Source organism: Punica granatum, chromosome 5 (assembly GCF_007655135.1).
Source record: "Punica granatum isolate Tunisia-2019 chromosome 5, ASM765513v2, whole genome shotgun sequence".
In the NCBI taxonomy this organism is placed as follows: domain Eukaryota; kingdom Viridiplantae; phylum Streptophyta; class Magnoliopsida; order Myrtales; family Lythraceae; genus Punica; species Punica granatum.
In genome coordinates this window covers 15,499,006-15,634,661 of record NC_045131.1, presented here as the reverse complement: position 1 = coordinate 15,634,661, position 135,656 = coordinate 15,499,006, and the positions used below count along the sequence as shown (strand labels likewise).

The 135,656-nt window shown below is 39.4% G+C and overlaps 3 protein-coding genes, 1 long non-coding RNA gene and 2 pseudogenes across 4 annotated transcripts; 3 read left to right on the top strand and 3 right to left on the bottom strand.

Moving 5' to 3' along the window:
- Positions 1–33,798: 33,798 nt before the first annotated feature.
- On the bottom strand, positions 33,799–55,645 carry LOC116209018 (annotated as a pseudogene).
- A 9,434-nt stretch (positions 55,646–65,079) lies between these two features.
- On the bottom strand, positions 65,080–68,503 carry LOC116209017 (annotated as a pseudogene).
- A 27,708-nt stretch (positions 68,504–96,211) lies between these two features.
- On the top strand, positions 96,212–101,108 carry LOC116207182 (probable metal-nicotianamine transporter YSL5). The gene is made up of 6 exons (XM_031540064.1): positions 96,212–96,863; positions 97,496–97,656; positions 98,974–99,071; positions 99,193–99,327; positions 99,640–99,829; positions 99,960–101,108. The coding sequence occupies exons 1-6, from the start codon at positions 96,542–96,544 to the stop codon at positions 101,046–101,048; spliced, it is 1,995 nt and encodes a 664-aa protein (XP_031395924.1). The 5' UTR covers positions 96,212–96,541; the 3' UTR covers positions 101,049–101,108.
- A 4,672-nt stretch (positions 101,109–105,780) lies between these two features.
- LOC116209016 (probable metal-nicotianamine transporter YSL5) lies at positions 105,781–106,110 on the top strand. Its single transcript, XM_031542589.1, has one exon. The coding sequence runs from the start codon at positions 105,781–105,783 to the stop codon at positions 106,108–106,110; it is 330 nt and encodes a 109-aa protein (XP_031398449.1).
- A 1,521-nt stretch (positions 106,111–107,631) lies between these two features.
- On the top strand, positions 107,632–109,237 carry LOC116208844 (probable metal-nicotianamine transporter YSL7). Its single transcript, XM_031542407.1, has 2 exons — positions 107,632–107,891; positions 108,022–109,237. The coding sequence occupies exons 1-2, from the start codon at positions 107,742–107,744 to the stop codon at positions 109,093–109,095; spliced, it is 1,224 nt and encodes a 407-aa protein (XP_031398267.1). The 5' UTR covers positions 107,632–107,741; the 3' UTR covers positions 109,096–109,237.
- Positions 109,238–110,737: 1,500 nt separating this feature from the next.
- LOC116207324 lies at positions 110,738–111,646 on the bottom strand. The gene is made up of 2 exons (XR_004156903.1): positions 111,107–111,646; positions 110,738–111,032 (listed from the first exon to the last, which is right to left on the bottom strand). It is a non-coding gene; the product is annotated as an uncharacterized LOC116207324 (long non-coding RNA).
- Positions 111,647–135,656: the final 24,010 nt, after the last annotated feature.

The window sequence follows — 135,656 nt, the reverse complement described above, 5'->3', positions numbered from 1 at the left end:
ATGGTGGCGACGATGATCGATGAGGACAATGTAAAGATTCTGAGACCCATCGATCAACTCGATGTGATTGATTTTGCAAGTAAATATGTGAGCAAGGTTATGGTTTGTCGTAGAGATGCAGACCCGAAAAGCCCGATATGGAATTGATGAATGGATGTCTGAACCTTTGGAATTGAAAAATATTTATAGGGTATGCTTCCGCGGTTTGGTCCTCTCTTTCATATGGTAGTAAGCATGCTTTGAAGCACACAGCACCAAACAATGACAACAAAGAAAAGTACTCGTTCTAACATTGACATATTCCAAATATCTATTGACTGAATAATCGAAAAAAATTTCATGGTCGGTCTATACATAATATACGGTAACGTCTTATATGCTTAATCAGACATCTCTATTTAAAAATTACATATTTTTAACGAATACCGTGTAGTGTGTTATGCAAAAAAAATATAAAAAGCGGTCGGAGCCACACGTTATCCAACATATATATGATTGACATGGTGCGGGATTTTAAACGGGCCAGGGTCACACATTATCCAACACATTCTGGATTTACATGGTACGAAATTTTGAATCTATGATAGTTCGCATCGCGTAATAGCCTAATTGGTCGTAGATACATGCGTTCATGATTTTTTTCGGGGGTGTTGACATTGGCCAAGGGTCGGAAAGTTGAACGGAGTTGTGGGTCTAAGCATAGAATCAAACCCACACGGTCCCCTTGAACACCCCATTCCCAACTTATATCCTTTTCTATGTAATGCATCCGTTAAACGTAATGCATGATCTGTTCCCTAACACTAATATCAGTAATTCCTGACGTGGAATAAAATGATCATAGCACCCGGAGAAATAACGTTTAGCATACCTTAAAATTATAAAATTATGAACATGTAAATTATTAATATACGACAACATCATAAAAAATAATAGTTCAAAAGTTTCCATAACAATAGGGCTAGCCAAAATAAAATTAGTGCCAACTAATAAATTGAAAATAACTGTAATTTCACTTGAAAATATTATTTCCATTATATAAAAGATCTTCCCTAACTACTAACAAAAATATCTTTCCAAAGTTTTTTTTTTTTAGGTTACAAGGGAAGCATGTAAGTTTAGTGCAATGAAATAAAAATCCTCATAGCTAATAAAAAGTACAAGTAATCCCACTAGATATCGAGCCTAGAACCTCTTAGTTACCATGAGAGAGTATCTACCACTGCGCTGCACCCTTTTTTGATAGCTTCCCTAACTTTTTCATAAAGAAACCATGGTCATCAATGGTGAATACTTATTTATTTTAATAATTTATTATCTATTCCAAAATAACAGAATTAATTCCACTGTGAAAAAATAATCAATCGATGCCCACCAAAAAAAGAAAATCAACCAATATGCGAAGGAAGTGTATGCTCTCCAATATTATATACAAACCATGGTCATCAATGGTGAGTAGTTATTTATTTTAATAATTTATTATCTATTCCAAAATAACAGAATTAATACCATTGTGAACACAAAAAAAAAAATCAATGGCTACCGAGAAAAAAAAATCAATCAATATCCGAAGTGTCAAGAGTATTAATTCCACATGGAAAAAATGAATAAATATCCATTGATTTATATGAGACTTGAGTACCAACACTTATCAGTTTGAGTTTTTAAGTGGATATAAGTTTAGGTTTATATAAACCTGATGGATTATCAAATCAGAGCTATGACACTATATTGGGCTTAGGCCCGTATAAGCCCGATGGAATTTCAATATGGTATCAGAGCCCAAGTTATGGGTATGCGTACTCACGCAAGTATGCGCAGCAATACTACGCCAAGCCCAGTATGTTCGAGAGCAGTAAAAAAAGCGCCTTGTATAAGTCTCCCTCGTCCGGGCACGAAAGATGAGTTTGGCTCGAAGTCAGTTGTTGAGAGCGGGTTTAAGGGCACGTGACAACTTGTCAGTAGAAAAAGACCACACGTTATACGAAAGATGAGTTCGGTTCGAAGTCAGTTGTTGAGAGCGAGTATTTAAGGGCACGTGACAACGTGTCGGTAGAAAAAGACTACATGTTACAAGTAAGGGCTGGTGTTAAGAGTATTAATCCCACATGAAAAAGATGAATAAATATTCATTGATTTATATGAGACTTGGATATAATACTTATTAGTTTGAACTTTTAAGTAGATATGAGTTCAGGTTTGTATAAGTCCAATGGATTATCAATACGAAGGAAGTGTATGTTCTCCAAAATTAGGGAAACATGGCTGGTGTAGTGTGTTCCATGTCTTTTATGATACACTACTAAGCAAAAAAAACTTCAAAACCCGATGTATTTCGTGGAGTAGGCCTCCTGTTAGCTGGCTCAAAATTAATACTAATGGGGCCTCGAAAGGGGAACCCGAGACTTGCAGGAGAGGGAGGTGTGCTTCAAGATGAGGATGGAAGACGGTTGGCTATTTATCCAAAAAAAAAAAAAAAAAAAGAAGACGGTTGGCTGGGTTTGCCCACAACGTAAGAGTTGCTTCGGTGGTGATGGTTGAATTATATATGGGGTGTTCTCACTGGGTTGAAACATGTATGGGAGCTTGGATACATGCGATTTATCTTGGAGGTGGATTTAGAAGTAGTTTGGAAGCTCTTGCAGTAGAAAGATAGGGGTGCTCTCACGTTGGGCAACTATTCAGCACTATTAGAGATGCCCTTCAATGGAATTGGCTTGTGGAGATTTGTCACACTTGTAGGAAAAGGAACGCTTACGCAGACTTGACGACTTGAACAGTGCTATAGTTGCCATTAGGCTCTCACTACTTCTCTTGCCATCCGGCTGATATCACTTTGCCACTTTCATCCCCGTTTCTACTTAATTTTGTTAAATATTCAACGGGCCTACAAGGGATTGAGCCTTGTATGCATCTTGAAAGGTCAAGCTGATAGGATGCAAGACTCAAACCTCTTATAAACTCTTTGGTTTTTCTTTATATTTTTCATGTGAGATATAGGATCCTTGACACCCCCTTACACACAACGTGGATACAAAGTTGGGATTAAACCAAACAAGACGCGAAGTCAACGCGCTACCAAGCTCTGGGGTGAAATTAGACGAGACGCATGGCGCTTAGAGAGATACATAGCCTGAGCACGTACATACAAATTGTCGCATAATTAGCATGCTAGCGTGGGGCTGGGTCTAACTTTGATATCATGTTAAATATCCAACATGCCTACAAGGAGTTGAGCCCTGTAAGCATCCTAAAAGGTTAAGCTGATATGATACGAGACCTAAGCCTCTTATAAATTATTTGGCTTTTCTTTATATTTTTCATGTGGCATCTAGGATCCTTAACAGATTTTATTTGCTATTTCTTTTGTTTTCTTAGTTCACGAGCTTCAGCTCCTATCCATTCACCAAAAAAACACTTGAAAACGTCTTGAAGGGAGAAGGGGAGGGGGCTCGTCGGTGGCCGGACCCTCCCCTTCCCAAGTTGCCGGGGGCATGTGCTTTTACCGGGGAACCTAGAGGGCCGCCAATGAGGCCCTTTCTATCTTAATCCAAAAAGATCTCAGTTTGAACCTGACTAGGAACTCGTGATTAGGGGAGAAGGCGGACTCACCAGTGGCCACCACTCCCTTTCCGTGGTCATTGTTGCCCGTTTTGTTTGCCAATGACTTTAGTGGGAAAGGGGTGGCCATGGCGATTGGTGAGGCTCCCCTCTGGCACTTTCTCCTTTATCTCTTTCGGTTCTAGATTTTTTCTTTGCGATTATACGATAGGCATGTGACTTAATACAAGCATTGTGAACAACGGAAGTTAAATAAAAGGGCACGGAAGTCCCATTGACCAAAATCGAACTCGGCTATGATTCCAAGTCGAAATTTTTTTTAAATAATTTGAAAGTAAATTTATATCTAAATTAATAAAATACCACGTCAATATTTACAACTAACAAAATAATAATGAGTTTAAAAGTGAAAGAAAAGACTTTTCGTGGATTTTGGTCATCGTTCAACAAAGAGCTCTCACATATTAGAAGAAAATATTTTTGACCTAGTTTTTTTTTTTTGGGTAGAATTTTTGACCTAGTTTTTAGTAAGATATTATTGAGACAAACACTATAATATTGTTAACTCCAGATTTGAACCTTTGGAGGGAGTACTTCTCGGTTAATGGCGATTTGGAGGTCGAAAACCGTATGTGTATGTATATTTGTATGTTTCTTTAATTCGTGTTTGTACGTATTACATAAGGACACGAATTACATAAATTTACTAGCACATCAAAAATAAAATTTATCATGTGAAATAAGAATTTTGTTTGTAATATTTCAAAAATGTGCAAAATAAAATTTATATATCTAAAAACATGATGCTTTCAATATATATTTTTATTATATTAGTAATATTCAACATGTGTTGAATATAATACTTAATTAGTTACCTATGCGCAAGATTTCTAAAAAAATTAAATACAAGATTCTAATCCTATGAATGAGGGTCACGTAAAAATAGAAGATTAAGAACGTGTGATTTTGTTGTTGGTGACAGAGATAGAGACCGCAAAAGCCCGAGGGAGAATTGATGAATGAATGTCTAAACCTTTGGAAGTGGAAAATATTTATAGGATTTGCTTCCGCGGTTTGGTCTTCTCTTCCATACGGTAATAAGGGAAGCACACAGCACCGAACAGTGATGGCAAGCAAAAGTACTTGTTCTTACACTGACAAATTCCAAAATAAATGAAAAATTTTCGTCATCGGTCTGGCTAGACATAATATACAGTAATGTCCTATAAGCTTAATCAGACTTCTCTAGTTTACGAGCATTAAAGCGTACAAACATATATCTAGCGAATTACGAGCATATATCAAGCGGATATCAATATAGAAATACATATTTTGAACTTATGCTGTGCTGCAAAAAGAAGAAAAATAGAAAAAGCGGCCAGACCCAAATTATCCAACACACTCTTGACGGACCTGATATGAAATTCTATCTATGATAGTTCGTATCGCGTGATAGCCTAGTAGGTCATAGATAATTGTGTTCTCAATTTATTTTCTTGGCGCATAATATGTTAATAATGTTGACTTGGAGGTAATGGAAGTCAGGGGTGTTGACTTGGCCAAGGGTCGGAAATTTGAACGGAGTTGTGGCTCTAAACATGGAATCAAATACACGCGGTCCCCTTGAAACAATCCCATTCGAAATATATCATTTTTTTTTCGGTGTGTAGTCTGACATTTAGAAGTCCAATGAGTTTTAACTAATCTAGTTTGATTGAATCAGCCGTCAATGGATAAAACTTTCATAATCAAGAATTTTTTTCATTTATAAGAGTCGAATTAGAAATTTAAATTAAGAGAAACAAATATCGAATTGTTTGAATTTTGGTGTGCAAAACATGTACTTTTCTAGGTAACATTTCAAGTTTATGGGGACACGTGGAAGAAGAAGGAGAAGAAGTCGGGGATGCACAAAAAGGCCAACGGTGAACGGTTGCTGCATCCATTAAACGTAATGCATGGTTTGTCCGCCGACGTTAGTTTTGTAATTCGTGACATGGAAAAGGATGATTATTGTATCCAGAGAAATAACATTTAATATAGCTTATAAGATTTCTTATTATATATTCAAATGTAATTATGTCAAGAAAAAAACCGTAATAACCGTTAATCTGATTTGGAAAAACCCTAATTTCACCGAAAAATAGTATTTCCAATATATGAAAAAACAAATATTTTCGGGTAAGTTCCAGTTTATGAAAGATGTTCATTACTTTTTGCACACTAAAATGGTCATCAATGGGGAGTAATTATTTATCTATGTCAAAATAAAAGAATTGATTCCAGTGTGATTAAATAATCCATCCACACCCAATAAAAGAAATCAATTAATCCGCAAATAAAGCGTGTGTAATCCAATGTTAGGAAAACATGGCAGGGGTAGTGTGTTTCACATCTTTTATGAGATGACATGGCCAAGTAAAAATAATTAAAATCCTTTTAAAGGGAGAAGGAAGAGCCCAAGTGGATCCTCTGGTGGCCACCCCTCCCTCTTCGAGATCACTAGCATCTTGCCGATCAGGAATCTCTCGATTAGGAGAGAAAGGGGCCTCTTCACGGCTGCCCCTTCCCCTCCTAGGTCGCCAAAGAACCTATAAGATATTGGCGCAACCTCAGAGAAAAAAAGGTAGTAAAACATGGCGTGTTTTGGTCACCTATGAGGCTCTCTCCTCAATTTGAACTTGACTGGAATATTCCAATTAGGGGAGGATGGGACCTCGCAAGCGGCCATTCCTCCATCTCCGAGATTGCCAATGTCCTCTAGGTCGCCAATGATCTCAGAGGGAAGGCTTGTCGCAGTCCTACCCTTATTAGTTTTGACTATGGAATTTTCCTTTTGTCTTTTCTTTTTAATTACTGTAGTATCTTTAATATATTGAATATAAATTATTAGCTTAATAAAATACCACATCGGAACATTTAATTGAAAAAGTAATGATAGGACCAAAAGTGAATCAATTAGAAGAGTTAGAGCATGTTATGTTAGAGCATCCACAATGCAAGGGTTGCCATTTCCATTTTTGGGAACTCACCCTGGTGCCACATAAGCAAAATTGGGGATCCAAAATAAATGGGGACTCACTCCATCCAAATGGGCCCCATAAGGTATTTATATATAAAAAAATATTGATTTCGAATTATTTTTTTATTTTCGGGTTCAACTAAAAATAGTAATTTTTTTTTATCTATTATGGGTCTAATTAAAATCGAATTAATTTTTTTTGGATTCAATAAAAAATAAAATTTTAATTTTGAATTATTTAAAAAATAAATAAAGACAATATTTTTATTATTTGGGGTCGAAGAAAAATAACATATTTATCGATCAACAACATTACATAATCTTGAACACTGCATCAGAAAATACATCAAGTTGGCAGCATCATTTCATTATTATAATATTAAATAACTATAACCGATAATTTATTGGGCATGATGGAAGAAGGAAAGACTATGCTTGTGAACTGGGGAAGGCGTAGAATTGGTGTGGGAAATATTTGAGGTGAGTGAGTATTTTTATACATGAAATATATTAGTTAAAAAATTATTTACTTATTTTTTTTTTACCGCTGGGGGCAGCCGTAGCTTTTCTACAGGTTAAAAAAGATCTGCTTCCTTTCAAGGCAACGACTCTTTCCAAAAAAAAAAAAAAAAAAAAAAGAAGTAAAGTTGCAGCTGGGGCAAACTGGGCTCCATCTGCAGCTCCAATTGGAGCCCACCGTAGCGAGACTCAATTTTCCCCCACAGTGGGGGTGAATTAATTGGGGACGTCCCCGCTGCCTCCATTGTGGGCGGCCTTATGAAGAAATATGACTAAATGATCTAACAAATCAATGATCATATAGATTTAACTTAAATTTCACAACCATCATTCCTCCACCACCCACCATTTTTGAACAAACTAGAACTTGCACAATCCTCATCTTCTTCCTCATTGATTGATATCCATTTCGCCACGTGTCGGTAATCCGAAACATATATCAGTGATGTGAGTTTCATCCTGAATGATATGAACATCGTGACCTTGTTTGCTTGGACTCTGCTTTTCTATTCGGTCTCGTCTCGGTCATATAACTCGTGTTGTTATATACTGGTTTATGTTCATAAGTTTTTGCTGTATTGGATTGTCCGGATTGGTCCGTTGGGCCGGAAACTAGTTTATTTTAAAAGCTCAAGTCTTTTTGGTTCAAAAAAAGATATCAAACATTAAACTGAAATTAACAATGTTTGTGATGAAAGGCTTCTTGTAGAATTTAGTAGTCGTTCAACAATCGTTGAACAAAGAACTCTCTCATATAAGAAATTAGTTTTGATCTTGTTTTAGTAAGATATTAATGAAACAAACACTATAATAGTGTCGACTCCAGAAACGAAGAAATTTCGTACATTCCTTCTGCAGCACTACCAAAATTTGATAGTGCGTTTGGTTTCAAAGTTAAAGTAATTTTGATTTTGATTATGGAAAAAGACAAATGATTGTGTAGTGTGTTGAGTTAAAGTTAAAGTTCAAATTTTTTACTTGAGAAATGTGTATTTTTGTTGTGTAGTGTGTTGAGTTAAAATTTTTGTGATATTAACTGCGAAACCAAACTGAATGCGTTTTAGAGGTAGAAAATCGAATCTGTGTGCACGTATATGTGTATATCTAATTCATGTCTGCACGTGTTTCCTTCTTTTTTCAACACTTATAACCAACTTACAAGGGAATCCTAGCATTAGTTTGATACATGCAAATTAATTTGGCATTAAGCAGGCATATTGCGAGGAACGAAAAAGTCATCATCCCTAAATTCATCTCAAATATGCAAACCAAATAATCAATAAGAGTCTGGTTTAAACGATTTGATACTCGTTTCCCTTAAATAGGATTTTGGATTTGAGTATTGTAAATAGAAGAACTCTTTGATTGAGAGAACTTAACCCTTCCGTAGACTGGCTCAATTCGAACTGAATTAGTTGGGGTTTCTTAAGTTTTCAAATATTAAGTAACACGCCAAAAAAAATGCAAACCAAAATGTTTGTTCCTTTCGTTGATTTCGATGAAGAAAGGCAAAGTTAAATTAATATCAATGTCGCATTTTAATACAGTGATTTATTTTCATATATATATATATATATATATAGTTATTTAAGGAAGCCCTAGTAAGGGAAAAGAGAAAATAAAATAAAATAAAATAAAGGAGTTACATAAAATATCACTCGTTAGAATCAAATTAAAAATTCTTTATTTCAGGATAACGCCTGCCACAACACTCTCGCTCTCTCGATTTTGCACTTTTTTTTAAGCCGATTGACGACAAGGATCACTGGAGAATTGCTTAAACAACAAAGTTTCCTAAAAATTAAACATATGCATTATATGGGCGGAGAACCAGACCTTTTGCATGGCTGCACCCACCAACAAAAGAGACAAAAAGAATTAATAAACGAATCAAACATCAACTACAGGTGGGAAGTACTCAAAAAAAAAAACCAATGAAAGAAATTACTCAGCAGGACGAGATTAGTCCAGCTAGATGACCGAGGATACCCTCGGTCTCAAAAAAAAAAAAGTGTATTTTTTCGATAAATGTTTACTGTAATTTGTTTTCTCATATTCTTGCAATTTCTCAAAACGTCCAAAAAATGCATCTCTCTTTCGAAGTTACGACCGTTGGTGGGCGGCTTTTTGGTCAGTTGTTCCAATGGTCACGGATGCAACGGTTGCTGCTTGAGCCATCGTATATGCTAGAGGCAATGGATGGCCTCCAAGCCGGCTGCCAGCGAAGTTCTTCTCGGTAAGCTTACAGACCCCACTGTCGCTTCTCGGAATGTTTGTACATGGGTTGCCGGATGGTGGAACCTTACCCTTATGGAGGGTCGACTGGAGTGTGGCCACTGCAAGATATGCCGTCTCTCCTCGCAGCTGCCTTGCGGCTACAGTAGTATACTGAAACGTACTCAGCAAGACAGTGGCCATGGCGATCGAAGAGAAAAATGTGAAGATTCTGAGAGCCATCAATCAACTCGATGTGATTGATTTTGTGAGTGTATATATGGACGTTAAGAATATGTGCGTCGTCGTTGGTGAGATAGATAGATATAGAGACCGCGAGAGACCGATATGGAATTGATGAATGGATGCCAAACCTTTGGAACTAGAAAATATTTATAGTGTATCCTTCCGCGGTCTGTCCTCTCTTTCGTACGGTAATAAAAAATGCTTTGAAGCACACAGCAACCAAAAGGGGACAACAAACAAAAGTGCTTGTTCTTACTTTGCCGATAATTTCCAAAGTATCTGTTGACCGCAATATCGTAAATTTGTCATGGTCGGTCTAAACATAGTATACAATAACGTTTTACGTGCTTACTCATACTTCTGTACCAATTAATACATAGTATATACAAACATATACCAAGCGACTTACAAACATATATCGAGCGGATGTCAATTTGAAAATACGGATTTTCAATTAATACCGTGTAGTGAAAAAAAAAAGGAAAAAGAAAAAGCGGCCAGGGCCACACATTATCCAGCACGTTCTTGACGCACCAGGTGCAACATTTTAAATCTACCTGTGATAGTTCATATCGCGTGATAGCCGACCAGGTCATAGGTAATCGCGTTGTCATTTTATTTTCTTGGGGTATAAAATGTTAATTAAATAATGTTTGACTTGGAGGAAATGGAAGTCATGAGGGGTGTTGACCCAACCAAGGGTCAGAAATTTGAACGGAGTTGTGGGTCTACTACACACACGGTTCCCTTGAATACCCCATCCCCAACATATACAACTTTTTTTTTTCTCTGGTTGTAAGGAAGGCCATGGGTCTAAATACAATGGAATTTAAATTTTAAATATCTAATAAATGGGTACAGATAGTCTCACACTTGAGTGTCGAATCTGGACTATATTGTCAACAGATGATGGTATGTGTCAACGTGCTACACCCTTTTTGATCATATACATCCTTCCTATGGAATGTGTTTCAAGTCTAACGGGGCACCATATGAGGTTGAACACCCTCACACTTTGAAATTTTCCAAAATCGCTTTTCTATCTTTACATAACTCATATGAAGGATATTTAACAATTCTTGACGGTGTCTATTATGTATATAACACACAGTAAATAATGCCTCACAACATTGAATTAATGATATCTACTAAGGTACGATATTTCCTCTCGATTGAATATAAGTTCACACTTATCCAGAAAATTATTCACTTATAAAATGTAGTTGTTCATTTGCATATATTAACAAACTTAGATTAAATTGTGCAAACTCTACACATCTCACAAAGAACACAAATTAATATTATAAGCGAACGAACAAAATTTAACGGTTTCGTTACTTACCTTGAATGCAATGTTAGCTCCTACAACCATCTCAAATAACTCTTTTTGATTGTTGGGGATTTATACCTAGGGCGGATGGTTCAGAGACGAAGACGGACCGAATTTGGATTCGGTCGAAGAAGAAGATGTCGATCTCGAACTCGAAGTCGAAAAGATGACAAACATGATGTTCGATGTTGAATAATTGCTTCGAGGCACGGGGTTGCTTTTTGAAAAAAGTTATTTGCCCCCACACAAAGTTGCTAAAGGGTTTCAACGAATCTATTTGAGGATACAATGCTTTTGTGTGTTCTACGATTAGCAAACTCGTAGAACACCCTAATTCTCTCACTCAATATTCTGGAATTGTTATTAATTAATTGATCAATTGACTTTGGGCACCAGAGCCTCTATTTATTTGTTTTCAATGGGCACTATCGGGGAGAAAAGACCTGTTTTTTGTTTGGGTCGTGCCTCACAAAGAAACTTTTTAATTAATTAATTAATTTAACGTTCGGTCAAGTATTAGCCATAACCAATGCAATGCATTCGTCAAATGACCATTGGCACAAATAACCACTCGTGCCCCTTCAATGCAACACCGCCTATAATCTTCCATCAACCAAAATTGCCTATTTAGATATATACATGCGCGCGCGCGTGCGCGCACACACACATATATATATATATATATTAAAACTTCAATTTAGTCTACTAAACAAGTGAATTGCACTATGTAATTACCGAACATGTAAACCCATTTAATTTGCAATATATATATATATATTAAAACTTCAATTTAGTCTACTAAACACGTGAATTGCACCATGTAATTACTGAACATGTAAACCCATTGAATTTGCAATCTACTTTCTCAACAATCCCCCACTAGATTGCTAATTCCAGAAAATAAAGAATTATGATTATCCATAAAGAGTGGTATCGTTAGATTTAAACCATCTCTTAGTGTAAACCCTAAAAGCACCAACGAAGTGATTGGTGGCTAGTCTCTTAGACTATCACTCTTAACGTCGATACCGGAAAAGTTACACACACAACCGTCAAATAATTTGAGTGAGAGTTTCTTTTCTTTAGCACCATTATGGCTGTCAGCACCCCATTTTTGCTCACCGATTCAAATTACATTATCAGCAATGATCCAAGTTATGACTTGAGCAGAGTACAGAAAAACGGTTCAACAGAGCGGAATCACTATTTATCCTCAAGTCGGCAAAATTGAGCAAATGACCCAAGGATGTGATAGAAGGACTCCAGGGATCACCAAAAGGCAACAGAGCGACAGAGAGCTCAACAACGTCCAAAACCGGCATTTCCAGTGTACCACATAAATAGTCCTATTTTCCGATAGTTCGCTTGATCATCGGAAGATAACCAATATTGGACTCCAAAAATCCACTCCAATGCCAAACAGATGAAAAGTGTCCCCAAAGGCTTTTTGCAAATCATCTGCTCGATACAGAACAACTTTCTGTATACAGACAACTTTTCAGTGGAAGTCCAAAAATGCCGGTTTCCTGGAGAAAAGTTAATTCCAAATATCAGATGCGGCCATGCCCCACAACCATATAGAGCACGAGCAGTGCTTCAAATTGTCTTTTGGAAGCCATACAGATACCCTGAATGACTTCCGAGCGACAAAACGGGCATACCCCTCTTCGGAAGAGCATAACCGGAGACTGGTCTGATGGAATTACGGCAAACGAAGTTCACACCACATTGCCCTGAAAACTCCAGCGGACATTCGCAATGGGGCAAAACAGACAGCAAAACCCTTCTCGGTTTCCCGAGTAACCTTCGAGGAGCACAAAAGACCATTTTCAGTGGAAATCCATATCCGGAAGTCCTCTTTGGGGAAACTTGACGCCGGATGGTTGGCAATTCCAGTGCCGCTTATCTCAACCCTCAATGTGGAATCGTCAGAATGAATCACACAACTCATCTAGACCCCTCGAACAGTGCTTTAAGGGTCTCAGATGCACTTTTCATATCCTTAGAGACCCAATCTCGGCAAACAGAGATCATAGTGATCTCCGGATCGCCCAAGAAACTCAGAAAGCATTATGAGAAATCCAGTTTCGGCCTCCTAGGACGTCTCCGGCCCCGCGTTAGCATTACCGGTTTAAGGGACAATTGTTCACGTTGTCTGACAATTTACGTCATAATGACCAACGTGAGATGCAGACACAAGATATGCTGTCAGAAGCGGACAACTTTGCTCTGGTCACCTATAATGAGCAAAACTGGCTTCCGAGCCTCGTACACTTCTGGGACATTTCTCCATGAAAAATGCCAATCTCGGGCTCATTAAACCCGTTTTCTCGCGCATGTTGATAATTCGACGTTCAATTCGAACCACGAACTTCGAATGCGCAACCAATCGAGACCCGAGCTTTCTCCCGGTTTCTCCTCTTCGGCCGTGGGACTGATGGATTGCCCAATGGCAACTCCTCCCTTGCCAAAGCCGTCCATCCCATGCTCTCTTGCACTCTTTGCCTTCAAAATATCTAGCTTTGTCCTTCTTGCACTCAACCATCACCATCCATGCATTCAATGCATTTGGCTCATCTTCATGAAGAATGCATGGAGGAGATTCATCCTTATCTTGCTTAGCATATTCGGATCCCCATAAGCATGCCCTTAATCAAGTTTTTTCACACTTAATTGCACTTAAGCATAGCCTATATATTGTCCAAATGTCATTAACTTAATCATACACCTTCAAGCACTCTCTCTCTAGCATTTCTCACTCAAACAAAAGCTCTCAAACTCTCAAGGAGTTTAGCAAAATCGCAGCTCAGCAAGAACAAGCAAAACCAAGCAAAATCGGGCAAAGTCTTAAGTCGGAATCCATCCCGGCTTAAATCCAAACTTTACCAAACTTCATATCCCACATGTTTTTGACCCCTCTATCCATTTCTGAGCTTAGATTTTAAGTTTGAAGCCTCTAAGCCATAGAACCAGCCTTGAACAAAATCTGGACAGATTTGGTCCTTCTCGGGTCAAAAATGTCAAACCGGGTTTCAAGCCTTTCCAAGTCGGTTTGAGCTACCAAAACCCATCAAAAACCTCCCCACACAAACCTAGGGTGTCAAGGAGTCAAGAAATCCAAGAAAAACCCGTCGGTTTAACCCCAGGAAGAAGAAACAGCCCGACTGCCCAGTCGGGTCGAAATTTCTGACTGTTTGTACGGTTTTCTTGCAGATCGGGTCGATCCAGGACTCTTTTCGGAAAACGACCACCACAGCCACCTCCGGAGGTGAGTTAGCAGTCGGGAGCCGTTGGCCTTGCTCAACAATTCCATCGGGAGCCTCCGTGGCGACGTCCGACCCGACTTGTGCCAGTCGGGTCGAAATTCCAGACGTGCTCTGTTTTGGGTGATTTTTGCAGGACTGTACGGGTCTACCCGACAACTCTGAGAACAAACGACCACCACGGTCACTTAGAGGGGTCCCTTTGCTATCCAAGGCCGCCGACCTTGCCTCAAAATTCCATCGGGAGCCTCCGTGGCGACGTCCGACCCGACTTGTGCCAGTCGGGTCTGTCCTGTATTCCAGCCGGGTCTGTTTGGTGCCATTCGTATCCGTTCAACGGAAAACAGCCCAAAACCCGACCCATCAACGGTCCAACCCGACTCTTGAAGGTTCCATCCTGCATATCGGGACTAGGTATGACCATTCCCGACTTAGAGGAGCTAGGACTTTTACATTCTCGTTGCATTTATGGAGTTATAAGGGGTTTTATGTATGTTTTATCTTCAAGTTTTAATCTTTATGCATTTTCCATGTTATATCATGCATATTTATCCTTGATTTATATGCTAGCATGTCGAGAAACACTTGGATCGTAGTCGAGAAGAACATCCCGATCCGGGAAAGGCAAAGAGCTCACGGGTTTCCCTCCAAGGGAGGTGACCGAATGCTCTCTTGCTCCTTTCGGGCAAGGAGCGATCTTCTTGACCCGATCCAAGTTCGATTCCCGAGTTTCATCGTATTTTCTCACGTGCATGAAGTCGGTATTGTTTTATCGATTCCTTAAATAACTTGTTTGTGCATGTTTCCATGTTCGAATGCGTTATTCAAATCATGGCAATACCGACTTTCGTTTAATCGTGTCATTTATAATGTTTGTCGTTTAAGCATGCGAGAAATGATTCGAAACGAGACGGGGAAACCTCGTGGAACCCCATTCGGGCCATGGGACCTCTCGGCTATCTCCAAGGAGAAGTAACCGAGAGACTCTTAGACTCGTACGGGTTGCATGAGGATTCCTCTTCCCATTTTGAGTTTGTTCTCGGCTTTCGTGTAATTTGCAATTTACATTATCGTCGCAATATCGCATGAAAATGTCTTTTCAAAACAATGCATGCATGGATTCGGGTATCGATGACTCATTCGGGTCCATTCAGTTACTAGGGTAGTTTCGGTCATTGGACCAAATTATCCTCGATCCTTATGGAATCGTCTTGGTTGTCGAGTCGCGAATCGTTTTCACAATTAATGCATTCGGCACAACCCTTAAGCATTAATTCCACAAATAGGTTAATCGGGACGCTCACATGATTAAACCCACTTCACACTGATAAAGTTTACACGAATGACCATTAACTGATAACTCGCGTCGATGAGTTGTCAAATGACGTTGGTGCCCTTTTCAAACTTATCAATTTCAAAACCCGAAACGCGCGGTCCGACGTAGCATGGACGTCTGAAAAGGGCTTATGTGTCTCAACTTGAGTTTTTACCTGATTCCAAGTAACTCAGGTTAGGATACAGAAGATCTTTCTAGATCACTTCCGGGCAGATCGACCGGTTCTTTGGCTTTTTCGGGGTTCTTGCACAATCCTGGACGATCTAGGGAATTGGTCGACACCGGTTACAGGCCGAGGTGGCCCGCACTGCGATGTTTCCCCTTTTCTGAAAACAATTTTCAAATAAAGGGCAAAATCGTCTTTTCACAATTCAGCGACACCTTTAGGGTTAGCATGACAGAAACACTACAGTACGGGATAAGAACAGGCTACCTGCTCAAGTGCAGGTTCATCTGCATAGCCTTTTCTTATCTAACTGATGAGTTTCTGTCATCCTAACATAGACTCATGTAACTAGAACAGTTATCTCTGTCAGAAAACATGCAAAATGCTGATTAACCTTTCACTCGACCTAACCAAACACTAGATAATGGTTAGGAGGAATTCTAGATTCCAAATCTAGAGTCAAAACGCGAGTTTGGCTAATTCAGTGGAAATTCAGTGTCACAATACAGAACAACTGTAAAAGCAATCCACACACGCGAGATTTGACTCTCTTAGTCAAGTTTTCAAAACAAAGCCGAATGCTAAAACATTGGCACGTGCTTGTTTGTCTAGGGTAGGATTTGCATGCCAAAATACCCCGGATTAACAACTTGTTAAAACACGTACACTCGATAATAACAAACACATTGTCTATTATTTACCTGCTGCGTGTTATCTTTCCGCACCTGTTTGCCATGCGGGTCGAGCCTGATCCCTAGGCTGAATAATATTAGGGTTCAACGCCCTAATCATCGAGCACAGGGTTCAACGCCCTAATCAACACTCACAGGGTCCAACGCCCTATTCATTGAGAGCGTCAATTGAATTTCAGTTCTTCGGTCTTTTCCCTAAACTCACGGTGAGTTAGAGTGGAATAATAACCGAATGCGAAACGACTGGAATTCGACCCTTTTGTAATTTGTATTTATTGTTTTCGAGAGCATTGTAAGGATTTTATTTTGTACATTTATTCTGTAAGAATTCCAGTCGGTGAGCGAACGGTCCGAGAGTCGAATTAATCGAATCGGTCTAATGCTTGCCCAGATACAAGTAAATCCAAGAACTCTCGGTTCTGGTTCATGCAGGGATTCAACCTCCATGGTTCGATGAACTGTAATGCAAGATTGTGAACCAACTCCCCGACATACGGGTTTACTTATCTCTCGGCTTCTCAACCGACATCGTTTAGTTCACCGAATCTCCGGTGTCAAAACGTGCGAGCCGAGTGCAACTTAATTCAAGTGGTAAATAATAAAACATGCAAGCCTAGCAAACCAGAGTACCGAAAGGGCGTGCGGGATATAGGCCCGCACGTAACATGAACCCCCGAACTCGGACTTTCCGGTTCCGCATAGATCAATGCCTTAACAACAACTAGGTGTTCCATACCCCTAGACCCCGGGTAACTTATCCACCCTCGACTTTCGAGTCGTAAAATGATAAGTGGCGACTCCTTCTTTCACGCGTGTCCGTCACGCGTCCCCACGGGAAGGTGGACACTCCCAAGCCGTGCGATCCAAAAGCGCGCAATGCGGGCCCCAACGAGAGTCCACATTCGGGTCCGTACAATGGCCATGTGCTCATCATGTTTTCATGAACATATACGAAAGAGAAAACCCTGAGAAGAACTCTCGTTCGAAGCGCCAACATTTCATGTCCATATAGGTGAACTACTCGATAACTAATATCAAGTACCAATCCATTAAGAGTTATAACTCATCCTCCTAAATTCGGGCACTAAATCCTTATTCTTAGTGTACATTTGTCATTCGATAACTTGTTATTACCCCTTAAACCTCGAAACGAGCTTTTGGCTAGAACGAGGTAGGGTTCCCATTATCAATGACGCGATTTACGATTTTGATTTTATTTTAGCAACTGTACCTATACCAAATTCCTCAACTAACCTTTCGTCGATGAGATCGCTAAATTTTTACTCATCTTTACATTTCAAACTCATGTCTCAAGTTAATATGTCTAGACCCTAGATATACATTTACTAATATACTGGGTAAATTGTACTGGTGGTCCAAAAAGTTTTACAAATGTTTTAATATGGTACAAAAAGTTTTTTTTGCTACTTGATAGTACAAAATATTTCAAAGTTGTTTCAGTATAGTACAAACCGTCATCTCGCCATTGACTCTGTCAAGCTATCCTTTACAAGACTGTAAATTTTGCATCATTATGTAACTTACGTAAAACATTTTGTACTATTAAGTTACAACTTCAAAACATTTTGCACTATCATATAATGTCCCACAAAAATCGATTTTGCACCATCAGCGTTGGCTTGACGGCGTCAATGGCGAGATGACGGTTTGTACTATACTGAAACAATTTGAAACATTTTGTACCATTAAGTAGCAAAAAAATTTTTTTGTACTATATTGAAACATTTGTAAAACTTTTTGGACTACCAATGTAATTTACCCTATACTTGAGACATGATCAACAACATAATCACAACATACAAAAATGGCAACTTAGATTGTGGCCAAAACTCTATTATAATATGAAATCTCGTCGCTATTCCGCTTTCTTAACCTCAACATCATGAAGATACTTATTAATTCAATCACTTTAGATCATTACTCTCATTCTCTAACCTTTAGGGTTTTCCTTGCATATGTAACCACTTATTCATAAAGACACATTTTAGTTTGATCAAGTGATTGGACTCACGTTCAAATCTGTTAACTCATTAATAGTTTGACTAATGTAGATCAAATTTTCAGACTCGCGCCCTGAATTGGTTGATCATCAAAAAACTTATTTTCAATGAGCACACTTCCCTTATTTCAATTATCGTATTTGACACTAAGATAAAATTCGATAAGCCTTAAAATCTCGGGCATATCTCTAAGTATACCCGTGATTGCTCTTAATCCCAACTTTGGTCTTCGTTGAATGGGAACACCATATGAGGCTGAACACCCTCACACTTTGAAATTTTCCAAAATCGTTTTTCTATCTTTACATAACTGATATGGAGGATATTTGACAATTCTTGACGGTATTCTATTATGTATGTAACACACTGTAAATAATGCCTCACAACATTGAATTAACGATATCCACTAAGGTACGATATTTCCTCTCGATTGAATATAAGTTCACACTTATCTAGAAAGTCATTCACTTATAAAATGTAGTTGTTCATTTGCATATATTAACAAACTTAGACTAAATTGTGCAAACTCTGCACATCTCACAGAGAACACAAATTAACATCATAAGCAAATGAAAATGATTTAACAGTTTCATTACTGACCTCGAATGCAACGTTAGCCTCCACTACCATCTCAAATAACTCTTTTCGATTGTTGAGGATTTATACCTAGGGAGAATGGTTTGGAGACTAAGATGAACCGAATTCGGATTAGGAGAAGGTGAACTTCGGAGACAGTCAAAGAAGATGTTGATCTTGAAGTTGAAGTCGAAAAGATGACAAACACGATCTTCAATTTGAATAATTGCTTTGAGGCATGGTTTAATGCTTTTCGAAAAGACTTATTCGCCCCCATACAATGTTACTAAAGGGTTTTAGCAAATCTCTTCGAAGATACCACGAAAATTTTGTGTGTTCTTCGATTAGCAAACTCGTAGAATACCCTAATTCTCTCACTCAATATTCTTGAATTGTTATTAATTAATTGATCAATTGAATTTGGGCATAAGAGCCTCTATTTATTTGTTTTCAATGGGCACTACTGGGGAAAAAAGACATGTCTTTTGTTTGGGTCGTGTCTGAAGAAGAAACTTTTTTTAATTAATTAATTAATTTAACTTTCAATCAAGTATTAACCATAACTGATGCAATACATAGGTCAAATGACCATTGGCACAAATAACCGCTCGTGCCTTTTCAATGCAACACCGCCTATAATCTTTCATCAAACACAATTGACTATTTAGATATATACGTACATATATATATATATATATTAAAACTTCAATTCCGTCTACTAAATACGTGAATTACACAAAGTAATTACTGAATATGTAAACCCATTTAATTTGCAATCTACTTTCTCAACAGAAGATACAAAAAGCCCAATGGTGCAATTCCAAACATGATAAAAACTAGGCATAACACCCGCACATTGCCACGCGTTAAATAACCTATTAAATTAATATTTAGAGATGAAAATTTTAATACGATATTTAGTGATCTAATCGAATCCAATAGCATATAGATTTGTTTGGGGATTAAAAGTAATTATTCACAAAAAAAATATTTGATATATATCAAAACATGTACACTTGATTTTAAATCTCCTAACTGCACTCAAGAAAAAACTTGCTAAGAAAAGAAATTCTCTTTTGTCAAATCATATTAAACTCTCCAAATTACTATCATCGTGTCTGGCGGATACTCAAGAAATATCACACCGATTTATTTTTTCTTAATGAGTAATTAAATTAGCACTCCGATATCTGAACATTATATCTAGGTCATTTTGATTACGCTCGTGATCAATATTAAAGTCTTCTATACAACTTTTCATATGTTAATCTATATATACATGAAAACAAAACAGAAGCCGAATATAAAACGAAACTCTCTCACTTAGCCACGTCATCACTTATGTATTAAGAATTTTTTTATCATTAATTATGCAATAGAATATATATTATTTGTAGAATTTTCATTCTTATATTGTAGCAATCAAATTATCATTCATATAGATTGTAGCAAAATATAGAGTAGGAACCAATAATAATGATGGCTTATAATATTTAGAGAGTTGCCATTTGCATTATGGGCAAATATATTTTTATAATATTAACTACAATCAAACTACCGTTTATATAATATTGTTTGCTTATAATACTGTTGTTCATATTGCGCCGTTTGTATATATATATATATACACTACACGAGTTGAACAAAGTGAGGCAGGCAAAGAGAGAAGCAAGTGCGCCAACCAAGTAAACTCTCAATTCATGTTTTGTATGAACTAAATGCACTTTAATTTGAGTTTGGTGCATGCTTTTATTTCTTTCCCAACGATACTTTGGTTGTGGGTCATATGTCCTCTCTGATCTCTTTCTTTTTCATCTCAGTATGCAACCTCCTCTACTTTTTTGAATATTTTATAAGTTTTATTCAGAAACTGATTTATCAAGATATGTTCACATATGATATACTTGAATTTTTTTTTACTGTTCATTTACTTATACTTTTTATGCATATATATATATATATATGAAAACAAAGTTTTGAGCCGAATTCTCACGCTGTCACATTATCAAAATATAAAACAGAGCTCGTAGTCGAATTCTTACACCGCCACATCATCATTTATATTAAGAAAATTGTTATGTTCTTATTAAAGAAATTTTAATAATTAACTATATAGTAAATATATAAATTTTATATATAAGGCACAACGTGATCTATATAAACTATATATTTAATTTTCACACCGTCACATCGTCAAAAAATAAAACGGAGTTCATAATCGAATTCTCACATTTCCACATCATCATTTATACTAAGGAAATTATTATATTCTTATTGAAGAAATTGTATTAATTAATTATATAGTAAATATATAAATTTTATATATAAAGCACAACGTAATATATATAAGATAATAAAATATGACAGAAGGCATAATGTAATATATACAAGGGAATAAAATATGTAATAAAATATATAATATAAAAGATATAGTTGTCGCTTCAATTAAATAGATAGATTAAATATATTATATATATAATTGTCGTTTTCTGACAATTTCATATCTTTATATATAATATAGCCCTCTGCCTAGCCGAGTATTGGTTAAAGGAAAATAATATTCTATATATAATTCTAAACCTCTTTTTTCCTTTCTTCTCCAAATTTTTCATTTTCTTGGTTGAGTTTTGATTCGTAGAATGAATTGCCTAATGCAAATTTCAAACTAATTGCGTAGATATTTTGATTGTTTTAATAATCTTCTTTAAATTTTTCTTTTTCTTGATTAATCTTTGATTTGTTGAATGAACTTTATTCGAGAGATCGATTGTTTCGATATTGATTGTTTTGATAGGATTTCTATTCCATTTTCATTATGATCGTCGCTTAAGTAACGGCAAGACTTTTCTTTTTTATTCTTATTCTTTGATTGAATTTTGATTTGTAGAATGAATTTTTTTGACTAATTTCTTTTTCAAACTAATTTTTTCGATATTGTTTGTTTTAATAAAATCTTTATTCTAGTTTTATTATGAGTGGTCCTTTAGTAATTGAAAATCCTACAATCATTAATATATATATATATATTAAGATCAAAATTTACATTAATTAACAAACACGAATAATTTTTTATATTTGAGGATTTCTATCGTTAAATTCCTTAGTAATCGTCTGCGCAACGCGCAGGTTTTTAGCTAGTTGAATATAAAGAAAAAAGCAACAACCAATGTGGGTTGACTAAGCGAGGAACCCACCTCGCTCAGTTGTAGGATAGTAAACTTGCGATAGGGTGTTTCCCTTATTCGATTGATCAGCGAGTGATAAGTGTCCTCGCTAAATTGGTAATCAAAGAAAACTGAGTGCATGGCAAGTGCTATTGATTGAAGCAAGTGCTAGATTTGTTTTTTCATTGATCGAGAGAGGAATACATGAGGAGCGAAAGTAAATAACTAGAAATTTAAAAATCCTACCCTAAGTGGAGGAGGAAGGGTCTGCAGTTGTGTTTCCTTGGTCACTCTCAATTGCCACCTCAATCCTCTCTTCTCCCTCAGCAGCCACATTGCTTGCTTCAACAGCTTGAAAGGGGATCACCCTCTTGGGATTCACTTGGAGGAGGAATAGCCTCAGCTAGACGAGGAAGGATGGACTCCTCAGAAGGACTTTTGTCCAAGTCAGGAACGACATCAAAGAGTTCAATGTCGTGCCATGGATACTCAGGATCCCTAGCGAGGAGTCCACTCTTCGTTGCTTGAAGACATTGATAACATGTCTTCATGCCCTCCCGATGAAGTCGCTTATTGAACTCACTTTTAAGCAAGTTCACCTCCTCATCCTTATCTTTCCTCGCTTCCTCGAGGGCCTTCAGTCGCTCCTCGTCTTTCTCCTTCAAGGCCTTATCCAGCTGGGCCATCTCTTTGCCAACATCCTCGAGAAGGGCTTTCTGTTCTTCGAGCTCCTTATTCAGCTTCGCCATGTCCTTGCTTAATTTCTCGGACTTGATCTGCTCACTTGAGAGGACATTGTCGACCGGCTATTTCTCACGTAGGACCGCGTTCAGACGATCCTTTGTCTTCGTGAACAGCTCATTATTGATCTTAAGCTGTTGCTTGAGGGTGCTTGTCTCGCCCTCATAATCCCTCACTTCCTTCTTGAGGTCCACTACCTCATCCTTGAGAGCCATAACCTCTCCTCGTAGTCCCTTCCTGGCCAGCCCATCATGATAGTATTGCTCGATCAGCTGGTACTCACCCGATTTATGCTGCAATATTAAAAGAATTTAGTGGATTGGATAAATTCAATGAAAATGGGGGAGGTGAGTTGGAAACATACTCGAAGAGCTTCCACCAGGAGATATATGCTTAGATCCTCGCGGTCCTCGCTGTCGATATTGCCAAGCACAGCATCAGGTAGGACAGAGAAGCGGAGCAGCTTAGTGGCGACCTCTGGATTAAGCGAGTATCAGTCCTTGTAGACATCATGGCCTGGGGCCAGCTCGAGGAAGGTGCAGGACTCGAGCCAGGGACAAAGATTTGGCCACTTGCCAGCAGAAGGGCTGTTGGAATTGGCCTAGTCGCAGGATCATGCGGTTGTTCGGCATTAGTGCCCACATTCTCTAGGTTGACAATGAGAGGGGGTCCTTGTTTCTTGCTTGGTCAATGGTAGTGGGCACCATTACGGACTCGCTCTTTTCTTCTTTATTGGTAGAGGGTGTGAATTCCAACTCCCCAGCTTCTTCCTCCTCTTCCTTGCGAAAAGCTACTCGCATGTATCCTTCCCTCGAGCTCGACTTGGTAGAGCGCTTCCTCTTCCAAGGCTGAGAGCTGGCAACAATCTAGTCGTCATCGCAGGATGTGACTTTCTCCTGTTCATCGGAGTCACTCAGTATGTGGCTGAGATCGAAAGAGTTAAGGCCAGCTGAAAAGTAAAGTCATGAGAGATTTAGTACATACCTATTCAAAACCAACTTAAGATATAGGAATGAGGTGGGCCTCGAGTAGGTTTTTAGGTGTAACCCATGTCTCTAAGCCCAATGGCTCGAACCCAGCAGGAAAGCAATCATCCCAATCTTGGATCTCAGTAGAGGAGTAGAAGGGCATGTCATCCACCCTCCTCTGTTGAGGGAACCCACCTCGCTTGATGAAAAAGAAACTTTTCTTATAATCGGAGTTCTAGCGTTTGCCCGATATAATGGGCTTCCCGCGAACTCCGGGACGAGCCTTAAAATAATACATAGACTCGTCGCTGGTAGACAAAAGAAAAAGCTTGTCGTGGCGCCTAAAAGCATCAAGCGAATAAGTATATCTTTTCCGACGACAGTTGATGTAAAATGCAAGCCAGATCCGCCATGATGTGGGTGTTACCTGAGTCGGAGGGATCTTATAGAAGTCAGCTACCTCAGCCATCCGGGCATGTAGCGACCACCGTAGGCTCGCCTTGATTTGCTCAGGATTCACTATCATCTCGTCATCACCGGTGCTGGTAGACGACCTATGGGGGCTAAAAAGATGTGAATCGTCGTCTTGGTTAAGCATTCCCTCTTCCCCGATAGAGAAGAACGCGCCTCGACAAAGATGAATGTGCATAATAGCATGAACAGAGACTGAGATGGTCTTACCTTTGGCACTAGAAGAGTCACCGCCAACCACTGGGTGTGTAGTTGCGGCGGGAGCAACGACGGCATTGGAGCAAGGGCAAGAGAGACAATTTCTAACGAGAAGGATTTTCAGCCCAAATTCATATCAACAAGTCTAAGCCCAAAGAAGCATATTTTGGATATATCAATGAAATATTCTCGTGATGTGGAAAGGGAAGATGAGATGTATTGATCCATAGATTATGAATATTATTATCTTAATTAGGTAGTATATTTTACTTGGATAGAAATATATTTCGAATTAGATATTACTTTCAAGCTATAGATTAAGAAATAATTACTTGTCTTGTTTTGGGAAGTTACATAGTAAAAGCCTAGATTATAATTTCCTATTTTAGTATATTCTTAGTTGTCTTAGGCCTATATATATGTAGTCCATCTCCTTGTACCCAAACGCTAGAATTCTATATCTTAAGAATAATAATATTTCTTTGATAAAGTTGAGAGATTTCTCTTTTTCTCATGGTCCTTTTGGGTGTTATTCATCGGGTTTAGACTTGATTTATTCCCTTCGAGTCTAAATCTGATATGGCGAATGTAGCGAGTCACAACCATCCTTTTATCGAAGAACATAGGGTGTTTTACTTTCATGGAGTGGAGAGTCGGGAGGCTTGATGCACTTATGAAAGGCAGCAATTGGAATGAAGAAGACAAAGGCTCGACATAGTGAGTTTTTCCTCGTAAGTCATCTTTCGTTTGACGCATTCCTTATGATTTCTGTTTCGTTGATGATGATGAAAATGTAGAATATCATCGGATCAGTAATTCTCATGGAAGAAGAGGATATCTATATGAGCTAAACCACTATTGTTCGAAAAAAATCCCAATTTTTAATGGAAATACATGTGACGAGGAGTTTCTTGAGTGGATTTCTGATGTAGACGAGTTCTTCGACTATTATGACATCCCCGATAATGGAAGCCAACTTGATCGAGTTGTTAATCACTTGAGAGGTAAAGCTTCTGCTTGGTGGGAAGAATTGCAACAAGATTGTGTTGAAGATGGTAAACATTAAATTTTTACGTGGAGGCATATGAAGAGATTACTAAAGGTGAAATTTCTATCACAAGATTACCAATAATATTTAGTTCTCCATGACCAAAGGTACATACAAGGGCATAGAACTGTACATGAGTATACAATGGAGTTCTTAAGTTTGTCCAAAGATCATGCATTGACTAAGGTAAAGACCCAACAAATAGCTAAGGAGGTGCAACCAACAGTCCAAGAAAAGATGTAACCCATGCCAAAAACGAAAGTTTATCCTCAAAATAAATTTGAGCACGAAACCAAGGCTGACATCGAGGAGCCGAAGGAATCGCAATTAATGCTCGCTCCAGAGTTCCCATCCAAAGAGCAAGTTGAGGAAACGCCAAAGAAAAGTAATGTTCCGAATAAAGTAGTCTCTAGAAAAGAGGACAAGAGGCCGCATCAAGTGGACTACAAGGAGGAGCGAATTCATGAAGTTTCTAAGATTGTTGAGAGTCCTAAAAAGGAAGATGATATCGAGATGAAGAATGAATTAACTCCAGAATCACATGAGTTGCCTATGTTGATCGTGAAGAAAATATCTTTTGAAGAGAAATTCCCAAAGATGTCATCAATATTAACATTCCCACGTAAAGCTTTAGCGAATGAAGATCCATCCATATGAGCGATTCAACTTCACAGTGACTACAATACTCGAAGCACATCAAAGCTTGAGGACGAGCTTTTCACAAGTGGGGGACAATGACGAGGAGGATTTTCAATTCAAATCCATATTAACAAACCAAGCCCAAAGAAGCATATGTTAGATATATCAAGGAAATATTCTCGTGATGTGGAAAGGGAAAATGAGATGTCTTGATCTATAGATTCGGAACATTATTATCTTAATTAGGTAGTATATGTTATTTAGATAGAAATATGTTTAGAGTTATATATTATTTTCAATTTTAGTTCGAGTCAAGAGTCTAAAGTGTTATATTATTTTGGAATAATTACTTGTTTTAGGAAATAATATAATAAGAGTCTACATTCTAATTTCTTATTTTAGAGTCTTCCAAATTGTGTTAAGCGTGTATATATATATATATATATATAGTCCATCCTATTGTAGTAGAACACAACTCTATATCTCAAGAATAATAATACTTCTTTGATAAAGTTGAGAGATTTGCCTTTTTTAGTGTTATTCGTCGAGTTTAGACGTGATCAATTCCATTCGAATCTAAATTCAGATTTAGACTTGAGAAATTGTGATCCGTACTGCATTAATTTCAGAGAGTAAGAAAGTTTGAAATTAAGATAGAGAAGAATGGCGCTCCTTACCAAAAAAAGGAAAAAAAAAAAAGAAAAGACAGAACAATGGCGTGGCGAATGGTTTATAAAGATGAAGCGAGGAAGACGAAGCGACGACTCCGTCTACAAGGCAACCGCTGGGTATCGAGAAGATGAAACGATTGATGACGTCAATCGATGTCGCTCAGTCACCTTGGTGATCAAATGGCATGGGGGCACGCGACTGATGTTTTCCCTGGAGCTCATAGATGGACCCAGACATGCCCCGTCGACGTTTCCTACTTTAATACGTGTCTCGCTATGCGCACCAGTAGTGAGATGACACGTGTTCGCTTCCTTACCACAGTTAAGGAACGGACAGGGGCCAAATGAGGGGTTCCGGGCCTTGAGCTTCGAACTCGAGACTAATGGGCTGCACCACCCAGGAAACTGTCTATCTAGCAGACCTTGCAGGTGATTCCTTATTAGGCAAAGATGTATTCGCCCAAGGAATATATCCAGCATGATATCTAATAAATATATAGGGAATTTACGTATTTCCTATTATCTCGGAGAATATGTCTCCATATCCCTCTCCGATATAAGCAAATCCTACGTTTGTTAGTTACAATTAATGCACAATTACTGTCTAGAGTACTGTCTCTGACTTAAGTATCGGGAAATCGAGGAACACCCTTGACATCCCTTTACGCAGATCCGAGGCGGAATTCGTTGATGGAATTGGGGACGTGAAGACCATCAAGGCCTGAGATCTGGATCCGACTCCATCACCAATAAATGAAAAATAGTCTAGAAATCTGAAGTGGAAATAAAAGTATTCGTAAATTGTGCATTTGTAAACATACATTACATGCATGGGTCGGGATCGACACCTTTTTGTATGCACCCAACCAACAAAAAAGACAAAGAATTAATGAATGAATCAAACATCAACAACAATCGGGAAGAACTTATCCCACCCAAAAGAAAAAATAAAGAAGTTACTCGGACAGGCGAGATTAGTCGAGCCAATAGACCTAGGACACCGATGGTCTCAAAAAAAAAAAAAGGTGTGTTTTCCTATACATGTTTACTGCTGTATTCCGTTTTCTCAGCTCACTGTAAATTTGCAGAACGTCCTAAAAAATGAATGTCTCAGTTTTGACGTTAAGACCTCTGATGTGCTTTCTGGTCAATTGTCTCTTTGGTTACAGATGCAACCCGGAAGCTGGTTGCTGATTGAGCCATCGGATTTGCGAGAGGAGGCAGATGGGCTCCTTGCTGGCTGCCGGCAAAGTTCTTCTCAGCAAGCCTACAGACCCCGCTTCCTCTTCTTGGAATGTTCGTGCATGGGTTGCCTGACGATGGCACCTTACCCTTCTGGAGAGACGACCAGAGAGTTGCCACTGCATATTCCGTCTGTCCTCGCAACGGCCTTGCAGCAGCAGCGTATTGGAATCTACTCAGCAAGATGATGGCAATGATGATCGATGAGAATAACGTGAAGATTCTAAGAGCCATTAATCGATTTGGCGTAATTGGTTTTGGGTGTCTAGAGGTTAATGGTTAAGAATATGTGGTTCGTTGTCGGCGAGAGAGAGATAAAGACCACGAGAAAGCCCGAGATAGAATTAAAGTATTGATGAATGAATGTCTAAATCCTATGGAAATGAAAAATATTTATAGGGTTTGCTTCCGCGGGTTGGTCCACTCTTTCATGCGTTCAATAAGCATATTTTGAAGCATATAACATCAAAGAGTGACAAACGATAAAACTTGCTATTTACTTTGACGATTTCCAAGTACGTATCTATTGACTGAATATTGCACGTTCTTTCATGGTCTAGACATGATATACGATAAAGTCTTACACGCTTAATCAGGCTTTATACGTACATACTAAAGCTTAGAAAAATATGATTTGAACATACTAAAGCTTAGAAATATATATATCAAGCGGATATCAACTCAGTTATAAAAAAAAAGGGTTGGAGCCCCGTGTCATCCTGGAGCGATATTTAAAATGTATCTATGATCATGCATATCGTGTAATAGGTCATAGGAGATAATTATGTTCTCCATTTTCTGTTATGAAAGGGAATTCGTGAGTTTAGTTTAAAAATATTGATAATTAGATAAAAAAGTAAAAATCTCATCATCTAAAAATTGAATTTGAAATTTCTTGATAATAGAGGAGGGCATGGCAGTTGGGTTCTCATTACATATTTTTGCAGGGGCATAAACGTTATTAATAATGTTTGACTTCGAGGAAGGTCGGAGTCAAGGGTATTGACTCGGCCAAGGGATGAAAATTTGAACGGAGCTGTGAGTCTAAACATGGAATCAAACACGGTCCCCTTGAACGCCCCAACATCCCTTCCATTTTACGAGAGACGCGCTGCATGTATACATTAATTAATTAAATAATTACTTTCGATAGAGGGCATATGTCCGTACTAACGCCATCTTAATCAGTGTCTATGTAGGTATACGGTGAGAAAAAGATATTATGTATAAAAGGTATAATACGTGACACCATATTATCAAACTCATAAAAAAACTCTAATTTTATCAACAATAATTTTTTTTTTTTTTGCGATAGTGCTAGAAACCAATATAAGCTATAAGATGGAAGGTCCTTGGCATTATGATAATTATATTTGCTAATTAATTTATATTTGTACAAATTTAAGAATCTACTTGGTGGAACTACCTAGATTGGAGTAAGTATGGAATCGACGATAAATTCGGCAAATTCTCGAATTAATTTGTTCATGAGTCGAACCGAAGCTACCTCAAAGGCTTGCTTAAACAAAAAAAACTTTACTGGGTTCAATCCAACAAGATATTAGTGTTGAATTTAATTCGACGGTGTGGTCCAACATATATATTAATTACTTATGTATTATGTGCTATCTGATCATTTGGTCCGATTAAGTGATCTAATTGAATTTCAAGTAATGAGCCTTAATGACATATATGTAGAGTATGAAGGAGAAGGGCAAGCCCAAAGGTGGGGAGATAAAGAGTGATTCAATGTGCAGATGCTAAAAGGTAGTTGCTGAATTTATGACGGGTGAAATTAAATATTATAATAGCCTCAGACATTTACATGCAACTAAGGATTATGTCCCCAAGTCATATGTTAATATACCGATATTTTGATGCCTCATATGTCCGCTCCACTTCCGCTATGAATTCATGTACACTTCCGATTATGCTTTCGATTTGACGAATTCAGTATGTGCGATCTTAGGGTTTCAAGAACTCAATTTCTAACAATCCTACCCTAAAAATTTCTCCAAATAATTAAAATACCAGACCTTTTTTTTCTTTTCTTTGTCAGAACTCTAAAAACTATCACATCCATGGTTAATAAATTGAACTGCTTTGGATATATGAAGTTGCAGTTTCAATAAATAGTAACCTTATAGAATATAAATAATTTTCACACCGACACTTATGCGGTTTGTCAATTCATGAATTTACTAGCTTTATTTATGTCCATGTTATTATTTAGAGTGATTATTTTTAGATGAATTTGTAAAAATTTTGACATGACAATTGAGATTTTCATTAATTTATATATATTCTTAAGTTGAGCGCAGTGCATACAATAACAAATAAAGAATAATTGAAAATGAAATATAATATCAAATATGGATGAAGAAAATGATCTTATTTATAAAAGATATTACATTTTCTTAAATATCAAATTCTTAAAAATTGTAATTGATAACTTCCATGTAAGTAAAACAAAATGAAGTGCAAATAATCTATTGTTAATAATTTTTAATAGATTTACCTATTACTATTCAAAAGTATTCAATATTTAAACATACTTATTGCATATAATAAAATTTTCTTTTAATTACTAATTATGTCGGAATTTTTATAAATATTTATTTTAAAAAATTGCATTTTTATATAAATTTTGAGATTATATATTTTAAATTAAGAATGTGCTTGTATAATAAAATTATTAAATATTTAATGATTTATATGCATTTATTAATTTAGTCCTAATTACATATATATTTGTAATTATTTATTTAGACATTTATTTCTATGATCTTATATTATAAGTAATTAATTTTCTAACCCTATTTGTTATGGGGATACAACTTTATATATATATATATATATATTGATTATTAGCTTTTAATTTCTATATAATATGTTAATGTATAAGTTAATAATGAATTTACTATTTTGTCCCTATTTATTAGGGTGTTGTCAACTTTATATATATATATACATATATATATATCCCATATTTTGATTTTATTTGTATAAGTTGTTCACATTTATGATGAAATATATGAAGATAAATTTATTATACTGGTGCATTGCACGAATTCTATAAAGTATTTATCAAAACATTTTTAATATGAAAATAATAGTTGGTTTAAATTTATAGTTTATAACAACATATAAAAATTTACCTTTATATTGTATAAATTTTAATGCAGTAAAATCATAATTATGATAGAAGAATATATATCAACAATATTTCAAAAGTTCTTGATGTATGAAATTCATATAATATATACATTATCGCAACTATCGATTTAATTTCTAAGAAAATTAATTTTAAATTTGAATACTATTAGATCACATCATTCATTTTATTTGATGAAGGAATAATACTCTTGAAGTCTATCATAACATTTAAACTACATTATTTCTTGTCCTTTATTATAACTGATATTTCGCATATTATTTTTTATAAATTTGAATCCTTTTGGATAAATTACCAGGCACTAGAATGCGAAATTTACTTAATTGAGCTTTTATCAGCTTAGCAATAATTCTTAAAATTTGTAAATTGATTTTAAGCTTATATAATTATGAATGACTATTTATTTTTCTTAATTATGAATATAGTAATTTCTTAATAAAATGACAATAATTTATCGAAAATTTAAACTATTCTTTCTTACATCTTTGAAAATCTTTTTATATTCTTATATTATTATTAATTAAAATATTAATTATTATCATTTAATTTCTACATAGTATTTTTTAACATATGAATTTACCGTTTTGCCCCAATTTATTGTGGTGTTATCAATTATTTATATATATTGTTATTAATTATAATATTAAGTATTATCATTTAATTTCTTCATAGTATTTGCAACATATGAATTTACTATTTTGCCCATATTTATTAATATGTTGTCAACTTTATATATATATATATATATATATATATAAAATATTAAGTATTATCATTTAATTTTTGCATAGTATTTTTCGACATATGAATTTACCGTTTTGCCCCATCTATTAGGGTGTTATGAAATTTATATATTTATAAAGATTCGTATATTGTTATTAATTATAATATTAAGTATTATCATTTAATTTTTAGATAGTATTTTTAACATATGAATTAACCATTTTTCCCATATTTCTTAGGGTGTCGTCAACTTTATATTCCATCTAGCTAAAGATAAGGAAGTTGCCTAATTAAAATAATTTACTTGCTAAACCTCCAAGCAATCTCCATAAACACGATCTTCTTCCAAGGAAAGACTCCTTGGAGATCAAATTTAGGGCACCAGCTGTACCTTTGCTTTGATTTGCATGCAACAACCCAAAAAGGAAGAATATCGAACAAATTCCTTAATCGGGCTAATGGCCTTATGTGTTCCGCTACTCTCTATGTCTGGTGTGCTAAGCTAAGGAAATAACTCCCACCGCCATGTAAAGTCACGTACTTGTCCTCTTGTATGTCCAAATTCGTGTGATAACATCGTTTTGGAAAGAATCAAAATTCTTCCCCCATGAAAGCTAACAACCATGGTCTTTGCTAAATGATCTGATCAGCCCAACTAGAAGCTTCCATAATTTCTTTCACGAATTTACAGCCCACCAGCGGTTGTCCACATTGGGTAGTGATGCGATTCCTGCCAAGAATGATGAGACTCGACAACTAAAGGAACTCAAGATCGTTTCACGATCAGATTTGATTGACCTTCGACTCGTTGTTTACGACATAAACAAGAACCTTGGCATAACTGACATCAACCCGTTGTTTATTGCGAAATAAGAACCTCGGTATACGAAGACGCCACAAACGGTGGTGGAAAGCCGTTTGATAAGTCGATGATTTAACGCCATGAAAATTTTCGATAAGGTCGAATTAGTTCTTCAAGAACCAAAGAGAATACTCTCACAATTTTCTAAATGTTCATTTTTCTTAAAAATTGACAAGATTAGTATATATAAATCAAAACTATTTCCTAATCCAGCCATGTCTCATCAAAAGAATGAAAATAAAATCTAAAGTATCTATAGAGATATAACTTAATCTATAAAGATATGAAATTTAAATATTTTTAGAATATCTCGATGAGATTTAAACTTTAAACAAATCTAATGATATTTTCTCTTGATCTTCAAATATTCTAGAAACTTCCTCAAACACTTGCCGAATTTAGCCTTATCCGAAATCTTCTATAACTTGAATCATGTTGATGGATCTTTGTTGCTTACGTGGTTCATGTCCAATGGACCTCTACGAATTTGTTTGAGCCCAAACCTCTTGAATCAGATTGTTGAGTTCATCTTTAAACTTCTTTACTCATGCTCACGTAACCGGTCCAATTGGAACTTGAACTGGATCCCTTGAAGTCGTGCTACGATTTGCATCAGGTAGTGCCATGGATCCTTGAACCGGGTCCTCAAGTCTTTGATCATGGGTTATCTCACCACTTAGGCCTCTTGGTGTGTCCAAAATGCAAATGTCGAGTTGTGGGCCTTAATCAAACCCAAATTCGACTTATTAAGCTCACCAAAGTGTCACGCTCCTCACGGGTTTATAACAGTCGTTAGGTGCAAAAAACGAGTATAAACAGGTACCGTATGAGTTCGGGGAATATCAAGGGCAAAAGCCTCATGGAGACTGCATAGACAACGAAATGACCCATTATAGCCATTCATGCTGGGATGGATCTTTGACAAAAAATTATAGGGAGCGCTAGAACTATCATTGTTTACGGTCGAGAAGATCGACGCTACGGGAAATGGAGGAATGTTTTTCTTCTGGAACTACTAGTAGAATCTGATCGAGGACCGGATCAGCACCTTCACGAAATTGTAGAATCCGTCTCTGTGGATCATGGCCATCCTGATAAACACATACAAAATAAGGAGGATAGGAACAATATGAGTAAGAGTACACAAATCAAGAGTATAACTCGTTAAGCTAATTACACAACTAGAGAGCAGCCTATCAGCTAAAAGGTTCATATCATCAACACCACAAACATAAATAATAAGTTCAGCTGGAGAAGTTAACAAAGACGAAGCTAGAATGCCATGAGCTATGCTACTCAATGAAAGGAAAATTGCAGAAACCACCCAAATCTGTCACAGAAAAGGGTGTGGCTTGTTAGAAAACTGATATGGTTGGTCAGTTGCTTGGGAAGAACATTAGTCCTGCCAAAGATTGGGTATTGAATAATATCCCTTGTCACATTAAACTTTGCACCTAATTCTGCAACTATGGCAAAAGAATATGGGTCGTATTGAGTTTGAACGTAAAGAGTACCAGAGTGGATCAAGTTATCAAAGGTCCCATTAGAATTGATGACTCCTCAAGGCTTAAACTATGCATTGTGATGTTGACTGCCGATATAAGGCCCGTGAAGTTGGATGTAATGATGGAAACTAGGGAAGATTTGACAACTAAACTTGGCCCAAATGCTCAATCAGGTATAGTTTGAAAACCAAAGATAAAATGTACAAATGAGAAATTTTATGTCACACATATGTACTTACATAGTTATGTATATGTATATACATAGTTACGTATTTTTAATGTCATTCCACAATTTGCATTGGAGTGGGAAAAGATTGAGAAGATAAAGAAGTTCTTGGGGGTTTTCTTTGAGATTATGAACTTGTTTTCTGGAAGTAAGTATCCGACTACAAATCTATACTTTCCTTTCACTTTCAAGGCCTATCCCTCCCGTTCTTTGAGGTTAACTTCATCACGACTAACAAGATAATGCTGCAGAGGTAACTTCTTATGGCTGAGGATGACAGGCACAACCCGATCCCAATGCTCTTCAGCCCGTCGGGGGACTGGGATGAGAAGAACTCCATCTAGGCCACATATATGAATGCTTCCGAGACCCCCACAAGAAATGTACCGAGGAGTCTGCCAGAATACGTTCAGGGAGCTCTTCTCCTCTCTGCTATCACTCCAGAAGGATAATTTCCACTGCTCTACGAGTCCCACAAGGACCATGGCCACTCTTAAGATCCCCAGTCCAATCCCGATCTTCTTCAACTCACTCAGTGGCTTTAGCTCCCTTTCCGTGACTTTCCTGAACAAGGGGATAATGAACTTGTTATACAAAGGGATGAAGGCTGAGGTGCTCACAATGTTGAAAGTGTTCATTCCTATCGGAGGGATGTAAAATATGAGAATGCTCGCCTGTCCATGGCCTCCCTGCTCAACGATAAGGGAATGCATCTAAATGAACACCAAGGACTGATGAGATTGTGCAAACCCAAATTGGTAGTGACCTCAGTATGCACTTCACCTCTTCGACTTGTGTGATTGTACAAAAGAGCTAGGGTTGACAATTCCTAACACAATACATTAATATGGCATAGATACGACACAGTATTGAACGGGTTCGGGTTTGGCATTTTTTATATTCGGTCTAAACGGTCCAACTCATTTAGACACGGTTAATAAGCGTGTCTTATCGGACTGAACCCTTATAACTCGATTATACACGATTAATTCTGTTTTATTTAGACGTGTTTAATCATGTTGCTATAATCGTGTAATCCATTAACCCATTTATATAATAAAATTACAAAAAATATCCTTACTAACTCTAACACTGTAAAACCAATAAAAAAGACAATACAAATCCATTCCTTCCGCCTCTCTTTCCCTTAACGGCTCTGTCCATGCTCACAACCAGGAACTCTTTCACAGACATGCCTCTCTCAAACTCTCATACGATCGTTGACCACGACGCAAATCTTCTTTGTTCTTTCGTGGTGCTTGAGGTAAACTCTCTCTCTTCGATTTTTCCTCTTTGTCTCTCACTCTCTCTTCGACATTTCCTCTCTATTTTGAGTTCGATTTAACAGCTAGGGTTCTTGGATTTGTAGTTCTTTTGATTTTTTGAAAAAGTTTTAAGAGCAGTAGTTGATACATGTTTCTCATTCTCTGTTTTATTTAGGGATAATGAGTTTAGAAAAGAATTTGGAGTTGAAGTTGGAATCCTATGGGAAGGAGAAACCCATGGCCATGATAAACGAAGATAATGATGTAGTGGAGCTCGATGGAGATGAGATCAAAGACACTGCAACAAGAACTCAGGCAAAGACATCCAAAGGCAAGCGAAAGACAAGGCTGACCTCAGCTGTGTGGCATTTCTAAGAACGGTTAATAGAAAAGACCATTAATGGTAAGACCTATTGTAAGTGTAAGAAGTGTCGCTCGCTTTTTGTTTGTGATAGTCAATATGGGATAGGAAATCTAAAAAGGCATTGTGAAAGATGCAATCGTAAGGATACACGAGATGTTGGTCAGTTGCTCATGAACCATGATATTTATTTGAGAAATGCTACATGTGATCCTGAATGATTTCGTGAATTGTTTATTGTTGTCATTATTATGCATGATCTACCTCTCGTCTTTCTGGAGTATGCTGGAATTAAAGCAGTATTTTCATATTTGCATGAGTGTGTGCCCTTTATATCTTGAAACACTGCAAGTGCTGATGTGTTGAAGGTTCATAAAAAAGAGAAGTCACGGTTAAGTGCCTGCTTGAGGAAGGTAGTGGTAGGATTTGTTTAACATCTGATTTGTGGATCTCGATTGCTACTGCTGGGTATCTCTCTTTGACCGCATACATCATTGATAAAAATTGGGTTTGCAAAAGAAGATTCTGAATTTCTTCCCGATGCCACCTCCACATATTGGTATGGCATTGAGCAAAAAGATTAAATCTTTGTTGGCTGAGTGGGGTATTGATGAAATGTTGTTTTCTATTACTTTGGATAATACCTCCGCAAATGACACTTTCGTGGGCTTATTGAGATCTCATTTAACTATAAAGGATGCACTCATAGCCAAAGGTGAATTCTTTCATCAATGATGTTGTGCCCATATCATTAATTTGATTGTGCAAGATGGACTAAAAGAGATTGATGTTGCGGTAGACAAAGTGCGGGAGAGTATCAAGTATGTTAAGGGGTCTCAAGTTAGAAAATAATTTTTTTTTGAATATGTGAGACTCTCGTCCTTAAATCCGAAGAGAGGCTTGAGGCAAGATGTCCTTACTTGTTCGAATTCAACATTTCTCATGCTTGAAAGTGCATTTTACTATCATTGTGCATTTTGCCACCTAGAATTAACTAATTCCAATTAAACAAATTGCCCTACCTCATTGGAGTTGTAGAAGATTGAGAAGATAAAAAAGTTCTTGTGGATTTTCTATGAGATTACAAACTTGTTTTCTGGAAGTAAGTATCCAACTGCAATTCTATACTTTCTGTCTACTTTCAAAGCATATGTGATGCTCAAGGATTATAGTGATGGGGCAGATGAAGATTTGAGAGCAATGTCATTGATGATGCTAATGAAATTTGAAAAGTATTTCGTCTGAATTTTCAATTATTTTATCGATAGCGGTGATATTGGACCCTAAGTATAAAATTCAGTTTGTGGATTAGAGTTACAAAAAGTTGTATGGTTATCAGTCTTTAGAATTTCAGACTGTTCGAGATAAATTATTATCATTGTATGAAGAATATACATCACATGAGATGAGTAATCGAACATTCGAATAAAAAAAGAAGTTGCTTCCAAATCCTGATCAAGAGTCAATTGAGCTAAATATTTTCTTTTTCTTGTTGTCATTTGCACTTGAAATGTGTTTTCATTGGTCTCTCCTTGTTATTTTAATTTATTATTAGGAGTTCAATGATTATGATGATTATGAGTATTCAGCATCTTCGAAAAAGTCTGAGCTGGAAAATTACTTAGATGAGACAAGGATCGGTAGAAAGATGGGCCCGAACATTCTTGATTATTGGAATATTAACTTCCAACGATATCCAACAGTTGCAAATATGGCTCATGATATTTTAAGCATTCCCCTATCCATTGTTGCCTCCAAGGTAGCATTCAGCTGTGGAGGCCGTGTCCCCGATCAATATAAGAGTTCTTTGAAACCCAACCTTCTGGAAGCACTCATGTTCTCTTGAGATTGGCTTTATGGATTAACCGGTAAGTATGCTCTAATTTTTAAAGTTCTTTTGTTGATCTTTCTGTATTTTGAATGTAGATGCTTGTGAGATTTCCGTTGATTAACTCGTTGAGGATGTGATGAACATATATATTAGCGAGGGGCCATCAACTCAAGGGTCTAAATACTGTGGTTAAGAATTAGTAATGCTTTTAAAAATCGACTCAAGGGTCCAAATCCTTTCACTTTTATATAGGGTAAATTGCACTGGTGGTTCAAAAATTTTTACAAACGTTCCAATATGGTACAAAAAGTTTTTTTTGTTACTTGATGGTACAAAATGCTTCAAAGTTGTTTCAGTATAGTACAAACCGTCATCTAGCCATTGACGCCGTCAAGCGACGCTGATTGGGTCGAATTGGGTCGGGCGAAAACAAAATGATCCAGGTCAAGTTGGGGTTTCATCTTCCTCACCCGAAATCTACTACCCCTTCCCAAAAACCCTAGCAGCCTCTCCCTCTCACGGAAACTCGAGCACCGTCGTGCCCGCCGATCACGGCCGCCTTCCACGACGATGACGATCGTGCCGCCACTGGCCGCGAGTCACCTGAATCGAAAAGTTGAAGGCTCGAGATCTAGACAAAGACAGGAGAGACCGTGAGCGGGGAAAGGATCGACTGGGTCGAGGCTTGAGGCCACGATTCCACCCGTGTAGGTCTAGACCTGATGACCCACAATGCCAGACACGGCTCACGCATCGGTCCTGACTCACTAACAGCTGCGACCGCGTGAGCTCCGACCCAGTCGATCACTTCCCCGCTCTCGATCTCTCTTGTCTTTGTCACGATCCCGAGCCTTCAGCTTTTCGATTCAGGTGACTCGCGGCCAGCGGCGGCGCGATCTTCGTCGTCGTGGAAGGTGGCCGTGACCGGCGGGCATGGCAGTGCTCGAGTTTTCCTGAGAGGGAGAGGCTGCTAGGGTTTTCGGGGAGGGGTAGCAGATTTTGGGTGAGGAAGATGAAACCCGGACCAGACCCGGATCATTTTGTGTTTCGCCTGACCCAATTCGACCCAATCCGGTGATCCGGATGAAAACAAAATGATCCGAATGGCCACATCAGTTTATTGTTTCGGCCACGTCAGAAAGGAGCGGACACGTGGTGAGCCACGTCAGCGTCGCTTGACGGCGTCAATGGCGAGATGATGGTTTGTACTATATTGAAACAATTTTGAAATATTTTGTACCATCAAGTAGCAAAAAAAACTTTTTGTACCATATTGAAACATTTGTAAAAACTTTTTGGACCATCAGTGCAATAACATTTTTCCTTACATTGAATGTATTCTTAGGTTTCATTGAAGATGGCAAGTAGAGCTGGGTTTTTTATTTGGTTGGAAGATGGCTCGATATTTTGCTAATTTAACTACTGTCTTTTGTTATTGAGTGATAAAGCTTACGGTGAAGATCGTCAAGGTCGGTTTCTCATTTTGTTACCATGACCTCAGACTACGCACATTATATTATCCATGTACTTCGTTGATCTATGGAATATATATATGTTGTGTGTGGATTGTGCTCCACTTATGAGTGCTTTATGCAAGTCTTTGATATGTTAGACTGTTATTGTGTTTTAACCCATATGTATGGATACTTGTACCTATTATGACATGTTTCGATAAACGGGTTTAACATCTCTTGTCCGGATTGACACGGATATAAACAGATCGTGTTCGTGTTTTTAAATTCTAACCCATTTAATAATCGTATTGTGTACAGGTTATGACTTCGATGACACGCGTCCATTTAAACACGATACATATAAATACGACTCGACACGAATTGCCAACCCTAAAAGGCGCCATGTGCTCACTGTCTGCCCTTGGTTGCAGATATTCTTCTGTTGGCTTCAATAACAATAGCCACTCGATCAAGAAACCTGTTTTTTTTCCTTTAAAAAGAGAGAGAAAAAAAAAAGGAAAGATCAATTGCAACTGATCTCCCTTTCGACTTTCCTGATTGAACGAGTTTTTTTAGTTTTTAAATTTTTTTTCTTTTCTAATTGTGGTTAAATATGTAAAGGAAAAAAATGCCCAATCAATTCAACAAAAAAGACATGTTCAATCACACTTGAAGCCATCGGTGTGGCGGACCTTCCTCGTAGCATTGCCTTCTCATTGTTGTCCATGAAGTTCGTAGAGCCCTTCACCATCCACAGGAACTTCCAGCTCCATCTTTCAAATGGAAGCGGCAATTACCTGACTGATTCTCAAGATTGGATTCCCCATTGGCTTAAAATGCCGAAACCTCGTCATTCGACTAAAAAATAGTGCGTGTGCTATAATAGAAAAACCAGTGCAAATCAAAAACATGACCAACCAATGGCCCATATTCTCGAGGTAGACGGGCACTGTCTGAGCAGCCAGGCATCCCATGTTGATGGCGACGTAGTAGTAACTGTAGAATGAAGACTTGGACTGCTGCTCATCTGGATTCTCCCTGTTGAACTGGTCCACCCCGAGGGTGGCTGTCAGCACCCAATTTTGGTCTACCGGTTCCAGAGGAGCGAAATCGTCATTTTGCCACCCGTGAGGGAAGTATTTCCGATTAATTACTTGAGTATTCGCGACTTTTTGAAATAGCAAAATTTCCTAATTTAACACCAAATTTATGATTTTTCAAAAATAATACTATTTGGGACGTTTTCGAATTTCGCGTACATCGAAGTCAATTTTCAAAATCCGGGATAAAATTCGATATTGAAAATGATTTTATTGCATAATATCGATCAACGAATTTTTTTGAGCACGATGGTGATCTCGAATTATTTTCCCGACATCCGATCAAAAAGAGAGGAATTTTCAATTTGTACGCGCATCGAATTCAAATTAAAAAAAAAAAGAATCAGACACGGTTAGAGGTCAAAATTGACTTCTAATCGTTGTCTGACTTCCCCTTCCCTCCACGTTCCTGTTCTTCTTCCTCTTTTCTTTCTTTTTCTTTTTCTTTTTCTTCTTCCCCCTGCCGAGACAGAACCGAGCCCTTGACCCGCCCTTGCACCGTCCTCTGCACACGCGACCTCTGCTAGACCGGCTCCTGACGACAGCTCCCATGCACGCTAACTCTCTCTCTCTCTCTCTCTCTCTCTCTCTCTCTCTCTCTCTCTCTCTCTCTCTCTCTCGGTTCTTTTCTCACAAACCCGCCGCTCACAAAAACAGGGGGGCTGGATTTTTCGAGGACGGACGCTTTCCCTCAGCTCACGAACTCTCTCTAAAATCCCTCGGCTAGCTGATTCGAAAAGGGACGGCTCATTCGGAAAGAAACTCCCAGCTCGACTTTTCGCCGAGACCCACAGTTCGCCCACGACCGAGAAACTCCCAGCTCGACTTTTCGTCGAGACCCACAGGTCGCCCACGGCCGAGAAACTCCCAGCTCGACTTTTCGTCGAGACCCACAGGTCGCCCACGGCCGAGAAACTACCAACTCGACCTCACGCCCGAGACCCGCAGCTCGCCCACGGCCGAAAAAACCCCAGCTCCCTTGCCGAACCCGTAGCTCGCGTTCGCCCACGGCTCGGCCACCCTCTCCTCCTCTCCATTTTTCATTTTTTTCTTCTAATCGGGTCCAGATCACCGTTGAACAGACAGGCCCGGCCTAGAATCCCAGCGCGGCCCGGTCCAGATCCCCGCAGCCCAACAGCTTAGCACGGCCCGGCCCAGATCTCCGCGGCCCAACAGCCACTCCCAGTGACGGCTCAGCAGCAGCCTAGTTGGGCTCGATACCATAGTCCGGCCCGATAGCCATCTTGGCCCAGCAGCCCAATCAACCCGGCGATTTTATTTTTTTATTATTTGTTATTTACATAATCACCCCTCAACTTCCCGAACTAGGTAAATCCGCGACTTAGTGGCATGTTTAGGGCTTCATTTCTAAATATTAATGTTTGTTTGATGGATATGATGTGAAATGAGCGTTCTTGGGTTGCGTAGGTGATCGGATTTGTCTCGAACTCGATTTTACGAACTTTCTGTTTGTTTCATTTCAGTCCAGATGACGCATTTTTATTTTCTCAGATTTGCCCCGAATTTTAAAATTCTTTTCAATCAAGTCCCAGTCATTCTTATCATTTTCCAATCAGTCCTTGAATTTTCCAGAATTTTTCAAACATACCAAGAAACTTTTCAAGTTCTTTCAGTTTAGTCCTGGGACCACTTTTCGCCGTTTTCAGATCTACCCCTAATTTTAAAATTCTTTTCAGTCAAGTCCCAGTCCTTTTTATCATTTTCCAATCAGTCCTTGAATTTTCCAGAATTTTTCAAACATCCCAAGAAACTTTTCAAGTTGTTTCAGTTTAGTCCCGGGACAAGTTTTCGCCCTTTTCAGATCTGCCCTAATTTTAAAATTCCTTTCAGTCAAGTCCCAGTCCTTTTCATCATTTTCAAATCAGTCCTTGAATTTTTCAGAATTTTTCAAACATCCCAAGAAACTTTTTAAGTTGTTTCAGTTTAGTCCTGAGGCCATTTTTCGCTTTTCAGATCAGCCCGAATGTCCAAATTCGTTTCGAACAAGTCTTGGGACATTTTCAGCAATTGTTATACAGTCTCCAATTTTTCCAGAATTTTCAAATCAGTCCCCGAAACGTTATCCGAATTTTCAGATCAGTCCCTGCTCTTTCAAAATCGTTCAAATCAGTCCCTGGGCATTTTCAAAAAAATATCCAACCCTTTCATACTTGGATCCCCGACCGACAACGTATGTGCCCGTTTAAATATTTTGTTTCTGTAATTATATGTATGCAACATGAGAATACGTGCTCTTTGCATGATTTTCCGCTTCCATGAGTCGGTGTTGTTTTATCGATTCTGTTAATATTATGTTTGTGTATGTTTGTATGTGTTTATCATGATCATGGCGGCACCGATTGTGTAAAATACGTATGTTCATTGTGCTTGACGTGATGATATGCCCTTAATCAGTGTTTAAACGCTTTATTTTCTCGTTTTAATCGAAACATCACATGAATTGGTTTAATCATGCAAACTCGACCTAAAATTAATTTTTAAATCCCAAGGTGGTCGGGAAAATGACGGTGACCTACAAGGATTGGCACGAGATGCTCCCTTTTGCGCTCTTAGCATATCGAACATCTATTCGCACCTCAACCGGGGCAACTCCATACTCCCTGGTTTACAGCATGGAGGCAGTCCTCCCAATCGAAGTGGAGATCCCCTCCAAGTGGGTCCTCGCTGAATCCAAGCTCAAAAAAGCAGAATGGGCGAAGCAGCGCTACAAGTAGCTCAATCTCATTGACGAGAGACGGCTAACAGCGCTCTGCCACGGTCAATACTATCAACAAAGAATGGCCCGAGCGTTCAATGCAAAGGTTCGCCAGCGCGAGTTCTACCCCGGCAATCTCGTCCTGCGAAAGGTCCTGCACATTGCACTTGACTTTCGAGGCAAGTTTGTAAACAAGTATGATGGGCCTTTCGTCGTCAGGGAAGTCTTCTCTGGAGAGGCAATTATCCTAAGCGACATGGACGGGACCGAAAATGCGCTCCCAGTCAACGCCGACGCCCTCAAGAAGTACTACCCTTGACGGTCCTCTTTATCATCCGGCGGTCTCTTTGTATCCCCCGCAAGCTTCAGACCACCCTCTAGACCTTCATCTTCCTCTATTTTCCTTCGGGCTCTTTGCCGTTTCACCTCATTACATTTTCTATTTTTCATGCACGTGCCTTGTCCATTCAATCCTTCTCATCTAAGAATACTTCAAAGAGAAAAAGAATAATTTCCCCGCTAGGTCGAAAACCTCCTTGAGGCGACCTAGGCAAAAGTTAGGGAACGAGGGGCACGGCTTAAAATCCCAGAAATGGGAGTCATGGCAAAAGGAGAGCACAAATCAATTCATCTCTAGGCTAAAAATCCGTAAAGGGCGGTCTAGGCAAAAGTTAGAGAAACCGAGAAGTGCGATCGGACCCGAACAAGGGCGGTCGTAGCAAAAGGTGAGCACTCATGTGAGAAAAGTCAAATAAAAATATCCCGCTAGGTCATCACGCACCCTGCGCCCTAGACAAAAATTAGGGGCAATTGTCGGCTTGACCACGAAAGAACAGCGGCACTTTGCGTGAAACTACAGCTAGTAGTGGTTCGGCAGTCCTCAGTGCAAGCAAACTCTCTTCGACTCTCCAGGCTCGAGACACGCCTCGAAACGGGGTCGTATCCTTGATTTGGATGATCCTAAAGATCCCTCCCTTTACCTTTGCTCAAAACTCTACGGACTATGCCCCATCTTGTGAAAAGCCTTTCATTTAGTTAAGTGCGTGTCATAATCGGGGACACGGCTGCCCCTCAAAGGGTCACTGTGTCCAAGTCCCCGAAGCATCGCTACATAGATTTCTTTTGCACATCATAATTCCAGCGGAATCGTGTAACTGACAACGACCGTTAGCCGTCGTTCCTTGTGTGCAGGTGTGAGCATGCGGATCCTAAAAGGTTGTCTCTTCCTGACGGACTCATGTCTGCCTCATAGGATAGGACACCATCCCAATCTGAGCGGGTGGCCCTCAAGGAGACACATAACGCCCTATCATGCGACGAGCGGCGAATAACGCTTGCCATTGCATTGTCATAAGCACAATCTGAACTCAAATCCAACTAATCATAGTCTTCTCTTTCCAGCGCCCTGCGCCGTCCCCCAACATTAGTTGTTGCTTCTACATTCTATACACTTTCGCACCATGTCAACATTTACTGTTTTTCGGACTCCGTGTCCATCTTTACAGTTTTTCGGACTCCGTGTCCATCTTTACAGCTTTTCGGACTCCGTGTTCAGGACTTCGTGTCCATCTTTACTGCTTTTTTTGACTCAGTGTCCAGGACTTTGTGTCAATCTTTATTGCTTTTCGGACTCCGTGTCCATCCTTATAGCTTCTCGGACTCCGTGTCCAGGACTTCGTGTCCATCTTTGCTGCTTTTCGGACTCCGTGGCCTTCTTTACTGCTTTCCGGACTTCGCGACTGTATTTACCGCTTTCAGGACTTCGCGTCCGCCTTTAATACTTGCCGGACTTCGCGTCCATGTTTACTGCTTTCTGGACTTCGCGTCCACATTTATTACTTTACGAACTTTATCCCTGCATTTGCTGTTTCGAGTTACAAATTCACGCCGTATCATTTCTCTGTCATGACTCCTTTATTTTCCCACAAACAGGTTCGTTGCATTTGGGAGAATGTCCAGATGGTCATCAAGGCCAAACGGGTGCTTCTCATGATCTTTGGCCGCGCCCTCTATCCGAGCACACAACCAAAGAGGGGTAAGCTGTCAGTACCCAATTTTGGTCCACCGGCTCCAGAGGAGCGAAATCGTCATTTTGCCATCCGTGAGGGAAGTATTTCCGATTAATTACTCGAGTATTCACGACTTTTTGAAATAACAAATTTTCCTAATTTAACGCCAAATTTATGATTTTTCAAAAATAATACTATTTGGGATGTTTTCGAATTTCGCGTACATCGACGTCAATTTTGAAAATCCGGGACAAAGTTCGAGATTGAAAATGATTTTATTGCATAATATCGATCAACGAATTTTCTGAGCACGATGGCGATCTCGAATTTTTTTTTCGACATCCAATCAAAAAGAGAGGAATTTTCAATTTGTACGCGCGTCGAATTCAAATTCAAAAAAAAAAAGAATTAGACACAGTCAAGGTCAAAAGTTAACTTCTGACCGTTATCTGACTTCCCTTTCCCGCCACATTCCAGTTCTTCTTCCTCTTTTCTTTCTTTTTCTTTTTCTTTTTCTTCTTCCCCTTGCCGAGACGGAACCGAGCCTGTGACCCGCCCCTGCACTGTCCTCTGCACACGCTACCTCTACACACGCGACCTTTGCTGGACCGGTTCTTGACGACAGCTCCCGTGCAAGCCAACTCTCTCTCTCTCTCTCTCTCTCGGTTCTTTTCTCACAAACCCGTAGCTCACAAAAACAGGGGGTTGGATTTTTCGAGGACAGACGCTTTCCCTCAGCTCACGAACTCTCTCTAAAATCCCAGCTCAACTTTTCGCCGAGACCCACAGTTCGCCCACGGTCGAGAAACTATCCGCTCGACCTCACGCCCGAGACCCGCAGCTCGCCCAAGGCCGAAAAAACCCCAGCTCCCTCGCCTAACCCGCAGCTCGAGTTCGCCCACGGCTCGGCCACCCTCTCTTCCTCTCCATTTTTCATTTTTTTCTTCTAATCAGGTCCAGATCTCCATTGAATAGACAGGCCCAGCCCATAAGCCCAGTGCAGCCCGGTCCAGATCCCCCCTGCCCAACAGCTCAGCGCGGCCCGGCCCAGATCTCCACGGCCCAACAGACACTCTCAGTGACGGCCCAGCAGCAGCCCAGTTAGGCCCGATACCCTAGTCCGGCCTGATAGCCAGCTCGGCTCAACAGCCCAATCCACCCGGCGATTTTATTTTTTTTATTTACAGAATCTCCCCTCAACTTCCCGAACTAGGTAAATCCCCGACTTAGTGGCATGTTTAGGGCTCCATTTCTCAATATTAATGTTTGCTTGATGGATATGATGTGAAATGAGCGTTCTTGGGTTGCGTGGGTGATCAGATTTGTCCCGAACTCGATTTTACGAACTTTCTGTTTGTCCTATTTCAGTCCAGACGACGCATTTTTATTTTCTCAGATCTGCCCCGAATTTTAAAATTCTTTTCAATCAAGTCCCAGTCCCTTTTATCATTTTCCAATCAGTCCTTGAATTTTTTAGAATTTTTCAAACATCCCAAGAAACTTTTCAAGTTGTTTCAGTTTAGTCCTGGGGCCATTTTTCGCTTTTCAGATCAGCCGGAATGTCCAAAGTCGTTTCAAACAAGTCTTGGGACATTTTCAGGAATTTTTATACAGTCCCCAATTTTTCCAGAATTTTCAAATCAGTCCCCGAAACTTTATCCGAATTTTTAAATCAGTCCCTGCTCTTTCAAAATCGTTCAAATCAGTCCCTGGGCATTTTCAAAAAAATATCCAACCCTTTCATACTTGGATCCCCGACCGACAACGTATGTGCCCCGTTTAAATATTTTGTTTATGTAATTATATGTTTGCAACATGAGAATACGTGCTCTTTGCATGATTTTCCGCTTCCATGAGTCGGTGCCGTTTTATCTATTCCGTTAATATTATGTTTGTATGTGTTTATCATGATCATGGCGGCACCGATTGTGTAAAATACGTATGTTCATTGTGCTTGACGTGATGATATGCCCTCGATCCGTGTTTAAACGCTTTATTTTCTCGTTTTAATCGAAACCTCACATAAATTGGTTTAATCATGCAAACTCGACCTAAAATTAATTTTAAAATCCCAAGGTGGTCGGGAATTAGGATCCGCATCGGACGGTCCATCAATGATCGGCTCGACGGTCTAAAACCCGTATATTTACAACATTTGACAAAATATTAATTAATTTAATCAATAATTCTACTAACGGAGTAATTGGGACGTTCATGCAATTAATTAACTCACTTGGCCCTAATAATTTTGCACGAATTGGTAATAAACCGGTAACACACATCAATAGGTTGCAAACATGCGTTGGTGCCCTTCTCAAAACTTGCAAATTTTATAAAACCCAAGACACGTGGTTCGATGTGACATGGATGTCTAGGGAGGACTTGTGCGTCTTGACTCGAGGCCTCACCTGATTTCAGAAAACTCAGGTTGGGACGTGGAAGTTTTTCTTAGATCACTTCCGGATAGATTAATCGATCTTTTGGCTTTTCAGGGTTCTTGACAACCCCGGAAGGTCCAGGGGATCGGTTAGCGCCGGTCACAGGCCGAGGTGGCCCGCACCGAGTAGTCTCTCTTTTCCGAAAATAATTTTCACCTCAAGGGCAAAATCATCTATTTGCAACTTAGCGATACCCCTAAGGTTAGAATAACAGAAACACCACGGTATCAGGGTAGAGATGGACTACCTGTCTAGGCACAGCTTCATCTGCATACCCCGGTCCATCCGACAGATGAGTTTTTATTATTCTAGCATAGTCTCGGGTAGTTAGTTCGGGTGGATTGGCTCAAAATACAAATACCGGACTAAATATGTACATGGTTAAGACAAAAACGGGCAATAGCGGGATAGGCACTAGGTTCTTGGATTCACAGGCGGAATACATGTTTGGTAATAACCTGTAACTACCGTAGTGTCACAACATAGAACAATCCTAAAAGCTACCCACAAACACAAGACTTGACAACAAATATCACGTACGTTAGGTCCTCGGAAAATAGTGTCAAATGCGAAATATCTTCCCGAGGCGATCCTTGATCGATTCAAATCTTGCACCCACTTTGTCTGCTTTAGGGTAGGATTTGCCTGCCAAGATACCCCGGTTAATAATCGGTTAATTCACGTAAATTCGGCAATAACAAAACCCCATTGTTTGTTTATTTGTGCCCGCTTGTTACATTCTTGCACTTGTTTGTTATATGGATCAAGCCCGATCCTTTATGACACAATTCATAGGGGGTCCAATGCCCAATCGTAGATCACGGGGTCCAATCCCCCTAACACTGAGCGCGCGTCTTAATTTCAATTCTAGTCTTTTCAAACCACACGATGAGTATGAGTGGAATAATAACTGAACGCGAACCGACTGAGATTCAGTTGTTGTAATTTGCATTTTTTATTCGAGAGGACAATGTAAGGATTTATGTTGTACATTTATTCATGTAAGAATTTCGGTCGGAGAGTGGACGGTTGGAGTGTTTCTTCGAATTTACGGTGTCAAAATGTGTAAGATGAGCGGAACTTAATTAAGCGGTAATTAAATTAAAATGGCAAGTCTAGACAAGTTAGAGTACCGATAGGGCATGAGAGATATAGGTTCGCATGTAACAGAACCCCCGAATTCGGAACCTCGGGTTTCACAGACCATATGTCTTAGTAATTAGGTGTACCCCGTACCCCTAGACCCGGGTAACTTGCCGGCCCTCGACCTTCGGGTCGTAAAATGGCAAGTGGCGACTCCTTCTCACGTGCGTCTGTTGAGCGTCCTCGGGAAGGTGGACACTTCCAAACCGCGTTACATTAGGCGCGCACACGCGTGCCCCGGCGAAATGAAATTCGGGTGAGCACAGTGGCCAGGGTTGGTTCAGGGGCTCCAAACCCAATGGCAACTAGGTAAATTGAGATGCAGAACAGCTCCACTTCGATGGGACTATGAGGCTTGCAGAGCCCTCTGACTTTACCACACCATTGAGGCTTGAGGAAGAACAAGTATGTGCAGAGGGATGCTGCTAGCAATCCCTGCAAAAGACATCAATCTTGTGAGCCGTGATCGGTGAGCTATATTGATTGGGCCGAAAATGAAGAGCAGGGTAGAGCGACGGAACGACTTGGACTTACAGTAGTGGAGACAACCTGAAAGATGACACAACTGTTGAACCTGCCCATGTAGGAGTCACTGAGGAAGGCCTCGAGCTGCCACTGTACATATTGGCTGCCACAGCATTAAGTTGTTGCAGCACTGATTTCGAGAATAGCACCATGTTCACCTTGACTTCGAAAAGGCAATTGTGATCCGGCCTTGATTCACTGATCGATGATGAGAAAGTCTTAATCAAAATGTCTCATATACATACCTTTCTGGGTCTTTTGGCTAAAATGTCTCGTATGGAAAAGGAAGAACTGATCCACTAGCTGGACACCTGATCATCACAAGTTCAAAAGACATTATCGTACGTACGTAATGACATTATCCTGCAGCTCCATCCACTGGTATGGCCCTTGATGGCGGGCCTTCCACGCCAGTTAAGGGAGCCATCCTTGGTTTCTTCTCTATTCACGAACAAATTAACTGTATCCACCAACGTACTATTCAGAGTCTACAATTCCATGTGGAAAAATTAAGAAGAATCCAATAGATTTATAAGAGATTGAGTACTACAACCTCTTAGCTTGAGTTTTTGGATTGGAGGTAAGATTTAATAATTTATAGGCCAAGTGAAAATTTTACACATACAAACCATAAAGTTATCCAAATATATGTCAGATTTTTGTCCTCAAATATATGTTATATAATAACATTTTGGAACATTAATACAATAATTGCATGCATTTCTAAAGGATTTTGGACTTTCAGTATGTTGCTCGATGGCATTTTCTTTAATTTCCACTTTTCTACAAACGTGGTTTAATTAATTGTTTGATACGATACGAAAATCATATGATCCCGTGATATACAATCAGGCTGGAAAACAGAAAATTGTTGTAGATAGCTAGAAAAGGACCGAAGTTAATTTTTTTTCTTTTTTTTTTTGGTGTGAACTCTATTCTCTGGAAGCTCAATTGGGTCCCGACTAATCCAGTCGGACCGGATCAGCCCACTAAGGGGCAAAACTCTTATAGCATGAATTTTCTACATTCACAAAAATTTAAACTCGATACTTTACTTAAGCAGAACAAACATCAAACCGCTTGAACCAACCTACGTTGATAAGACCAAAGTTGATATTTTAATTAGACTTGGGTAATGCTAATGCACCTTGAAGTCAGCTGATGAAGAGTACCGTTTGATGCGATTCCCGCCAAGAATGACGAGACCCGACAACTAAAGGAACCCAAGATCGTTCCACGATCAGATTTGATTGACGAACCCTCGACCCGTTGTTTACGACAAAAACAAGAACCTTGGTATAACTGACCTCAACCCGTTGTTTAATGCGAAACAAGAACCTCGGTATATAGGAAGACGCCACAAACGGTAATGGAAAACCGCTTGATAAGTCGATGAAGACGCCACAAACGGTGGTGGAAAGCCGTTTGATAAGTCGATGATGAACGCCACGGAAACTTCCGATAAGTTCGATTAATTCTTCAAGAACCAAAGAGAATACTCTCACAATTTTCTGAATGTTCCTCCCATTAAAAATTGACTAAGATGAATATATATAGACATAAAGTAATCCTAATATGGTCATATCTCCTCCTATAGATAAGGAAATTAAAACCAAAAATATCGATAGAGATATTACATAATCTATAAAGATATAAAATCTAAATACCCCTAGAATATCTCTATGAGATTTAAACTTCAAACAAATCTGATGTTATCTTCTGTTGATCATCAACTGTTCTAGAAGCTTCCTTAAACACTTGCTGAATTTAGCCTTGTCCAGAATCTTCTATAACTTGAATAATGTTGATGGATCTTTGTGGATCACGTGATTCATGTCCAATGGGCCTCCACGAATTTGCTTGAGCCCAAACCTCTTGAATCAGGCCGTTAAGTTCATCTTTAAACTTCTTTGCTCGTGCTCGCGTAATCGGTCCAATTGGAACTTGAACTGGATCCCTTGAAGTCGTGCTACGATTTGCATCATTCCCCTCCTCTTGAAAAGGATTTGTCCTCAAATCATCACCTACATCAAAAGGAATCAAATCAGAAACATTAAAAGTAGCACTTACATTGTACTCACCAGGTAAGTCTAGTTTATAAGCATTGTCATTGATGCGCTCCAGGACTTGAAAAGGTCCATCTCCTCTTGGAAGCAGTTTGGAACGTCTTTGCGCCGGAAATCTCTCTTTCCTCATATGCAACCAAACCCAATCTCCGGGTTCAAAAATCAGCTTATGACGGCCCTTGTTGGCGTGTTTTGTATACTGCTCCGTTTTTCGCTCAATGTTGAGTCTTGTTTTCTCATGAATCTGCTTGACAAATTCAGCTTTCTTTTTGCCATCTAAATTAACATGCTCAGTCAAAGGTAAAGGAGATAAATCCAATGGAGTTAAAGGATTAAATCCATAAACAACTTCAAATGGTGAAAATTTAGTAGCGGAATGAACAGATCTGTTATAAGCAAACTCAACATGTGGTAAACACTCTTCCCATGTTTTAATGTTTTTTTTTATGATTGCCCTCAACAAAGTAGACAAAGTTCTATTTACTACTTCCGTTTGACCATCAGTTTGTGGGTGACAAGTCGTAGAAAATAACAGCTTAGTACCTAACTTACACCACAAAGTCTTCCAAAAATAGCTCAAGAACTTAGCATCTCTATCCGAAACAATTGTTCTAGGCATGCCATGTAACCTCACAATCTCCCTAAAGAACAAATCAGCAACATGCGAGGCATCATCCGTTTTGTGACATGGAATAAAGTGTGCCATCTTAGAAAATCTATCCACAACCACAAAAATTGAATCTCTCCCACGTTTAGTCCTCGGTAATCCTAACACAAAGTCCATTGAAATATCAATCCAAGGCTCACTAGGAATTGGTAAAGGAGTATACAAACCGTTAGGCTGCACTCTGGATTTAGCTTGCCTACACGTAATGCATCTACCACAAATTATCTCAACATCTCTTTTCATATGTGGCCAATAGAAGTGTTCTTGCAAAATAGCTAAAGTCTTTGCTACTCCAAAATGTCCCATTAATCCCCTACCATGTGATTCCTGCACTAATAACTCTCTCAAGGAACAATTTGGCACGCATAACTTATTCTCTCGAAACAGAAAGTCATCATGCCTAAAGAACTTACCACAAGGAATTTTCTCACAAGCTCGATATTCCTCACAAAATTCATGGTCATCAGCATATAAATTTTTAATGTGCTCAAAACCAAGCAATTTTGCATCAAGTGTAGAGAGTAATGCATACCTGCGAGAAAGTGCATCGGCGACCACATTCTCCTTACCTTGCTTATACCGAATGACGTATGGAAACGTCTCGATGAACTCCACCCATCGGGCATGTCTTTTGTTTAGTTTGTGTTGGCCCTTCAAGTGTTTCAAGGACTCATGATCGGTGTGTATCACGAACTCCTTAGGCCATAGGTAGTGCTGCCACGTCTCTAAAACTCGAACCAATGCATACAACTCTTTATCATAAGTTGGATAGTTTAAGGCTGCACCGCTTAGTTTTTCGCTGAAGTAAGCAATTGGTCGTCCTTCCTGCATGAGAACTGCACCTATACCAACACCTGAAGCATCACATTCAATCTCAAAAGTTTTAGAAAAGTTAGGTAAAGATAATAAAGGAGCATTGGTCAGCTTCTCTTTGATTAGCTGAAACGCCTTCTCTTGTTCTTCTCCCCATCTAAATCCAACGTTTTTCTTGATCACTTCAGTAAGTGGTGCTGCTATGCTACTAAAATCCTTCACGAACCGCCGATAGAAACTAGCAAGTCCATGAAAACTACGAACATTACTTACACTTGTAGGACTAGGCCACTCTTGGATTGCACGTACCTTCTCCTCATCAACCTGTATACCTTGTGCACTAACAACAAATCCCAAAAAAACAAGCTTATCGGTGCAAAAAGTACACTTCTTCATATTAGCAAATAACTTTTCCTTCCTAAGCACATCTAAGACAGATTTCAAATGTACCTTATGATCATCTAAGTTTTTGCTGTAAAATAGTATATCATCAAAGTAGACAACCACAAATCTACCTATAAATGCACGCAAAACATGATTCATAAGTCTCATAAAAGTGCTTGGAGCATTAGTCAAACCAAAAGGCATAACTAACCATTCGTACAAACCGTATTTTGTTTTAAAGGCAGTTTTCCATTCATCTCCTTCTTTCATTCTAATCTGATGATAACCACTCTTTAAATCAATTTTAGAAAATACACAAGAACCATGTAACTCATCTAACATATCATCTAAGCGAGGAATAGGATGACGATACTTTACCGTTATGTTGTTGATTGCTCGGCAATCAACGCACATTCTCCACGTCCCATCCTTCTTAGGTACAAGTATTACTGGAACAGCGCATGGGCTCAAGCTCTCCCTCACGTACCCTTTCTCTAACAACTCCTTTACCTGCCGTTGAAGCTCCTTTGTCTCCTCAGGATTGCTCCTATAGGCTGGTCGGTTTGGAATTGTCGCACCGGGAACAAAATCAATTTGATGTTCAATCCCTCAGATTGGAGGTAAGCCATGTGGTGTTTCCTCGGGAAAGACATCCTCATACTCCTGCAAAAGAGAAACAACAGAACTAGGAAGAGAGATATCAAGTTCGTTAGTATTGAAAAATGCCTCTTTGTACAAAAGTACAATCATCGACTGATTTAAAAACATTGCTTGCCTAATTTCTCCCATGTTTGCATAAAAATTCTTTTGTTTTCTCTCTGATTTTCTCTCAATGGCCGAATTTTGATTTTCTTTTTCTCTCTCATTTTTCTCGGCCTCTCTCTGATTTTCACTCTTTTTCTTCTGTTCACTCTCTTTCTTTTGATCACTCTCTTTTTGCAATCTCACTTGATCCTCATATACTTGCTGCGGAGTCAATGGTACAAGAGTGATTGATCGCTGATTAAGTACAAAGGAGTATTTGTTCGTAAAGCCATCATGCTTCACTCGTCTATCAAATTGCCATGGACGCCCTAGCAACAAGTGTCCTGCTTGCATCGGTACTACATCACACAACACTTCATCTTCGTATTTACCGATTCGAAATGCAACTAACACCTGCTTGTTCACCCTTATCTCACCACTATCATTCAACCATTGCAGCTTGTACGGCCTATGGTGCTTCACCATGGGCAGTCTTAATTTTCCACCATTGTTGCACTTGCGACATTAGTACAACTACCACCATCAATAATCACACTACATACCTTGTCTTTGATGTAGCACCTAGTGTGAAAGATGTTCTCCCGCTGCACTTCTTCAACTCCTTTTGTTTGCAAGCTTAATGCTCTCCTTGCCACCAATGTCAATGCATCTGGAGCTAAATATTCCTCTTCGGGAACGTCCTCCAATGGGGGCATGTCATCGGTGTCGGAATCTTCAGTGTCGGTCACAATGTCACCATTGTCTCGCATCACCATGACCCGCTTGTTTGGGCATTGACTTGCTATGTGTCCCCTGCCTTGGCATTTAAAACACTTAATGTCACGATTCCTGGAGGTAGAAATGTCGGTTTTACCTTGAGGAACATGGCTGGTTGCTTCTCGCTTTTGCTCGGTTTTCAACATCGACGTGGATTGCTTCTCATCTTTCTTCCACTGATTCGGTTTCCAAGTGGATGTGCTTGGACTTTGGCTTGCACGTGTATTGCCTCTCCTCTTGAACTGGTTCTCAATCTTGATGGCCATGTGCACCATATCCTCCAACTCCACATAATGTTGTAATTCCACGGCATTTTGAATTTCTCGGTTCAATCCAGCCAAAAATCTTGCCATAGTAGCCTCTCGATCCTCCTCTATGTTAGCTCTAATCATGGCCACTTCCATCTCCTTAAAATATTCCTCTACACTCCGGTTACCTTGCCTAAGACTTTGTAACTTATTATACAGCTCCCGGTAGTAATAACTAGGAACAAATCGCTTCCTCATCACCCTTTTCATTTCCTCCCACGTAGCTATAGGTGGCTCTCTATTTCTTCGCCTATTTATCATCAATTGATCCCACCAAACAATTGCATAATCCGAGAATTCAATTGCTGCCAATTTGACTTTCTTTAGCTCGGAATAACTATAACAATCAAATACAAACTCCACCTTTTTCTCCCACTCAAAGTATGCTTCGGGATCACTCTTTCCTTGGAACGATGGGATTTTCATCTTAATACTACCCAAGTTATAATCTTCCCGATTCCTATCTTCTCTAAACCGCCCTCCATGTCTCCTATTACTAACAACCGAATCTCGATCATCTTCATCAAAACCAGCCCCATAAATCTCTTCATCTTCAACCCTCACTTCCCTCGGTTGAACTCTTTCCCTCCTACGTGCATTAGGAGCGTTTCGTGGCTGCTCCACACGTTTATTCTCTATCAGATCTATCCGTTCATGAACCTGCTCAAACTCCAACCGCATCACACGCCTCATCTCACTCATCATGGCCTCTATAAGTATTTTCGAATCAGCCAATTCCGTTGCACCTTCGGGAATACTCTTAGCACTATTGTGAGACATGATTGCTGCAAAATAAAGTTAGAAAGAATGGACCTCACAATTCGCTCCCTTACGTGTTTACACTCAAGAATGTGAATCACTCTACACTCGTGTTTTCACTCAACAAAATATGTGGCTTTTAACCCTCTAATATTCTCACCGCTCTTGCCTTTTTCCACTCGACAATTCTCTTTCAGTTCCTTTGGAACTAAACAAACAACTCCAAATTTTCCAGCAACAATTCACCAAGAACTCATCAAGGAAAATTAATGATCAAAGGAAATTTCAGGAAGAAAAGAAGCAAGAGAAAAGGCAACTACTATGAAGGATTAAATAAACCAGAATGTTATATGAAATTATGGGATCAGAATCAATGCAGATTACAAAGAACGAGAAATAACAACTTTAGAATGGTCTGATGTAAAAAATTTGGATCAAATTGACAACGATGTCTTCTTTCTTTTCTTTCGATCCTTTTTTTTTTCTCAGCTCTGTATTTTTTTTTTTGGCCGATTTTTTTTTTCAGCTCTTTTTTTTTTCAGCTTTGTATATATTTTTTTTTACTAATAATCCACAAAGAACAATTTCGATGAAGCGAAACTCAGCAAATTGAAACAAAAAAGGATAGGATAAACCCGATTTGAAGCCTGATGCTCTGATACCAAATGATGCGATTCCCGCCAAGAATGACGAGACCCGACAACTAAAGGAACCCAAGATCGTTCCACGATCAGATTTGATTGACGAACCCTCGACCCGTTGTTTACGACAAAAACAAGAACCTTGGTATAACTGACCTCAACCCGTTGTTTAATGCGAAACAAGAACCTCGATATATAGGAAGACGCCACAAACGGTAATGGAAAACCGCTTGATAAGTCGATGAAGACGCCACAAACGGTGGTGGAAAGCCGTTTGATAAGTCGATGATGAACGCCACGGAAACTTCCGATAAGTTCGATTAGTTCTTCAAGAACCAAAGAGAATACTCTCACAATTTTCTGAATGTTCCTCCCATTAAAAATTGACTAAGATGAATATATATAGACATAAAGTAATCCTAATATGGTCATATCTCCTCCTATAGATAAGGAAATTAAAAACCAAAAATATCGATAGAGATATTACATAATCTATAAAGATATAAAATCTAAATACCCCTAGAATATCTCTATGAGATTTAAACTTCAAACAAATCTGATGTTATCTTCTGTTGATCATCAACTGTTCTAGAAGCTTCCTTAAACACTTGCTGAATTTAGCCTTGTCCGGAATCTTCTATAACTTGAATAATGTTGATGGATCTTTGTGGATCACGTGATTCATGTCCAATGGGCCTCCACGAATTTGCTTGAGCCCAAACCTCTTGAATCAGGCCGTTAAGTTCATCTTTAAACTTCTTTGCTCGTGCTCGCGTAATCGGTCCAATTGGAACTTGAACTGGATCCCTTGAAGTCGTGCTACGATTTGCATCACCGTTCCTTCTCCCACATCGCCATGAGTACCTTCCTTCTTCTAAAATCTTAATCCACAAAGACCAGAGAGAATTTACGCGAATGACGAAGATAGCAGATGAGTGATCGGAATTTGTATAAAAAGCGAGACAGCTTCTAATTTTCGTAAATTATATGATCAGATCCGTTGTCGACCCATGGAATATTTCTCGTCTTGGGATAAACTATATGCTTTCCATTTCTCAACATGTTGGCTGGCCCAAATTTGCTTACATACTTAATTATTTTGTTTCATTATCAGAATTAAAGGTGCTGCCCGGTGATGTTCTGGTATATGTTTTCCATTTCTCAACAATGCTAGCTTATATTTGTTTACATGTTTATTTAATAGTATACCACTTTTGCTATAATAGGCTGTGTGCTGTCCTGGTTGCTCTAATATATATGTTCAATTGGATGATGAATTTAGGGTGTGTTTGTTTTAACTTAATTAAATAAGTGCTTAAAAGTTAGGTTGCATTTATTTCAACTTAATTAAATAAGTAATTCAAAATTAGTTACAAGTTAGTTATAAGAGAAAATAAATATAAGAAAGAGAAAAAGATGAGAGATAATGATGTAAGAAAGAGAAAATGAATGACGATGAATTTAGGGTGTGTTTGTTTCAACTTAATTAAATAAGTGCTTAAAAGTTAGGCTGTGTTTATTTCAACTTAATTAAATAAATGATTCAAAGTTAATTACAAGTTAGTTATAAGAGAAAATGAATATAAGAAAGAGAAAAAGATGAGAGATAATGATGTAAACTACTTAATTATTAAGTAAAAAATTACTTAATGAAATAAATAGAAAATTTTGACTTAATGAAATAAGTCATTCTTCACTTATCGGTGCTCCTTATCTCTTACAAAACTTTTCTCATCCTTATTTTTTCCCCCTTCTTCCTATACATTTAATCCCTTAACTAATTAAGTGCTTAATTTTTAAGCACTTAATTTATCAAACTCTACCTTACAAGTTAGTTATAAGAGAAAATGAATATAAGAAAGAGGGAAAGATGAAAAATAAGGATCTAAACTACTTAATCATTAAGTAAAAAATCACTTAATGGAATAGGTAAAAATTTTTGACTTGATGAAATTAGTCATTCTTCACTTATTGGTGCTCCTTATCTCTCACAAAACTTTTATCATCCTTAATTCATTCCTCCCTTTTTCCTATACATTTATTTCCTTAACTAATTAAGTACTTAATTTTTAATCACTTAATTTATCAAACATCACCTTACTGAAAATCAGTCAGAACAGCTTTTAACGACCGTCAAACCCGTCAAAACGATCATCAAACCCAAAATGTATGTGCAAGTTTAAGTCTCGAGGACTTACACTCCATTTGGAATCTCCCTACGTGTGAGAGTTCAATTTCTTGGACAATGGAAACAAAGTAACTTTGGGAGGGTGTTTAGGAGGTGGCAAATGTCCTGCGCAGTATCGAAAATGGTCCATGGGAGATTCTGTAGTGAGTCCATTAGTAGAGCCCGGACAAATGACACAAAGTTGGAGGCGAGAAAAATACTGGCTCGATATGTAATGCTATCCGCTCACAGCGGATTCAATCCCCTTTGTGAGACCACAGATATGCCCATGATTCTGCCAACCTACCCAATCACTACTGCAGCACCGAATAATAGTGGACGATCCGTTCTCAAAGTCGTGGCTCCATCCGTACGGACTTTCCATCCAGCTGTTGTAGCGGTTGTGGACATCGATGAAGGCATATGTTCTGGTCTTATAATTAGTACGGGTTATTTCCATGTCTTTTGTCTTATAATTAGCGTGGGTTAGTTCAAGCGGTTCGATGTCTGTTCCCTTCAAACAAGGTCTCGGTTCGTATCTTGTAAATAGATAAAATTTATACTATGAAAGTTTTACCCCCTTAGTGGGCCAACTGTCTCGAACCCGATTACTCGGGGCCCGGTAAACTTCCGGATGTCAGGGTACAAACTGAAAAAAAGAAAAAAGAAAAAAGAATGAGATCCTACTATAGGAAAACAGTTGGGAAAATAAAGAGGTACATGAAGTACCGCTCGAGTCAAACTCATAATTTTTTTATAAAATTTTTAAGACGTACCACTGCACTATAGTTTCCTTCTCGGTTTGCACTTCTTTAACCCAAATGACAACAAGGATCACTTTGAGAATTGCCCAACAACAAAGTTTCCTATAAAAGAAACATAGTCTAGAGGTCTCAAATGAAAATAAAAGGATTTGTAAATTGTACATTCATGAACATACTGTTGGAGAAAGGCCCCGTTGTGTCCGAAAATGGAACTTTCAAGGGAGTGGTTTAGGTCAAGTGGAACACGTAAGACGACATAATAACACGTGAGCACGGGATGTTAGAGAAAAATTAGGAAGTGTGTGGGACAATAGACAAATGCTCAGTAAGCTTTTGGGTTGGGTTCAAGTCCAAATTAGACTCATTTTATATTAAAATTTATCCAACACATACATTCCATGCATTGGTAGGAACCACACCTTTAAGCATGGTTGCGCCCGACGAACAGAAAAGACACAAAGAATTAATAAATGAATCAAACATCAACAAAAATAGGGAAGAACTTCGCCCCACAAAAAAGGAAAAAAGAAGAAATTACTTGGCCGGGATAGCAGCCCAGCCAGTATACCTATGACACCCATGGTCTCAAAAAAAAAAGTGTTTTTTTCCTATACATGTATACTGTTGTATCCCATTTTCTCAGCTCACTGCGACTTTGCAAAACGTCCTAAAAAGATGAAATTCTCAGTTGGTTTCGAAAGTTAAGACCTCTGATGAGCGGCTTTCTGTTCAGTTGTCTCATTGGTTACAGATGCAACCTGGAAGCTGGTTGCTGATTGAGTCATCGGATTCGCGGGAAGAGGCACATGGGCTCCTCGCTGGCTGCCAGCAAAGTCCTTCTCAGCAAGCCTACAGACCCCACTGCCCCTTCCTGGAATGTTCGTGCATGGGTTGCCCGACAATGGCACCTTGCCCTTCTGGAGGGACGACCGGAGAGTTGCCACTGCAGGATATACCGGCTCTCCTGGCAGGGGCCTTGCAGCTGCAGTGTATTGGGATCTCCCCAGCAAGATGGTGGCGATGATGATCGATGAGAATAACGCGAAGATTCTTAGAGCCATTAATCGAATCGATGTAATTGATTTTGCGGGTATATATGTAAATGGTTAAGAATACGTGGTTTATTGTCGGCGAGAGAGAGACAGAGACCGCAAAAGCCCGAGATAGAGTTAGGAAAAGTATTGATGAATCAATGTCTAAACCCTGTGGAAAATGGAAAATATTTATAGGGTTTGCTTCCGCGGGTTGGTCCACCTTTCCATACGGCAATAAACATGTTTTAACACGTACAAATACGAACACCAAACAGTGGCAAACGATAAAACTTGTTCTTTACTTTGACGATTTCCAAGTATCTATTGACTGAGCATCGTACGTTATTTCATGGTCTAAAACATGATGTACAATAAAGTCCTAATTTATTAATTAATCAGGCTTAATTTTTGGGCAAGTTAATCAGGCATATTTTACTTTAAGAACGATATATATGATTTAATACTAAAGCTTAAAAATATGTATTGAGCGGATATCAACTCCGTTAAAAAAAAAAGGAAAAAGAAAAAGATCGGAACCGCGCATATCCTAGTACAATTTTTTGAATTTATCTATGATCATTCATATCATGTAATAGGTCATATAAAGGAGAAAATTTATTCTCCATTTTCAGTTATAAAGGGGATCGGATCCATGAGTTTTGTTTAGGATAACTGAAAGCAAAATGGAAATATATGGAAAATCTCATCACGTGAGATGTAATTTGAAATCTTTAGATTCCATCAAAAGAGAATGTATCATAGTGTCTTTCACCTTCGCCTATTCACTTATAGGTGAATGATTCGATATCTAGTGGAACTATCCGTGTCCTTTTATTAGTTATTTAGGATTTATCTTTCATCTTACTAGACCTTGAAGCTCTTTTTGTAGAAAAAAGAATTCTCTTGATTCCTAATTTTTCTCAAGATAATTGTGTTCTCGTTATATATTTTTGGGGCATAAATAACGCGAATGATGTTTTGACTTGGAGGAAAGATGGGAGTCAAGGGTGTTGACTCGGCCAAGGGTTGAAAATTTGAATGGAGTTTATGGGTCTAAACATCGAATCAAAACCCATACGCGGTCCCCTTGAACGGCCCAACATCCTTTCTATTTAACCATAGACGCGCTGCATGTGTATGCATTAATTAATCAATTACCTACCTTAGATATAGGGCATGAGACCGCAATAATGCCATTTTATCGGTGTCTCTGTAGGCATACTGAAGGTGACACGGGAGAGTAATAGCGCTTAAAGTCGAAGCTGCGAGATGGGAGGTCCTTCGCATCTTGATAATTAAATTGGTTAATTGATTTGTAGATACGAATTTAAGAATCTACAGGGTGGAACTGCATACATTCAGAGTAAGTTTAGAATCAATTTTAAATTTGGCAAATTCTCGAATTAATTCGTTTGCGATTCGGATTGAATCTACCTTAAAGGCTTGAATTAAAAAACAACACAGACTTACTCGGCCCAATCCAATGAGATATTACAGGCCCAGAAAGTTTTCCAATTAATTAAGGATGATAATGTCAGAATTATTTGTTCTTTTCTTTTCTTTGGCAAAACTCTAATAAATAATCACATCCTTGGTTATTAGATTGAACCGTCTCGGATATGTTAGGGGACTGAATTTTGGGCCTGACCCACCCCTGAGGCCTGATGACACACCGCGAGCCCATCAACGTCTAGCGAAGCCCGGCTCAGTATGTTCAACGTGGCTGCGATCCATCAGACAATGTTCAATTACTGAGTAAGCTGGATTGATTGCTTATTAGTCAATGTTCAATGGTTATGATTCTTATTCGAGCTCTCTTGGTGCTATTGTGGCTGGTTTTATAAACCACCCTTGTGGAAGACGAATTTAAAGTTTGAGTGATCCAAGTGTTTGTTCTCATGAGTTCGGAGGATCCAAGGGAGTATGCCCTTGATGACTAACATTTTGTAATCTTTATTGATAGCGTATCATTGATTCGGTGTCGGTCCCATGGTTTTTCCCCACATCGGAGTTTTCCATGTAAAATTCTAGGTTTTTTTCCTTTATTGCTTGTTGGTTAATTTGATTGGTTTCTATCTCGATTACACTAGTAGGAGAGGAAGATTAATCGATGCGTTGTTATTTGACGGAGCACACCCTTCCCATCACTCGGCCCAATCCAATGAGATATTACAGGCCCTGAAAGTTTTCCAATTAATTAAGGATTAAAATGTCAGAATTAATATTTTTTTCCTTTTCTTTGGCAAAACTCTAATAAATAATGACATCATTGGTTATTAGATTGAACTGTCTTGGATATTTTGGTGGACTGGATTTTGGGCCTGTCCCAATTGGGCCCCTAAGGCCTGATGACACACCGCGAGCCCATCGATGTCTAGCAAAGCTCGGCTCAGTATGTGCAACGTGGGCATCAACCCATCAGTCAATGTTCATTTGCCAAGTAAGCTGGAGTGCTTATTAGTCAAGGTAACCAGAGAAAACTTGTCTACTTTATATGGCGATCGGGTAAATACATGGGAGAATCTCTATGGGTGCTAACATAATTTATCCCTAAACTTCCCTATAAATATGGTATACACGTATTTAGGGGTAGAGCCAATTGACACTCTATACTCTTTCCCTCATATATCAGACTCAATTTGATTGCCTATAGCAATGTGAAGCAAGATTACTAATAATTCGTGTAGATTCGGTGGAGCTCCCATAAATTTGATTCTTTAGTTTGGTTCATAAATTCATGAATTTACAAATTGTGTAAGAGTTTAGGTTTAATAATTATTTATATGTCATAAGGGCAACTATTTATTGAAACTTCAACTTCATATATCCTGATGGAACCTAGAAAATTAGGTCTCGATCACGGATAAATCACGTTCACGTTGCTGATGACGAATCCTTGATCCACGAGCCTCGAACACCTATAGATCAAATTTAAGAAAAAGCAAAATAAAATCTTATAGTTCACCGAAGAAAGAAAATAAAATCTTATGCTGACTTATTTATCGTTTGTTCTCGGAGTTTTTCTTATTAAAGCTTTTCCTCGCTCCACGCACTTCTGGCGGACTTTTTGTGTGGCCGAGTTTCCTTACAAAATCTTTGACATCATTGAAAAGATCTTCACATTAATAGCATGGTCCTTCATTGGCTCCAATTGCAGGCTTGGGCATGAAGATTCGAGAATGAGCCCTCTTAAACGTCGGCGTATATGTCTCTGTGCTTCTATTTATTGCTACTTTTATTTCAGCAAATTCCGGGTTACTTATGTATGTATATATTGAATCCTGGGTAAACGATGATCGATACTATTGTTTTTTACATGGGATATGAGGTGCATTACCGAGGGTCTGCAATCGAGGATCTAATACTATTATATAAAATAATTGTCGATATTGGAGCTGCTTTTAGAATTTCCTAAGATCAATCTTATTGCTCAATAAATAAAAATAGTAAAACTAAATAAATCAAGAAAATTCCACGAAATCATGTCTAAGAAAATTACTAGGCATGTTGCACGTCGCGGTGCTTGTAACCAATTTATTTGGCCATTTCCAACAAAATGATGTAGCTTTTAAATTATGAAAGGGAACATTGAAATATTGTGGGTGTTAATCTGAGCGAGTTTGCTGCTAGGCATAACAGCCATGAGTTGATTATTTTATCATATATACTAGTCCTCACGCACCTGCTTCGCACGTGCGCGATTGCTTTCGGGTTTGGGAACAAACTTGACAATGGGATTAACAATTTAAAATATTGCAATCTTGCATTTTGTAATTCAATAGCAATATCTACTTGAATGAAAAGACCTAAATAAAGTGCTAGGCAGCACTGCATCTTGCACTAAAATAGGCATGTTGCAAGGAGCGATGTTGCCTAGCACTTTATTTAGGCATTTTCATCCAGGTAAATGTTGCTATTGAATTACAAAATGTAAGACAGCGATATTTTAGGCTGTTAATCTCCATTATCGAGTTTGCTCCTAGGCCTGAAAGCAATTGCGCACCTGCAAAACGCGTGCGTGAGGGCTAGTATATATAAAGAAAATAAAAGTCAAATAAATTATATAATAAGGTGACAATTGTATAGTTTCTTTTAGCGATGATCATCAAGGTTACTAAAGGTGGTTACTTGAATATATATATATTTATTTATTTATTTATTTTGCAGCATTTTAATATCAATTGTGTAATTTTTTTGGAAAATGAGCTATAAAAAGTATAATGTTTTAGTGGCGCTTGTCTTTGTACTTACCAGCAATTGTGTAAATAGCTTCTATAACCTTTAGCGATTAAAAGTATAATGTTTTGCAATTCTATGTAAAAATTTTACAGTAATTATGATTGCTGTTTATCAAATGACAAGGGGAAGGAATTGCGAAAATTGCTTCTATAAACTTCGATTTAGTATTACTTGGAATGCATCGTAACATAATGATCCGGATGTTATGCATTTTTTATCATATTACTAGTAGCAGCAATGCTGCCTAAGAGCGTACGAAAGCTAAGTTGCTCCGGTATCGGCCTCGTCTCATTTTTCAAGTGATAGAGTTGTACCACTTCGTGCCTATTACGAAAAATCCTAAATTCAGGGTCACTATGGCATCCGAAAGAAAGAAAAACCGATCCAAATGGCCGTCGTTCAGGTTTGGAGGAACCCACCCATGCTTCCCGTTCCTTGAGGTCACGTTCGTCACAACCGACAGTGTAATGCTGCAGACATAACTTCTGACGGCTGAGGATGACAGGCACAGCCCGATCCCGATGCTCTTCAGCTGGTCTGGGGACAGGGACGAGAAGAACTCCATCTGGGCCACGTACGTGAATGCTTCCGAGACCCCCCACAAGCACGTACTGGGGAGTCTGCCAGAATATGTTGAGAGAGCTCTTCTCCTCTCTGCTATCACTCGCCAAGGCCAATCTCCGCTGCTCCACGAGCCCCACAAGGACCATGGCTGCTCCTGCGATCCCCAGCCCAATACCGATCCTCTTCAGCTCACCCAACTATTTTGACATCCTTTTAGTGACTTTCCCGAACAAGGGGACGATGAGCTTGTTATACAGAAGGATTAAGGCTGAGGTGCTGACAGTGTTGAGAATGTTCATGCTTGCCGGAGGAATGCCAAGAACGCCAGCCTGTCCATGGCCGCTCCCTGCTCAACGAACAGGGAGTGCATCTGAATGAACACCAGGGACGATGGGATTGTGCAGAGCTAGATGGGTAATAGCCTCAGTATGCACTTCACCTCTTCGACTTGTGTGATTGTACAAAGGGGCAACAGGTTCACTGTCTGCCCGCGGTTGCGGATATTCTTGCTGTCGGCTTCAATAATGGTAGCAGCTCGATCAAGAAACCAGTTTAAGAGGCCCGGGAAAAAAAAAAAGGGAAGATCAATGGCAACTGATCTCTTTCTGTTATCAAGCCGAGTTTTCTACCTTTTTTTTTTCTTTTTTCTTAATTATGCGAAAATATATATGTAAAGGAAAAAACATGTGCAATTGCACTAACTTGAAGCCATCGGTGTGCCAGATCTTCGTCATAGCACTGCCTTCCCTTTGTTGTCCATGAAGCTCATAGAGCCCTTCACCATCCACAGGAACTTCGAGCTCCATCTTTCTAATGGAAGCCGCCATTACCAGACTGATCCTCATGAGTGGATTTCCCATTGGCTTGAAATGCCGGAACCTCGTCATTCGACTCAAAAACATCACGTGTGCTATCACAGAAAAACCAGTGCAAATCCAAAACACAGCCAACCAATGGCCCAAATTTTCGAGGTAGAGAGGACTGTCTGAGCAACCAGGCATCCCATGTTGACGGCAACGTAGTAGTAACTGTAGAATGAAGACTTGGACTGCTGCTCATCGGGATCCTCCCGGTCGAATTGGTCCACCCCAAAGGTGGCCAGGGATGGTTCAGGGGCTCCAAACCCAATGGCAACTAGGTAAATAGAGATGTAGAACAATGCCACTTCGAGGGGACAATGAGGCTGGCAGAGCTCTCCGACTTTACCACACCCTTGAGGCTTGAGGAGGAACAAGTATGTGCAGAGGGATGCTGCGAGCAATCCCTGCAAAAGATATCGATCTTGTGTGTCGTGATCGATGATCTATATTGACTGGACCGAAAATCAAGGGCAGGGCAGAGAGAGGGAACGACTTAGACTTACAGTGGCAAAGACAACCTGAAAGAATGGCACAACTTCTGAACCTGCCCAAGTAGGAGTCACTGAGGAAGGTGCCGATCAAGGAACAGAGGTTCGTGGTCCCCAGCCACCGGCTGTACGTGTCGGCTGCGTCAGCATTCTGTTGCCGCGGCACTGATTTCGAGAATAGCACCATGTTTGCCTCAACTCACGCAAAGGCAATTGTGATCTGGCCTTTGAGTCCCTGATCGGTGATTAGAAAGTTTTAATCGAGATGTCTCAAATGGAAAAGGGAGAACTGATCCACTAGCTAGACTCCAGATCATCACATATTCAAAAGACATCATCTCACCAACCTAATAACATTCTCGCGCAGTTCCATCCACTGGTATGGCCCTTGATGGCAGGCATTCCGCACCAAGTCAAGGGAGCCATCCTTGGTCTCTTCTCTATTCACAGATAAATTAACTATATCCACCTGCATACAAATCTTAAAGCTATCCAAATATATATATCTGACTTTTGCCCTCAAATATCTGATATTAACTTTTGAAACATAAATAAATAACTGCATGCATTTCTAAATCATTTTGGATCTTTAAGTAGGTTAGTCGACGGCATTTTCTTTAATATCCACTTTTCTAGAAGATTTATTTAGCATGTGCTTTGATTATTTAGTTGATGTGATATGAAATCAGATCCATCTAACGTACAATCAGGCTGGAGAAACAAAAGGTTGTTATAGATAGCTGGAGAGGGGCCAAAGTTGACGTAAAATGTTTTAATGCGACTTGGTTAATGCTAAATTGCTAATGCACCTTGAAGTCAGCTGATGAAGGGGACCTTTCCTTCTCCCACGATGCCATGACTACCTTCCTTCTTCTAAAATATTAATCCACAGAGACCAGAGAGCGTTTATGTGAATGATGGTGCAAGCAGAGGAGCAATTGGAATACATATAGAAAGCGAGACGGTTTCTAGTTTTTATTAATTATATGATCAGATCAGTTGTCGATCTGTGGAATATTTCTCCTGTCTTGGGACAAATAAATGCTTTCCCATTTCTCAACATGTTGGCTGGCCCAAATTTACTTACATGCGTAATTAATATGTTTCATAATCACAATTAATGGTGCTGTCTTGTGAAGTTTTGATATATGTTTCCCTTTTCTCAACGATGCTGGCTCAAATTTGTTTACATGTTTGTTTAATAGTATACCACTTTTGCTATAATAAGCTCGGTGCTGTCTTGTTTGTTCCGATATATATGTTTAATTATTTGACGTTGAACTTACTGAAAATCAGTCAGAACAGCTTTTGACAGACAAACAAACCTGTCAAAACGATAGTCAAGTCATTGTCAAACCCGAAATGTATGTGCAAGTTTAAGTCTCGAGGACTTACATTCTGTTTGGAATCTCTCTAAAATGTGAGAGTTCATTTTCTTGTACGATAGAAACAAAGTAACAGAGGGAGGGTGTTAGGAGGTGGCAAATGTCCTGCGCAGTATCGAAGATGGCCCATGGGCGATTCTGTTCTGATGAGATGGACTTAACTAGCTGTAGTGAGTCTGTTAGTAGAGACCGGACAAGTGACCCAAAGTTGGAGGCGAGAAGAATACCAGCCCGATATGTGATACTCTCTGCTTGCAGCAGATCCAATTGACCACAGATATGCCCAGGATTCTGCCAACCTCATCAATCACCACTGCAGCTACGATATAAATAGTGAATGATCCTTGTCTCAAAATCGTGGCTCCATCCGTTAAGACTCTCCATCTAGTTGTTGTAGTGGTTGTGGACATCGATGAAGGCATGCGTTCTGGTGCATTGTGTTGTGCATCAAGCTCGTGGCAATAGTATTTTCCCTTATGACGAGAGCTATGTTGAGCATAACGTGATCGATCAATGGGGAAGAACCATTAAAGACCACCTTGTTTCGGGCTATCCCAACAAACTATGCATCGATAGAGCTGCATCTCCACGTGTCCTTTCAGGGGCAGGCAGATCGGCTAGAGAGAGCCCATCCCGCAAATTGTCAATCGGGATCATCTCACTTCGTACTGAGCATCGGGAATAAAAATGTGAGATTCGCGTTCCACTTAAAATCGGGCCAAAAGTAACCGGATTTGGCTAGAATTCAATCAATTGGTTGCAATGGGTTTAAATGCTGGATCCCAAATTCCGTTATATATATATTACTAATTCATTTTAAAATGCATTCCAAACACTATTCTTCGATTCACTTCAATTAAATCCCCATCAATATTCCGAATAGCATAATTCATTTACAGGTGGATTGAAATGAAACAAATTGAACTGAAATAAGCTGAATTCAACAGCAGAATGAAGAAGAAGTCCCTCACTAATTCAGGGGCGACACGAATATACCGACCACTTATACTCCTAATTTCCTAATAAAGGACACTGCCAGAGATAAATTGAGGCAGTATGGATCTCATCTGATCAATCTGCCAGGTAAGATTGAGAACCTTGGGGCATGTAAGTGTTTGGCGAACGTGCTATGGACTTCTCCAATGAGCTCAGAGATGGAGAAGAGACCAGAAACTGCATCCAGAAAAGCCATTACCAGCTTCCTTGAATAACTGCAAACTAAATCCGTCAGGATAGGATGGAGGTGCCACTGCCGCCGGCCTTGCCTCCGTCAGCCGGCCAAAGAGCTGCTTTCATCTCATCACTAATAAAATATCTCGCAAAATTTCCCTCGCTAATCCCTCTGAAGTCTGCTGAAAATGTTTTTCCAGCGGACTTGCAAATCCCTTGCTAAGTTCGATTAAAGAATAAAAGAATTAGTTAAAAGAGACTGAAGGATAATCCCTCGATATTTCGAGCGATCAATCCCTCACAAATCCCTCGATATGGGAGGGATTTGCGAAGGACATGTCGCTCACAAATCTGTTTGTAGCCGCGAGATTTTCCCTTGCACCGTCGAGGTATGTGAGGGGGACGGATCCCTTAAAATATTGAGGGACTGAATCCATCCTTTAGTTTTCAAAAAGAGAAAATTGGTGAACTTAGACACTATGTTCGGATTGAGAGCTTTGGGTGTTTTGGGGAGTTTTTGGAGGGGGAGGAGTTTGGAGGCGTTATAAATCCCTCCAATAATCTTGTTTGGAAAAAAAATTATAAGGATTTTGGAGGGGTTTGAAATATCTGCAAAGCCCTCCAAATGCCATAATTCTCAACTCTTCTAATCGAGAGCTTTAAGAGGTTTTTATGCATCTCTTTATTACAAAAATAATAATTTAACAATTTGATCCCAAAATAAATTCAAAATAATAAAAATAATCCAATTAAATCCCTCCAAACCCTTTAATGAACTATATTCAAACAAGGGTTTCAGAATCCCTACATAACCCTTCAAAACCTTCCCCTCCTTAACCTTCCATAATCCTCCGAACCCCTTAAGGAAGAGTATCCAAGCATAGTGTGAATGTTAAATAAAATTGAAGTGACAAATTGCAACATAAAGAATCATTATAGGTGAAGTGATAAGACTACTACATCATTATTGCCCTTCTCTATTTCAACTCCTTTTTACAACTTCTTTCTTTTCTTTTTTTCTTTATAATTCGTTGAATATTATTGTATAAATCTCTTCTTTGTTTAAAATGTGAAACAAGTGCATGAGTTTTACTCATATAAAAAAGTGCGTACTACTTGCAAGAATAGTTGGGTCTACGGATATAAAATTTCAAAAAGATATTAAATGTTTGCGAAAGTGCTTAAAAGGTTATCAAGATGAAATAAATGAATACTAATTTACTATATAAAGTTTTAGAGATAAACAATAAATCAAATATAAGAAAGACAATTTTAATAAACAGTATTAGAAAAATTGTATAACTAATAAATATGGGTGGAGTTATGTAAGTAGTTGGAAGTACCTAACACATTAGCAAATGAAAAGATAAATATTATATTTACAATAAAAATTTTCGAATATACAGTAAATAAAATAAAATCTATAGAAATGACAAGATAAAGACAAACACTGCGATGGTAAGGCATGCGAATGCCTCGGACAAGATCCGGGTTTGAGTTCGCCCAATCGGCGTAAGAGCGAGGAGCACAGCGCTGGGGGTTGAGCTATGTCTATGTCATTCGTGCGTGCTCCCTGCGGGCACCATCGGCTGGCCCGATGAATTTTATTATAATTTTAAAAGAATAATAAATATGAATTTTCGACGGTATTTTCCCAAAAAAAATTTCCTCACAATATCGATGGATTTGCGAGGGATTCTTCGCTATTACTGAGAGACCAAATCCCTCGCAAATGCCTGATAGTTCCATCGCCATAGCAAAGGAATCAGTGAGGGAGTTTTCCATCACAAATTTATTAAGACAAAAATGCATCGCTAATCTCTAAAAAATGTCTGCGAAGAAGGATTAATCGAGAGATGAATAATCGTCGAAAAAGGCCAAGCTCTTTATGGACTACACACCGATTGTTACGTCATACGTGTAGTATCTGATACCGTGCATACCATTGTTTCATTTTTTTTTTATTTTTTTTTTGGGGCTGTGTAGTGCATATCATTGTTTCCATTTATTTGGACCTAATGGCCCTTACCTAGGGAATACAATTTTTCATTCAATGCCATAGGATACTGAGCTGGACCTGGTGGACTGGACTGGGCCGCATATTTGTTTTGTGCTCTGGTACACTGTGATTAACTGTCGATCGATCCTTTCAATGGAAATAGAAAGGCCTTCCGTTTATTCCATTTTGCGAACCAATAAATTAAACCGTACATGCCAAGTCCGCATCGGATGTGTACGGTTAATTTCATGGGCCAAACAATACAAGAAGAGCAAAAAATTCTCCTCGTTATGGCTTTTTAGTGTAGAAATAGAACTATTACTAAAAAAGTCTAGCGTGGTCGTATCATAGTTAGGCCCAGCCCGTCGGATTGGTTAAGCTAAATGTGCTGGCCTTCTAGCATATCGCGCTCGTGTTGTTGAATTCGTACATGATTGCATTGTTTCGCATTCATTCTATAACTTGCGGGACACGGTTTCCAGCTAGCTTCCCGTTCATAGAACTACAAGAACCAATTTTCTTGAAGTGTAGTATGCGTGATAGCAGGCGTTAATTAAGAACCCCGCATCGGAAGGTCATGCTAATTAAGGTAATGGGTCCGAAAGACCGAAGACTATAGTAAACTCCCTCTTCGAGATGTCTTTTGAAGACCTAACACTTCAATAGCACATATATTTCGTTACATTAAATATCAGTCAACACATCACATTCAGGATACATATATGATAATGAAAGTCGCAAAGAAAAGAAAAGTAACGCTAACATCCTCATTGGGCCCATCACTCAAAAATGCTAACTGCTTATGAGGTCATTAGACTTTACATATAAATCCCAGGTCTCCATTTTGCACAATCAATGTGGGATTCGCAGGGCGTGACACAACCTTCTCCCAAAACACCTACCTGTAATCCCGCATAGTTGTGGGCCAGAGTCGGCTCTGATACCATATGTAACGTCATCGCTGGGTCCGTCACTCAAAAGTACTAGCTGCTACTGAGGTCATTGGACCTTACATATAAATTTCAGATCTTCCCCTTGCGCAATCGATGTGGGATTTGGGGTGTGACAATAAGTTAACAGATTGCGAAAGTCGTAAAGAAAAAGGAAAAATGTAACATGATACAAGATCGAGAAGTTAAGAGTGGAGAGCGCGAATTAAGAAAAGACTAATCAATCTTAAATAATGGTAAAAGCATTTCATTTTACCAATATTGGGTTTTTTTTTTCTTTTCATATAATTTTTAAAAGCTGAAATTGGAATTGAAATTAAAAGCTCGATCATGTAGCTAAATACAATTTAGTAATAATCTATATATATGTGTGTGTGTTGGCAATGCATATGCATGCATGAATGGAACTTTTTTTTTTGTGAAAGATAATTTCCTCATGCACGTGCCGTTGGAAAAATGTGTTGAAAGACATTTGAGAAGACCAAAATACCAGCCAACTATTGGAAATTATAAATTGCAAATTCATTGGATTTTATTAATGGGTCACTTAGTGTGATTCATGAGTACTTGGACGAATTCGGGTTACGAAGTGAAGGTTCATTAATTCAATGGATGCATTTGAGTGCAAGACAAGTAATGTATATGGAAGTGTCTACATTAACTAAATGTTCATGTAAGATCATTAATTGCTTATCCATGGGTGATGTTCTATCTAAGAGTTACGTCCAATACGAAGAGTTCTGACTCTTCGATAGTGTCCATTGAGTGCATATAAATAGAAACGCTATAGTGTTCAAATTATTTTATTAAGAAAAATTTAAGAAATCAGAGTGAGAGTTAGGGAATTTCTTGATTTTGCTAGTTGAAGGAATTCATAAGACTTCGTTGTATCCCGGGAGGACCTTTACCTTAACCCTCTAGCAACTTTGTGTGGGAGCAAATAGTTCTCTTTGGAAAGCGTCATTCGCGCCTCGAATCCTATTGTGTTAACCCCACATCTCCTCCGGATCGATCATCTCCACCCATTTCCCCAACAATCAAATAGAACTATTTTGAGATGCGACGGAGGCTACCATCGCGTTCAAAGTGATGAACCAAGAGTTCGTGAAACTCGATTGATTTGACGGCACAAACTTCAACTGCTAAAAGGACAAGATGTTGTTCTTCCTTACCGTCTTAAATGTGGCGTACGTTCTGGGCCCGAACCTGCAACCCTTGGAGGATCCCGCCCTCGATGCAACCCCCGAGGAAATCGCAAAGGTGGCCGAACTCAAGAAGAAGCGCGAGGAAGACAAATTCACATGTCGTGGACACATCCTCAACACTTTGTCCGATCGACTGTACAATCTCTACATGTCGATGCAGTCCCCGATGGAAATATGGAAAGCTCTTGAGGAAAAATACAATACCGAACGGCAATGTACCAATAAATTTTAATGATGAAGTATTTCGAATTCAAAATGCTCGATAGTGTCCCTATCATGGATCAAGTCCATAAACTACAAATCCTTGTAAGTAGGCATCGTGACCTGAAAGTTATTATTCTAGAATCGCTACAAGTCAGGGCTATCATCTCAAAGTTACCCTCGTCTTGGAACGATTACTGGAAGAAACTCCTGCATATGGCGGAGGACTTCACTGTGGAGAAAATACTTAAGCATTTGCGTATTGAAGGGGAAACTCGGAAGCGCGATGCGATGTATCTTCCCCAAGGTTCTAAAGTGAACCATGTGAGTGAGTCCAAGAACTCTTGGAAAGGCAAGCGAAAGGCTACGTTCGAGACCGAGGAAACGCAAGACAAGAAGAGAAAGTCTCGCAATTGCTATCATTGCAATAAGAAAGGGTACTACATTAAGGATTGTAAACTTCTCAAAAAGGAGAAAGATGCCATAACTTCCAAAGCCAATATGGTTGAGGACATGGACTTAGTGGCCATGGTTACGGGAGGAATCGAGAGCTTGGAGATTGGTATGATTATTGAACTCAACATAGCCATGACCGATAAGTCCTATAATTGGTGGCTCGACTCCGGAGCTACTGTCCATGTGTGTAACGACCGGCAACAGTTCAAGAGCTATGAACCAGTGGCAAACCGTGAGGTGATTATGGGCAACTATCAATCGGTCAAGGTGCTCAATCAAGGGACGATGACACTCAACTTTACATCCAGGAAGAAATTGACCTTAATCAATGTGTTGCATGTTCCTGATGTAAGATAGAATTTACTGTCCGCGAGTCTTTTGTGTAACAAAAGGTTCAAGGTTATATTAGAATCCGATAAGTTAATCTTGCTTAAGGGTGATATGAATTTGGGAAAGGGATATTGTAGCGATGGCATGTTCAAATTGAGTATTGATATGAATAAAGCTAATTCTTATGCTTATATTATTGAATCTTATCCTTTGTGACATGCGTGTTTAGCACATTTTAATTTTAAAACTTTACAATATATGCAAAAGAATGGTTACATCAATCTAAGTGATGATAAACTTGTGGATAAATGTGAAATTTGTGTTCAATAAAAAATTACCAAGAAACCGTTTCTTAAAAAGTGTGAAAGAAATTCACAAGTGTTAGATTTGATCCATTCGGATGTTTGTGAATTAAATGGAATTCTAACAAGAGGTGGAAAACGATATTTTATCACTTTTATTGATGACTTCTCAAGATTTACTTATGTTTATCTCATGAGGAATAAAGACGAGGCTTTTGGCATGTTTAAATGTTTTAAGAATGATGTTGAAAATTTGTTTAATAAGAAAATCAAAATGCTTCGCAGTGATAGAGATTGTGAATACTTTTCCAATAAATTTGATGTATTTTGTGAGGAACAAGGTGTGGTACATGAGTGTTCCGCGCCGTATACTCTACAACAAAATGGTTTGGCGGAAAGAAAGAACCGTACCTTAGTGGATATGGTTAACTCGATGTTGTTAAATGCAAAACTTCCATATAACCTATGGGGTGAAGCATTATTGACTGCGTGTCATATCCTTAATAGAATACCATCGAGAAAATTCAAGGTATCTCCATATGAGTTATGGAAGAGTCAGAAACCAAACTTAGATTATTTCAAAGTGTGGGGGTGTTTGGCTTACTATGGAGTTCCCGACCAACAGAGAACAAAATTAGGACCAAGAGCCGTTAAGGGTGTATTCGTTGGATATGCCTAACATTCTAAGGCTTATCGTGTTCTCGACTTGGTGTCAAATATGATAATTGAAACGAGAGATGTTGTATTTATTGAAAGCAAGTTTTCCGACGATTCAGTGGATTCAGAACAAGAATATGAACCAATGATCTCAAGTGATCAAAACAAGAGACGTCTTTGTGACAATAAGGATACGGAGCCGAGGAAAAGTCAAAGTGTTAGAAAAGAAAAGGACTTTGGTCTCGATTTCATTTCCTCGCAATCTCTAGCGTATCTCGTTGAGGGAGATAGAGAATCTGTGATTAGGAAAATCCCCATAATGCTTAATGTGGAAGGTGATCCACAGACCTATGGTGAAGCCATGGCTTCTAGGGATGCGGCATTTTGGAAAGAGGCGATCAATGATGAAATGAATTCAATATTGTTCAACAATACTTGGGTCCTAGTTGATATTCCTCAAGGATCGAAGCCTATCGGGTGTAAATGGGTGTTTAAAAAGAAGAATAACCCAACCGGGGGTTCTCCGACTTTTAAGGCTAGATTGGTGGCAAAAGGATTTAGGCAAAATAAAGGCCTAAATTATTTTGACACCTATGCACCGGTGGCTATGATGACTTCCATTCGAGTTCTTATGGCACTTGCATCTATCCATAAGTTACATGTGCATCAAATGGATGTTAAGACGACCTTTTTGAATGGTGATCTCAAAGAGGAAGTCTACATGGAGCAACCAAAAGGCTTTGTGCTTCTCAGGAATGAACATAAGGTGTGTAAATTAATCAAGTCATTATATGGCTTGAAACAAGCGCCTAAACAGTATCATGAGAAATTTGACTCGGTTATTTTGTCATATGGTTTTTCGCATAATTGTGCGGATAAGTGTATTTACACTAAATTCATCAATAGGTACAGTGTAATATTTGTCTCTATGTGGACGATTTGTTGATGTTTGGGATGGATTTGGAAGGTGTTCGTGAGACCAAAGAGTATCTAGCCTCAAATTTTAAGATGAAAGATCTCAACGAGGTAGATACAATCCTATGTATAAAGGTGCAAAAGCATGAAAGGGGTTTTGTACTAAGCCAATCTCACTATATCGAGAAAGTATTGGAGAAGTTCAAACACTTTGTGCGCACCCGAATTTCGTCTCGTCGGGGCACGCATGCGCGTGCCTATGCAACGCGGCTTGGGAGTGTCCACCTTCCCGGGGACGCGCGACGGACGCACGTGAGAAGGAGTCGCCACTACCTGTTTACAACCCGAAGGTCGAGGGCCGGTGAGTTGCCCAAGTCTAGGGGTACGGGGTACACCTAATTGCTAAGGCATATGGTCTGCGAAACCCGAGATTCCGAATTCGGGGGTTCTGTTACATGCAAGCCTATATCTCGCATGCCCTATCGGTACTTTAGTTTGTCTAGGCTTGCCATTTTTTATTTAATTTACCGCTTAATTAAGTTCCGCTCATCTTACGCGTTTTGACACCGTAAATTCGAATAGACACTTGAACCGTCCACTCTCCGACCGGGATTATTACATGAATAAATATACATCATAAAACCCTCACATTGTTCTCTCAAATAAAAGATAAATTACAATGACTGAATCCCGGTCGGTTTGCGTTCGGCCGTTATTTCACTCATGCTCACCGTATGATTTTGGAAAGGACCGGAAATTAAATTAAATACGCACTCGGTGTATGGGGGCATTGGACCCCGTGATCGAAGGTTATGGGCATTGGACCCAGTGAATCGTATCCTAAAGGATCGGGCTCGACCCGCATAACAAATAAGTGTAAAAATTTAACAAGTAAGCGCAAATAAACAAACAATGAGATTTTGTTATTGCCAAATTTACGTGAGTTAATCAATTATTATCCGGGGTATCTTGGCATACAAATCCTACCCTAAAACAAACAAAAAGGATTATGGATAGGGTATGTATCATTCGGCATCATTTAACGGACACGACAGACATGATGTCCAAAGTCAAGTCTCGAATGAGTGGGTTATTTTTAGATTATTCTGGATCGCGACAATATAGCTTTTACAGATTAAAAGTATTTTCACCTAAAAAACCCAAAACCTAACCCTCTATTCGACTATTGCCCATGTTTGATTTAAGCCGAGTTTGTGATTAATTTGCTTTCCCATGTTTTGACCAATTCTATGCACAAACCTACGGTAGGATCACGGCAGAACAAGAACCGGTAATCTTGCCCTTGAATCGGTAAATATGTGTGTGCATGAAAATCAAGATTACGTTGTACGTATCTCGGTGCTTTTGAAATTGTAAATTTTGAAAAGGGCATGACTAACAGTTCTTGAACTGTTGACGCAATTACAAATTATTAATCAATTCGTGCAATCCATTTAAAGAAATCAAGTGATTTAATTTAGCCAAATTTAACGTCTCGATTATCCCGTATGTAGAATTTTAGGTTAATAAAAAACTTGCCGAATGCTTTAGTCTACGGATTTCGAGTCGTCGAGATAGCCATTAATTGACCGCCCGATAAACTTTAATTTCCGACATGGTCACATAATTACAAAAAATGAAATATTTAAACGGGGCACATACATTGTCGGTGGGTGATCCAAGTAGAAAAGGGCCGGGTATTTTTAGAAAATGTCCAGGGGACTGAATTGAACGATTTTAAAAGAGCATGGACTGATTTGAAAATTTTGAAAAAATTGGGGACTGATTTGAAAATTCTGAAACAATTGGGGACTGATTTGAAAATTCTATAACATTGGGGACTAATCTGAAAATTCTAAAAAAAAGGGGACTGTGTAAAAAAATTTACTGAAAATGTCCCAGGACTTATTTTAAATGAATTTGAAAATCGGGACTGATCTGAAAACGAAAAAAATGCCCCAGGACTAAACTGAAACAACTCGAAACGTTCCTAGGATGCTTGAAAAAAAATTCTGGGAATTCCAGGACTGATTGGAAAATAGTAAAATGACTGGGACTTGATTGAAAATAATTTTGAAATTCGGGGCAGATCTGAAAAGTGTGAAAAATGGTCCCGGGACTAAATTGAAACAATTTGAAAAGTTCTTTGGGATTCTTGGAAAAATTCTGGAAAATCCAAGGATTGATTGAAAAATAATAAAATGACCGGGGCTTGATTGAAAATGATTTTGAAATTCGGGGCAGATCTTAAAAAAATAAAATACGTCCTCTGGACTGAAATGTGACAAATCAGAAAGTTCGTAAAATCGAGTTCGGGATAAATCGGATCACCCACGCGACCCAAGAAAGCTCATTTGACATCATATCCATCAAGCAAACATTAATATTCTGGAAACGAGTCCTAATCATGCCACTAAGTGGAGAATTTACCTAGTCCAAAAAGTTGAGGGGCTTCTCTGTAAATAAAAAAATAAAAAAAATAAAAACAAATCGCCAGACGGATTGGGCTGTGAGGATGATTGGGCCGGACGGGCCTTCTGGGCCGGACTGGGCTTAGATCCGGATCGGATTGGGCGGGACGGGTCTGCTGGACCGGACTAGGTAGAGATCCGGATGGGATTGGGCCGAACTGGGCTGCTATTGGGCCGGCGAAGCGGGCTTGGGCTGGACGCTGGTCGACGGGTCGGATGCTGATGGGCTGGGCCGCCGCTGCTGTACTGGACGCCGCTGCTGGATTAGACCGCCGCAGGGCGGCTGGGCGACTGGGCGACGCGCACGCACGGCCGCGAGGTGAGGGGATCCAGGATTTCGAGCCGTGGGCGAGAGGGCGACTGAGCTGAGGGGTCTCGGCGCCGAAACCAACTCTAGTTTCCGGGGGTCTAAACGAGCTGAGGGACCGTGAGTTGTGGGCGAGCTGAGGGAGTTCCGGTTTGAGGACGAGCTAGGAGTTCCGGAACCAGCTGAGCGAGAATCGTGAGCTGTGGGCGTTTTCGGATTCGAGACCACCCGAGAGAGAGAGAGAGAGAGAGAGAGAGAGAGCACCCCCACTTTTTTCGAATCCTCCACCACCGTTCTGCCTGGAGTCCGCGAGGAAGAAGAAGAAGGAAACGGAACCGAGATCGAGCGAGATTTTCGCCGGAAATTTGCGAAATCGGGAACGAAAATCCCGTTTTTTTCGGTTGCAGGGACCAAAATGAAAAGAAGGAAAAAGGAAGGAGGAAATAGGAAGAAAAGGAAAAGAAGTGGGCGGGAAAGAAAGAAATGAAAGGTCTGTCCTGTCGGTCAGACCGGTTCTGACCGGTTCTGACCGACTTGACCCTTTTTTTTTTTTGGTGTGTGGGCAATGGTCGGTCAGACCAGCTCTGATCGACCCTGCCCATCCTTCCTATCGGTCAGACCGGTTCTAACCGGTTTTGACCGACTTGACCCTTTTTTTTTTTTAAGAAAATGTGATAAATTGGGAAATGACAATTTTGCCCCCCTCGGAGCCGATGGACCGAAATTAAGTGCTGACAGCTTGCCCCTCTTTGGTTGCGTGCTCGGATAGAGGATGCAGCCAAGGACTATAGGAAGCACCTCGTTTGGTCCTGGCGACCATTTGGCAATTCTCCTCGTTTTTGCTAATATGTAGGCCTGTTGCAAAAATAGTAAAAACCATAAATTAGTAACTGTGGACGCATACTTGAAAGACATTAAGTGAGGACACGAAGTCCAAAAAGTAGTAAATGCGGACACGAAGTCCGGAATGCAATAAATGTGGACACGAAGTCCAAAATGCAATAGATGCGGACGCGAATTCCAAAATGCAGTGAATGCGGACACGAAGTCCTGAAAGCAGTAAATGAGGACACAAAGTTCGGAATGCAGTAGACTCGGACACGAAGTCCGGAATGCAATGAATGTGGACACGAAGTCCAGAATGCAGTAGATGCGGACGCAAAGTCCAAAAAACGGTAAAGATGGACACGAAGTCCTGGACGCGAAGTCCGAAAAGCGGTAAAGATGGACGCGAAGTCCGAAAAGCGATAAAGATAGACACGAAGTCCTGGACGCGAAGTCCGAAAAGCGGTAAAGATGGACACGAAGTCCTGGACGCAAAGTCCGAAAAGCGGTAAAGATGGACACGAAGTCCTGGACGCGAAGTCCGAAAAGCGGTAAATGTTGACACGAAGTCCTGGACGCGACGTCCGAAAAGCGGTAAAGATGGACACGAAGTCCGGGACGCGAAGTCCGAAAAGCAGTAAAAGATGGACTAGAAGTCCGGGACGCGAAGTCCGAAAAGCGGTAAAGATGGACACGAAGTCCCGGACGCGAAGTCCGAAAAGCGGTAAAGATGGACACGAAGTCCCGGACGCGAAGTCCGAAAAGCGGTAAAGATGGACACGAAGTCCCGGACGCGAAGTCCGAAAAGCGGTAAAAGATGGACACGAAGTCCCGGACGCGAAGTCCGAAAAGCGATAAAGATGGACACGAAGTCCTGGACGCGAAGTCTGAAAAGCGATAAAGATGGACGCGAAGTCCGAAAAGCGGTAAAGATAGACACGAAGTCCCGGACGCGAAGTCCGAAAAGCGGTAAAGATGGACACGAAGTCCCGGATGCGAAGTCCGAAAAACGGTAAAGATGGACACGAAGTCCGGGACGCGAAGTCTGAAAAGCGGTAAAGATGGACACGAAGTCCCGGACGCGAAGTCAGAAAAGCGGTAAAGATGGACACGAAGTCCCAGACGCGAAGTCCGAAAAGCGGTAAAAGATGGACACGAAGTCCGAGACGCGAAGTCTGAAAAGCGGTAAAGATGGACACGAAGTCCCGGGCGCGAAGTCCGACAAGCGGTAAAGATGGACACGAAGTCCCGGACGCGAAGTCCGAAAAGCGGTAAAGATGGACACGAAGTCCGGGACGCGAAGTCCGAAAAGCGGTAAAAAATGGACATGAAGTCCGAAAAGCGGTAAAGATGGAAGATGGACGCGAAGTCCGAAAAGCAGTAAAGATGGACTCGAAGTCCTGGACGCGAAGTCCGAAAAGCGGTAAAGATGGACACGAAGTCCTGGACGCGAAGTCCGAAAAGCAGTAAAAGATGGACACGAAGTCCTGGACGCGAAGTCCGAAAATCGATAAAGATGGACACGAAGTCCTGGACGCGAAGTCCGAAAAGCTGTAAAGATGGACACGAAGTCCTGGACGCGAAGTCCTAAAAGCGGTAAAGATGGACACGAAGTCCTGGACGCGAAGTCCGAAAAGCAGTAAAAGATGGACACGAAATCCTGGACGCGAAGTCCGAAAAGCGATAAAAATGGACACGAAGTCCTGGACGCGAAGTCCGAAAAGCGGTAAAGATGGACACGAAATCCTGGACGCGAAGTCCGAAAAGAGGTAAAGATGGATGCGAAGTCTTGGACGCGAAGTCCGAAAAGCAGTAAAGGTGGGCATGATGCGAAAATGCAGGGAATGTAGAAGTAACGACTAGTGTTAGGGAATGGCGCGGGGCGTCGAAGAGGGGCGCTTGGCATTGGTTCGTGGCTTTGTTGGGATGGTGTAGTGGTAGGCGTGGCTTGCATTGCCGCCGGGGTGGTTGTGCTTTGCTGAAGGTCCGCTTTGCCCCTCGAGCGGTTGTGCGTCTGATCTGCCTGAAGCCAACCCTGCTGTTGGATTGATTGTTTGTTACTCTTGCTGGCAGCTGGTCTCGCCGTTGGAGCGATTACTTGCTGGGAATGCCCTGGTCTCACCAATGGGATTTTTGCTTGCGAGGCGGTTGCTCGTTGCTGGTTGGGCGGCTGTTCATTTGCTAGGGACCGGCGTCTAGCGATGCGGGACTCGAGCTCTGGGAGCGCCTACGTACCCTCTTGGACAGGGGATCAGAGTCTGCCGTAGTTCTTGCGTTTGCTGTACCTGTGATCCTGGCATTATCAGTAAGTCATGGGGTTACTAACAATGTATAAGTACAGGTAAAAGGATGCGTTCGCGACGCATGTTCTTCAGTTTCGGGTCGCCGGGGCGACCCGTGGAAAGTTTTTGCTTTGCCGATGCGAATGAGATCCCATTTTCGAAGGCCTCAATGCGAGGGCTCCAAGGCTCCTGTTGGCCATGCACGAGCGTATTGAGACATTTTCGATGATGCTCTAGCGGCTCTGTCGATTATTCGACGCGCCCGTCGGCTTACGACCCTTCTCGTCAAGGTACCGTAGGGCGGTTGCGCTTGTGACCCGCACGAGGATTTTTTTTGCCTAGATTTTATCAGACTCGGTCTGACCATTTCCATAATACTATGACTAGACCTCAGAAAGAAATGTCTGGGATTTCGAATTTGTGGTAGCCTGTTGAAGGGTGGCTGTGACCCATTCTGAAGTTATGCAAAGACAAACAGAAAAGAGAAAGTTTGGGGGAAGGCGTTGCCCCAGGCTAAAAGGATACACGAGTTCACGCCTGTAGCGAGATGTACCACTTTTCCTCTGTTCTTCTGTTGTGTAGGCTGTATTAAACTGCTTGGATAGCATGTCCGGTTTGCCCACTGTGCTTGAGGAAGAATCCACGCTGGACGGTTGAGCTGTGTTGGAGGGCTGATCAAGGATCATGTTGGAGTAGATAATCTGGCCATTTTCTTTGGGGATCCCTAGTCCGCACGATGTGTGAGAGACTAGGGTGACTGTTTTGTTTATCTCTCGTTTTACTCTCCTTTTGCTACGGTTACCCACCTCGGGGCCGTACCTCTCAACCTAAAGGGGATTAGCTTTCCATTTGCCGCGACTGCCTGCCTCAGGATTTTCAGTCGTGCCTTTCTCTTGCCCTAGCTTTTGCCTAGGTCGCCCCGAGGGGTTTTCGACATAACGGGCTCGATTCTTTTGTCTCTCGAGTTTGCAAGGGCGAAAGGTTCGAAGGATTCGACTTCCGAGTGCGTTGCGTTCTGTCTCCATCGAGGAGTTGCATCTGCTGCTCCCCTTTTGTCAGGGTTTGTTGGTTTTTCAAGATTGGCGAAGCCGGAGTTTTAAATCTCAGCGGTGCCTTGTTTTGTTCGTTGGCGAGTTTTCCCGCATCTTTTCTCTCTCTCTTCATTGGCGGGATTTTCCCGCTTTTTTTTTTTTTGCAGTTGGGGTTTGTTTTGTGCCCCATGCTTTGTTTGAAACTCCAAGATTTTGCATTGCCGAGGTTGCTTTGGTGTGCTTCGCCTCGTGGAGACTTGTTGTGTGTTACTAGTCCTATTTTGTGAGTACCAGCTTTCTTGGAAGTTTGAATCTTGTGCACTCAGAAGTCGAACTTCGTGTCATTTTCCCTTGCAAGCATTACATGTGAATTTCCCCTGTTGTCTAGGAAAAGAAAATATCAAATTGCCCCATGTGGAATAGGGAACCGAGGTTGCCTAGCGCGAATGTTGAACGGGAATGCCCCTGTCCTCATTTGTGAGGTGGCCCGTGGTAGGCGTCTGGTGTGATGTCGCCGATCACCTCTTGTTGTTCTTTACAGCGCGTGCCTCTTGGAGGGTGCACGCTGTTGAAGCCATTGGATATTCGAGGAAGATGGTTGCATCAATACTGAGCGATTCGCTCGATTGTCCTTGTTTTCGACTTCATAGGGGGGTACCTCAGCGTCGGACACTTCCCTCGTCAAAGTATAAGGAAAGGGTCCGAGACAAGTTCTCAAGGAAGCGTGAACTCGTGCATCGCTCTTCGCTTGTGGTCAATGTGCCTCTGTGAAGGATGACAAAGAAGACAATGCATTAGGCGATTATGCGGAGAATATGTGGTAAGAAATATGAGGTGGTCCCATAGGAAAATCCATTTTTGTCCCGCGCGCGACCCATGAGGTGCCACGTGTTGGTGACATTTGTTTCTGGGAATCTAGTCATCACTACTCTGGAGTGGTTAGACCGTGACTAAAGTCACATGAGCATATTTTCCCTAGTTGCGAGTAAGCATGCGCAGTCGTCCTAGGGAAGCTCGAGGAGTCAGGTCCCATGAGGACAAGCGAGTCGAACAGGTCCAACAGAACTAATAGGGCGTTGCAAAAACTGTCCTAATGCTCCATTGAAGGATTTGTTCATGTCGAGAGCCCATTTGTGGGAATGCATTTAAATTAAAGCAAAAGAGAGTTTAAAGAAGACTGCGCATGTTGCCCCCTGTATTCAATCGGCGACCACAACAGATGTGAATGAGATCCATTCTTTGATCGGAGGCCTGATCGTGCTGGTATCTCCTACGATCGAGAGTTGGGTCATGCTCTGCTTGTGGAGCTGTCACTTCCGGTCTTTGCAGCGAAAGGATTAGACTTGCTTCTCGGAGTATTGCTTGGGTGAATTTGAATCCAAGTCGATTTTGGATTTCAGATGAGCCTGAAAGCAGTAGATGCGAGGTGTCAAAACCTGAATGTAATAAGTGCCGGGCCGGAGCCCAAAAGCAGTAAGTGCTAGGCCGGGGCCCGAAAGCAGTAATGCAGGACCGAGGCCCGATATGGGGTCGAAGCCCGATGAGGGGCCGAAGCCCAAAAGTGGGGCCAAAGCCCGATGAGGGGCCGAAGCCCAAAAGCGGGCCCGAAGCCCGATGCAGTAAAAGTGGGGCCGGAGCCCGATGCGCGGCCGAAGCCCGATGCAGTAAATGCGGGGTCGGAGCCCGATGCGGGGCCAAAGCCCGATGTGGGGCTGGAACCCAATGCAGTAAATGCGTGCTCGATAAGAAAGTGCAAGAGATGCGAAAGGAAAGGTCAATGCTGAGGAACAGTGCAGGGCACTGCAAAGCGGTGACTCTGATTTTCTTGCAGTCTTGCTTTGTGGAGCAAGGATGGGGACTTAGTGTTGAAATTCTAAGGAGCTGGATGAGAGATGTTTGTTGTATCAAGTGTGGTCGCTCAGTATTCAGGCTGTCTTCTTGTTGAGAATTTCCTGCAATGGAAAAAGAAAACAATGAAAGAGCATAAACTGTTCAAGATTTCAATGCAAGAGTGTAGGGAAGCGAACTGGCCTGGTAGGCGTCGTGCGAGCACACCAAGAGACATGCATTGATGCGTTGAGTATGCGTGTATGAGTTGATGTGAACATGCTTGGACATGTGTGAGGCGCGCTTAGCCGCTAGTGTTGCGCAGGGTCTTGCGGAGAGATGTGCATCTGATCACGCGATGATACTCTCTGCGAAGAAGGTCTTCACTCACTTATACGGTGAGACGTTAGCTAGTATACAAAACAGTAAATGACTATGATGCATGCGATGCGTGAGTTTTCCAAAACTAATGCCGTCATTCGTATTAATTCCGAATGGTTCAAAGTGCAATACAAATTTTCAAAAGATAGTCCTAAATCGGTCTTCTAACGTGCTCGAGGTGCAAGCGATTGTCGCCATGGAAAGAACTAGTTCCAGGTGAGGGCCTGGTAGAGGTGTCTATCCTAGGATTTGCGTGGACCTCCACGGGCCTTCTTCCTGGACCTTTCCAAAGCAGCGTTCGCTTGCGCCAACTCCTGATCACGCCTCTGCAGTTGGGCGCGGGCCTGGGCGAGCTCTCTCTGTAGTTGGCGCTGATCAACAAGCTGCTCGTCCTTCTCTGCGACTTCTCGACGAAGACGATCTCTTTCGACTCTGAGATGAGTGAGCTCGGCTTGGATGGCCATATTCGGAGTGGGAGTTGCGCCGGGTGACCTGCCATCTCCGACTCGCGGAGAGTTGACGAGATCCTCCTGTGCTGCTGGACCCCATCGGTAGAAGCGAATGATGTATTCTTCTGTAGCTTGGAAATCCCGCTCATCAAGGGTCGGATGCTCGGTAATCACAGTTCGCCATGCATCCAGGATCTGTTTGACGTTACTTTGGCGATCTACGGGTGTCTGATCCTCCCACCAAGTATGTTTAAATCTAGTTCGCGCCGTATCCTCGGGGACCGTCTGTAAGCCACCGAGCTGCCTCACTACTCGCGCTGGAAAATAAGTGGTGGACCCCGCATGACTCATGAGTGGGACTCCATAAAAATCAGGACACCTAAGGGCCATGGGTCCGAGTGGCATCCACGCGATGCGCCATTTAAAGCCCTTTGGTGCTATTTCGCGAAAAATTTTGATCCACTCAGAGACCTTGCGTTCCTCCACACGCAACAAAGGTAGTAACCGCGAAATAATAGACTCCGGACGTGTGAAAAACATAACCGGGCGAACAAGGCCAAAGGGGTTTGCATGGCTTTGGAGCCAAATTTGCAAAAGGATTGGGGACCCTCTCAACCTTCGATCGGTCTTCCTTGTAACGCGATCGAGGGACCTTATGGTCTCGGCCAACAAGGCCACCTCGTACTCGCGGCCTCCAACCACTTGGAGGACAACGCTAGCTAAGGCTGCGTCAATGTGACCGGCCGAGCGAGGGAATAATAGAGTCCCAAAAATTAAGAATAAGATCGCATGACAAAATTTTTTTGTAAAAGATCCCCTTGAACCTCGCGCGCTCGTATTTCAATAAAATGGAGGAGTTTCGCGATGACTATCTCTGTGCCACCGGAATATGCAAGTTCGGCTTGTAGCTGAGACCTATGCACCCCGAGTAGACGCGATACCAAAACAAGTCGGGTGGTGTGGAAGTTAGGTTCCACAATGTTGCGAGTGGCGGCAATTCTTCCGACGAGAGTGCGATATTCCTCGATGGTAGGTGTAAGCTCGGTACCTTGGATGTTGAAGACGGCGTGGACGGGGTCCCAAAACGTCACCGCTGCTCCCAAGAAGTTCCAATCCACTCGGCATATGGCTAGTATTGGTATATCTCCAACAAAGGTCCTGATGTAATCGCGGTCGACTTGACGTAGATGAGCCCAAACGTGACTAATTTCCTCGAGTAGTGGCGTGACCCTGTCGAGGTGTGGAAAGGAGACCGAGCACGCCATCTCTTACCAAGATGAAAAGAAAACCGATTTTGGACTAGTTAATACAAATGACGCCTAATTTTGAAATTAGATGATGCATGGGTACAGAAAATAAATGCCCACGACTTAATGTATACAACGTACATCTCTCTCAAAAACAGAAAAGGACTCAAATGGCGCGCAGGCCGACTCGATGGACTGTTACTGAAGTTGCGTTGGAAGATGGCATGGAGCTCCTGCAGTATGCATGGTTTCGGTACTACAAGGACCGTGCTACCTAGGGATGGGGGCCCCCGACTCAAGGGTGTCAATTCCTTGAAATCGAGCGGGATTCTTTTCAAGGCCTAAGCGACAGTCGAACTGCGCGCCGTACCCCTACTTCGAACCCCTATCTAACCTATGCTCCTATTACCGGTCGTGGGATGCGACCCATAGGTACCTAGAAGCTAGTATGATATGTAATGCGTGTGCGAAAAATAAAAGTGCGTAAAGTAGATAAACGAAAAAAAACTGCGAAAAGCGATAAATAAACAAGCAAACAAAGCAAGCGAGAACGAGCCCGAACCCTCTAAGTGTCCCCAGTGGAGTCGCCAAGCTGTGCGCACCCGAATTTCGTCTCATCGGGGCACGCATGCGCGTGCCTATGCAACGCGGCTTGAGAGTGTCCACCTTCCCGGGGACGCGCGACGGACGCACGTGAGAAGGAGTCGCCACTACCTGTTTACAACCCGAAGGTCAAGGGCCGGTGAGTTGCCCAAGTCTAGGGGTACGGGGTACACCTAATTGCTAAGGCATATGGTCTGCGAAACCCGAGGTTCCGAATTCGGGGGTTCTGTTACATGCGAGCCTATATCTCGCATGCCCTATCGGTACTCTAACTTGTCTAGGCTTGCCATTTTTTATTTAATTTACCGCTTAATTAAGTTCCGCTCATTTTACGCGTTTTGACTGAATTGAACGATTTTAAAAGAGCATGGACTGATTTGAAAATTCTGAAAAAATTGGGGACTGATTTGAAAATTCTGAAACATTGGGAACTAATCTGAAAATTCTAAAAAAAAGGGGACTATGTAAAAAAATTTACTGAAAATGTCCCAGGACTTATTTGAAATGAATTTGAAAATCGGGACTGATCTGAAAACGAAAAAAATGCCCCAGGACTAAACTGAAACAACTCGAAAAGTTCCTAGGATGCTTGAAAAAAAATTCTGGGAATTCCAGGACTGATTGGAAAATAGTAAAATGACTGGGACTTGATTGAAAATAATTTTGAAATTCGGGGCAGATCTGAAAAGGGTGAAAAATGGTCCCGGGACTAAATTGAAACAATTTGAAAAGTTCTTTGGGATTCTTGGAAAAATTATGGAAAATCCAAGGACTGATTGAAAAATAATAAAATGACCGGGGCTTGATTGAAAATGATTTTGAAATTCGGGGTAGATCTTAAAAAAATAAAATACGTCATCTGGACTGAAATGTGACAAATCAGAAAGTTCGTAAAATCGAGTTCAGGATAAATCGGATCACCCACGCGACCCAAGAAAGCTCATTTGACATCATATCCATCAAGCAAACATTAATATTCAGGAAAAAAGTCCTAATCATGCCACTAAGTCGAGAATTTACCTAGTCCAGAAAGTTGAGGGGCTTCTCTGTAAATAAAAAAATAAAAAAAATAAAAAAAAATCGCCAGACGGATTGGGCTGTGAGGATGATTGGGCCGGACGGGCCTTCTGGGCCGGACTGGGCTTAGATCCGGATCGGATTGGGCGGGACGGGTCTGCTGGACCGGACTAGGCAGAGATCCGGATGGGATTGGGCCGAACTAGGCTGCTATTGGGCCGGCGAAGCTGGGCTGGGCTGGACGCTGGTCGACGGGTCGGATGCTGATGGGCTGGGCCGCCGCTGCTGGATTGGACGCCGCTGCTGGATTAGACCGCCGCTGGGCGGCTGGGCGACTGGGCGACGCGCACGCACGGCCGCGAGGTGAGGGGATCCAGGAGTTCAAGCCGTGGGCGAGAGGGCGACTGAGCTGAGGGGTCTCGGCGCCGAAACGAACTCCAGTTTCCGGGGGTCTAAACGAGCTTAGGGACCGTGAGTTGTGGGCGAGCTGAGGGAGTTCCGGTTTGAGGACGAGCTGGGAGTTCCGGAACCAGCTGAGCGAGAATCGTGAGCTGTGGGCGTTTTCGGATCCGAGACCACCCGAGAGAGAGAGAGAGAGAGAGAGAGAGAGAGAGAGAGAGAGAGAGAGAGCGAGAGAGAGAGAGAGCTCCCCTACTTTCTTCGAATCCTCCACCACCGTTCTGCCTGGAGTCCGCGAGGAAGAAGAAGAAGGAAACGGAACCGAGATCGGGCGAGATTTTCGCCGGAAATTTGCGAAATCGGGAACGAAAATCCCGGTTTTTTTCGGTTGCAGGGACCAAAATGAAAGGAAGGAAAAAGGAAGGAGGAAAGAGGAAGAAAAGGAAAAGAAGTGGGCGGGAAAGAAAGAAATGAAAGGTCTGTCCTATCGGTCAGACCGGTTCTGACCGACTTGACCCTTTTTTTTTGTGTGGGCAATGGTCGGTCAGACCAGCTCTGACCGACCCTGCCCATCCGTCCTATCGGTCAGACCGGTTCTGACCGACTTGACTTTTTTTTTTTAAGAAAATGTGATAAATTGGGAAATGACAATTTTGCCCCCCTCGGAGCCGATGGACCGAAATTAAGTGCTGACACACTTGAATATCAAGGATTCAAACACTCCATTCGATCCGAACTTCAAGTTAAGTGAGAATAATGGCAGGGCTATAGCGCAATTAGAGTACGCTAGCGTAATTGGAAGTCTAATGTATGCAATGCATTGCACCAGACCCGATATCGCATTTGCTGTGTGCAAATTGGCGAGATTTACAAGTTGTCCTAGTAGCGATCATTTGAAAGGAATTTGTAGGATTCTTGGTTATCTTATGAAGACAAAAAATTTGGGATTATTCTATGGTGATTATCCCGCGGTACTAGAAGGTTACTCAGATGCAAGTTGGATTACAAGTCTAAGTGACAATAAGTCCACATCGGGATGGATTTTTATGATTGGAGGTGGAGCCATTAGTTGGGCCTCCAAGAAATAAACTTGTATCTCGCATTCAATCATGGAGGTTGAATTTATAGCATTGGCGGCTGCCGGCAAGGAAGCATAATGGCTAAGAGATGTCTTGCTAGATATAAAGTTGTGGCCACAACGTAAGTTTGCCATTTCCGTATATTGTAATAGTGAATCCACCATGTCTCGAGCGTACAATAAGGTATATAATGGAAAGTCTAGACATATAAGTTTGAGACATGAGTATGTGGGACAATTGATTAGGGACGGTGTGATAACTGTTACCTATGTTAGGTCAATTGATAATTTAGCGGACCCATTGACGAAAGGTTTGTCAAGAGATTTGGTTAAGAGTACCACTGCTAAGATGGGTTTAAAACCATTCTAATCGCGTCATTGATAATAGGAACCCTACCTGTTAGTTTTGAGGTTCAAAGGGTAATAACAAGTTATCGAATGACACAATGCATTAAGAATTAGGATTTAGTGCTTGAGTTTTAGGAGGATGAGTTTTACTCTTAATGGATGGACATTAGTTGTCATGAAATCCACCTATATGGAGGTACCGTTTCAACGAGAGTTTTCTTTATGGTTTTTTCTCTCGTACATGTTCATGAAACGGGATGAGCACATGGCCATAACGGTGCTAAAGCAAATAAACTCCTACTCGAATACTTTACGATTCTGTGTGTCACTTTTCCGGTATTGACTTTAAGAGTGATGGTTCAAGCGATTAGCCACCAATCACTTTGTTGATACTTTGAGAGTTTGCACTAAGGAAGGGTTCAATCTGCCAACACCACTTCTTTATGCATGATCGTTGTGTACTTATGTTCTGGAATTAGCAATCTAGTGGGGGATTGTTGAAAATTATATATTGGAAATTCATGGGATTTTATTAATGGGTCACTTAGTGTGATTCATGAGTACTTGGACGAATTCGGGTTACGAAGTGAAGGTTCATTCATTCAATGAATACATTTGAGTGCAAGACAAGTAATGTATATAGAAGTGTCTACATTAACTAAGTGTTCATGTAAGATCATTAATTGCTTATCCATGGGTAATGTTCCATCTAAGAGTTACGTCCAATACGAAGGGTTCTGACTCTTCGATAGTGTCCATTGAGTGCATATAAATAGAGACGCTATAGTGCTCAAATTATTTTATTAAGAAAAATTCCAGAAATCAGAGTGAGAGTTAGAGAATTCATCGATTTTGCTAGTTGAAGGAATTCATAAGGTTTCGTTGTATCCCAGGAGGACCTTTGCCTTAACCCTCTAACAACTTTGTGTGGGGGCAAATAGTTCTCTTTGAAAAGCGTCATTCGCACCTCGAATCCTATTGTGTTAACCCCACATTACCTCCGGATCGATCGTCTCCACCCATTTCCCCAACACCAACACATCCAGACCTTGACCTGATGAATTGTTGTATCTTTCTTTCTTTTCTACATTCTTGTTCCTTTACTGTATAATGGGGAGTATCGCATTACACGTGAAAGTCGTAAAGAAAAGAAAAAATGCAACATGATATATAGAGTATAAGGTTGAGAAGTTGAGAATGGAGAGCGCGAAATAAGGAGAGACCAGTAAATCTTAAATAATAGCAGAAGCATGTCATTTTACCATTGGGTTTTTTCCTTTTCATATCATTTGTAAAAATTAAAATTGGAATTGAAATTTAAAACTCATTTTGTTGAATACAATCTAGTAATAATATATATATATTTTTATAATATAAAAATATATATATATTATTACTAGATTGTATTCAACGAAATGAGTTTTGATAAGAGGGGATAGGATGTATACTCGAGTCTTCAAACATTCCAAATATATATATATATATATATATATATTACATAAATGTTGGCCGTGCATATGCATGCATGAATGGAACTTTTTTTTGGTAAAAGATAATTTGCGCATGCATTTATCGTTCGAAAAATGTGTTAAATTCCTATATTATAAACATATAAAGTATATATAGAATTAATATCACATATACGTTCTCAAAATATTAAAAATTCCTCACATTCTTCAAGATAATAATTAAGCATCATAATTTTCCGATTAAAAATAATGGAAAAATAATGAAAATTTGGAGAGTTGACGATTAGTAGGAAAATCGAGAAAAGTTAGAGAACTGGGGGTTAATCAATGAAGTTCTCATGTCTCGTGTTTTATCTTTTATATATTATATATATTGATTGAGATGCAAGAGAAGGGCAGAATAATGTAAATGGACAATATAGCTGTTCGATTTTTCTATTATATATTTTTAAGGGAAATGTACAAAAATTCCCTTATGGTTTGAGTTTGAAACAAATTGGACCATATGGTTTTTCGAAAGACAAATAACATTATGCGGTTCACTTCGTAAAACATAATGGACCTCATCATCAATTTTTTAGTCACTTTTGGTCATCAAACTTTTCTTTTTGCCATTATTACCCTAAAACTTTCATTTTTTTTCAATTTGGTCCTAAAATTCCAAAAAAAAGGGGGAAGGGGCTGGGGCCGTCGGTCGATGACTTCGATCCTACTACCGAGGTCTCATGCACCTACAGAGGATGCAAGCGACCATGGAAGTGGGGTCGGGGCCGCAGATTAATAGCCTCGCCCCTGAATAGATCGGGATCTTGAACTCGAAATCCCTGTCGATAGAGGGTTAGGGCCACAAATTGGAGATTTCGACCCCACCCTAGAGGTTTTCGGTGTCCTCTATAGGTGTCGGCAGCCTCGGTGGTGAGGTCGGGGTAGCCAACCGACGGCCCAAGCCCCTTCCCCCCATTTTTTTTTTCGAATTTTTAGTACCAAATTGCCAAAAAGTTGAAAGTTTGAGGGTAATAATGAATAAAAAAAAATTTTGAGGACCAAAAGTGATGAAAAAATTAACGGTTAGGTCCATTATGTCTCACGAAGTGAACACATGGTGTTATTTGTCTTTAGAAAAATCACATGGTCCAATTTGTCTTAAGTTCAAACCATAAAGGGTTTTTATACTTTCCCTTATTTTTAATTATATGATATCTAATTAAAAAATAGTTATTTTTAACTTTTTAGCAGGTTATTATAAAATTCAACTCTTCCTCCTAAATAATCGTATAAAATAATAATCATAGGTCCAAGACTTCTAGTCAAATGTGTAGAGTTTATTTTCTATTTTTCTTTGTTTCATTTGAGACAAGAGACGTAAATAGATTTAGATCAAAGACGTATATATTGACTCAGATGGTTCGACCTCGAGTCTTGGAAGTAATGAATCCTTTGACGGTGTCTGACCATTAATTTCTGCATCCCATAATATTCATGGCGGACGTACGTGGTTGCTCTGTTCTTCCTTCATAACATTCTAACTGGTCCACACCCCGAATGTACGAAATTGTTGGTCATTTCTTTTAACAATTGAAAGGGGGTAATAAATTGTTCAAATTATTGAGAGTTGTACGACGTTCGCCCCCCCCCCCCCCCCCCCCCCCCCTCCTCCTTTCTTTGGGTCAAAAGCTACTTTTGGGAGATGCATTAGTGCACCCAAATCAAAGGTTAGCCGGCCAAATTGTTTCACACCACTCCTCGGGAACTGCCTAATATAATTTTTTTCGATGTAAACCCTAGTATTCGAAAGTTTAATTGGATATCGACTAATTCAGTTGAGGCGGATAGGTCCAATAAGGGGTAAATATCTTCCAACATGAATTTTTTGCCTAATATAATTTTATTCGTGGAGTCCTAGGTGATGAAGCTTATAAGGCAATTTTAAATGTTTTTGTACTCAGATCTGCAGATATTGTATTTGTTTCACACTTAACCCTTTGGTTGGACGAAAATTTTCAGATTAGAGGTAACAGTCAGATTGTTATGTAAACAAGCTCTCTGGAATTGTGAACTTTAGGATCTTGTAAGGGCCATAATTTATTGTTGCGTCTACTACGTGCATTGGATTTTTGAGAATATCCATGGGTACTCTAATATTGTATTATTTGGCATGGAAAAATTGCGGGGGACGCAATGTGAAATGCCATTATGACCACATACATTAAAATTGTAAATTATAATACACATAATGATGTATCAGAAATTTTAATTTTATATTAATATATGTGGTATTTACTTCTTGTTTTCTTCCATCATCATCACCATGATCATGATCATGATCATCATTATAGTTGTTATTGATGATATCAAATAATAGGTAATTATTAATTATTTGCCTTTTATAGGAAATAAATAAAATTATTTTGATAGTTCAATTTTTCTATTACTAGCTTAATAGTTTACAGAAATCCATAAAATGAATAAAAAAATAATGTAATTGTCCTTTTAACCGAAAATGAAATTTGTTAGTCTTACCCCGTTCTTAAAGGCGTCAAAAGCAAAAAGTTCGCCAGCTCTCTCTATCCCCTCCAAGTGAGAAACTGAGAATGGGAAGCAAAGTTTTTGGAAATTCAGAAATCTTCCGAATTTAATAATAGGGGGGAATGAAGGTTTGTGGAATTCCACAAATTTTCCACCGATCCTAACATCATTTCATGATAAAAGTATTTCGACTTAGAAACTTGCGCTGGGACATACACGTTGATCGTTGGTCAACGTAGTTTCTATCACCTGTTGAAACAGAGGTAGTCCCTGTGAAGTCTTTAAAGTGAAGAACGGGGGCTCAGACGAAGCAATCAGTAGTCATGTTGTGGGTTTCTAAGGTCGCGAAGGAGACCGTCATCTCTCCGATAATGTGGACGTTGAATTGATCGATTGACGCAGACAATACCTTTTCTTCTGGTACGAGCTGCTGAATCTTAGTCTCAAGATTTCGGTTCCCTTCCATCGGGGTAAAATGAGTATGGAAAATTCCAAACATCACTTATTGGTTGACTCCACGCTTTAATAATGTCTTCTTCTTTTCCTTACAAACTATATGCCTAATACAATAAAATCGAAATTTTAATAGTAAATAAGAGGGTAGGGATAATCCTACAATGAATGTCAAACTTTGAACCTCTTGATTATTAGACGATAATCACCACTACAACAATTTAGTTCATTTCACAGATATTTTAATTGACTTCTGCATCCAACAGAGAGAATCAGTTCCAAAATTTTATATTTGCATTGGAATTAAAATAAATCCTAAGTTAGCAAGATTCGGCCAAAAACATAATTCAGTTGGTTGTGATACGTACCCTTAAATGACATTCAAATAAGATTATTTAATTCATTTTAATTAAATTTATCGATCCTTTTATAAGATAAATTCATTTATAAATGAAGTGAACTGAACCGAATGAACTATATTGAAATCTTCTGAAAGATTTTAACTAATGTGGAAGGGTGGAGAAATATAGAACCATACATAACAATGAATCGCTGAACTTGCGGGTGTAAATATATTAAAGGTATGAACGACCCAAGAAATTGCATAGGCTAAGTTAATCATAAGTGGAGATAGAAATAATAAGTATATAAAGAATCTATAAATATTCCAAACTGATACAATCATAATACAAAATCAAATTTAAATCCTTATAATTTAACTACCATAGATTGTTTGTCGTCGACTACGACATTTTCTCGACTATTGCATGAAACATAATGTCCAACATCTAATTCGTTCTAGTGATTTAGAGAAATAAAAACAAAGTACATAATCTTCAACGATTGTTTGTAATAAAAGAGCACATGCAATCCCACCATGAGAATCTAATTGCTTTTTCAACGAATCGGTTTGTCAAGTTTTCTGGTTTTGATTTCGATGTACTTATCGCCCCAGCTTTTTCAATGAAAATCTTCAGTTTTTGTAGTAGGTTTGGCTTGCCCTTCCAATAATTCACTCTTTGGTACGAATTCTAACCCCACCCCAGAGTGGCAGTATCTAAGCAAAATGCCGCGACATTTGATCTTAATTTCGAGTTGCTGATCACATCCACGGCACGGCCTCCTCTATAGTGTACTCGTAGTCATTAGCTGTATGTATATATCGGTATCAACCCCGCCCTCCGACCGCGGCAAGAAGTCATCGTCTTTGATTTAGCCAAAAATAAAATAAAGTGGACACTATAAATCCTTGATCGAGAGAGCTATATCCTTTGTAGGCCGATCCGGCTCAAATTGAATTAGTCGGGCTCATTGGATTTCCGAATTCCATCATACACACTAAAAAAAATAAAAATAAATGGCACTATATAATAATAATAATAATAATAATAATAATAGACATCTCACGTTGCCCTCACTGCATGCACCACTTTTCACTCTATATATAACATCTACTACGTCTTCTTGAAATAACACACCGCATCCCAACGCCCCTCTGCTTGCCTTGCCTCCGCATCTGGATACAACCAACTTGATACAACCTTTGAACAGCACCAGGGCAAATGACAAACGAAATTGCTGAAACCGAGCTAGACTCGGTTGAGAAGGTGTTTGCAGCACAGGAAGCTGTACCCTACTGGAAAGACCAGCTTACATTCCGCTCGTTCATTGTCGGCTTCTTGCTTACTGTACTGATTACATTCATCAAGATAAAGGTAAGCCTAAACACCGAGATCATCCCCTCGCTAAATGTCTGCGGGGGGCTCCTCGGCTATTTCTGCCTCAAGGTCTGGACGCGTTGCTCCAGGAAGCTCCCGTTTACAAGGCAGGAGAACTCTGTAATTCAAACCTGCGTCGTTGCTGGCTCTGGAATCGCCTTCAGTGGTAATTAACCTTGCCTAGTAAAGTAATTGCTTTTGCTTTGCAGAAGGTGCATGCACCGTTGATATATGCTCTGTTTTTATTCTAGAATTTAAATTATTGATATATGCCATGTTGTTCTTGAAGATTAAGAGATTGATTGATTGATTGTTTCAGTACTTGTATGGTCGTATGGCTTCCTTCCTTCGTTCTACCTGCATTCTTCCGTCAACACTGAATATCTCCTTCATTTAATTTTGATTTTGCATCCCCCATTGTTCGATTTCAATGGCCCTCCTCAGTCCTCAACCTGATCCTTAACCATTTCAATCAGCTTTGTCCCACTCCTCAGATTGGAGTGAACAATCTTGTACAGCATTCTACCTTTCGATTACTTCTCTTACAACATTGTTTCCCTTCTCTATCACTCCGGGTACTCCTTTAAATTGTATTCATACAACTCGAGCTTCTTGACCTGAGATTCCATGCAAAACTTGAAATTTTCATGCTTGTTGCACGATCTCTGCAAAATGATTTTTTTTATGGCAATGCGTATTTAATCTATTTCTGCATCAAGTTTTGCCTCTCAAATTCAGAATAGTGAACCGTGAACAGAATATGATACTTGCTTATTGTTGGTTGTTTGGAAAGGGCAGGAGGGTTCGGGAGCTACTTGTTCGCATTGAGCGGACGAATAGCCGGCCAATCGGATGATCCGGGTTCAAAAGATTTCAAGAACCCATCACTCTGGTGGATGATCAGCTTCCTCATGCTCGTCAGCTTCCTTGGGCTCTTGGCGGCCATCCCACTTAGGAAGGTACATCGCCTTTCTTTTTCAAAGAGGGTGTAACGCAACAACGCATACTCTCACTTAATAATCAAGAGTTTTTTTGATTAAATACTCAGAGTTTTATTAGATATTAAAAATATTTATTACATTGTACTAAATTTTGAACCTCTTTCGTAGTAAAAAAAAAAATTTCTCCTCAATTTTCCTCAACGTGTCAATCTTTTATCCCTCCAACTCCCAATCCCATGAAAAAAAGGATGAGATTTTATTTTTTTTATTTTTATTAAAGATGAGCGGGCAAAAGGTTCCCCTTGCCCCAAGGGTCCAGAGAGGGACCCATAATCATATCTTTATATAATATAATTCTTTAATATTAAAATATCATTAGTCATACCAACGAGGCATAGTTCAAATGATTCGACGCTTGATTTCTTGAAGAAAGATCTTAGTTCGAGTCCTTGTAAATATGAAAAATTCACGAGGGGAGAATTTTACCCTTAGTGAGTCGACCCGACTCAACTTGATTGGGTCTAATTAGACTTTCGGATATAAAGGTCCATACTAAATAAATATCATCAGTCATACATATAACAATATATTTTTATTAATTTTCACTTAAGATTTTCATCAATGAAAAACAAATCCAAAATATATAATGTTCATTTTTTTGATGAGAAAAATATATGTCATAGCATAATCTTTTATTTTTATTTCAATTTTATTACAACATTTTAAAATTACACTATATATCACATCGTTTAGGGCATAGTGTCAATTATAACATAACATTTTACTTTTGTGTCAATTTTATCATAATCTTTTAAAATTACACTACATAGCACATCGTTTAGGGTGTAATGTCAATTATGTCATAAGGTCAAATTTCCCATAAAAATTAAACAGAAGACAGATGTGATGCACCCGTGGATGAATATTGACGCACTCGTGGATGAATAGCACCCGTCGATGATTTGACACACTGGGTGAGTCAGAATATAGGTTATTCCGTATATGCAAGAGTCTGAGCCCACTATTCATCCACGTGTGCCCCTGATAAGCTGTCCGTTTAATTTTCACGGAAAATTTAACATCAGGCTATAATTGACATTATACCCTAAACGTTGTGCTATATAGTGTAATTTTAAAAGGTTATGATAAAATTGATACAAAAGCAAAATGTTGTGTTATGACATATATTTTTCCCTTCTTTTTTTTTTTACAATTCACGGACTTCATGACTAGTTAAGGCGCGAAATGAGGATTCATAATAGCTGTTTTCATGTGAAGCTTTATCAATGTAATGGTAAATTGTTTATTATTAATTTAGTGATCAATCCCTGTCAGATATTGATCGTGGACTTCAATCTAAGCTATCCTAGCGCAACAGCCACTGGATATCTCATCAATAGTCTCCATACTCCTCAAGGAGCCAAACTCGCCAGGTATAAAAAAATAAATAAAAAAATTCAATTTTCACGTGTTTATTACATGAGACCTTGAGTTTGTTTCTTGCCTGATAATATGGATGCTTCTTATTTCGTTTTGTATTTCAAAATGAATCAGAAACCAAGTGAAAGAAATGGGGAAGTACACAGCTATCAGCTTCGGATGGGCTATGTTCAAATGGCTTGGCAGCAGGGGACAAGATTGCGGGCTCGCTGCATTCCCGATCTTTGGTCGCAAGGCGTACTCACTAAAGTACCTGCCAAATGTTATTCTGATTCCCTCAATTCTATAAAACGAAACATTAATTGCTGCGTTTGATTTCAAAGTAGGATTTTAAAATTAGATTTTGATTTTGAAAAAAATTGATATAAATGGGACCCACTCTTTGACTTTGTATGAGTTGTTTTGTTTTGTTGTGGAAAAATAGTGATATAAATGGGGCCCACTCTTTTACTTTGTATAAGTTATTTTGTTTTGTTGTGGGTAGAATTAAGTTAAAGTAGACTTTAAAATCCTACTTTAAAATCTACGCCCATGTGTTTTAATCTGTTAACAATTTTGCAGGTTCTACCTTGATTTCTCGGCCATATACGTTGGAGTTGGGATGGTTTGTCCTCACATCATCAACATATCTGTGCTTCTTGGAGGGATTCTATCGTGGGGTCTAATGTGGCCTCTGATAGAAAGGAGGAAAGGAGATTGGTACTCTGCAGACCTGCCCTCTAGTAGCATGCGTGGGCTTCAAGCTTACAAGGTATGAAATAATAATTAATATATGATTTATGTATCGTGACCAGTTGGGGTCTAAAATGTGGCCTCTGATCAAAAGGAGGAAAGGATATTTGTATTTCGCCAATGGCTTAGTTTGTCTCTTTAATTTGCAGGTGTTTATCCCTATCGCGATGATCCTCGGAGACGGACTCTACAACTTTCTCAAGGTAGTGAGCCAGTCCTTGATCGGACTGTACCAGCAAAAGAGGAAGAAAAACGGCCCACCTCTTCCCATCGCCTCAGTTTACCCGATGCCCAACCGGGCCCCGGTTGACACTGAGTGCTCTGGGCGCTCCTTCGATGATCAGAGGAGGACCGAGCTGTTTCTCAAAGACCGTATCCCAACACGGTTCGCTATAGCGGGCTATGTAGCTGTAGCTGCAACCTCTGCAGGCATTCTTCCGCAAATATTTCCACAACTAAAATGGTATCATATCTTCGTCCTGTATACGGTTGCTCCACCCTTTGCCTTCTGCAATGCTTACGGATGTGGTCTCACTGACTGGTCTCTGGCCTCAACCTATGGGAAGCTCGTTATCTTCATTATAGGAGCGTGGGCTGGGCAGGCCCATGGCGGCGTGGTTGCCGGCCTCGTTGCTTGTGGGGTCATGATGAACGTTGTGTCCACGGCATCAGACTTGACACAAGACTTGAAGACTGGGTACGTGACACTATCCTCGCCCCGTTCCTTGTTCGTAAGCCAGGTGATTGGGACCGCAATGGGCTGCGTGGTGTCCCCATGCGTGTTCTGGATCTACTACAAGGCCTTTGATGACCTTGGGATAGATGGAAGCGAGTATCCTGCGCCAATCGCGTCAGTATATAGGAGCATGGCCCAACTTGGGGTGGATGGCTTCTCTTCCCTTCCCAGCAACTGTCTCAACCTGTGCTATGGCTTCTTTGCTGCAGCGGCTGTGATCAATGGGGCCCGTGACCTTGTCGGAAAGAGATGGTCGAGGTTCATTCCTGTTCCAATGGCAATGGCAATGCCATTCTATATTGGGGCGTACTTCGCCATCGATATGTGCATCGGGAGTTTGATCCTGCTTGTGTGGGAGAGAATAGACAAGGCAAAGGCAAAGGCCTTCGTTCCTGCTGTTGCTTCGGGATTGATTTGCGGTGAAGGGATATGGAGCCTGCCCAGCTCGATTATAGCTTTTGCTGGAGCCAAGGCGCCGTTTTGCTTGAAACTCAAGTTCTAAATTTTGTTTTGCATAGAATCATGTGAAGAAATAGAAGAGAAATCTATTCACCCAGAAAAATAGGAGGGAAATATGACTTATTCTCTTATGGGTGATTCCACTACCATAGGGCGCAATCTTTTGTACCAAGATAGTACAATAATTTCATCCATTGGATCATCTCAACTTTTAATCTTGTCCGTCAATTATTTACATATTAGGTGAAGACCCACACGTTGCACGGACTATGATTAAAAACTTTTAAATAAAAATCTCAAAATATAAAAAATTTATTCTTATCATTAAATAATATAAAATTTGATAGATATATATATACATAGTAATATATAAATCATTGAGTTTTATGTAAAATTAGGAATTGTTGAATAAGGATCTAAAACTATAAAAATAAATTTGGTATATTGTTATGAGTACTCAAATCAATGTTTGTAAAAATAAATAAATAAACTAAAATATTGAATTCAAAGTTGATGAGGGAAAGATGTCAATTGAATTATAAAATATTAATAAAAAGAAAAATTGAAGGATTTAAATTACTAAAGCAATACCATAACAATTAGTTTGAAAATTTATGCATTAAAAAATTTATTCTACAAATCAGACATCACCCAATGAATAAGAATAAATAAATAAATCTATTGAACTCGAAGTTAGAGAGAAAAAGATTTCCATTAAATTATGAAATAAATATAAAAAAGAAATATCCAATGTATATAAATTAGAAATGCTTTACAATTACTGAAGCGACACCTATAAAGGAACTCGAATAGAGATAATATAATCTATATAAATAATAAATTTCGAATTTGGAATAAAAAATCCATTCAACAAATCAAATTTCACCTAAGAAAAAGAAAAATTTGGAGAAGATTGCTTAAACAATCAACATCGAAGCAATTAGTTTGAAATTTGCTTTGAAAGAATCATTCTATGAATCAAAACTCAATCAAAGAAAAATAATAAAGAAATATGGCTATCAAACTCGAAGTTTATGGAGAAACGATTTTCATTAATTATGAAATAAGAACAAAAAAGAGATATATGAGGCTTAGAAATAAGAAAAGTCTTACAATTTTTTAAGCGACACGCATAATGTAATTGAATTGAGATCCTGTGAAAACAATCAATATTGACACAATCACTTTTAACTTTGCACATAAAAAAATTCATTTAACAAATCAAAATTCAACCATGAAAGAGAAAAAATTTTAGGTAGAAAAGAAAAAGAGATGTTTAACTTATATATAAATTACTGTTCTCCTTTAAAAGATACTCGGCAAGGCGAGGGGCTATATATACACACTGATATTGAATTATCAGAAAACGACAACTATATATTTAATATATTTAATCTATACATGCTAATATATTTAATGTCTATATACCTAATCTATATATATTTAATCTACCATTTTAAGTTAAAGTAAATTTAATTTGACGCGGCATCTATATTTAATTTCATACGTTTTTTTTTTGCCGCACATTCAATTTTTGATTGACTTTTATTCAATTGCTCCCTTTTTTATTACTAATACTATTCAAAATAAACTAATAAAAAATTTTATTTATCTATATTAGAAAATCTATATATTATTCGATAATTATGAAAAAGTAATTATAGTTAACCGAAAAAATAATATTCTATAGGACAACTCTATAAATATTATAAATTCTCATTAATATTGCTTTCCAACTCCATATTTTGCTATATCACCAGCACGGTGGTTTGGTGGTTAAGTTCTAGGCGCTCCATTCGAACATCACGAGTTTGAACCTCACTGAGAACGTAGAGCTTGCCACTATGTGTGTGTATTATACGATGGCGGTGGTCGGCCCATAAGGCATGATCCAATGGGCCTTGGACTTAATTTACTAGTGCATTGGTGGGGCTGCGGTGATCAAGTTTGACTAAAGTCTCAACGAACTATGGCGAAAGGAACATTCCGTGGTGGTTATGTTTCCTTGGTTCGGGCAGCCACAGCGGACCAATAACCCGACCTAGCCTTTTTATTTAGCAAAAAACTCTAAATTTTGCTATAGTAAAATATATGAGCGGCAATTCAATTTCTACAATATAAAAGATTTCCTAAATAGCAGCTAATGTATACAATATATATTATATTGGGCTATATGGAAATAATATACATATTCTACTGCACAATGGATGATAAAAAATTTTCTTAATACATAAGTGATAATGTTGTAAAGCAAGATAGTGTCTATTATTTTTGATGATATGACAGTGTAAAAAATTCGAGTTTATCAATTTCTCAGTGAAATTATCCTCTTTCGCTTCATGACTTTACAATACAAAATTATCCTCGAATGATGACCTCTAGGTCAACAGGCGATGCATGCGCCACTGCGCTACGTCCTCTTTTGATTATACTATAGTTATATTTTTTTTCTTTGTTTTCCAGATATCTATACATACATATATATATATATATATACACACTTAATACAAAAGCGTGAAGCTCGTAAATTGTTTCTTCCCAATTTGATTCCAAAAATACCCTTATTTTTTTACTAAAGTTCCTAACGGTGCGTTTGGATTCAGAGTTAAAGTAACTTTGATTTTGATTGTGAAAAAAGACAAATGAGTTGGGATTAAAAATTTGACTTGAGAAATGTGTGTTTTTATTGTGTAATGTGTTAAGTTAAAGTTAAAGTTAAAATTTTTGATTTGAGAAATGTGTATTTTTGTTATGTAGTGTATTGAGTTAAAGTTAAAGTTAAAATCAAGTTGATTTTAACTTACAAACTAAACAGGCAATGCTCACTCTCACAAAATAAATTAAGGGCCTCCACAGTCATCTCATTTTTCAGTTACGGAGACCTGTGGGTCAAGCATGATGAAGTAGAAATCTCATGGACCCCCTTTTTACAATGCAGCTTACTCTTTTTCGGCTCTTGGTGGCTTGTTCACCCCAAGAGAGGGGGGAAACCAAAAAAAAAAAAGGTCACCTTGTTTTCTTCATTTCTAGCCAATCATACTATATATGGATATTAAATGAGGGAGTTGCTAACATTAGGAGCCTCCTTTTTCTTTTTTTCTTTTTTTGTGGAGCATTAGGAGCCCTCGTTAAAAGTTGGACTTTATGGATACTCCAAAAAAATAAATTTCTTGTTAAATAGAAAGAAATTTATTATTTAACAAAATTTAAAATAATAAGTTTCCTCCATAATAACAAGTTTTTTATTATTTAGCAGGTAACACATTTATTAAAAAATAATAAATTTCTTGTTAGATAATAAATTATTATTATTTTGTTATGAGTAATCATTCACAAATTGCAACGTGGCCTCTGTAAGAGTTTCCAGTTTAAGGATGCTCCGTAGGGAAGTTAATCCCATTAAACAATAATGAAACAGAGGAGAGGAATTAAGAGGAAAGAGGGGAAAAGTGGGGGCAAAAAAAAAGAAAAAAGGGGAGAGGCCCCTGTCAGAAACGATCAATAGAACGTCAAAGACAAACTTTCGGTAATAAACCCATCCTCTTTTTTTTTTTTGGGTAAAGTTTAAACCCATCCTCTTTAATTGTATATATACGTACGCGATATAACTGTATTTTGTTAAAACGGAAATAACGAACAACAAACGCCAAAGAGACAAGGGAGGAATTTCGCTTACAATTCAGTTGCTTCATCTGATGTGCATCGGGTTACATGTACGGATGTTCCTTCTCCGATGATCAAGAATTCTATGACAATTAAGCCTTTTTTTATTACAGCGGTGTGGAATTACCTTTTGCTCCTGCAAACTGTTCCGCATATCCGTCTTCTAGTTCTGCAGAAAATTTTTCGTGCCGCTTTTTCCAATCGTACCACCTCATTGTTATTGTCATAGTTCAATCCGAACCTTCTCATACTATCAGGGGATCCAACATTATTTGAGCAGTATTGGAAGAAGGTAGGAGAGAGGTGCAACAATGAGAGAGGGATTCGATTAGTTACTTCAACAACTCACAAAGATGGAGACTGTGTTGTTTCCTTTTGCCAGAACTTGATGACGGCTCCATCTGCCGCACTAGCTCGCCGGAAGATCTTGACGGATTTCTGCCACCTTGTGGTCAGGAATCGATCTATCCAACTCTGCCAGGCTGTGCCGTGCGGCCTCTCCTCTGCTGATGATTCCCCTCAGCCTCTTAACGTTCCCTCTCCTCCGCTGATGATTCCGCTCAGCCTCTTATCGTCATTTTAGCTGCCCCTTACTACTCAGTGAGTCCGGTACGTACTTTCTGTAATTCATCATTTAATTTGATCATCGCCTCGTCATCCTTTTCCCTCATGGCTCCAGTATATATAATATATGTGTTTTATAGTCTAAACATGAATTTGATGGTATGCGTCTTTTTAATTGACGGTAACTATCACATATTTTTCATTTTAGAAAATTATAGAATCCAGGAGTCAAGTGATCGATTAGATTTTTTATTAGACTAGACAACGATATTATCTGGTGCAAAACATGTGGGTATTCGTCTAATATTTGATATTTAATTATAACCACAGATTTATAGTGAATTCAAAGACAATATATATATATATATATATATGACATTTCGCGTTGCCCTCTCTGCATGCACTGCTTTGCACTGTGTCTTTAACATCTAACTACGTCCTCTTTGAAATAACACTGCTCTCAACATCCTCCCTATCCATCTACAGTTTATTCTTTCTAGAAGAGAACCCCAATTTGAGAGTTGAGACAACCTTGGAAACAAGGGCAAATGGCAAGCAAAATTGCTGAAGCCGAGTTAGACTCGGTTGAGAAGGTGTTTGCAGCCCAAGAAGCTGTACCCTCCTGGAAAGACCAGCTTACGTTCCGCTCATTTGTTATCGGCTTCTTGCTCACTATTCTGATTACATTCATCAAGGTAAAGGTAAGCCTAAACACAGAGATCATCCCCTCACTAAATGTCTGTGCCGGCCTCCTTGGTTATTTCTGCCTCAAGGTTTGGACACAGTGCTCCAGCCAGCTCCCATTCACAAGGCAGGAGAACTCGGTTATTCAAACCTGCGTCGTTGCTGGCTCCGGGATCGCCTTCAGCGGTAATTGACCATGCCTAGTAATGTAATTGATTTTGCTTTTCAGAAAGTGCATGCATCGTTCCCCTGCCGTGGCACTGTTCGTTGATATATGCTCCGTTGTTATTTTAGAATTTAAATTATTGATGTATACTCTGTTCTCAATAATTATAAGATTGATTGATTCAGCACTTTTATTGAATATCTCCTTCTCTTTACTTGCTCTGATTTTACATCTCCAATTGTTCGATTTCAATGGTCCTCCTTGGTCCTCAACCTGATCTTTCTCTGTTTTAATCAGCTCTGTGCCACTCCACAGATTGAATAATCTTGTACGACATTCTTCCTTTCGATTACATCTTACAATGTTGTTTCTTTCTCTATCATTCTGGGTACTCCTTCAACTCGTACTCATACAACTCGAGCTTATTAACCTGAGATTCAATGCAAAACTTGAACTTTTCATGGTTGTTGAGCACCCCCTTTAAAATGATTTTCTATAGCCACGCGTATTTTATCTATTTCTGCACAAAGTTTTGTCTTTCAAATTCAGGATTAGTGAACCGTGAACATAATATGATACTTGGTTATTGCTTGTTGTTTGGCAAGGGCAGGAGGGTTCGGGAGCTACATGTTCGCGTTGAGTGGACGAATAGCCGGCCAATCAGGTGATCCGGGCTCGAAAGATTTCAAGAACCCATCACCCTGGTGGATGATCGGCTTCCTCATGCTGGTTAGCTTCCTTGGGCTCTTGTCAGGCATCCCGCTTAGGAAGGTACATCGCCCTTTCTTTTTCAAATATGGAGTAGCGCAGTGGCGCATACTCTCGCCTGGTAACCAAGACATTCATTGTCTAATACTCGGTGGGATTATTTGTGCTTTTTTATTAAATAGGGGACCCATAATCACTACTATATATGATTCTTTAACTTACTGGTCATATTGAATTGTCGTTAATTATATATTTAATAATATAGTTTTATTGATTTTAAGTTAATATTTTTAACAATTACAAACAAATATAAATTATATAATATATGTTCTTTGCTTTGCAATTCATGGACTTTCACGATTAGTTTGTCACAAGGCAAAGACGTTCATAATAGCTGTTTTCACATGAAGCGTTATCAATATTAATGGGAAGTTGTTTATCAACTAAGTGAATGATCAATCCCTGTCAGATATTGATCGTGGACTTCAATCTAAGCTATCCTAGCGCAACAGCCACTGGATATCTCATCAACAGTCTCCATACTCCTCAAGGAGCCAAACTCGCTAGGTATCAAAAAAAAAAAATCAATTTTCGACGTATAAACACAAGACCTTGAGCTTGTTTGTGGACTGAATTATTAATATGACCGACTTCTTTCGTTTTGTATTTCAAAATGAATCAGAAACCAAGTGAAAGAAATGGGGAAGTACACAGCTATCAGCTTCGGGTGGGCCATGTTCAAGTGGCTTGGAAGCAGGGGACAAGATTGCGGGTACGCTACCATCCCGTACTTTGGCCGCAGGGCTCACTCACTGAAGTACGTGCCCAATGTTACCTTAATTCCCTCAATCCTATAAAGGGAAACATTAAATCTTAATCAAATGTTTTAATCTGTTCTAACAATTTTGCAGGTTCTACCTTGATTTCTCGGCAATATACGTTGGAGTTGGGATGGTTTGTCCTCACATCATCAACATATCCGTGCTTCTTGGAGGGATTTTATCGTGGGGTCTAATGTGGCCTCTGATCGAAAGGAGGAAAGGAGATTGGTATTCCGCAGACCTGTCCTCTGGTAGCATGCATGGGCTTCAAGCTTACAAGGCAGGAAACACTAATTAATATATGATTTACGTATTGTGATTAACTGGGGACTAATGTGAACTCTGATCGAAAGGAGGAAAGGAGATATTGGTATTCCACAGTCTGCTTAATGTATCTCTTTAACTTGCAGGTGTTTATCCCAATCGCGATGATCCTTGGAGACGGACTGTACAACTTTCTCAAGGTAGTGTACCGGTACCAGCAAGACAGGAAGAAAAATGGCCCTTTTCTTCCTATAGCCTCGGTTTCCCCGATCCCCGACCAGGCCTCGGTCGACACTCAGTGCTTTGGACGCTCCTTCGACGATCAGAGGAGGACCGAGCTGTTTCTCAAAGATGGAATCCGGACATGGTTCGCTATAGCGGGCTATGTAGCTATAGCTGCTACCTCTGCAGGCATTCTTCCTCAAATATTTCCCCAACTAAAATGGTATCATATCTTCGTCCTGTATACGGTTGCACCACCCTTTGCCTTCTGCAACGCTTACGGATGTGGTCTCACTGACTGGTCCCTGGCCTCGACCTATGGGAAGCTTGTTATCTTCATCATAGGAGCGTGGGCCGGGCAGGCTCATGGTGGCGTGGTTGCCGGCCTCGTTGCTTGTGGGGTCATGATGAACATTGTGTCCACGGCGTCAGACTTGACGCAGGACTTGAAGACTGGGTATGTGACACTATCCTCGCCCTGTTCCACGTTCGCAAGCCAGGTGATTGGGACCGCAATGGGCTGCGTGGTTTCTCCATGCGTGTTCTGGATCTACTACAAGGCCTTTGATGACCTTGGGATAGATGGAAGCGAGTACCCCGCACCAATCGCGTCTGTATACAGGAGCATGGCCCAACTCGGAGTGGATGGCTTCTCTTCCCTTCCCAACAACTGTCTCAACCTTTGTTATGGCTTCTTTGCTGCAGCGGTTGTGATCAATGGGGTCCGCGACCTCACTGGAAAGAGATGGTCCAGGTTCATTCCTGTTCCAATGGCAATGGCAATGCCGTTCTACATTGGGGCATACTTCGCCATCGATATGTGTATCGGGAGTTTGGTCCTACTTGTGTGGGAGAAAAGAAACAAGACCGAGGCAAAGGCCTTCATTCCTGCCATTGCTTCGGGATTGATTTGCGGAGAAGGGATATGGAGCCTGCCCAGCTCGATAATAGCTTTTGCTGGAGCTAAGCCACCGTTTTGCTTGAAACTCAAGTTCTAACATTATGTTTTGCATATAGTTTTGTGAGGGAATAGAAGGGAAATAAGACCCGTTCTCTTATTGCAGATGAGGACGTGTAGCTCTAGATTACGCATGTAGAGGTGATGCATATTTATTTTTTTGCGGTAGAAACGTGATGAACATTTAAATGTTATTTTTAAACAAATAAATTATATATATTCGTACAACAGACGCATGTGCCCTGTAACTGACATTAATGTGCTTATAGTTTCTTTGATCGGAAAAATGTGGCCTACGATCTCAATCGTGATGGTTTAGGTTCCTTCTAGGCTCAGTGACATCAAGCAAGATTGGTCTGAGCACCATCGATTCTAGATGACCTCGACTGAAATCGAAACAACCTCAGGCTAGTGATCTCAACCAAGATCAGTTGTGGATCTGTCCAGGCTCAACAACCTCAATTGAGATCTAATAGAGCCCTATGAAGATATGTCAACCTTATATATGTTTCCAAGGCCTCCACCGATTTAAATGGAATCCCATAGATAGTCTTGACTCTCGAGTGATAAAAGAAATAAAGTATATGAAGCAAAGATAGAGGAGCATTTGCAGAAAATTTAAAACGTCATAACGTATAAACAAATTACAGTTATAATCCAAGAAAAACAAAATGAAAGTAGTCGAACCAAATGCTAGTAAGCAAACCCCAACCCATCATTTACAGAGATCCTCTAAATTTAGGGTGTGTTTGTTTCAATATAATTAAATAAGTGCTTAAAAGTTAGTTACAAATTAGTTATAAGATAAAATGAATGTAAGAAAGAAGAAAAGATGAGATAAAGATCTAAATTACTAAATCATTATGTAAAAAATCATTTAATTATATAAGTAGAAAATTTTAACTTAATAATATATGTCATTTTTCACTTATTAGTACTCTTTTATTTCTCACAAAACTTTTCTCATTCTTATTCATTGTTTCCTACCTTCTATACGTTTCTTCCCTCAACTAATTAAGTGTTTAATTTAAGCACTCAATTTATCAAAAACCACCTTACTCTTTCTATCTAAGGTTAGGCAAGACATAGCAAGATAGATAAAGCACCATGCTCGATCACCCACTGCAACGGATCAATGTACGACTATCCCGCATATGTCCCCTTCTATTATATTAGGAGCTATTACTTGTCTCCATTTTTGCTAAGTAAATTCCTCTAAAAAAAAGGGGTTTTAGAATATATATATATATATATATATATTTATTTTTATATTTTTTGCTTTTGTCGACGTAGAAAACATTGGCTAAAACCCTCCCGACATTCCCCTCGAAGTTCTAAAAAATGTCAGAAAAAAACCCGTTGGTAGAGGGTTCCTTATGTTTTTGGAAAACGTCGGAAAAAACCATCCTAGGCCGACATTTGAGAAACGTTGGCTAAAAGCCAAATCTAGGCCGATGTTTTAAATGTCGGCAAAAATTGAGCCTTGGCCGACGTTTATTGCATCGGCCAAAATCATGCCGAAGCTGACATATATTGTGCCGGCTAAGATCTGCCTATGCCGACCTTTACTGCGTTGGTAAAAATTGTGCCTAGGCCGACTCAAAAAATGTCGGCCATAGCCTTTTTTTTTTTTTTTAAAAGGCCTAAGTCGACACTTAAGGCGTCGGCTCAGGCCAATGTAATTAAGAAAATAGACAACCGATTGTCAACTAAATTGACAACCTGTTGTCAAGAAACCTCAATTGAAGACGGGTAAAATAATATCACGACAAGAAAATGCATGAATCATTCCAAACACAAGTTCACAACTGCACCCTCTTACTCCTAGCGTGGTGAATGCTCGGCAAGACAACTCCATTCGCGATTGTCACCGACCCCTGTTCAGCTCCTCATTATTCATCACGGCGAGCTGTATGTGCCTCGGCCCAACTCTGTTCTTCTTGTTGTCGCTCGCCCCATTACAGCAAGCTCCAGAACCTAAATAAACCATGAATCCATCATCGAGATCTCTTATTGATGGAAAGCATTAGAAAAAGGAAAATTTGACTGACACGTGTAAAATTGGTCACACCAAACTTCCTTGCTCTGCTCTCTGTCTCTCGTCTTCTCTTCTTGTTTCTCTTTCTACTTCGTCCTTGCATCTCTCTTCGGCCTCAGATGTCGGCCTCCTTTCCGTTCCCTCAAATCCGCAACTAATCAAGTGAAGCTGCTCATCTCGGGTTCCATACTCCGTAACAAGCTCTTGGGCTCTTCGGCAAGGTTGGACTTCGTCCGCCCTCAGCTTCCTCCTAAGAGGACTGGGAATGGAGGGACAAAGGTTGAGCTCGTAGGAAACATAGATTGAGATCCATTGTGGGGGAAAGGGGACGAAGGAGAGAGATTGAAGACTCGAGCTGAGGTTCTGACAATGATGGTGAGGAGGTCGGGCTTCCAACACACACGTCGTAGGTACCGGCACAGGGGAGACAATAATGGTGGAAGATGGCGTGGAGGCAAAGGAGGCGGTGAGGTGAGGATGGAGATGATGAAGGTGATGGAGAATGAAAGAGGATGATGATGGATGATCCTTTCCTTAGGTCTGTAAAAAATTAAAAAGAAAGGTGAGAAGACAGAGAGAGAGAAGGGAAGGGGCGAACATGGTATCTTATCTCTTGGCCTATAGTGATAACAGGTGGGACAACATGTTGTCCTATCTATTGCCATATATAAAAGTCAGCCTTTAAGGACCTTTATTCCATAATTATTTGCAAAAATAAGTGGAACTCATCAAGTCTTTCATGCCTCGTTCCTAAATTATTGGCAAAGATGTTATTATCAGAATTTTCAATTAATAAAAGTATATCGTAGTTCGAAAGAGTAATCACTGTGGACATTCGCCTGGGTTTGAATCTTACTAGTGATAACTTTGTGCATCGAGTTTCTTGTTCCTCCATCGATTAGCCTATATATACACAAACACACACACATTGCATGGATTTTTATATCGTGCACCGCCTGTGGAAACCAATTTTTCACAAGTTGCTTCTATAATTATGACATGTGTACTTTTTTATCCCAAGAACTAATACCGTTAGTTTTCAAGTTAATTTTATCTTTATAATTAAAATTACAAAAATTACCTTAAATTAAACATTGACTTTCTATAATAATTACAACTTATTGAGAGAAATAATCCTAAACAATATGGAAAAATTACAAAAAACTATTTGTATGGTCTCTCTCCTTTCTAACAATATTCTTTAACCTCCATGGATAGCAAAAGACCCAATAAGGGGATATTGAGTGAGTAATACACAACCACTTTTATACCGTGCACCGCCTGTGGAAATCAATTTTCCACAAGCGGCTTCTATTATTGCGACATGTGTCATTTTCCATCCCAAAAACTAACACCGTTAATTATTGTTAAGTTAATTTTATCTTTATAATTAAACTTTTAAAAGTTACCATATGTAGAGCATGACTTTCTATAATAATTACAATTTAAATGAGAAATGATCGCAAACAATGTGCAAAATTTACAAAATTTGTAGACTTTTTTGTACATTCCTTATCCTCTTCTTCAATATTCTCCAAGCTCCATGAATTTTCATAGGAGAAGCTAACGAAGATTCAGTTGATGGGGTCGATGGGGATTTCATAATAACGGTGAAATACTTGAAGATGATGCATTGAACAATAATATGTATTGTGTTAATGTGATGCTAACAATTTCCAAGTAGACGGAAGATGGGCAGTCACAAAGTGATACAACATAATTTTACTTTAACATCTACAAGTAGCAATTTATTTATAAGGTTGTGTAAGAAGCGGAAAATCTAGAGAAGAATCTCAAATCTTTAATGAAATCAAATAGATATAATGAATGACTTCCTGAAAGATTATATATAATTCAATTACTAAGAAAAATTAAATTAAAACAAGGAATAAAAAAGTATAAATTTTGTAACTTGTGTACATCAGTCTTTCGCCATTGTCAAGTAGAGTAATGACCCCCTTATCGAAGAAAATATTGGCTGGTCTTACCTCACCAGCACATAAATCTATTAGGTGAGGAAATACCAATAAGTACTTGCCAAGACAGTATGTGAGTCCTCATCAATCCTCTCTGTCATTTAACTATATTAAAGACTACTGTTTTTTTTCCTGTTTTAATACAAAGACTTATGGATAATGAAATATAAATTCTAATATCTAATAAATAGATATATACGAGTATTCTCACTACGAAAATCGGATCTGAAACTTTTTAATTACCTGACGAATGTATACAACACTACACTACACCCCCTTTCTTAACTTGATGCTAATTTTCTATCCTCTATACATTTATAATATATAAAGAACATCCTTTTCGGTTCTCGTGCCTCGGAGGTTATGGGAGTCTTTGGAAAGAAAATATTTAGTCCATAAGGAGGAAAATATCAATTTCTTTCTTAATTACGAATGCACATAAAACCATAGTTTGAATCACTTTTTTCGATTACAAAGGAGACCCAATGTCTAGTATAATGAAAGAGAAATCTTAAATAACTAATAAAGAGGCACATGTAGTCTCACTAAATATCTAACCTATGACCTCTAAGTCAATAGGCTAGAGTGTGCGCCACTATGCTATGCACTCTTTTGAATCACTTTTAAATAAATAGCACACCACTTATATAATTTGGTGCTAGTATGAGAAGGTAATTTGATACAGTAGTACTCACGTTACCAACTATCTTCACCTAAAATTTAGATTTTTCTAGTTTTGATTCTCATCAATATAGGACTTTCCGTGCTCTTTTATATCCCATTCGCCTCTTTACTATATCCAAAACCCCTCCCTTGTATATCGGAAAAACAAAATATGAACTCGGTGCTAAGATTTGTATATATTTTATAAATTTTATTCATTTATTTATTTATCTATTTATTTATTTATTTATTTTTATGAATGAAGCTCACACATCATAGAAAGGAAAGGGGAAAAATTGGGAAATGGGAGAGGAGAAAATCGAATCCATGACCTCTTGATATCAAATTGAGGATTACATCACTATACCAAATCCTCCCTTCTACATTTTAGTCATCAACGTACTCAAAGAAGGATGGAATTTTTTTCTCCTCTAGAATAGAGCTAGGTATAGCTACAACCATGCGTTGCAGTAGGTATGAAAGATGGTTTCATTCAGTAGCACTTAGTTTAGCGACTAATTTCGCCGAAATAAAGGGATTCTAATTTCTACACTCATTAATAGGACTTTCCGTGCTCTTTTTTATTCGGCCATAAGAATGCCTAATTGGAGGATGAGAGGCTTCGAGTACGAAAATTAGGCCCATTATAACTCTGAGTAGAATGTGCAGTGGTGCCATGATTGAGCTTTGATGTACTACTAATATGGCTTGGGTGTGCAATTTCAAGAGCAAAGCAAACATACTTATAGGAACAAAAAATAAGGGAAAAAAATATTTTTGATCCTATAAGTTTGGCATTAAGTCAATTTTGGTCTTATAAATTTTAAAAGTGCTGAATTAGTCCTCTATGTTTATTCCGTAAGACACTTTTGGCCCATTCCGTAATCGGCCGTATCGGAGTTGCTGATGTGGACTTGACGCAGTCAATTTTGTCCACGTGTCAATTTCTAATTGGCTAAAAAATTTTAAATTTTAAAAAGTAAATAAATAAAAATAAATAAATAGTAAAATATTTTAAAAGAAGGGAAGGGTACCAGATCGAAGGCTCCCCTTCTAGCCACCCCTCCCTCTCATCAACCTCGCCGGGCTGGAAGGGGAGTCCCCAATCCGGTATCCTACCCTTTTTTTTAAAACAAAAATTATCTTATTAGTTTTCTTTTAAATTTTAATTTTTTTTAGCAAATATGAAATTGACACGTGGACAGAATTAATGGTGTCAAGTCCACATCAGCAACTTCGTTACAGCCCATTATGAAATGGACCAAAAGTGTCTTATAGAGTAAACATATAGGACTGATTCCGCACTTTTGAAATTTATAGGACCAAAATTGATTGAAAGCCAAATTTATAAGACCAAAAATTTCTTTTTCCCGAAAAATAAGTGAAATCTTCAAAGTCAATTGATTAAGTCAATGTGCAATACAATTATATCCTCCCTAGCTAGTCGACAATAGGAAATTTGCTTTCATCGGTGGGACAAGAATATTTTTTTTATGAGTAATACTGAATATTATTGCAAATAGTAAGGAACATCATTGTAAGGGTATCCCTCGAAGACAATACGAGCATCACAGCCTAACCTAAAGCCAAGTTGACAAAGATCATGTGCTTGGTAATTCAACGCTCTAGGGACCCAACTGCAACAACATTCCAACAAAAGAGAAGATAAAACCATAATGTCTGCAATGGTATTCTTAATTATCCAAGAAGCATTCCGGGGATTAGCAAAACCTTCTACTACTAATAAAGCGTTAGTTTCAATGCAAATTTTCGACAATCTTGCATTATGGGCTAAGGAAAGGGCAACAAGGATTGTAGCAGCTTTTGCTTGTAACAGTGATGTCGTCTTGATGGATGCACACCATGACTGGATGATGATTTGACTGTGGAGCCGAGCTACCCCTGATATGTATGCTTTGTCTTCTCTCCAAGCTGCATCAAAGCTAATTTTCCACCATTAAGGTCTCAAGTTCTGCGCAGCGATTCTTAGGGGCTGTAAAGTTCGATCATGGAAGTCCAACATAATGGGGTAGTTCTCCGACATGTCAAGACATTGGAGATGGCTGCAGGCTTCAGGCTGGGGAGTTGTCGAGTTGTTGGAAGGTTGTGACTGCTGATTGTCTCTATGGTTCAAATGCTCCCTAAAAGATTTCCTGATGTGCAGCAGCATTCGGTTGAGTGCGGTCTTAGTTCCTGTAAACAAACTTTCATTTCTTAGGTTCCATAAAGTGTAGAGAACAATAGCACCATAAGTTGAGAAAGAGAGAGGATTTATGTGGTTAATAAGAAGCATAGTAAGGGGCTGCACAATAAAATTTACAATATCAAATAGAGAGTTTGCAGGGAAATTATATGAGGTCAAGTTCCATGGCAATTCCTCCACACCACTTGATAATACATACATCCACCAAATAGGTTGGTAAAATTATCAGAATCGGATTGACAAAGGGGACATGATGTTCCACTTTGAGCAAACCAGGGGAGGCATTCACTTGCTATTCTCCACAAGTGGATTTTCAATCTTTGGTGAATCTGTAGACCGCATATACACTTCCATTTAACCACAGAATTCTGATTGAATTGATATCTTTGATCGAGAAAATAAAAAAATTTAACTGTGTGATCGCTTGAAGAGGTGGGCGTCCAAACAATATAATCATCTAAGTCTTCTAAAGGGAGATGTAACTTTGTAATATTCAGCACACTATCAACATCGATTGGATTTCTGATCAAAGCAATATTCCACCTTTTCGAGTGGAAAGGCATTAGGTGTCGTACCTTGATGTCATGGTTAATGTCAATATCAATTTTAGGTAAGGGTTTAAAATTTGTCATACCTGGCACCCATGGGCCCCCCCATACTGAAATTGAGGCTCCGTTACCTATAGAGTGGCAAGCACCTACCTGGAGGGTATTGCGACACCATTGCAGCCCTTTCCAAATGTGCGATGAGCTGGTCATGGATCTTTGTTTGGGGGATAGGAAATTGCTGTATTTTGCTTTCATTGCCCTCATTACTAAGCCGTTTTTCTTTGAAGTTAAAGCCCAAGTCGTTTTGGAGAGCATGGCCTTATTGGATTCTTTTGCTTTTCTAAAACCTAAGCCACTTGAGGCTTTCGGTTGGCAGAGCATATCCCAGCTTTTCGAGGCGTAGTAGGGACCTGATTCCTCTTTACTTCTCCACCAGAATCGTTTACTAAGCTGGTCCATCTTATTTAGAGTAGTCTTTAGCAAATGGAACATTGACATAGTATATATTGGTGTAGTACTAATGACTGAGTTAATAAGGTTTCCTCTGCCTGTCCATGAAAGGTTTTCTAATTTCCAGCTCACTAACTTACCTTTGATCTTGTCGATGAAAAAATGAAAGGATTCATTTTTTCTTTTGCGGAGAAAGACTATATTGCCAAGGTATTGAGCATTAGCCTTGAGCTTTTTCATTTCGAGCATGTTCTTGATGCTTTGACACTATGCGAACCCAAATTTGCTCTCGTCGGGGCCCGTATATGCGCGCCTATGTGCACGGTTTGAGAGTGTTCACATTCCCGGGGAATGCGTGACGGATACGCGTAAGAAGGAGTCGCCACTTACTGTCTACGACCCGAAAGTCGAGGGCCGTTAAGTTGCCCGAATCTAAGGGTACGGGGTACACCTAATTGCTAAGGCATATGGTCGGCGGAACCCGAGGTTCCGTATTTGGGGGGTTCTGTTACGTACGAGCCTATATCCCGCGTGCCCTTTCGGTACTCTAGCTCGTCTAAATTTGCCATTTTTAATTTATTTACCGTGTGATTTAGGATTGCACTCTTCTTATCGTTTTGACACCGTAAAGTCGATGAATTGATTGATTCGAGTCAAGAATCCGAGAGACAAGTAAGTTCGTACATCGAGAAAACGGTTCGCTATCCTCACTACAGTTCGTCGGACCATGGTGGTCGATTTCCTGCTCGAACCGAAGCCGCGAAGCATTAAATCTACTCGTCTTTCGGGTAAGTGAATTAATTCGATCAATTCTACGCTCGGACCTCTCGCTCGCCGATCGAGAATCCTTACAAATGAATGAATAAATGTACAAATGAAATTTCTTACAATGTACTCTAAAAAAAATACATAATACAACCGAATAAAGTAAATGGATCCCCAATCGGTTTGCATTGGGCCAATATTCCGCTCCAGCTCACCGTGAGGTTTCGAATGATCGAAAACGAAATTAAGATGCGCGCTCGGTGTATAGAGCGTTGGACCCCGTGCAATGTGTAACCTACGGATTCAAGCTTGAACCGCAACAAATCAGCAAGTAATAGTTGAAAACTGAAGAAAACTGATAAATACTGATGAAAACATACAAAAACTGACAAATACAGACAAATATAGACAAGTTTGTGTATTATACCGAATTTACGTGACTTCATCAATTATTATTCGGGGTTGATTGGCAAATAATTTACCTAACCTAGGCAAGCAGGAGAACATGCTAGGGTACAGTGCTAGGCCGATTATGCATGTGTGAGTTAATTTTAAGACTTTGTTCTATAAATGACATTGCGATTTTCACTGAATATGCTAAACTCATATTTTGACTCTAGATTGAAACCTAGCGTCTCGCCTAGCCATTTTCTAATGTTCGATTAAGTCGAATGAAGGGTTAGTCGGATTTCACATGTTTTATTACAGAAATACAAGTTTAACTGCTCGAATTTACGATAGGATAACGAAAACACTGAAACCGGACGAAGTGGGCTATGCAAATGACACTTGCACCCGAACGGGCTGCCCGTCTCCGACCGTGGATCTAAGTGTTTGGATCACCCTAACGCCTAGGGAGTCGGCGATTCACAAAAAGACGGTTATGCCCTTGAACTGTAAAGTGTGTAAAGTGTTCATGCAAAATTTGAGATCACATGACGCAGACTATTAAACATCGGTAGCCGGTGCCGATCGATCCCTTGGGTCCATCGGGATCATGCCGACCCCGAGAGAGCCGAGAAAACGATCGTTCCGCCAAGGAGTAGTCTAAGGAAGGTTCGTACACCCCGACCCGGGCCGCCTCAAATCGGGCCTGGACTTAAGTCAAGGCGCACGAGCATTCCCTAGATGCCCATGCTACGCGTGTTAAGTGTCTCGATGCTTTCAAAATTGTGGGTTTTAAAAGGACGTTTCCGATATTTCGTGATTCGTCGATGCGATTACGAATTAATAACCGGTTCGTGCGATTTATTTAAGTCGAGTGATTTACTTAACCGAATGATACGTCACATTTTCCCGTGTGTGAAATTATCAGTGATTATGACCTTGAGCCTTAGAGTACCAGGGGTTCATGAAGCGATTTGTGACACGAAAACCAAGGCGAGTCCCTGAAGGCCAAGAACGCCCGATCAAATGAGGATCGATGCGCTCTTGGACCCTCGTGGGCCCGAGATAGTTGCCGATACACAAATCCATGTACATAATTTAAAACTAACATGCTTAACTTACGATTTATCCTCCGATCGATGCTAAACGAAAAATACGGTTGCACACAATCATATATCAATCATGATTATAACACATATTCTACAAAGCCGGTGCTGCCATGATCACGAGAAGCACATGCAAGCATGCAAGCATACACGAACACAATATTAACGAAATCGATAAAACGACACCAACTCATGAAATGGGAAAACGTAAATCACGCATTGCCATGTCACATACACGTAATAAATAAGACAAGAACGTATTAAAAGAACATGCATATTTGTCGGTCGGGGACTCAAGCAAAACGAGTTGGATGTCCAAGGATTAAATTGAATAATTTCAAAAGAACTGGGGCTGATTGAAAATTCAGTTAAAGTTCCAGGGACTGATTTGGAACAGCTCAAAAAGTCAGGGGTGATTTGGAAGAGTGCAAAGGGTCGTAGGGATAGAACTGAAACAGATGGAAAAGTTTCTTGGACTAATTTGAATCGTTTGAAAAGTTCTGTGGCTGGACAAAAAATATTGAAAATGGCCTAGGATTTGATTGAAACAGGTTTGAAGGTCTAGGGGCTGATCTGAAAAAGTGAAAAGAGTTGCAGGGACTGAACTGAAACAGATGAAAAAGTTTCCTGGATAGTCTGAAAAGTTCCGTGGCCGAGTGGAAAATATTGAAAATGGCCCCGGATTTGATTGAAACAGGTTTCAAAGTTTAGAGGCTGATCTGGAAAAGTTAAAAGAGTCGCAGGGACTGAACTGAAACAGATGAAAAAGTTTCCTGGACTGATCTGAATAGTCTGAAAAGTTCCGTGGCCGAGTGGAAAATATTGAAAATGGCCCAGGATTTGATTGAAACAGGTTTCAAAGTTTAGAGGCTGATCTGGAAAACTTAAAAGAGTCGCAGGGACTGAACTAAAACAGATGAAAAAGTTTCATGGACTAATCTGAATCGTCTGAAAAGTTCTGTGGGCGAGCGAAAAATATTGAAAATGGATCAGGATTTGATTGAAACAGAATTAGAAAGTTTAGGGCTGATTTGGAAGCATGAAAATAGTTGCGGGGACTGAACTGAAATAAATTGAAAAGTTTGTAAAACCGGGTTTGGTATAATCCAGCTCATCCACACGATCCACAAACATTCATTTCACGTTATCACCATCCAAATAAATATTAGTATATGGAAATGAGGTCCTAAGCATGCTACTAAATTGGGATTTATACCTAGCCTCGGGAGTTAGAGTTGGGAGGAACTCGAGGGGCTTCATAGATCCTTCCAACCAACCGGTCATGGGCTGTTCATGGACATTGCAGTAGCAAGGGAAGAGGTAGTAGAGCTCAATTAGCTCGGGAGAACCCGGAGGTCTGGTCAACAGCAAGAAATGACCTCAAGGCTCAAGGAGGAGTGTAAGTGGGGTAGCAGGGACGGCAGAGAAACTGCCTAAGGGAACGACTAGGATGAGGTGGAGGTGGCAGCTGCTTCAAGTGGCGAGGCATGCGAAATGCTCCAGGAGCTGCGGGGAAATGATGAGCAACGGCAACGACACGCAATAGGGAGCTCGGGGACGCCCTGGATAGTGGGGCAGCAACTCAAGGAGCTCGGGCAGTACCAACGAAACGCAACAAAGAGCTCGGGGAAACTCTGGACGGTGGAGTAACAGCTCGAGGAGCTTGAGTAGCAGCCACTAGCCACGCCAACCTGCAAAAGGGAACGAAGAATAGCAAAAAACAGCCTTGCTAAGACGAACTTGGAGGAGAAGTAGTAACAGCAGCTTCACGGAGAGGAACCGGGGTTGGACAACGACAAGGAGTTCAAGGGTGGCGGCTAGAGAAGAGCAGCAGTTGATACAAGCTTGCACAAGCACAGAATGGGACGAGGATGATGGTGAAGAAACGGAATGACTGAGGGGTGTTGATCCTACGGGAAGGAAAGGAAGGGAAGGAGCTAAGAGGGAAAACAGTGAGCTGTGGGAGAGAGATGAGATTAGTAAGAGAACGGGCGTGAGCTGAGAGTGTGAGCTAAGGATTTCCGCTATGAGGTGAGGGTGTTCTCGAAGAGCTGAGCTGAGTTTTTTTTTTTTTTTTCCTTCTTCTGAGGTCTTGGTGCTCCCCCAAGAGCTGAGGGTCTGAGCTTGGGGTTTTGCCTCCAAGAAAAAAAAGAAAAACGACCAGCAAGAGCCAGGCCCTCCCGAGAGAGAGATATCTCGTTCGGAAGAGATGGGGATTGCGTGAAGAGGAGAGGAGCAGTTGAGGGCACAAGCTGCAGACTTGCAGAGAAGGCTGCAGGGAGCAAAAGCAAGCAGATTGCCAGGGCCTTGCAGAGCTGGTTGCCAGAAGAAAAAGAGAAAAAAAAGGAAAGCTGGTCTGCAGAGGCAAGTAAGGGCGTCCTGTGCAGTCCGCAGAGGAGAAGAAGGTGATGGTATCAGAGCTGAGGGAGACAGGTCATGCAGATGGTGACGGGGCCGAAAAGAAGAAGAAAAGAAAAGAGAAAAAAGAAAAGGAAGAGAAAAGGAAAAAGGAAAGAACAGGAGAGGTTGGCGGGAAGGAACAGCAAAATGGGAGTGAAACTACCAATAAAAATGTTGGTTGAGTGGTAATCAGTTCACCCCCGTAAGGAGGAGAACACGAGTTCGAACCCCGTAAAGCACACTTGTTGGGAGGGAGAATAATCTTTAATGCTCGATCTTCTGACTGGATTAGTCAGATCTCATTGAGCTCTGAATACCAAGATACACACCGAAGAGAGTGAAACTAATCGCTTGACTCTCTCTCTTTTTTTTTAAGTTGAATTGACGCGCGTAAAGACTAAAAATTCTCGTTTTTTCAATTGGATGACAGAAAAATGATCCGAGATCGCCATCATGCTCAGAAAAATTCATGAATCGATGTTGTGCAATAAAATATTTTTTTGCCTTGGGCTTTCATCCCGGATTTTGAAAATTGATATTGATGTACGTGAAATCCAAAGATATTCCGTAAAGTATTATTTCTAAAAAATTATAAAATGTGTTAAATTAGGAAAATGTCTCATTTTCAAAGGTCGTGAATGCTCGAGCAATTGGTTGAAAATACTTCCCTTATACGGGTGACAAAATGACAAAATATTTCCCTCATACGAGTGACAAAATGACAATTTTACCCCTTTGGAGCCGGTGGATCAAAATGGGGTGCTGATAGACACCTTGAGGCCTGGGTATTTTTTGAGAAAAAAGCCCCGTCTTTGTCAAGATTAATTTGTTGGCCCGACCAGGAACAAAACTTTTCTAAGATTTCCTTTGTATGAATGATGTCAGAGTTTGTGGCCTTTAAGAGGATGAGCAAGTCATCAGCAAACATGAGATGGGAGATGGTAGGTCTGCCACGACTAATTTGAATGCCTTCAATAACACCATTTACCTCAGCCTTGTAGAGTAATCTAGACAAAATTTCCATTGATATGATGAAGAAACAAGGGGAGATGGGGTCGCCTTGTCTGAGACCTCTTTTCAGGTTGAAGTGTCCATGGACGGTAGGAAACCCCTTAAATTGGTGCCATAACAAGACATTTGGTGGTGGTTATTTCATCCCATTCTTATGTGGAGGAATTTTTTCGTTTTTGTGGATCCCATAGTCGCGCAACATATGAGGTACCACAATTTTCGTTCCCCTTTTGATAAGTCATTACAAACTTCATTAATAAAGTAATATCAAGGTACAAAAATAAAGTTTAGAAGATATGAGAGGACAAACCATCCCAAAAAGAACAAAATTAAGATAAACTCTTAATTTATATGAATTCACTATATTAATCCTACTTGATAAAGTCAGCGTAAATAATTAACTTATTCATAACATAAATATATAGATATGGAGATGAACTTAATCTATTTTTTGTGGATGAACTTATTTATTTTTGCATAAATATTTTGTTAATGAAATTAATTGTATATAGGGAGAACTTTGCTCTCCCTTCGATCGAGCCTAGTGCTCCCGAGCCTTGAGTTCACCCAATCAGGGCTCGTGGACACAAGGTCTGAGTTTGCAAGCCAAGGGCAAAGCTGACCCTAGGGTCTATGAGCCCCATGTGGCTCAGATGACAAGAGCCATTGATTTGCCGAAGCTCAAGGAAAGATTTCTAAGCTTTTTTTTTTCTTTTACAAAAAAGGTTTTTCTTTTTTAAATTTTAACTTTGGTGTGTTTTGACAAGTATTATTAAATATATTTTTTAATAAATAAGTTCTAATATTTGTTGGGTGGTGTCATTTTTTTTGTATAGGAGGGATAATTTCGTATTTTTATCCTAAACTTCTCTATCTATTCTTTCAAATCAAATTTGAGATTTGTAATTCCCATCTCCCCTTTTATATCCATCAAATCAGCAAAGTACATATGTAATCTTTGTTCCATTACTTACTCATTCCATTCATCGCTAATTCCATTACGACGAAATAAACATAGCATATATAAATAGTTTCAGTCTTGATAGCACTAAGTATTATCCTGATAAATCAAGCGTCTTTCAATAAATTAAATGATTGATCCATAATGCATGCAACCGTGTAATACCCAGTTGATTGAGTACCAAAGTAACAAAATTGTGATCATACTTTAGTTTCAATACAATTAGGGTACCGCAATGCATGATAATTGAAAGCATTGAGATTAGCATAGCCTATTCCATATATATATATGGTGTGCTTTATTTTTTCCCCCCCTGTTTCTTTCCTTCGATTGATGAGCAAATTGTGGTCCTTAGGTGACAGGTATGATGCTCATCCAGGCTTCCAGACATTTCAATGGTTAAAACCGATCATGCCCAACATCACACGGCCTTCGAGCTTAATAAACATTGAAAAATCTTATGTAATTTATATGAATAATTTGCAGTCGTATAAATACTCCTCGTAATAAAAAAATAGGAATGAAAACTCTTAAATATAATTACTTTCATGTGAGTACATAAATTACGTATATTCCAAAGATTATTTGAATTGAGGAGCTAAGGATTAAAAAAAAAAGATATAGATAAATATATAAAGAACGAGACCCTGCTAAACGACGAACTAAACAAAATTTTAGTTCGAAAATTATACCCATGCTAAGCCCAACGTTGTGATTTCTCTGTTCTGACTTATATTATAAGATACTAATTATTTAATGCAATGTATCTTATGTTTGGGTAACTTCTAGGAAACCACTGTTTTATATACAGGATGGGAGACGAGGAATTACCATTAGCCATATATACAGGATCTAGTTAATCCAGAATACAAACAGTATGGTGGCAGAATGATGGCATTGAACTGAACTCAATCGTTGCCTTTGCACCTCTCTCTCTGTCGTTGCCTTGGCTGTTTGTATCCTCTACCATACTGCCTCTTCTTTAGATCATCAAAGACCCTCTTCTCGTTCACCATCTCCCTCTGTCTGTCGTTGCCAAAAGAGTGCGTGTTTGTGTCCTCATATCTTGCTCTCTCAGGCTGCCTCGAGACTGTCTGTGTGTTGTCATCTCTTGCCAAACAAAAGGCTGATATCAAACTCCTTGGAGGATTCAGCTGAATGTTCAGGATTTTAAAAGGAAAAGCAAAGATCGGTCAGTTGGCTTCGAATCAGTCTGATGTTCCCTTCGAATAAGTTTGACACAAATTGCTGTGCTGATAGAATTCCGAGTCAATATTAGAAAGAAACTATGTAATTCTTTGTTCAAATCTCTTTTGTTGTTTGTTCAAATTGTAAATTTAATGATGCCATAGCAAACTCTGAGTCAATTCATGATATAAAGTTCAAACTCTAATTGTGGTTTTCATGTCAGTATCGAAGCTGCAGCAGTAGGGGCTGTGTTTGCTCGGAACTTTGAGGGAGATTTAGATTGTGGAATTAAGAGGCAGAAAGGTTGCAGCAAGCTCGGGTTTCGGAAGTTGAGGCAATGATACCGAAGAATGGACTAATTCTTTATAAAGAAAGGGCTTGGAATTGCTTCTTCGACAATGACTCTGTCTAATATAGAAGCTGCAGCAGTAGGAGCCCGAGAAAGAAAAGCAGAGGATTGGTCAGTTGGCTTCGAACCAGTCTGATGTTACTTTGAATCAGTTTGATGCAAATTGCTGTGCGGATAGAATCTTGACTCAATATTAGAAAGAAACTACGTAATTCTTTGTTCAATTCTCTTTTGTAGTTTGTTCAAATCGTAAATTTAATAATGCCATAGAAAACTCTGATTCAATTCATGATGTAAAGTTCAAACTCTGATTGTGCTTTTCATGTCAGGATCGATGCTGCAGCCGCAGGAGCTGCGTAAGTAATTTTACTTACATTATTGAAATCGCAAGGACCTTACAAAAAATGATACAAGTAAATTAATCTAAGAATTCGTACAATTTAGAAATAAATATATCTTTTCAAATTTGATTAATTAGAATTGGTATCTTTTTTCATTTTCCATTTCTACAAATGTTTAATTATACTCTTGAAATTGCAATTGGATTATTTAGTTCAAAAATGATGTTGAAATACTTTTTGAAAAATTTTCACTCAAGTAATTACTTACAAAATTGAAATTGTAAGGAGTTTTGAAATATTCAGTAACCATTACATGTTCTGTATTAATATTAATTACACTTAGAAATAAAAATGATGCTAAAAAGAATTGAATTCTTTAGAAGTTCATAAAACGAATAAAATAAATTTAGTTTCTATTATTGAATTTACTTAAATTTGAATCATTTAAATTCTATGAGCAATTTACTTTTCAGTGAGCTACGTGTCACGATCCGAAAATTCGACATAAATTCCCCTAAAATTTCTAGATATCTATTTATTTCACAAACCTGCTAGATATTTTCCCATCAGCACATAATTATAGAAATATATATATATATATATAAAAGAAATCCCATAGTAATCTATAAAACAACTAAACCAAAAATTTTAGGTCGCAACATATCCATAAGCATTTAATACATAACTTAATACCTACAATATATACAGATCTAGCTAGAAGTTCTTCACGCTGATCCTTGATAATCCAAAAAGTTTCCCCGTGCTACTAGTCTAACTTCTAAGTCATCTGAAAAAAATATATATGCAGAGGCTGTGAGCTGCATCTCAGTGAGCACAAAATTTCAGAGTAAAATGAACTATTAAATGAATATTAATCCTTAATTAACTATATATATATATATCAATAAAACATACACCACATCTAGATCCATCAACTAATACATTCCAATCAACAATATCTGTCTATAAAATATTTTATACCTCACAAATGAACATTTACAAATCTCAACATTTTATATAAATCAAGTATACATAAAATTCCACCATAATATTAAAACATGCCTTTAATTCACTATCGCATAATAACTTCATTCAATATGTACAATATATACAAATACTTCACAGTGTCCAAGCTCCAGCAATCACATACACAACACACAACTCAATATAGCATAATCATCAAATACCCATTAAGTCAGCGTTTCATAGCAAATCACTATCCAAGCACTTAACAGATCAGGTTCTAACATCCCACGCGCAATTAAGTATATATAGAACACATTCAGACAAGACCAACCATCATCATATCCAATCTCAATCAATCCTAACACACAATGTATAACACTACTCAAACCATATAGCCACAGGGTTGCATTTCCTTGCAACAAGTTAAGAAGGTACCGTAACCCCACACTTCTCACCCATATCATCCTCAGCTCTCAATACCTATATCTCATAAAGCGAGGGCTGCCTATTAACCTCTGGCGGTAAGAGTTGACCACCGTTTATATTCTGCTGGGTCTAATAGCTGATCAGGCCCCTATTTCTATTCCGCCGGGTCCAACGGCCGATCTAACCCCTACTTATATTCCGCTGGGTCTAACGGCTGATCAAAGTCCTATTTGTATTCTACCTGGTTAGCGGCCAATCAGACGCCTATTTGTATTATGTTGGGTCCAACGGCCAATTAGGCCCATTTTGTAATATATCAGGTCTAGTGGTCCCATGGCTATAGTCAAACAACAATACAAGAATAATCAATTGCAACCATGCCATCTCACCTCATATATCCATACCAAATTCTTATTCCCAAAATTATCACAATCTTTCCTTTTATAATACTTTGTATAATTTTGTATTCATATAACATACAACTCGTCAAAATTATTTCGATGAGTCAAGCCTTCCGGGTGGATGCTTTTGATCTCCTTCGTTGCCTATCATTTGAAGCATAAAACTAAATTATGAACAACATAATAATACGACCATACATATTAGTGTTGGTAGGTATCCCTCCTGATAGGAAAAAGCCACATTGATACTTCCATAATCAATCTCGTCTCTATTTTATCCTATATTACCCATCAATTCCTATAAACATGTAACTTAATCACTATAACTTAATCACGTAACACCATTAATTTGAATCACTATCTACCATTAGATCTTTCTAGAATCACCACTTAATGATGTTTAACCTCCAGACTCTGCTTAAGCAATTAAATGGAGAAAAGTATGCATTTCGGTTATTAACAAGGTACTTATATTAATAAAACAATTGATTTCAACAGTGGAATTCCATGAAAATAAACAGCTTCTCAACTCAACCAAGAAAAGCAAGGTTAAAAGTAAAAGAAGTTCAAACAATTTAAACTCAACATCTCATACTTAAACATATCACTGATTATAAACTTAATTTCTTCCCTTGTTGTCTTCTCAATCATTTATCCATTGCCTTCTCTATATGCTTTGTTCCATTTTAAATAATACCACTAACCTAACTGTGCGCACCCGAATTTCGTCTCGTCGGGGCACACGTGCGCGCGCCTAAATGCAATGCGGCTTGGGAGTGTCCACCTTTCCGGGGACGCGTGACGGATGCACGTGAGAAGGAGTCGCCACTACCTGTTTACGACCCGAGGGTCAATGGCTGGTGAGTCACCCGGGTCTAGGGGTACAGGGTACACCTAATTGCTAAGGCATATGGTCTGCGAAACCTGAGATTCCGAATTCGGGGGTTCTGTTACATGTGAGCCTATATCTCACATGCCATATTGGTACTCTAGCTTGTCTAGGCTTGCCATTTTAATTTAATTACCACTTGATTAAGTTCCGCTCATCTTATGCGTTTTGACACCTTAAATTCGAAGAAATACTCCAACCGTCCACTCTCCGACCTGGATTCTTACATGAATAAATGTACAATATAAATCCTTACATTGTCCTCTCAAATAAATAAAAATTACAAAAACTGAATCCTGATCGGTTCGCGTTCGGTCATTATTCCACTCGTGCTCACCGTGTGGTTTGAAAAGACTGAAACTGAAATTAAGATGCGCACTCAGTGTTTAGGGGATTAGATCCCGTGATTTACGATTGGGGCGTTGGACCCCATGCGAATCATGTCCTAAAGGATCGGGCTCGACCCGCATAACAAACAAGTGCAGAAATGTAACAAGTAAGCACAAATAATCAAACAATGTGGTTTTGTTATTGCCGAATTTACGTGAGTTAACCAATTATTAACCGGGGTATCTTGGCACACAAATCCTACTCTAAAGCAAACGAATGGGTGATGGAGAGGGGATGTGGCATTCGGCATTATTTTTTTGTGGACCCGACAAACACAACGTTTGTAATCGAGTCTCGGATGTGTGTGTTGTTTTTAGAATTTCCTATATTGTGATAATGAGGCTTTTACAAATTGTGACAATAGTGTTTTTGCCTGAAACCCAAAACCTAACCCTTTTACTCAACTATTTGCCCGTGTTTAATTAAGCCGAGTTTGTGATTAATCTGTTTTCCCATGTTTTGACCCATTCTAAACACAAACCTACGCTAGGATAACGGTAGGACAAGAACCGGTAGTCATGCCTTTGAACCGAAAAATATGTGTGTGTATGAAAAATCAAGATTACGTGACACGTATCTCGGTGCTTTTGAAATTGTGAATTTTAAAAGGGCATGACTAACAGTTCTTGAACTGTCAATGCGATTATAGATTATTAATTGATTCGTGCAATTCATTCAAAGGAGTCAAGTGATTTAATTTGGCCGAATTTAACGTCCCAATTACCCCGTGTGTGGAATTTTTAGGTTAATTGGAAATTTACCGAATGCTTTAATCTACGGATTTCGAGCTGTTGGAATGGTCATTAGTGGACCGCCCGATAAACTCTAATTTCCAACGGTGTTGAGATTCAAAAAAATTAATTTTAGGTCGAGTTTGCATGATTAAACCGATTCATGTGAGATTTCGATTAAAACGAGAAAATAAAGCACTTAAACACGGATCAAGAGCATATTATCATGTCAAACACGACAAACATACAAATTTTACACAATCGGTGCCGCCATAATCGTGATGAACACATACAAACATATACAAACATAATATTAATGGAATCGATAAAACGGCACCGATTCATAGAAAAACAAAAAATCATGCAAAGAGCACGTATTATCATGTTGCATACATATAATTACATAAACAAAAATATTTCAACGGGGTACATACGTCGTCGGTCGGGGATCCAAGTAGGAAAGGGTTGAGTATTTTAAAAAAAAGATGTCCGAGGACTGATTTGAATAATTTTAAAAGAATAGGGACTAATTTGAAAATTCGGATGAAATTTTAGGGGACTGATTTGAAAATTCTAAAAAAAATGGGGATTGTGTAAGAATTACTGAAAATATCCCAGGACTTGTTTGAAATGAATTTAAAAATTCGGACTGATCTGAAAAGTGAAAAGACGACCCAAGGACCAAACTGAAACAACCTTAAGAGTTTCCGGAACTGTTTTAAAATCCTGAAAAATTCGGGGACTGATTGGAACGTGCTAAAAATGACCGGGACTGGACTGAAACGAATTTAAAATTCGGGGCAGATCTGAAAAGGGTGGAAAATAGCCCCGGGACTCAACTGAAACGACTTGAAAAGTTCCTAGGAACGGTTAGAAAATTCTGGAAAATTCGGGGACTGATTGGAACGTGCTAAAAATGACCGGGACTGGACTGAAACGAATTTAAAATTCGGGGCAAGTCTGAAAAGGGTGGAAAATAGCCCCGGGACTTAACTGAAACGACTTGAAAAATTCCTAGGAACGGTTAGAAAATTTTGGAAAATCCAAGGACTGATTGGAAAATATTAAAAATGGCTGGGACTTAACTAATAATAATTTTAAAATTCGGGGCAGATCTGAAAAAATAAAAATGCGTCCTCTGTACTGAAATGAGACAAAACGAAAGGTTCGTAAAATCGAGTTCGAGGCAAATCCGATCACCCACATAGCCCAATAACGCTCATTTCGCATCATATTCATCCAAGCAAACATAAACATTCAGAAATGGAGCTCTAAACATGCCACTAAGTAGAGGATTTACCTAGTTCGGGAAGTTGAGGGGTGATTCTGTAAATAAAAAATATTTAAAAAAAACAAAATTCGCCGGGCGAGTTGGGCCTCTGGGGGGGCCGGATTGGGCTGGATTAGGTCGAACGGGCCTGCTGGGATTTGGACTGGGCCGCACTGGGCTTCTGGGCCGGACTGGGCTGGTGAGCCGCTGGACTGGGACGCGAAGATCTGGACTGGGCCGCTGGATCTGGACTGGTCCACTAGATCCGGATCGGGCTGCTACCTGCGCTGGCCCGGAGAGGAGTTGACCCGGTTAGCAAAAAAACGAAATAATGGAGAGGAAGGGATCCGGTTCGGGGCGGCAAGAGGCGAGCTGGAGGCCGGACGAGGAGCCAAGGGAGTTGAGGCGAGGGGGAGCGGGAGAGTTCCGGGCTGGGGTGTCCGGACGAGCCGAAGGCGAAGTCGGTGAGGAATCCGGAGGTCGCGGGTGAGCTGGGGCGAGGAAATCACGAAGAAGAGAGGACGTGAGGGAGTCGAGAGGCTCGAGGTTGAGTTGAGGGTGTTCACGAGCTCGGGGTTTCGCGGTTCCGAGTTATGGGCGTCCGGACCGTGGGAGCTGAGGGCGAATGAGAGTCGGAGCTGAGGAGCGTCCGAACGAGCTGAGGGAGTCCGCTGAAATCGAGCTGTGGGTTTTTCTTTCGTGTGTGTTCTGGTCTTTTTTTTTTGAACCCCTACCTAAAAAACAAAATCCTGAGCTGCGGGATTTTGTTCTGAAAAATCGAGAGAGCCAGAGAGAGAGAGAGTGTCCTGGTTTTTTTTTGGATCGATCCCTAAAAATGTTGCAGCTGAGATGAGGTGAGGGATCCGGAGGTCGCGGGTGAGCTGGGGCGAGGGGCGTCCGGTCCAGGGAGAGTGAGCTAGGTTTTTTTTCCTTTTGGATTTTCGGGAGAATCCGTACTGAGAGCGAGAGAGAGAGCCTCTAGGGTTTTGGATTCAATCGATTCCCGAATTGCGGCTAGGGTTTTTTCGTCCTCCATCCATTCGGTTTTTCGATCTTTTGTTCTCTGCCCCCCTGTTGCCCTGGGAGTTTGGAAGAAGAAGAACAGTGGCAGCCGGGCGGGGATTCGGGCAACGGTCAAAAGCCCTGACCGGAATATTTTTTTTAAAAAAGATTTAGGAATTCAAATTTAACACGCGTAAAGATTAAAATTCTTGTCGTTGCAATTGGATGTCGAAAAAAAATTATCCGAGATCGGCATTGTGTTCAGAAAATTTCGTGGATCAATGTTATGCAACAAAATATTTTCCGGCCTTAATTTTAGTCCTGAATTTTAAAAATTGACGTTGGCGCACGTAAAATTCAAAGACTACCCATGGAGTACTTTTTTTGAAAAAAAAATGGTAAATTGGCACTAAATTGAGGAGATATTCTATCTCCAAAAGTCGCGAGTGCTCAAGCAATTAACCAGAAATACTTCCCTCCGATGGATGGTAAAAATGACGATTTTGCCCCTCTGGAGCCGGTGGACCGAAATTAGGTGCTGACACTATCATATTTCAAATTACAAACAGAACACAATCAACAAAGGAAGATGAAAGAAGTAAACCTCAGCGACAAACCTAATTATGCCCATAACCTAATCTCCTGCTTTCCTCTCGATTCTTCCTTCCTCCTCCTTGGTTCAGCTCTATTTTGAGCTCTATGCTCGTTTTTCCATCTCTAAGCCCTTTCTGATCCCATCTTCCTCTCCCATGAGCTCCATTGAGCCCTCTCCCTTCTGATCCCATCTTCCTCTCACTCTTCTTCTCTCTGTTTTCTTTCTTTCGACCAGAACCTTCCTTCTCTCTCCCTAGTTTCCTCTCGTCTGAGAATCTCTCTCTCTCTCTCTCTCTCTCTTGTGCTCTGTTTCCCCTTCGTCTTCCTCCCAGCCAAAACGAACAGAGAAGAAAAAGAAAGAGATCAATGAAATGAATGAGATAGCGGTGGAAAGGATTGCTCAGGGGAAGAATTTTGGGGGCCACGTAGAGCCCATGCCACCATTTCTTTTTTGTTTTTTTTAAGTAACATAAAAGTACATTATATAATGTGTATATATATATATATATAAGCATATGTAAGTATATGGGTATGTATGCGTGTTTGAAAAAATATGCCGGGTCACACACTACGAGTGATTTATTTTTGTTTCTAATTTTCAATTCCACGAGCTTAAACATATTCATGAAATTAAATTCAAATTTTCGGTTTAAAAAGGATATTGAAATATTTTTCAAAAATTTCCAAGCAGGTAATCTTACTTACATTATTGAAATCACAACGACCTTAGAAAAAAATCATACAAGTAAATTACTCTAATAATTCATACGATTTAGAAATATATATATATATATATCTTTCAAAATTTGGTTAATTAGAATTAGATTCTTTTTTCATTTTCCAATTCTACAAATACTAATTTATATTCTTAAATTCGTAATTGGATTATTTAGTTCAAAAAGGATGTTGAAATACTTTTTAAAAACTTTTCACGCAAGTAATTACTTACAAAATCAATTGTAATTGTCAGAATTTTTGGAATATTCAATAACTATTATATGTTTTGTATCAATATTTATTACACTTAGAAATAAAAATGATGCTATGAGAATTGATCTCTCTCTTTTTTTTTGAGCTAACTTTGGTATTCGGAAGCTCAACTAGACCCGACCAATCCAGCAAGCATTTTCAGCCCACTACGGGGTAAAGTTCTTTCAGCGTGAATTTTCTACATTTACAAGGACTCGAATCTGAGACCTTATTTAAGCGGAATAAGCGTCGAACCGCTTCAACCAACCCACGCTGGTTAAGAGAATTGATTTCTTTAGAAGTTCGTAAAACGAATGGAATAAATTTAGTTTCCATTTTTATTAAATTTACTTAAAGTTGAAACATAGCAGTGATTTACTTTTCAGTGAGTTACGAGTGATTTATTTTTATACAAAAGATATATATCCAAATATCTTCTACAATATCGATATTGAAAATTAAGATTCTTTTTTAGAAACTAGAAGGCTTAATTATTACCTTAATGTTAATCAGGTTAATGTTGTTCATGCTTTTACTAATATTAAATAAATGATATAGTTTCTTATGTATATATATGATAAATTTAACAATTTTATTTATTGTTACTTTGACAATTATCAAAGAGTTAAATCTACAACTATAAGCTAATTAATTGTTTTAAAGACACTTTATAATAAAAATATACAAATTTCTACTATGATAAACAATCGCAGGCAACGCGTAAGTGACATGACTAGTTAATTAATAAAGAAGTGAAATATGGTGGCAAGTGCGAAATTGCCCATATGCACAGAAGCGTCATTTTCTTCCAGTTTTCTTTTCTTTTTCTTGACTTTCCTTATGTTTCGTATAAAGATTCATGCTGCACGCTTGAATACTCAGTTGTTCTGTTGGCGGATTATGGTTGACCTCCAGTTCAAATCTTTATAGTCCACTCTTTTTATTATTATTTTTTTCCAATTTCACATTCCCTATACTCTTTTTTCTTTTTTTTCCCTTTACAAATAAATTATTTCTTCTTTTTTAATACAAGAAAACAATGGATGGTACCAATTTTTGTATTATCGCATTTTGTCTTGGCTTAAACATAATTGTAATTTCAATATTTTTTTAAGAAAAATAGAGCCTATATACTAAAATGTTTTTATCTAAGATATCTAGAGCATATAACCTGAGTTAAATATAATTAAATTATATATGCACAAAAATTTATTATTGCATAGAAAAATGAGATATGATTAGTACATAATTGTAGTCATGTAGAATTTCTATAACAATATAGGAACATATAAATCTCTACATAATGAAAACAGGTTCGTATATATATACAATTTTGCCACCTATTCCCATTTTCATTTTTTCAATTGCCGGCAGGGCTCCCCCACCCCTTGTCCGACATCGACTGCAGGTTTCTTTTACATAATTTTGCTATTATTACTATTATTATTGTTATTACTATAACATGTAAAATGATTTTGGCTGGAATTTGACCGGAATGTGCAACGTGCCTATTTTTCAGTGAGGTCGAGGGGTAACGTGCAACCCATGTAAAAATACCAACTAGAGCCTACACGGACTCGAGCCCATCTGCAACCCAAAAGTTTAAGCTGATAGGTTACTGGACCCAAGTCTCATATAAGCTTGTGGTTTCTTTCTCAATTTTTCGATGTGAGACAACATATCTCAACATTATTGATAAGGGAAAGGAATTAAAAGTAGCACGATGATTCCCACTGGCGAGAATAGAATATAAATCTTCTTCATTTCTGGCGAGATAATATCTGGCAGTACCTCTATTTTTGTAACATTTTTAATTAATTGTTGTTCTCTCCCTTCTGGAGGCTATTCAACCTAGCATTATCATGTCGTTAAATGGTATATGCTTAGGTGAATTTTCGCTTGATTCTTATGAAGAGTGGGAAGATTATTCAGTCTTTTCCAGGGATGAGACCAGGGGGGATTGTTATGGGACAGCTTATTTCCATAAAGTCTTTGAAGTAAAGAACGGGGGGTTGAAACAGCAACCGTCACCGTGTAGTCATGGTATGAGACCCACTCAATGATATTAGGCACCAATTTTTTTCTTTTTCCTTTTTTTTTTGTTATGTACCATGATATTCGAAAATCCAATTAACGGAGTCCGACTAATTCAATTCGAGTCAGGTCTGTTCATCAATGGATAAAACTCTCACAATCAAGGATTTTCTCCATTCACAAGATTCATATCCGAGACCTTGCATAAAGAAAATAAGTGTCGAACTGTTTGAATCAACCCTTATTGGTTATCAGACACCAAGTGAAATGGTTTACTTGTGAGGGTTCGGTGCATTGCCATCATTCTCAACTTGGGATCAATATATATTAGATTAATTAGATCTTCTATATATAGTTAATGGTAATTCCTCGTCTCCCTTCACTTCTCCCCCATCTCTATTATAGGTCCATGGATCTCATTTCTAATAAACGAAGGAAAATAGTGGTTTTCTTGAATTTACACAAACATAAGATACACTACATAAAATAATGAGTATCTTATAATATAAGTGGGAACAGAGAAATAATTGACACAAGAGGAAA

What these genes read in the sequence shown, in the direction of transcription:
- LOC116207182 (XM_031540064.1), top strand. Translation starts at nt 96,542, where the DNA reads ATGACAAACGAAATTGCTGAAACCGAGCTAGACTCGGTTGAGAAGGTG. An exon ending in CTCTGGAATCGCCTTCAGTG is followed by an intron (nt 96,864 to 97,495) that starts GTAATTAACCTT and finishes TGGAAAGGGCAG; the next exon opens with GAGGGTTCGGGAGCTACTTG. An exon ending in CAAGGAGCCAAACTCGCCAG is followed by an intron (nt 99,072 to 99,192) that starts GTATAAAAAAAT and finishes AAAATGAATCAG; the next exon opens with AAACCAAGTGAAAGAAATGG.
- LOC116209016 (XM_031542589.1), top strand. Translation starts at nt 105,781, where the DNA reads ATGGCAAGCAAAATTGCTGAAGCCGAGTTAGACTCGGTTGAGAAGGTG.
- LOC116208844 (XM_031542407.1), top strand. Translation starts at nt 107,742, where the DNA reads ATGGTTTGTCCTCACATCATCAACATATCCGTGCTTCTTGGAGGGATT. An exon ending in ATGGGCTTCAAGCTTACAAG is followed by an intron (nt 107,892 to 108,021) that starts GCAGGAAACACT and finishes TTTAACTTGCAG; the next exon opens with GTGTTTATCCCAATCGCGAT.